This window comes from Peromyscus eremicus, unplaced genomic scaffold (assembly GCF_949786415.1).
Source record: "Peromyscus eremicus unplaced genomic scaffold, PerEre_H2_v1 PerEre#2#unplaced_46, whole genome shotgun sequence".
NCBI lineage: Eukaryota > Metazoa > Chordata > Mammalia > Rodentia > Cricetidae > Peromyscus > Peromyscus eremicus.
Window position 1 is genome coordinate 17,795 of NW_026734297.1, and position 144,179 is coordinate 161,973.

The window sequence follows — 144,179 nt, forward strand, 5'->3', positions numbered from 1 at the left end:
AGTGTATAAACTGCTCTCTCTTGCTGTCTTAAGGATTTTAAAGTGGCTTGTTTGCTCTTAAAGGTAGCCTTTTGCCATCCAACTACCGTAAAAACTTTGCACAGCTATTAGGGTAAATAAGGCATTTTACCAACCCCCAAACCACGAAGTGCCTAGTTCCATATCCTTTCAATATTTCATTGGAACTGACACTTAAAACTCTTAGATGATTTTCCTCCTTATTCTTTTAAAAGCTGAATTTTAAATTTACCATGAACATATTTTCGAGCTGACAAACGTGTTTCAGGGCAATGTCACCATCTTTAGCGGAAAAAACTACCTTTCCCAGAATGCATTTCCCTTATATCAGTCCATAATAATATCAGTCCCTTATATCAGTCCTTTATATCATTTGTCCATCAGTCATTTCCCATAGTTCTTTTCGGGTCTGAGAGTCAACTTCTAAGTTCTTTTTTACCAGACTTGCTTACAAATTCTTGCCTGGGAGGTTTGAACAAAGTTTTTTGCTTTTGCAACGGGAGATTTGAACAAGCATTTTACATTTTCAGTTATGGCACGTTGGGAGATTTCTATTCTCGCCTCAACTGGCTTTAACAGGTGTTTCTCCTTCATCCAACACTGGCCCCAAATCAGAACCACACCTGCCTCGTTAGCCGGCATTGAGGCTGGCATTTCTGATAGCAACTTTCCTAGGGGCTTGTGTTTTAGCCAGTCAGTGAAAAACAAGATCATGTACAACTGCTTTTCCATAGCTCTTTCAGAGAGATTTTCTCCCACTGATCTATCTCATTTTGCTTGTTCCTCCCTTCCCCAGATGCAGAGCTTCAGGTATCTGTCTGCGGCTCTGTTCCCCTCCTAGCTGCTTTTGGAGGTAGGGGCCTTTTTTCTCCCCCGGAATCTGCCTCAAATTCTAGCAGCTTTTCACAGGTCATGTATTTTCTGGGGAGGAATATGTCCCTTCTGTTTCTTCGGAGTCTTTTTCCCAGACAGTTCCCAGTTTGGTCTCAGTTTATCCCCTCTACCCCAGAAACAGTTTCCGACACTACAGTGGTGGCTTTCCCTGCTACTGAAGGTAGGGGTTTTTTGTCTGTTTTCAGGGTCTGTGTGGTTAGCGTACAGATTGAAAGTCTAACAAGGGAGGTTTTTGCCATCTCTAAACTCCCACTAGGACAGGTGTTTTACTTCATCAGGCCTTCACCTGACCCAGTCCCCCAGTGGGTTGCGTTTGCTTGTCTGGGTGCTCAAGGACAGAGCTTATGCCAGAGGCAATCACCCCTCAGGGCTACACTCCCTCATCTCAGGGGAGTCAGTTGAAACAAAGCTTTTCTCAAAGAGGTGCTTTCTCTGACAGAAAAGAAAGCTTTACTCCTGGATAGTGCTGTTCTGCCCTGGCTGGGCTCTTTCCCCAGACAGCGTTCTGACTCAGCAGCACAACTGCTTCAGACACAGTTCAGCTTTACTGTTTTCCCAGAAAGGTCCTTACTGATAGGAAAGCTTTTTTCTCAGATTTCTTTTTGCAGCTGTGGACCTACCAACTCGGGATTTGTAGGAGAGCAGGCAACTGTGCTGTTCCCACTGGCTTTAGTTTTGTTTGTTCATTAGCAATCTTCCCCTGGGTCCTGCACCTTCCTGCCTCAGCTCTATGCTCCAGGAAGTTTACAACTGCAGGAACCCTAGTATCCCCGAAATGCACCCCAACTCAGAGATGCTGGCCAGTCACCTCTGGGTTTTTGGTCAGAAGCGAGGATACAATGCTAACAGTTTGCATGCTTCAGGGGATCTTTGCATTAGGACGATTAGGAGCACCTTTTCATTCTGAAATGCTCACTCAGAAACAAAACCCTTGATGCCTCAGCTCCACTGTAACTGAAAAGCTTGGCTTTTTTGTTTTTCTCAGGTAAAGTTTCTGGCCCTTTCGGGCTCTCTGTAGCTCTTTACCCACACTCTCCCAAGCGTTTCCCTCAGGGTACTCTGACCCACTGTCTTTTACTAGCTTGAAGAGACACAGCTTACAAGAGGTTTTTAGGAACTTGTCCCTGCCTCCTGCATTGCAGGGACAATTTTTAAGGCTTGAAAAACAGAACTTAGAGGTTTTGCTGTCTTAAGAGGTTTGTTGTTTTTCCCTTAGAGCTAATCACAGGTGGTCCCCATACTAATATCTTCAGGTGATTCTAATTTTTGCCCTTGAGAGAAAGTTAAAGGCTTTAGTTTTTAAGTTTGAGAGCTTTTGAGAAAGATGAAGGCTTTTTAGAGTTTTTTCCCCCAAATTTTCCAAGAAAAGCTTTAAGAGAAAGGTTTTTTTTTCCCCCCAAGAGAAAGAGCAACTTTTCCCAAAACTTCCCAACTTTAAACTTTTTGGCTTTTTACATCCCCATTTTTGCCTCAGGGAGAAATCACTTTCTCCTGCCGCTTGGACTTAGCATTTCAGCTGCCCCAGGTCAAAAGCTTCCATAGGAAACTTATTCTTCCCCATAAGCTCGAAGAAGAGCTTTTTTACTACCCAAATAGCCCAAAGAAAGATTTTTCCCCCAGTTTGCATTCAGAGCCCCCAAGTTAGAAAATTGACGAGTTTTTCTGTCTAGTTGCCTTACTTATTTTTTCCTACACAATCTTACACTTCTAAGTTTTCCCTACACTATTTTACTACCCTATGCCTTATACTTATTTTTCACAGATAGAAATTGAGAAAGGGATAGAAGATAGAAAATTTTGACAGAAGAGAATTTCGCTGCAGCATCGGACATCCTTCCAGTCCGCTTTCCTTTTCTCTCGAGGATAAAACCCCTGCCTCTCAAAAATATATATATAAAAAATATATATTTTTCATAACACCGGCATGCCTCATCCACTGGCAGGGCTGAACTCAGCACTTTCGCCAAAAACTCTGTAATAAAACTATTATTTTCCTTTATCTTTAGTCCCTATTACTTTGTCTTTAGTCCCTGTTCATTTGTCTTTAGTCCCCCCTTCTTTTTTAGTCCCCCCTTTTTTCTTTAGTCCCTGTTCGGGCGCCATTCTGTGGGGCGTTTACCCAACCACCCCCACAGTTCCCCAGAGTTTTCTTGAGTGCGAGCAGCAGGAAATATTAGATAGAAGGATTTATTGCGGAGAATATCGCGGAGATAAACAGATAGAAAATAAAGGATAGCCTCGAGAGGGCCTGGAACCTATTCCAACGGGCCCCGACTGTCTCTGCCCCAGGGTTTTTATAGAGACACCAAGGGGTGGAGCAAAAGACCTCCTCCCAGCACAGCCAAGTGCAGACCATCTCAGACACCTGCACTTAGGCCCGTGGTCCTAATCATCCTCTATGCGGACCTGCTGGGTAAAGCCACAAGGAACCCGAGAATGGGCTCCCACAGTATGCACATCTGCCAAAGTGTAGACACTAATCTCTAAACGTGATGTTCCTGATGGAAAATAAAGTTGCAGGAGAAAACACTTTCCTTCATGATTAATGACCCTCTCTAGGTTTCTGGATGCCATGTGAACATTTGTGGGAAGATCTAATCTAAGAGATGGATTCAGAGGATACTAGAGGTCTCAGAAGGGAAGAAGGGGACACAATGCCCATAAGACCAAGGAGAAACCATATTGCTTCCTGGACATAAGTTCCTGTTGATTGAGCCAGTAACGACAAGGTGTTCTTTCCTTGGCTGTGGCTGGGAGCATTGCCAATCAAACAGAAACTCAAAGAGTACAGAGATCCAGGTACAGTGGACCCACTTGGATCTACCTGCTTCTGGAAGCCTGGGCTCCTACCTCATCTGGGACACAGTGAAGTGTTGCTGCAGTTTTACTGCCAAGTCCCTTTGCCAGGTGAGCAGCTCCCTCTGCTTCATCAGGGACTGAAGATTTTCCTCAAGTCTTTGATGTTCCTGCTCATTAGAAGATTGTGTTTTTAGGAGAGGATTTCCTGCACCCCTGTACATACACACACATGCACATACACAAACACACACCACACACACAATTGAACACACACATGTATGTGGATGCATACATATAGGCATACTACATTACATCTATGTTTAGTTTCCCAGATAACACTAAGGTAAGAAGACCACCTGGTACACTATGGAGAAGTTAACTTTCCTTAACCCACACTCCCCCTACCCACATTTCAGCCGAGAGTCAGGAAAACACAGGATGCTCTGAGCACAGGGATGTGGAGAAGATTATGTACTTTTACTCTGTTTTCATAATTTTTCATTTTATTTTTACTTTAAATGTGCAGGTGTTCTGCCTGCCTGTGTGTCTGTATAACACATGCATGCCTGGTGATCTGGAAGAAGAACTCAGTGTGCAGATCAGTCAATGTAGTGCTTGCCTTATAAACCTGTACACAGACAGGTGAACACCAGGGTTCCTTGACCAGTAATTCAAGCTCTCCTAGCAAGTTCCCTGTCTGTGCATTGAAGGCTTAGTTCCCCAGCACAGGACCACTGGATGGCAGTGGACCAGCCCCTTGCTCTCTCTCAGTGCTACCCAGTGCCTCCAAGGAGGGCAGCTTTCTCCTATGAAAGCTCTCTATACCACAGGTTACCTCAATTTAGGCCCAAAGTAACATGCTCAGAAAACTAGAAAACCTATAAAATCAGAAGTCTATGTTAACATTTCTTTCAAGTAAGATGGTTGTGTCAGGGATTTCTTTGAGTAACAGAAGGTTGACTAACACACATCCAAATGATTGCATGTATTATTCCATGCTTCACAATATTCCATGGACCACCTTGTATATTTTCCCTTATCAAAGATGGGCATCTGAATAGTTTCTAGCTGGAGGTGTTCTGATGAGTCCTGCTGTAGCCCTGTTGTCCCCTATTCTCTGAGGACACCTACTTTCCATTCTGAATCAATGGTCCACGCAGGGTCTGCAGTTCAACTTTCTGAATATTTGTGCATAGCTTCTCACACGGCTGCACCATCTTACACTTCTATCAATGTCTGAGAGTTTTCATTTCTTCTAACCCTCCATCAGGCTTTTTTTACTCAGTATGAAGAAGTTTGGAATAAAAGCAGGTTCTGAGTGCTGCAGACACAACATGGAGTGGGTGCTTTAGAGTATGATGAGTCTAAGGGGTGCACTGAGACAGCCTCTTCTCACACCTCAGCATAGCTGTGGGACTTCTGCTGGGCTGAGATGCAGCCACAAGCTCCTCTGAAGTTCAGAATTTCTCAGGGAATAAAGTCCATGCCAAGCTCCAAGGACAAGGTTAGCTGAACCAAGGTTAGGCAAAGGTGAAAGGAAAATGGCAGCAGGTGATGAGGAGAAGAAAAAAACAGGATGCAGGGAAGTCATCAGTGGTCAGTCACCATTCACCCAGAGCAGAGAAGGACACAAACCCTCAGGAAGCCTTTCATGCCTCTCAGTAACCTCTTTCTCACCTTCATGTACCCCATTACTTTGTTTTTCTCCAAAGGATATCTTTGCAGATAAATAATTCTGCCTCTACAAAGACCTGAAATTTTTTTCCCAATACTGTGAACAGTTAAGCACCAGGGTATGTGTGGGGGATGTCAGGGATCCTGTTTTCAGAGGTACATGGATGCATATTGCTTCCTGGACAGAAGTTCCTGTTGACTGAGCCAGTAACGGCAAGGTGTTCTTTCCCTGGCTGTGGCTGGGAGCATTGCCAATCAAACAGAAACTCAAAGAGGACAGAGATCCAGGTACAGTGGACCCACTTAGCAGCTGCCTCCTTGATCATTCCTAGTCCCCCTGCCAACTACCCATCAGAAATCCTCCACTTTGGATCTGCTCTTTAGGGACCAAGAGAAGCAACAGAGGCCCATTGCTTCAGATGATTACAGCTACTGAACCTCATTAAGATAAGGTCCAATTTTGGCATCATCTTCTCCTTAGAAAACCAGGGCTTCCTCTGCCAATCATTTGAGCTCAGTCTTGCCAACATGTCTTTTGGTGAACCCTGTAACCACTTAATGAATGAGTCAAGGGCAGTTGGCATTGCCACAACACTGGTGTTTTCACAGAAGATGCCAAGGGATCTCTGGGATACAATAGAATTTCCAGAGAAGGAACTGTTATGGTCACTGCCAATGGTTGTTACCTATCTGATAATAAATTCTTCCCAGTTCAACAAAAGCCAAGCCACCCTTTCCAGAAGCCTTCTCTGAGACACAGGGGAAAGCCTTCAGCACCCCCTCCTTCCAATCCAGAGATCTCTCTGATTCATTAGAATCTAGTTCATTCTAATTCAGTAGTTCATCATGTATGAAGGGCAAGACTCATTTTCCAAACTTTGCCCAGGAATGGCTCTTCTCATCCTGATGATCGCTAACTAATAAGATGAGAAATAAATGATGCTAAGGAATTAGTTCAGGATAATGGGGAAGGAAGATCAGTTCCATGAGGTGAATAAGCACATCAGAGAAGATCCACGGGGCAGTTACAATGTATGGGGATGGTGGAGGATTATTAGGGTCCTGTCAGAAAAATGATAATTCACACAGGTAATGATCAATCTTTTTCCAAACGCTTGAGCTGTAGCTAGAGTTTTCCTGCCTGGCCCATGGTCAGGGCAAATCTCTCTCACCCGCCAGTCCCATAGCCATTCAGACCCGATCAAGTAAACATAGAGACTTATATTAGTTACAAACTGTATGGCCGTGGCAGGCTTCTTGCTAACTGTTCTTATATCTTAAATTAATCCATTTCCATTAATCTATACCTTGCCACATGGCTCGTGGCTTACCGGGATCTTCCCATGCGGCTTGTCATGGTGGCGGCTGGCAGTGTCTCTCTCTCAGCTTTCCATTTTCCAGAATTCTTCTCTTTGTCCCGCCTATACTTCCTGCCTAGCCAATGGCCAATCAGTGATTTATTTATTAACCAATCAGTAACACACTTCACATACAGACCATCCCACAGCACTTCCCCTTTTCTTTTTTTAAAAAGGAAGGTTTTAACCTTTATATATCTCCAAAGTCAGCTTGGTATATTTGGGAATTTGGGCGTAGTTTTTCTTACTATTTCCTGCTGGAGGGGGGCGCTGTATCTTATGGGGACATAAAGAAAATTTTAGAATTATGAAATAGTCCATGAGGGTATGTCGTCTGAGCCAGTTGCTTTGAAATCATTTTGGATGTTGGATCATCAGGGCCATGGTGTCATCGGAGACCTTTCAGGAGGACTTGGCTGGTCAAATCTGATGTTTCTTAATCTTGAACAAATCCTTAGCCTCTGGCTTTCTGTGGAAACAAAATCAGAGCCTCCTTTCCAAAGCAACATATCCTTACATCCAAATTTTGAAGTCAAGGTACTTTTAAAATATATATTTTGGCATAATTTAACAGCTTTTGTAATCAAATGTTTTTCTTCAGTTACGAATATCAAAGAGAACATAATCCAGATTCTCTGTGTGGTAGCCATCTTTATGTGGCTTATTTTTTTATATTGGTTGAGCCTATTGCTTTAAACTGTAGCCTTCTAAGCCTGAAATGCGCTGGCGCTGTGGCTGTTGGTTCCGCCCATTTTAGCTTCCCAACATGGCGGTAGTATGTTTTCCGCCAGCTCTGGGAGCCATCAATTCTCAGAAATAGTGGGTCTATGTTTCTATCAAAGCAGCGTGTAGCCCAGAAATCTCTTTTTGTTTTGTTTTGTTTTGTTTTGTATTAGCAAAGGCTAAATCCATCATATAGCTTAATGTGCCATTTGCAGAGGCTTCATTCCCACCATACTGCAGGTCAGAATACATTCCAGCCTTCATGATGTTAGCAAAGTTGTTATTAACTATTGAAAGGTATGACTGAAAATACCTAAGGACTGGGCATCCACTGGTGAACCCTCTGACACCAAGAACAAAAACTTACAGGAAGAGTGATGTCTCAATCATGTATTCAAGGTAGAGGAAAGATGACTGGCTAGTGAGAGGGCAGGAACTCAGAAACCTTAGGGATCACTGACATGCAGCAATCCTTTGTGGCTCCTGCCCTGCTAGAGGTTGTTATTTAAAATGTGAGAACCTCTAGCACTAGCCAGGGGACTTTACTTTCCCTGTTATTAGTGACACAGGACAAAAGACATCCAGTGTGTGTGAGTTGCAGGGCTGCTACTGAAACCTCTTTAGTCCCTCTGTGCTTCCTTCCCACTCAGAGTGAAAGCAGAGGGCCCTCAACAGAACAGCTGCAGCCTTGACCATCCCTGGCTCTCTGCCAAACTATCCATGAAAATCCTCAATTCTAGGTCTGCTCTTGAAGAACTCAGAGGACCTGGATATGCCCATGGCTTCTCAGAAACTCTCACCCCCTTATCCCCACTCCTAGAAGGATCAGCTGAAGCTTTCCTCCTTCAGGAAGCTCCCCATCCCTTTCCCAGGACTCACTGTGCTTTCCCCAGAACCATTTATTTCTTGATGTGTGACATGGAGACTGAAGGGCATCTTCCTTCTGCCTCCCTTTGGCCTCCCTGTGCTCGCCATCCTGTCTCCCAAGAATCCTGTTCAGTCTAGTCAGCATGTCTGTAGGTGAAACACGAGACACTGCACAAATGCCCCAATGACAGTTGGCATTGCCACAACACTGGTGACATCACATTGAATGCCAGGGCTCTCCATGATACAGTAGAATGTCCATGTGCTGATGTCACATGGTATAGCTATTACATCCCTGTCTCATACCTCACCCAAAAGTGACTTCACACCAAGTTGACATTTTTATGAACCTCTGGGGTCACAGTGGAAGACTTTAGGTACAGCTGAAGTTTTCTTGGTTCTACCCAGTTCCCATGGTTCTGAGGTTCAACAGCTGATCAAACCCAGGTAAACACACAGAAGCTTATATTAATTAAAACTGCTTGGCCATTAGGTCAGGCTTATTACTGACTAGCTCTTACACTTAAATTAACCCATAATTCTTATTTGTCTTTAGCCACATGTCTTGGTACCTTTTCTGAGTTCTACCTCCATATCTTGCTTTTTCTGTGTGGCTGGTGACTCCTGACCTTTCCCAAAATTCCATTAGTCAGCTTGCCTCACCTATAATTCCTGCCTGACTACTGGCCAATCAGTGTTTTATTAAACCAGTGTACAAAAGCATTGTCCCACAGCTTTTCCCCTTTCTGTCTAATTAAAAAGAAAGTTTTTAACTTTAACATAGTAAAATTAGATATAATAGAACAATTATCAAGCAAGAATAATAGTTGTAATATCTCGTCTATATTTGTCAAATTAATAGATAATATTCTATTTATCCTATATTTGTGATTTTAAGGTTTCATATCTAATTTATCTTTTATTATAACCAAGAAAAATTATAACTATAACTATCTAGTCTTCAACTACATCAAAGACCTTAGAAGGATACAATATTATCTAAGTAAATAGGAAATGCATTGTAAGCAACTTCCAAAACCCTAGAATGACAGACACAGCTGGCTGCCTGGTAAGTCACCCAAAGTTCCTCGGTAAAATATCAAGAGTATGGATGTACGCCAGTTCAGTTTCCAGTGGTCTTTTTGTACATTCAGCTTCTTACTCTGAATTTTAGAAATTATGTAGAGAGAGGAAATTACCTTAAACATTTTCAAGTATACAAAGCAACAATCAAATTCATGATACAGTACTGCCTTGATTCATTTAATTGTAACTCATGTGTGAGTATAATAAGTCAAATTAATCTTAATTTTGTTATACTGTATATATATATATATATATATATATATTGCTATTCTTGTTTGAGGTATTATGTTTATGTAACTCATTTAGATTAGAATGGATAATTAAATAGATTAATAACTAGTCATCTATGATAATCATACTTATAGCCATGTTAGTTAAGTCTTCTAGGTATACATAAATATATTTCAGATAGACAAGTAATCTTCAAATACTTCAAAGACCTACAGAATATGGCATTTAAAATATTTTTAAAAATTTAGACTTCCTGGACAGTGAGTCATGTCTGCTCCTGACAGCACCGGATTTACTTCAGAGAGGAGGATGGGCATCGAAGACACTCCATATGGAGTTTATCTTCACCTTGGCAAAAATAGCCATTTGGGCAAGAAACTGTTCTTGCCTGGACTGCTTGATCGACTGGACTTACAGGACCCATAGAAAGATGACCACTGAACTTTGCTTGACAAAATGGTCCTTCAGGTTCCTGCTTCGCAGAGAAAACTGCCAGGCATTCTATAGGACACTGAAAAAAAAAATGGCCGAGAGACTCTAGCCCTGTGAGCTGAAGACAAATGCCCCAACTTTACAAAGGAACATGAGGTGACTGTCCAGGCTGTCACCTGTCTCTGTCTACCCTGCAAGACTTCCGAAAGTTGCTTGCATCCTTCTCCCATTTCTCAGGTAATATTATATCCTTCTGAGGTCTTTGATGTAGTTGAAGCTAGATAGTTACAAATTTCCTTATTTATGATAAAAGATAAGTTAGATATAAAACCTTAAACTCACAAATAAAAGATAGATAGGATATCTTCTTTAATATTGTAACTGTAATTCTTGCTCAATAATTGTTTTGTTATATGTAATTTTACTATGTTAAAGTTAAAACCTTCCTTTTTTAAAAAGAAGAAAAGGGGAAGTGCTGTGGATATCACTCTGTATAAATAAACACTGATTGGCCAGTAGCCAGATAGGAAGTATAGGCGGGACTAACAGAGGAGAATTGAGGGAACAGGAAGGCAGAGGGAGAGACCGCCTGGAGCCGCCACTAGGACAAGGAAGATGTAAGGTACCAGTAAGCCATGAGCCATGTGGCAAATTATAGATTAATGAAAATGGGCTAAATATAAGAGTAAGAGCTAGACAATGATAGGCCTGAGCTAATGGCCAAGCAGTTTAAATAATAAAAAAAAGTCAAAATAAGAACATTAACATTTTCTTCAGAATTCCTCTCAACACATAATCATATTTTTTGTCAAGTTTGATATCTCTGAAATTCTTGTAGCATATTACAATACTTGAAATAAAACAGGATCTTCTGGGCATGACAGGACTACTGCACTCATGAACTCCAAGGTCAAGCCGACAACATTCTAGTATGGAAGAGAAAGGGGCTCACTGGCCCAAACCCCTAACTGAGAAGCTGGTGGCAGTGGGTGCCTTTTGGAGGAGGAAGAGTCAGTTTACTTTAGGGTGCTGATGCCAGGTAGTTTGAGCAAACTCAGTGACGGCTCTAACACATGAGCATATGCCCTAGGTAGATGATTTAAAACAAAACAAAAGGCACGAATTTAGTAATGTTGGAATTAGCAGAGTGGATCAGGAACCATCTGGGAGAAATGAAGGGGAATATGATCAAAATACACTATTTATGTATAAAAATCTCAAAGAATTTTAAAACTATTATTTAAAAGTTTGCAGATCTATTGCATTAAAAATCTAATACAAATTTTTAGGTTTGGAAAGAATAGAGTAAGACAGTCACTCACTGCAATTTAGATTTATGCCCATTGGACTAGAAGATTTTGGCTCCAGATCCAAATGATGGGCCTTGTTCAGTTTATTCACTTATGCTTTTAACCATTTTTTATTCCTTAGGAAGAGTGACATAAAGCCTTGTGATTCTTATTGAGCATTTCCACAGGTGTTCACATCACGTTCAGGAAAAGGTAATCTTAAGTGGCATATCCTTTTCTTTCTTTTGGTGAATTAATATTTGGCTGTGAAGTACCCTGGAACCTGACTAAACATGAACATTTGGAAAGTCTTGTGACTCTGTTACTTAATATTAAGTTTCATTATTGTTTCTTTATTGCCTGTGAGCCTTACAGGACAGAGCATCAGACTTGAGCACTAATGCATGGGTGTTGATATTGTATTTGTTCAGTGAAACATCCTTTGCACTATGAGAGCAGAAAGGCACCTCTATGCTTTTCTAATAAGATGACTAGTATGTCCTTAGTGATCAGATTTGCAAAATTGCACAGAGTAGACACCTTTTCCAATTGATGAAAAAGATTGATACAAGGAAAATCATCTTACAAATTAATATTCATAGCAGTTTCATATACAAAGTAGAACCTATTTGTTGTTAATTTACATTTACCTTGTTTTTTGTATGAAATTCTACTGAATATCATTATAGTTTAACCCCTTATCTTCTCCAGTGCCCTCAGAGAGAAATACTCATCAGTATGACTTTTAGATAAATTTTCAGAAGACATTGGTTCTGAATGTGTTAATGTATTGCATTTGTTCTTTTTTTTAAATGAGGTGATATTTTATTTTATTTATACAACCCATAATTTACAATTTGGAATATAGATTTTTAAAAAACAGGCATCTCAGGGTGGGGATTTCATTAAAATTAATACAAATAAAACAAAATTAGATGGGAAACTTCTGTTTGTTTTTATTGCCTATTTTTATCTCTCTTCTATTTATTTTTAAATTGTACCATGTCACAATAGCTGACAAATATTTTATGTGTGGGAGCGAATGTGTATGATGTGAGTTTCTCCTCCAATTGTAGAGAACAATGTCTACCTACTCTTCTTAAGGTTCCCCAATCAAAGTGTGACTTTACCAAGTTCACACTGAGGAACCAATGAGTTTATTGGGATTAGTTACCTAGCCAGGTGAGCAGTTACTGTCAGGAGGGAGAATGTCCCCACAGCAGCTGTGTTGGAAGGTGTACAGCAGCATCAATGATGGCTTCTCCATGGCCACATAGATGGAGCCCCCTTCCCTGTTATCCATTGGTTCTTTATCCTTCCCTTCCATGTAGAATCTTAAATAGCCCTATCCCCAACATTGAGGTCATGTCTCACGGAATCCAAGCCTCATGTGTTAATATGCTTCGATCTTTATAGCTGATTCATTGTAGATGTTAGAAAAAGAGCCAGGCATGGTGGTCACTGAATAACATCATTTGTGAAACAGAGACAAGAGCACTGATGTGAGTTCAAGGTCGGTCAGCCTGACCTCAAACAAGTAAAATATTAGAAGTAGATAAAATAGTGATTTATCTGAAGAGTTTGAAACCTTAGACATAGAAAACCATGTGTTATGAAGTATTCTCTGATTTAGGCACTGCAGGTCCTAGTTTGCACGTACTGTGAAGTAAGACACACACTCTTTGATCTAGCCAGGGTGTTTGATTTCATTGTTTTTCCACAGTGATTTACATCTCAAAAAATTTATGCCTGACTAGTAGCAACGATTTTCTCCTTTCCAAAAAACAAAAAAATAGAAAGAGAACTGTAGCTGGAGAGTTTCTCTGCAGCTCCCGCTAAGCCCCGGCAGTCCTGTAGTCCATTTATAAAATAAACACATAGACTCTTATATTCTTTAAACTGTTTGGCCTAATGGCTCAGGCTTTTAGCTATCTTGTTTTTATATCTTAAATTAACACATTTTTATTAATCTATAATTTGTCACATAGCTTATGGCTTACCAATATCTTTTACATGTTGCTTGTCATGGCAGCATCTGGCAGCGTCTCTTTGATTCAGCCTTCCTACTTTTCAGAATTCTTCTGTCTCCTTGTCCCACCTATACTTCCTGTCTGGCTACTGGCCAATCAGTGTTTTATTTATTAACCAATCAGACCAACAATTTAACACACAGAACATCCCACAGCACTTTTCCTTTTTTTTTTTAAAGGAAAGTTTTAACTTTTACATAGTAAAATTATGGATAACAAAACAATTATCAAGCAAGAATTACAGTTACAATATCTTGTCTGTTTATAATAACTAGTCTGTTTGTATTTGGCAAAATTAAAGATATCCTACCTATCTTACATTTGTGAGTCTAAGGTTTTATATCTAACTTATCTTTTATTATCATTAAGGAAAATTATAACTATCTAGTCTTCAACTACATCAATGAACTCAGAAGGATATAAAATTACCTGAGAAATGGGAGAAGGATGCAAGCAACTTTTGGGAGTCTTGCGAGAGTAGACAGAGACAGCTGGCAGCATAGACAGTCATCTAATGTTTCTTTGTAAAGTTGGGGCATCTGTATTTAGCCCATAGGCCTAGAGTCTCTCAGTCACTTCTCTCTGTGTCCTGTAGAATGTCTGACAGTTTTTTCTGTGAAGCAGGAACCTGAAGGACTATTTTGCCAAGCAAAGTTCAGTGGTCATCTTTCTATGGGTCCTGTAAGTCCAGTCAATCAAGCAGTCCAGGCAAGAACAGTTTCTTGCCCAAATGGCTATTTTTGCCAAGGTGAAGATAAACTCCATATAGAGTGTCTTTGATGCCCATCCACTCTGAAGTAAATCAGTGCTGTCAGGATCAGACATGTCTCATTGTCCAGAAAGTCTAAATTTTTTAAAAATATTTTAAATGCCATATTTTGTAGGTCTTTGAAGTATTTGAAGACTACCTATCTGTCTAAAATATATCTATACATACCTAGAAAACTAAACTAACATGGCTACAACTATGATTATCATAGATGACTAATTATTAATCTATTTCTTAATTATCCACTACAATTTTAAATGAGCTGTACAAACATAATACCTTAAACAAGAGTAGAAATATACACACAGTATAACAAAATTAACTTTAAATTTGTATCAATGAACTAAAATCTATACCAATGTAAAACAATTCAAGGTCAGCCTAACCTCTGTAGCAAAACCTGGTCTTCAAAATCAAACAAGTAAAATATTAGAAGTAGATAAAATAGTGATTTATCTGAAGAGTTTGAAACCTTAGACATAGAAAACCATGTATTATGAAGTATCCTCTGACTTAGGCACTGCCTGTCCTAGTTTGCACATACTGTGAAATAAGACACACACTCTTTGATCTAGCCAGGGTGTTTCATTTCATTGTTTTTCTACAGTGATTAACATCTCAAAAAATGTATGCCTGTCTAGTAGCAACAATTTTCTACTTTCCAAAAAGAAAAAAATAGAAAAGAGAACTACTTTAATAAGTATGTGAATATAGCAGAAAAGAATCCTATGTGTATTTGCAAAATCAAACATAGTAGACACTTTTTCCAGTTGATGAAAAAGATGGATACAAGAAAAATATGAGGTGTAGGAAAATAGTGGCGGGTCATGTCTTAATTAACTTACCTTGGGTCATTTAATAGGAAATGTAAAATATACATGTAGAATTACTCTTGATTTTCTGTTGTCTAAACACTGGAAGACTCAGTTACCTGTATAATTCGGAATCAAATGACAGATCCAGCTTCTTCTGATCCAGTGACTATGGAGAATACTGGTATTTTTACCTTCTGAATGTGAGGGGCTTGGGAACTAGGGTAGGGTACTGTGAAGACTTGGGGAGAGCATAGTGGCCCTTATTTCATCTATATTGTAAAGGCTTATGTCGGCTGTCACTGTCATGACTAACATGTGACTACTGTGATTGTGAATCCTTGTGAGAACAGACATCTAGGATTGAAGGACTGTTAAAGTAAAATAGAAACACATGAAAGTTGTGTCATTGTATAAATATTATAATGCTTAGTATCAAACCCAGCCAAAGCCTCTATAAAAGGGCCACCAAATTTTAATGCTTACAGTATCTAAAACTAAAATAAAATTATACCTCTTTCCCACTCACTCTTACTATAATTCTCTGAGTCTCTGACAAATTTGTAGATCCTTCTCCTTTATTATAAAATACATAGCTATACATAAATATGTAACTGTGTTTGAATGTCATGTATGTTTCTTGTTTCTTGCATGTTTCAGGCTGTCTAGTAATTACTGATAACCAGTTACAGGGTCATCCTTGGGGAAACTAAGTCTCCCCCTTCCAGTACTGCCTAGAGTTGCCTGTAGCTCTTTTTCTATGAGAGAGTCACAGTGAGGTTTCTCCAGCCACACTAGCATGTCTAATGGTGTTTTCTTGTTGAAATCTTTTTGAGGGAACCATGTTTTTGTGGGTTCAGGGTGCAGCTTCCATGTCCTATCTAGGAGACACTCCTTTAGCAAAAGACTTCCAGACCCTCTGACTCTGAATATCTTTCTGGCCCCTTTTATTCCGTGATCGCAGGGTACAAGAGCTGAGGGTTTTGTTGTAGATGTATCAGTGGGCTTTGACTCCCCACATTCTCACATCTTCTGCATTAACCCAGCTGTAGCTTTCTGAAATGGGCTGCAGAATCTACAGCAAAACTATCTACATGGGTGAGTGTGAGAGCTAAGCTTAACTGTCAATACAAGGATTAATACAGGATTTCAGTTAGAAACTGTGAGAGTTTGGTAAGTGTCAGGAGGAGGTTCTGAAATAAGATCCATGACCTCAATAGCCATGCTGAGTTGCCTCGTAGTCCACTATCAGGCAAGATTTCTTCCCTGATAACCAAGCCTTAAGTCCTATTAGATAGACCAGTTACTACCCAATATGAGTGCCATTATTTCACCTTCAGTGATATACCACCCTGTTGGACATTTTGCAGTTAATAGGCATCACAATTAATTAGGTCCCTCCCTGGCAGCTTTTGTAGCACCTTCGAGTTTTATGAAACTATTCTTCATAGAGGGGTCTTTAATATCACATCTAGGCCAAATTCTGTGAATCTTATGTCCCAAGTGCTTGATGTTTCAGTCACTAGGGTGTGACCTTCAACTTCTGAGAAGTGACCACAGGCACTATTATTAGCTTAGATTGCTTAGGGAGTCTATTGGTGTCCCATGCCCTCAACACAAAAGAGGATTTCCTATGACAGAGTCCTTGTCTTTGTGAAATTGTCTAAAGGAACTTTGGTTTTAGATTACAACCCTACCATCATTAGAGAATTGGTTTATTCCAGTGCTCTTCAGGGACAGGGTTTGGAGGTTATCCTGGCCTACTATGGTTTCACATTTTGACTGGTGTACTTTCCTTTCATAATTTGTCCTGTGATTTTCTATTCAAGTCAGATTGAGGGCTAAGGTCAATAAGGAGAGGCTAGGGAACTTATGATGTCAGTACAAAGGACATATAACTCAGCTGATCCAAGTTTCCTTGATATGAAGGTACAGGGGAAGCACCTGTGGTCTCTTCATATAGGTCATGGTGATGTTTTGTCTCATTCTGATAGGTATCAGTATGAGTTCTTTGTCTTTTAGTCCCTTCTGTATAGCATACTCTAAAGTTTTTCATAAAGTCTGAGTTTAGGTCGAGGCTTAATGTGTTATGTAGTATAGTTATGGATCAACTAAGAAGTATGGGTACACAGACTCTTCTGTGGTCAGCAAGAGCCTCTGGCTCCTTTGAGGCCTTAGTTGGAGCAAGGAAATGAGTGTAAGGGGGATTGGACACAAAGGTTTTGAAGCCCAGAACCCAAAAAGTCTATGATGTGGTCCTGGCTCATGTCATAGGAGAATGTGAGCTCAGCCTACCTGATGATCAAGGAGCTGCCAGATTAGCATTGGAGTTCATGGCCAGTGATCTGATATGAGTCATCAGTGAAGAAATGATTATGGGTGAGTCCATGTTTCTTGGTGAACAGGTATGTCCTAGGTCACAGATGAGGTTTGGAGTGTCCAGAAATAATTTGAGAAGGCCTGGCATCAGAGGAGGCCACAGTCATGGGTATGTCTATTTCCTTTGGCCATTAAGCTGAGGTTTGTTCCCTTTAAATCCTGGCTCATTTGTGGTGGGATTGTTTCCTGGGTTGGATGGAAAGAGGGCACTAACCCCTCACCCTTGAAGACAATATGAGCCCTGGTTACCTGGAGGTCAAGGAACTGCCACGTTTACTGTGAGATCTGTTTTGTGCCTTGCACCTGTATTGATAATCAGGACACAAACCAACTATGCTTTTTGGAGGATAGAATGTGTCCAGATGTCAGTTAAATTGAACAAGGCTTATTTTGGCTTAGTCCAAGCTTCTTTGTAGGAAGAGTTACTCCTGTGTTACTTTTGAGACTTGTTTGTTCCTAAAAATATCAGTTGAAATTAAGATTTGGAGTTTTATCAGGCCACAACAGCATGTAGTATAACCCCTTTGTATTATGCTATGTCCATATTAATTAGTTACCCAGATGAGAGCTTGGATCATATGGTGAGTAGCACATCTTGGCTTGCACGTATTGAGGATGGGACATGTTGTAAATGAAATGTATGTGATCCACACAGTTGGTACTCAGGATGTCAACTTTTATCTGTACATGAAGTCTGTGAGTCTAAGATTTTCAACCAATATTTTTCTATGTGTATTTTTTGAGGCCTTAATTGACTGTAAAATATCAAGTGAAATCAAAATCTGGGATCAGAGTGCCTCAAGGTTCCCTCTAACTACCAAATATGTTAATGATGTCCATTTGCTTTCATCTGTAAGAGAGTCATTGGCTCCACTGAGAACATGGTGTTTCTGGCTCCCTTTTGGTTAGGGTGTTGGTTGAAGAAGAGAATATTCTGCCCTCACATCCTTAATGTTCAGGGCTTCTGAGTTTAATTCTTGCTCAATAGGCTGCAGGTCTCCACTGATAGCAGTTTATGGTCAGGCATGTTTCTCTTCTTAGATTGCCTGGACACGTTCACATAAGACTTGGTCCTTAGCTACTTGATATCAGTGTTTGACCTAGGAAGAGTTCTTCATTGTGGTTGGAGCAGGCTCCATTTAAATTGTCTCTTCAAACTGGACTTCCTAGGGTCAACATTAAGTGTGACCACATATCTCTATTGGGTTGGCAGGAGCTCCCTTGATTTTAGGGTTTGTTGTTTTTCTTCATCAAGGTCTGTGGTTGTCCTGTAACATTTCCACTTTTGATTTTGCCTGGTTTGTTCTATGAGCTTTGTATGAACTCTGAATTCTTCCAAGTCAATATTTGTCCCAGACCTGCTTCTGCATTTGGTCCTTGGTGTCCTCAGATTAAGGATTAGAGCTGGGCATGGCTGTTTTCTTGTTTTTTTCTGGGTGTTCTTTATTTAGGGGATGGCCCAGTCCCACTTCTCTTCTTGATTAGGGCCCAGGCATATTCATAGCTAGAATGGGACTCTGTCCCACTACTTTTCTTGGTTTTGGCCTGGTCTTTGTCAGCATTAAGGTTATGATGTGGCCCAAATCTCTTCTTCCTTAGGTCCATACTTGGTCAGGGTAAGGATTATAGGCAGACCAATTTTTTTGCCTTGTTCTTGGCCTCTTTCATTTAAGAGAATGACCCAGGTCTTCTTCTCTCCTTGTTTTTTCTCAGGCTTTTGTCAGGGTAAGTGTTAGGCCCCTGTGTTCTCCTTTTCCTGCTTTGCCCTGGACTCTTTCATTTGAGGGATTGGTCTGGGCCTGTGTCCTTTCTTCATTTGGCCCAGTCTTCAGGGTCAGAGTTATGCTGAGGCCAACTTCTCATCTTCATGAGAGTCCAGGTGAATGTTAGGCATGGATATTCTCCTTTTCTTTTTTCAGTCCAGGTATTTTTCGTCTAAGGGATAGAGTAGAACTCATTTCCCTCTTAGTTGGGGCCAACATTCTTCATGGCCAAGGTTAGGCATGAGTGTTCTTTTCTTTTTGTTTTATTTCATTTTGTTACTTTTACTTTTCTCCTTTGGCCTTGGCTCTTCCATTTAATGGACTGACCCAGGGATACCTCTGTTTTTCCTCTGGGTCAGAGCTTATTCAACTTCAGGTTTTGGTGCAGGCCTCTCTTAGGTCATGGTTTGGCACTTTTATTCTTATGGTTGGTCCCTGGCCTTTCTGGATGAGGGAAAGCCATTGCTAATTTAGGCTTTATTCCTGGGTCTTCATCAGGTTCATCCTCAGGCCTTGGAATACTTCTCTCTTGACATCATGGTTTAATGGTTAATCCTGATCTTCTTTCACTTTAGGTTCTTATCCTGGGCTTTTTCAGGGACCATGTTGGCCTGGGCTACTTCAGGGTATGGCTGTGTCCAGGCAGTTTTTGTGTTAGAGTTAAGGCTGGTTACATTGATAGGAGTGGCTGGTACTTGTTTCTTTTTAGGGTTGAAGCAGTGGATACTTTTGAGTCCAGGTTTGCCTGAAGCTGCTTTGTAATTTATAATTAGCCTTGGATTATGCTCAGCCATTCTGAAATAAAAATAACATGTGGATATTGATAGAGGACTGTATTTATTGCCCTTCCCTTTCTTCTCAAGTATATTATGAGAAACATTGTCTCTTTCCAAGGGAAATGGGTACAGACACCAATACACACAGCACAGAGTCCAGATGAAATAAACTACATATTACACAAATAGAAAGGTGAAGTAGGAACGAGACAGTGGTGCTTGGAAGAGTCCTTGCTGCTGCATTGGTGACTGTGGGCATGGTAAAGAGGAACCATGAGCTCATGTGGAAAATTGTTGCTTCTCAGTAAAGATAACAACCTAGAGTCCCAACAAGGCCCCTACTGCCTTTCCTTCCTTCTGTGGTCTGCTCCCATGAAGGCATCTCACAGGCAGTTAATACAACAACAGAGGCTGGCCCTCCATTGATCTAGAGGCTGCCTTGATAGGCACGCGAGGGTTATGAAGATCTTCATGGAGCCTTTTATGTAGTGTGGGCATGGTGTCCTTTCCTGTATGTCATTCATGGCATGCACTAATGAGGCTGTTCCCCTGGTCTTTGCTATGTAAAAACTTCTCAAAATGTCATTTGTCTTCTACCTTGAAAACCCCTGGAACAATGAACCATGCCTTTGTGATCCCTTGTAAGAAAGCTCCTTGTCGTGTCCATTCACTGACGTGCGATCAGGTCTTCCCACAAAGAATGTCTGCACTGACTTAACAGAAATTGTTTCCTGCTCACATTATTATTGTTATGGATCACAGGCCACTTTAATAGAGTGAGCTGCCAACCTGTCAAAGGCACAAATATAATTATGACAGTGATTCCTTAAAGAGTGTTACAGAGGTCAGGCCTCACTCTGCTCAGGGAAGCACAAAGGTGGTCAAGCTATGCAGATGTTTTTGGACTGGTAATTAGGGAAGGTGCCTGAAGGCTACAGTTATCATCATTGCTTGGGGACAACTTCCCATTCAGTCATCCTCTCCTACCACAGAAGTTCACTACAGAGTGGAAGAAGGTCATTGGGGATGGGGCAGTCTCAGGCCATATGTACACAGTTCAAATACTCGTCTATCATTTCTGGGACTCAGTTTGTCTTCAAGATTCTCTTGTCATGAGGCTTGTATTGTGCCATCTGCGGTACCTGGGGCTTGGGGAACAGAGCTGTTTGAAATTTGCCCTCCAGCCTGTCCCTTCACCATCATTAAACACAACTTGAAGTGGGATTGACCAGAAAGCATAGAGCCATGAGGCTGTCCCTACCTCCTCTCATTATGGTAGTTGATGACTTCTGAGGCTGTCACTCACTGGATAGCAGTGTAACAGCAGTTCATCCTGTCCCATTTTGGAAAGTGGAGTCCTGGGACAGGTGCTGACTCTGCCTCAGCTGTTGTCATTTTTTCTAACAAATGCTAGTGGAGATTAGTAGTAGAAAATAATGGTCATATCCCACTTTGAGAAAACCCCTTCCCAATCTCCCATTGTCCTTTGCCTTCATGACTCTCTCCTTCCTTGAAAGTTTATCTCTCAAGGCTGGTCTCAGATTTCCAGCGATTCTTCTAACTCACTCTCCTTTTTGTTGGGTTTCCTATTTATTTATTTATTTATTTATTTATTTATTTATTTATTTATTTATTTTTATCATAGATGCTTTTTTCTTGCCATAATATGACATTTAAGGATAGTGGGAAGGAGGCATCTTAGAGATCTGAGGAGTTAGTCAAGGTATCACAGTGTTCCATTCCTCTATCTTATGAGGATGGAATCCTACACTTAAGAATTGTGGCATGCAAAAAGAAAGAAAACCAAACTGAATTAACATGTTTTTCTACTGGTCCTCAACCAATAAAATCTCAGTTATAAAAGAGAAACTCTTGGGAATGTCTTCCTGTTATTTCTAGATGCAGTGTAAGCATTATGCTATTCTCAAAGCCAAACAGGATTTTGGGAGGGTGGACTCAATAAAACCAGCTATCTAATCACAGAGCTTGAAATACTTTTCCTGTCTGCAGCAGCTGAATCCAGAAGAAGAGAACTTACACAGTTGGCCAGCAGGGATGTCTCTTTGCTGTCTCAGCTTGGATGCCTGTTATAACAGTTGCAGCAGTAACGCCCCTCCTGCAAGTCTTCCAGTGGACATCATTGTATCCTGGGAACCCACAATTTCCTGGTCTTCACCAAGTTCTAGATAGCCAGTAAGTGTTTTTACTTTTACTTGATGGTGATGATTTACTGTAATCTGAAAGTGCAGTAGAAGAGGAAGGAGAAACTGAAAACTTACATATGCTTGGTGTCAAATGTTATCTGAAGGGCTTAACATGTGACATAGATTGTAGATATCCATCTAAGAAAGAACCTGAAACATCTACACATTGTTAGCAACATCTTAGACAACATCAGTATTCTAGATGCGTGGAAATTCCATGCACAGAATGCAGCATGTTCAAGCATGCCCCACCCAAAAGTAATAGTGCCACTAGCCCATCATAAAGGATGAGGGCACCATCATTGTTGTGCCACAATACACACATGCTTTTTTACACACTATACTCACATATATGAGCCCACTTTCATACATTTAGAAACATTTTTTTTGTCTACACCTTCGCATGCACACACACCCACACACCCACATGCAGACACATAGAAATATACATTAAATTAATTAGATGTACAATAATTTGGCATAACAAAATTAAAAAGAAACAAACAATCTTTGTGGTATTGGTATGTGCTATGGGATGTTCTGTATGTCAAATGTGTTGCTAATTAGTCAATAAATAAAACACTGATTGGCCATTGGCTAGGCAGGAAGTGTAGGCAGGACAAGGAGGAGAATAAAGCTGGGAAGTGGAAGGCTGAGTCAGAGAGACACTGCCAGCTGCCAGGATGACAAACAGCATGTGAAGATGCCGGTAAGCCATGAGCCATGTGGCAAGGTATAGATTAATGGAAATGGATTAATTTAAGCTGTAAGAACAGTTAGCAAGAAGCCTGCCACGGCCATACAGTTTGTAACCAATATAAGTTTCTGTGTTTACTTGGTCGGGTTTGAGTGGCTGTGGGACTGGCAGATGAGAGAGATTTGTCCTGACTGTGGGCCAGGCAGGAAAACTCAAGCTACAGGTAAGCATGTGTATGGTATGCATGTTGTACGCAGAGCTATGGGTATAGTTATGTGCATGTTTTTATAAGTACCTATATGGTATACATAATATGTACAACCATATCTAACAGCATATACATGTGTATATAAATATAAAGATAAACTGAAATCCCAACTCCCAGACACCCGCCAAGGAGGCAACAGAACTTTCCGAGTGGCCACCTTGCTGTGTTAGCTCTTTTCTACCTTCAACTCTGAGTACCTGTTATGTTTGTTTGAAAGGCATAACTTTTTAATTCACAACAGAGACACTTTTTTGCCTTATTAGAAAATATATAAAATGTAACTTTCAAAAAATAGAAACATGATAAATAATCTTTGCTTTCAGTATCTAGAAATGAATATCAAAACTTCCTTCAACACTTTTTTCTGTAACCTTATATCATTTCAATACTTTAATATTAATCTTATTTTTTTTAAATTTTTTCTCACCTGAATAATGCAGTCTTCAATATATATAAGTCATGAGGTATCATTCTTCGTGATGGTAGTGGCCACTACTCTCTCTATCTAAAACATCTTCTAGTTGCCTAGAAGTCGAGTTGTTAATTCCTTCATGGACTTGTTTATGTTTCTGTGTAGACTTAGGAAACATTTATTACACTAGGCTTTTTAGACACAGAGGTAACTAGGGTGAGTAGCATGGGAAGGAGATGGCTTGGGTGGGCTGTCTGCATGTGTTGGGAAAGTTCTAGTTAAATGGGTGAAAGGTCATGTCTAAAGTAATAGGAGGCAAAAAGGCAGAACACAAGAGAAAGGTATTTCTGACTCTGGATGCTGCTACTCAGCGTAGAACAACAGATCAGCTCTTACCCACTGCATGACACATGGCTGTCCCAGATTTCTACTTAGCATGGTGAAATAATTGTCCTTGGCTTGCTCTACAGTGGTGTCTATAAAGATGATACAGGTCTAAAAGCATTTGTAACAAATACACCTAAATGTACAACCCCTTACAAGGTATTCTGCATCAGAGCTGGTTTATACCAAAGTCCATGCTCAAAGGGTTGTCCAGAAGTAGAATTCTTTCTTGAGTCCATTGTCCTCTGTGATTATGTTGGATACCTACTGTCTTAGTTAGGGTTTCATTGCTGTGAAGGGACACAATGACCACAGCAACAATTTTAAAAGAAAACATTTAATCAGGTGGCTTACAGTTTGAGAGGTTTACTTCATTATGATCATGGCAGGACATGGAGGCATGCAGGCAGACATGGTGCTGGAGAAGGAGAAAAATGTGGAGATGAAGCTACATCTTGATCCACCGGGAGCAAAAAATTGTTCTGAGACACTAGGGATGGCATGAGCATAAGACATCTCAGCCCTCCCCACTGTAACATAATCCTCCAACAGGGCCACACTCTCTCCAACAAAGCCACACTCCCTAATAGTGCCAATCCCTATGAGATTATGGGGGCTTATTGCATTCAAATTAACAAACTTCCAAGATATCCTTAAAAGGCATAATAAAACAGATTATGGTGGGCTAATAGAAGATGTTTTTGAGAGGAGAGTACTTTTTTTAAAAAGAGGAGAGTCTTATCATTTATTTCTACCCATCTTAGGTTTCTTTTTAAAGACTCCACAACAAAACAGAGATTACCAAAAGAAAAGCATATTCACTTACCTAGTGCAAACTTTCACAGCACAAGTCTTCCTAAGGTAGAAAAAAAAACCCAAAATTGCTTAGACATGAGATAATTTTTTCAAGATTGTTTTCATCCAGAATTAATTGTCATTACATAGAATATCTTGTGCTTAAGAAGTAATCCTTAAGTGTGCATATTTTCACATAATATTAAGTAAATATTCTAATTTACAATTGAAAGAGTCAGGTACTTTAAATGTACATTAGTAGCAACATTTTGACTTCACTTAATCAGTATCAAATTACTTAATCATAAAAGCATATAGTATTGATACCCAGCCACTTAGTGAGCAAGGGAGTTGGGAGAAGGTGAACATAGCATCATCAGCTGCCATCCATCCCCACCTCACTGTCATTTGCCCTGGGGAGCCTCTAACCCTAAATCCCAGACCCCCGTGCACCCAGCCAGGCACCATACTCATTTGGAGAGTTCCCTCTTAGACCCAACTTAATGAGCTTCCAGCTATCAGGTAAAAGATGGAAAGAGATATCTCTCACTAAAACTGTTTGATACCTATGAAAGTATAAGAGCAACTGCTACCAATGTACATGCCTGCGCTGTCTTTGAACAGGTCTCATTCCCTGGTCTATGCCACCCCTAGTCAGGCTACCAAGCATGAAAGACAAGAACAAAGCCTTTGACACTTGTGCCTAAAGTTTCAACAGGAAGAGCAAGCAAACAGAATTAATCCATCCCCAGAAGTCTACATGCCTCTTCCAAATGGCAGCCACCAGAAGCTTCACAGACTCCTGCCAAAAACTGTCCCAACAGCTGCAGAACACTCCTTAGTTTAGAAGTGGGGTAACATCCCAGGTGCAGGTCGAGTGACCCATGGAGCACATGGAGATGGTGAAAGGGCATCAATCCTGCTGTGGAGATCATCTCAAGAGGAATTACTGACCCTGCAGGCTGCTAGAAACCAGGACAAGGCTACCAATGAAAGGGAGTCTTCCAAACACTCATCTGGTCTCATATCAGGCTTCTGTCTCCAAATTCTACAATGTGTAGGCACAGAGGTGCACATGGCCCCAAAATTATGGGCCCTTACTCTAGATTTCATTATGGTCCTGATCCTTGGAGTGGGCTAAAGCCTTCATGTTCACCAGAGTTCCTTCCTACCACAAAATGATGCCTTTATGTATCTCCCATGTTTCCCAGTATCCCTACCCTTCTTAGCTTTTCTGATACTCAACTCCTGGTAGGTCCAGTCATTTTACCCATGCAGCATGGTATTGAGCTGTGAACATGCACCATGGCTCAGGGCCAGCACTGCGCCTCTGAGAGTATGTAGTAGACCTGAGGTTTTATTCTAGAGTTGATGGAAAGTGGAATGTGAAAGTGGAAGTTGATGGAAATATGAAATGTGTGTCAAAATGAAAGCAATAGGAGACAAGCAGATGAATGGCAAATAGTGAGGGCTTTTGGATCATGTCCTCTCTGTGTGCCTTCATCAGTCTTCAGATATGAGGCTGCATGTTTCCTCCATGGAGGGACATGTGGTGCTTCTGACCTGCTTCAGGAAATTGTCAGGAAGTCCTTTCTAGGTTTTATGAGCAGTTTCAGGGGAAGATCTGAGTCCTTCCTCACATTCATTTATCCACTCAAATAACTTCCTATGTCAATCCCCATGTTTTGATATAGCATATTCTGAATGCCAACAAGTATGCAATAAAGCAAAAGTCTGGGTATAATTAATGACTCTGCTCATATTTGATCCTGAAGTGTAACTTTTATATAAATTTAAAGATGCATCTCAGTATATCATGTTCTGTGCATGTCATTTTGCATCAACTTTTCATTGATTCTTCTTTTAAAAGTATCTAGAGATTGAAATGTACAAGGTACTTCATCTAAGTGGAATGTTTTTCTCTGAGTCTTCGAGACATTAGTATGCTAAAACATGCAGTAACAACAAAGGCTATCTAAGTTCAGAAGTACCTTGGAAATTTTGATCCTTGTAAGAATGTTATATTGGGAAAAGTATGTGATGATTGCTGTAAGTGGTTAAATGCTGAAACCTGAAGTATCCACAGTGGTCTCAGATCACTAATGACTAATAACCTTAGACCTGACAAGTGCATGGGGCACATAGGACAGACTCTCAAAGGCACAATGCCAAGAAGGAACATGGCATCTCAATGACTCACCCTGGAACCTTCCTTGGTGCTTTTTCACTGGTTATTTTCAGTGAACTCACTTACCTGTATGCCAGAGTAACTTCACTTTTGCTTTTTCCCATGAATTACTCTGGACAAGCAGTTTCTTCAAGCTAGACACACAGCAACCCTCATCCCATCAAGAATTCTTACCCCTAGGGTGAATTTTTATTAAGAGTATCAATCATTTGAAACAAAATTCTGCACAAATTTTCCAATGCACTTTAATATTAAAATATTCTCTAAGTTTCAGAACCACAAGAAAATCCTCTAAGACAGAAAGCCACGAGTTGATCATGAAAAGTACCAGGGAAGGGCCAATGAGATGCCTAGTTGGGTGGGAGGAAAGAGCTTACTCCTACAAATTTGTTCATTGACCTCCATATAAACAGAATGTCAAAATGGCATGGTGTGCATTGTATGTTCATTCTCTCTCTATCATATGTATGTATGTATATATGTATGTATGTATATATTTCCCCCTCTCAAAATAAGTAAACGGATATATGTTATTATTTTAAATTCCAATCAGTAGATTTCCATACCCTATTCATATGAAATAATTAATTTTTAAAATAATGAAAGAAATCGATGCAGCTCACAACTGTTTGTAACTTCTTTTCCAGAGGATTTGACACCCTCACACAGGCATACATGACGGCAAAACACCAATGCATTTAAATTAGTGAATAAAAAATTAAATTTTTGTAGGTGATAGTGGGGTCAGAAGCCCCACAAGCATGCCACAGAACTAAATAACCTAGGCTCATAGTGACTCAGAGCCTGAACCACCAACCAGGGAACATGCATGGGACTGACCTAGGCCCTCTGCATATATTTTCAGTTGTATAACTTGGTCTTCTTTTGAGACTCCTAACAGTGGGAGCAGGGCTTGTCTCTAATTCCTGCTTTTGGGACCCATTCCTCCTACTGAATTGCTATATCCAGCCTTAATAGGAGAAGTCATGCCTAGTCCCACCACAACTTGATATGACATGGCAGGCAGATATCTGTAGGAGGCCTGCACATTTCTGAAGAGAAGAAAGAGAAAGAGGAATGGATGTGGATCAGGAAGAGTGGAGGTGGGCAGAGGGTTGAGAGGAGAGGATGGAGGTGAAATTTTGGTTAAGATGTAAAAACAAAAGTAAACAAATAAATAAAAACATTCATTCTAAAAGAAGGGAGAATATTGATGTTTATCATATTTAAATATGAGATACTAAAAAATGTCCCTCAAGGGACATTGCCACTTATTCTAACTTTTTATTGTGTTTATAGTTGTACAGGGATAGTTAAATCATGCTAGGCATATTTTTGAGCTGGTCTAATACATAATGTGTTTGCTTTGTACTTGGAATAATTATATCATGTTTAGGCATTATTATGACCTGGTTATTGTTTTACATTTAGAAATTAATCATGATATAAAAAGATATAATTGTGTGTCAAGTTGACATGGGGTGAAGTTGTGATAGATATTTTTAGTTATCAATTTTATTACATCTGGAATTAACTAAGACCCAAAAATGGAGGGGCACACCTGTGAGGTATTTTTGCTTAATTTGAAGAGAGAAGATCCACATAGAATCCAGCTCTTTGTAGTTGGAAGACATTATCTGGATGTTAATGAGGAAAGAAACACCTTTAACTCAGACGTTTTGAGCCCCAAAACCTCACCTGTAATCTGAGCCAGGCCTTGTGCTGGAAGCCCATATACAGAAATGGAAGAAGGGAGCTTTTGCTCTTTAACTGCTTGCTCTCACCTTGCTAGCAAGTCCATTCCTTCACTGGCATTGGAGCCATCTTTTTGAGATTCCAGACTATACTACTGATGGGCTGAGACATGAAGCATTGTGGACTGAGCAACTACTGGATTCTTGGACTTTGCCATTATAGCCAGCCAATGTTCAATTACCTGGACCACAGCCTCTAAGTCATTCTAAAAAGTGGGCTTTTGTATGTATAGAAATGCATTCTAGAAGTTGTTACCCCATAGAACCCTGACCAATACACCAGACAGGGATAGAACTTTTAGAGTAGTTTGGTCCTCACAAGAACATTATCTCAGTTATGAATTGCACAGAATCACTGGGCAAGAAAATAAAATAACACAGGTCTGAAATTTCTCAAATAGAACACACAGTAATCAAATTAAATGAGTAATTTTATGAGATGGAAAGAATCTAGCTTAAGTGAGGAATGAAAAACCAGATGTCTTAGCTATTGTGGGACAAGAACTGACAACACACACACACACACACACACACACACACACACACACACACGTGCACACTAAGATCAGAAGACAGTAGGTACCTTTTGCTCTTGATAGTGATAGTTCTAGCCTGGAGGCACACGGAATTACTTCCTTTACACATTAAATCTCTGCCTCACTCTCAGTCTCAGAACTCAGATCTATCCCAGAGGAGCTTCACCAGAGTAAATCAGTCATCTTGAAGAACTTTCTCGATATAATCGAGATCTGCTGTGGTAGCAGAGCACCTTCAACCACTTCTCTCCTTTTATAGTTTTGCCCAGAATCACTCTACACCAGAGACATTGTGGCTCTGATGCAGGCTCCATCCACTCCCTCTAGTCATGAGGTTCCTCCCAACATTGCTTATCTGGACCATCAAGAGGGATTCCTCATCCTACCTCCACCCCCAGCAGGGTCTTCTCAATTCTGCATTTCATCAGACAGGCTGAATAGGTGTTGTCAACCTAGAAGAGATCTAACAAATCTGTTCCATTCTGACAGTCAGTGAGACTGGGGCAGGATCCTGAACCTATGAGAGCCCTGAATGGATGTGTAGCAGCCTAAGACAATTAGCATGCCTCTCCCTACAGTTTTCAATAAACTTCAGTCTTTGTTTGGGAGTGATTCAATCCACCTAATACAGCACACGTGGCTGGGAGGATAAAGGTCAATTGCAGGGACTGGGGAGATGTCTCATCCATTAAGAGCATTTATTGCTGTCTCAGAGAACCCACAGGACAGCTAACAAACCTCTTTAACTTAAATTCCAGGTGGACTCTGCCCTCACCTGGCCTCTGTAGGAATTGCATGTATGTGGTGGTAAAACACCCCTAAGTATAAAGAAAACACCACAAAATATCCCAGCATGTCTTACAAGAAATTATCTCTACTGATCTGTTATCACTCATGATATATTTCAAGAAAACTAGAGGCATATTGCTTTTCATTTCCTGATTTCTTTTATACAATTTTAATGAACATTCTTATTTCCTGAGAGGCCTGGAGCAATATATTTTTGTTTCCCTTAATTTGGTCTACATGATGATTTTGTTAACATGTGTATACAGTGTACCACATTTAACTGGTAGCTAAATATATGACCTCAAAGATACAATATGTCTAGTTTTTCTCTTATGTAGTTGTTATCCATGGAGTAGGCTATGCCATCCACATCCAAGGTGCCATCCCCCTGTGTAGTCCTGAGACTCATAACTGGGAAATCCTTGTGCAGCCCGAGCTTCCTAGAACTTACTGAGATACATCCAAGCCTGTGAGTTCTGGGTTTACAGGAGTGTGAAACCTCACCTGACTAAAGAAGAGGGAAAAGTGTCAGAGAGCTACTGGGCAGGATTTTTTCTCAACTTTTAAAAACTGATAGAAGTTGATCTGGAAAATACACACTGTGCTGGATTAGAAAAAACAGCATGTTTCTCAGAGTGAAAAGTTTGAAATTGTATTTTATTCATAAAATACATTCATTTTACTCAATGGGGCCTTTAAAACAGCATCATTATATACAGTGTATAGCCTTAGCAAACTATTAAAACAATGACAAGAATAAAAGTAATAATAAAAGTTAACAAAACCTTAAATGAAAATGAAGAAAACCAAAAACCAAAGCATAAATATCCCAAGATATAAAACAAAATATTAAAGAAATTACACTATAGGGACCCAAGAGCATTGCCCTTCATTCTCATTGCACCAGGGAGAGAGAAAGAGACAAAGAGACAGAGAGAGACAGAGGGGTGGAGATTTTGAAAATGAATCAAGTAGAAATCCCGGAAATAAAGATTTCAACAAATCAAACTAAAACAAAAACTGTTTGGCGATTGGCTTCAGCCTTTTTTTAAATAAAAAAAGAAAAGAAAGAAAGAAAAAGAAAAGAGAAAAGAAGTATTATAAAAAAAGAAAACTGACCTTCAAGATAATGTGGGGAGGGGGGCTGGAAAGATGGCTCAGGGGTTAAGAGCACTGGCTGCTCTTCCAAAGATGCTGAGATTGATTCCCAGAACCCACATGGTGACTCCCAACCATCTATAAAGAGATCAGGTGCCCTCTTCTGGCCTGCAGACATACATGCAGACAGAACACTGTATAAATAATAAATAAATATATTTTTAAAAAGAGAGAGAGAGAGAGAGAGAGAGAGAGAGAGAGAAAGAGAGCATCTAAGGGCTTAAGAATACAGTCAACAACAATCATACAAAGTCATGGAATGCCCAAAGGAGAAGGGGCAAATGTTGGAAGGAAAGGCCAGGTAATCTGTTGGATGTCATAATAGCAAGGTTTCTTCTAAGCCAGGAAAAGATGTTGCAGTCAAACCATGAATATGCAAAAAAGAATGAATCTTCAGAGCTTTGTGAATTACTAAGCTCCATTAAAACAAAACCAAATGGAACTTCTCAAGAGAAACAAGAACAGAAGGAAATATAGGCCACCAAACAAGCTTGAAAATTAACACTTGTGGGAGTCTGTGTCCAGAAGTGAGAAACAGGGAACCAGTGTCATGAAAGCATGGATTCTACGATGAAGGCAGCTACACAGAGAAGACACTGTGAAAATTAAGATAGTAGAGTGTTGAGGCTTGAATGAGAATGGACCCCGTAGACTCGTAGATTTGAATGCTTAGCCATCAGAGAGGAAATTTGTTTGGGAAGGATAAAGAGGTGTGGCTTTATTGGAGGAACTATGTCACTAGAGGTGGGCTTTGAGGTTTCAAAAACCCATACTAGGTCCAATGTCTCTGTCTCTTATCTCTCCCTGTCTCTCTCTGCCTCTCTTTATCTCTCTCTGCCTCTGCCCATCCTCTGCCTGCTGCCTGTGGATCAGGATGGTAAAGCTCTCAGCTACTGATTTAGCACCATGCCTGTCTACTTCCTGCCATGATGATAATGGACTAACCCTCTAAAACTGTAAGAAAGCCCCCACTTAATTACTTTCTTTTATAAGAGTTGCCTTGGTAGTGGTGTCTTTTCACATCAATACAACAGTAACTAAACATACAGTAAGCCATTAAATGTAAAGGAATACAAAAGATGGCAAAGGCCAATGTAGCTTTATTTATTAGCCAGTGGGAGCAACACATATTCACAGTACACAGAAAGACATCCCACAGTGCTCCACCTTTTCTGTCTAATCAAAAAGGAAGGTTTTCATTTTAATACAGTAAACTAATATGTAACAAAATAGTTATCAAGCAAGAATTACAGTTACAATATCTAGTCTATTTGTATTTGGCAAAATTAAAGAAAATATTTTATCATCTATTCTGTATTTGTGAGTCTGAAATTTCATAGCTAATTTACCTCTTATCATAACCAAGAAAAAGTATAATTATAACTATCTAGGCTTCAGCTCCATCCGAGACCCCAGAAGGATATAATATTACCTGAATAAACAGGAAGTACATTATAAGCAACTTCCAAAATTCTGGAAATAACAAGAGATGTCTGGTTGCCTGGACAGTCACCCAAAGTTTCTCTGCAACGTTGGGGCATACATTTTCAGCCTATAGGCCTAGAGTCTCTCCCACAGCAATAAATGGAATAAATTCTCAAATTAAACAATACAGATTATGTTGATGAGTTACTAAGCATGGCCTACCTCACCAATAAAAATGCACACAGGCTGGAAATAAAGAGTGGATATCAGGTTCTGATTGACAGGAACCCCAAGGTAACCAGGAACTGCTATGGTCACAAGGACAAATGGAAGACAAAAACTGCAAGAAAAAGAGAGCTTTCCTCTAGAGGCCAAGGCATTAGTTAACCATGAAGATATGAATGAGAGTATCTGTGTCTCACATTGCTATAGGAGTTTTACAGGACCAACACCATTAGGCTAAAGGGAGGAGTGGACTCGGACATCATCATGATGTGCTGTTCATTACCCATTTTTACCAATAGACAGGTCATCCAAGTGAAGAGTAATAAGGAAATATCAACCTCAAACTACCACAGGCTCGTCAGACGTCTACAGGACAATCTGTGTACCAGCTGAGAGACATCTCTAGAGAGAGTCATATGTTAGCCCACAAATCTTAATAAACTTTGAAACTTGAAATCACGTCCTGTATCTTTTCTGACCGTAATAAAATAGAATGAGAAGTCAACAACGAAAGGTATTTTATGAATCACATGATGTCGGGACCGAGACTACACACTGTGAAGTCAGAGGAGATTTCAATGTTCTCAGAACACCAAGAGGAAAAGGGAAGCAAAGCATACCGGAGCTGTGGGTGCAGAAGCAGCAATGCCCTGTGAGGGACCAGTGCCTGTGTCTACAGTGAAGAAGTAGAAATGGACCCGGTGAGCGGCTTGCTGACGCATTTCAAGGAATTAGAAAAAGCAAGAACCGAATCCAAAATCAGCAGGCGGGAAGAGGTAGGACAGATCAAACAGGGGACAGAGTGAGAAGAGCCTTCGCTGTGTGTGAAAAGAACAAGGAAATAAAGTCAGCTTTTCAAAAAGATAAAGAAAAGAGACACACTTTTAGTAGACCAATAAAGACTGAAAGGAAAAATGCAAACCAATAAAACTAAAGACGGGAATGGAGACCCTGTCACAGAACCACAAATGCTATGGTTGTCGTTACAGCATTTATATGATAACAAATGAGGAGAACCGGCTTAGGAAGATGGATCCATGTGTGAAGTACTTGCCGCATTGATCTGAGTTCAGTCCTTAGACAAGTCATAGTGGTGTTCATTCACAATCCAGCTGTGGGGATGTGGAATCAAACAGATTCCTGGGGCTCACTGACCGTACAGCCCAGCCCCTTGGTGAGGCCCAGGCCAGTGAACACTGTGTTCAAAACTAATTATTTCAAAGGTGGATATTACCTAAGGAATGACACCCAGCTTGGTCTCTGACTTCCTATGCACATACACAGCACAAGTGAACACCGCAAATGTTCATCCACACATATCTGCATATGTGCACACACACACAAATTAGAAAGTCAGAAAAAAGAAAGAACTTTAGAATGTGTATGGCCTACCAAAATTGAATCATCAGGACATAAATAGATCAGTAATGGATAAACAGATTGAACAAATAGTGGAAAGTCTCCCTAGAAAAGCTGCGGTCCAGACGACTTCACAGGTGATTGATATCAAACTCTTAAAGAGCTAATGACATTTAAGGCTTTAAGGCTGCACCACAGAGCTAAGAGTAAAGAAAATTTATCAAAAACGTTCTGTGATGCCCATATTACCCTGGCCAAGTCCAGACAAGGACACAAAGTCTGAAAACTACAGGACCATGTCCCTGATGGACTCAGATGCAAATGTTCTCAGTGAAAGAGCAGCAAACAGCAAGCCTGGTGGCTACACCTTTAACCCCAGCACTCAGGAGGCAGAGACAGGCAGAGCTCTCGGAATTCAAAGCCAGCCTGGTGTACAAGGAGAGTTCCAGGCCAGCCAGGGCTACCTAGCGAAAGCCTGTCTACAAAACAAAACAACAACAAAGAAAGAAAAACCAAAACCAAGAGGGTTGGAGACATGGCTCCATGGTTAAGAGCACCTGTTGCTCTTTCAGGGGACCAGGCTTCAGTTCCCAGTAGCCACATGGAGACTTATAACCTTCTCTAACTCTAGTTCCATGAGAATCAATGCCCACTCCTGGCTTCTTTGGGCACTGGGCATGCACATGGTGCACATACAGACATGCAGGCAAACGCACAAACACATACAAGAAAAATGAACCTTTAACACATCAAGAAAAGAGACCAAACAATAACAATGGTAACAAAGTTTGACAAACAAAACCCGCTGTGCTTTTGTGCTGTTGTCCGGTGTAGGGCCCTGGTCTCCTCCCATATTGAGTAAAGCCGTTGCCTGCTTGCCGACCTTGACCAGATGTCCTCCCTATTCTAATTCCCTGCCGGTATCCACCCTCCTGAATGCTTTAGGGAAGTTCCTTGTTTGTGTATCCTGCATATTGGGCGTTAACAGCTTAGATGCAAGAATGTAGAACATTCAGTAGCAAACTTCTGCCCTCCGGGGATCCGCCATTGTGCTGTAAGCCTGTATTTAAGGTTTCCTCCCTCTTTCAATAAACGGCATTCGGCTGGCACCCGGCTTACAGCCGTGGCGAATGACTCGCTGTTTCTTGTCTCTATTTTTTATCCGCAGCCCCTCGCTCGGACATGGTGAACGGGTGACAGTAACGCGGGCGTTACCGTTACAAATGGAGGTCTCACCGAGACTCTACCAAGACGTTACTGAGATCTGAGAAAGAAGGGACGAGCTGACGGACACCCCACAAGGCTGGCCAGCATTTTAAAGAAAAAAGGTACGGGTGAATTGTATTGAAATGGGTGCAGCTAGCTCACAGTCACTCCTCGAGGAACAAATAATTGGACTGTTGAGGCGGCAAGGCACTATCATTAAGAGCAAGACGGCTAAAGATTTTATTCAAATCCTCCGGAATGTTAGTCCTTGGTTTCTGGTCTCCGGAGGATTTAATATACCAGATTGGGAACAGGTCAAGGTTGACTTACAAAAATATTTGCATAAAGAAGGGCCTGATTCCGTATCCTTAGCTACTTTTTCTTTGTGGCGCTTGGTTAAAGATGCATTGCTTAGTGATGATATTGAAGTCCAAGAACATTTAACTGAAGCTAAAGCTGTGTTGGAGGAGTCTCAGATAGAGGAGGCTCTCAGATCCCTTGAAACTTCTGATGTTCCTGATTCGTCAGAGTCGTCTTCTGATTCTGCAGAGTCATCTTCAGAGGGTAATGATGTAGAAGTCAGATCAGAAAAGGATGCTAGATGCCTAAGAGGGAAATCACAGAAGATTTCTCGCAAGGATAGACCTCCAACCCATAACCTTGACTTTTGCAACACGGAGGTCCTTCCTTCCTCACCCATAGAGGGGTTAACGGGGGGAGTTGCTTACCCGGTTATAGAGACTCAAAATGCTCAAGGACAGAGGCAAAGGGAACACAATCCTTTAGATTTTAAAAGCATTAAACAGCTTAAGGAAGCGGTAATGTCATATGGGCCTCATGCTCCTTTTACCACCGCTATACTTGAATCTTTTTCTGCCTTAAATTGTACCCCTAGTGACTGGATGCAGTTGTGTCGCGCTGCTCTCTCTGGGGGGGATTATTTAATTTGGAGGAGTGAGTTCCAAGAGCATTGTCAAACTACAGCTAATAGAAATGCTGCTGCAGGTTTCCCGGCTCGAAATCTTGAGATGCTCACGGGTACAGGGCAGTATGCCACTTTACAAGCACAGATTTTGTATGATCCCGCAGTTTATGCACAGATTAGTGTAGCCGCTACCAGAGCATGGAAAGGGCTGCCTAATAAAGCTGCTGGTGAACAACTATCTAAAGTCATTCAAGGGCCATCAGAACCATTTGCAGAATTTGTAGATCGCCTGCTTCAATTAGCAGGGAGAGTATTTGGGGATGTTGATCAAGCCATGCCCATAGTAAAGCAACTGGCCTTTGAAAATGCCAATAAGTATTGCAAGGAGGCCATTAGATCTCATAAAAATAAGAGCTTAAATGATTATCTTAAACTATGTAGAGATATAGATGGCCATCACATCATGGGACAGGTAATGGCTTCAGCCATAAGGGGGAATAATTCTGGAGGAACCCGCCCAAAAATCTGTTTTGGATGCGGCCAGCAAGGTCATGTTAAGAATAATTGTCCTGGAGCACAAGCTATGGCAAAAACGCCGGGACTTTGCCCGCGATGTAAAAAGGGCCATCACTGGAGTAATGGGTGCCGATCTAAGGTTGATGCTCAGGGAAAAATGTTACTGCCGTCGGGAAACGGGCAGCGGGGTCCGCTCCGGACCCCCCGAAGCCAGGTGTACGGAGCCCTGGATACACCTGTCCCAACCCCAGTTTCCCACCATCCCATCCAGTTCGTTCCTCGAAGGAATCCCTTTCTGTCCAAGACCTTATCAGAGGCACCCCCGGGAGTGCAGGATTGGACCTCTGCTCCTCCACCAGAGCAGTATTAACGCCTCAGATGGGCCCCCAGGTTCTCGGTACTGGAGTTATGGGCCCACTACCTGCAGGGTCCTTAGGCCTGATTTTGGGCAGGAGCAGTGCTCTTATGCAAGGTATTAGAGTAATTCCAGGAGTGATAGATGAAGACTCTGAAGGAGAAATTAGAATCATGGTTGAGGCTGGTAAAGGGGTGACAATTATTCCCCAGGGTGCTCGCATAGCACAACTGCTTTTGATGCCTCGCTTTCATACTAATAATCCTTTTCTTAAACCACATAGAGGTGAGGGTGGATTCGGCTCTACAGGCCCTCTAGCATGCTGGGTTTCCACCTTAGAACAAAGACCCATGCTAAATTTAAAAGTTAATAATCACAATTTTCAGGGTCTTTTAGATACTGGTGCTGACACTTCAGTTATTTCTTTAAAACTTTGGCCCGAAGCTTGGCCCCTTAAAAATTCTACCTCTAACCTACAAGGTATCGGCACAGCTCAGACACCATTACAGAGCAGGCTACTTTTAGATTGGAAGGATGAGGAAGGTCATGCAGGAACTTTTCAACCCTTTGTGCTACCTGACATTCCAGTGAACTTGTGGGGACGGGATGTGTTAGATGGTATGGGAGCTGTGCTTACTACACAGCCTGTACAACAGATGCTGAAAAGTCAAGGCTACTGCCCAGGCAGAGGCTTAGGGAAAATGTTGCAAGGAGACCCGCTCCCTGTAGCAGACAAAAACTGTGTCACTAGAGGTCCTGGGGATACTAGAGGATTAGGGTCTTTTCCATAGGGGTCACTGCGCAGCAGCCTTCGATTATACAACCAATAAAAATCACTTGGAAGAGTGATGACCCTGTATGGGTGGAGCAGTGGCCCCTTACTAAAGAAAAACTGGAGGCTGCAAACACATTAGTTAAGGAACAGTTAGATGCTGGGCATATCATTCCTTCCACTTCACCTTGGAACTCACCTATATTTGTTATTAAGAAGAAGTCAGGAAAATGGCGGCTATTACAGGATCTTAGAGCTGTAAATAAAACCATGCTTCTCATGGGAGCAACACAACCTGGCTTGCCTGCCCCTGTGGCAATTCCTAAACATTGGAATTTAATTGTGGTTGACTTGAGGGATTGTTTCTTTACCATTCCTTTGCATTCCGAGGACAGTCCTCGCTTTGCTTTTAGTGTTCCTTCAGAAAATCTTAGAGAACCTTATCAGAGATATCAGTGGGTGGTATTGCCTCAAGGAATGGCCAATAGCCCTACTATATGTCAAATTTATGTGTCTTTGGCCCTAGCTCCAGTTCGTAAAGCTTTTCCAGATGTTTATATAATTCACTACATGGATGATATATTAATGGCTGCTAGAGATAAAAAACTTGTTTTTGATGCCTTTTTTAATTTACAAGAGGTTCTTAGCCTGGCTAATTTACAGATTGCCCCAGAAAAGGTACAGGTATCTTATCCCTATCATTATTTAGGTCATGAATTGCTACGCACGGGCATACGTCCACAAAAGATTACTCTGCGTATGGATCAGCTACGCACGCTTAATGATTTCCAAACCTTTCTGGGAGATATTCAATGGCTTCGGTCCACTTTAAAAATTCCAACAGGTCAGCTTCGCCCTTTGTATGACATCTTAAAGGGCGACCCTGACCCTTTATCTCCCCGTAAACTAACAGCTGAAGGACGTGTAGCCCTACAACGAGTGCAAGAGGCCCTGGAACAGGCTCACGTGCAGTATATAGATCTTTCTTCTCCCTTATTGTATTTGGTATTTTGTTTTACTCATTCACCTACTGGAGTGTTTTGGCAAACAGGTCCTATTCTATGGGTACATTCCCCAGCTTCTCCAGCAAAAACCATTACTCCTTATCCACAGGCTGTTGCTCAGATTATATTTAAGGGAATCAAGATCAGTGTTCAAACTTTCGGTAAGGAGCCAGATATTGTGGTGACCCCATACACCCAGTCTCAAATAGCATGGTTGCAAGCTAATGATAATGATTGGACCATATTGACATGCTCCATGCAGGGTCGGTTTGATACTCACTACCCCTCCAATGATGTGTGTCATTTTTTTAAATTGCATCCTGTTATATTTCCCAAGATAGTACAGATGACTCCTATTCCTCAGGCCCGTGTAGTATTTACTGATGGCACTTCACGTGGTTTTGCTGTGGTGGTTTCTGGTAACATAGTAAAGAGAATAAAAGTCCAGGGCACTTCTGCCCAAATGGCAGAGGTACAGGCGCTGTTGCTTGCTTTACAGATGTTTTCTGATGAGAGTGTAAATATTTATACTGATAGTCAATATGTGGCACATGCCATTATGCCTTTGGAGACAACAGCCTACATACCATCCATTTCTCCCATTCATGAATATTTATTGCAAGTGCAAGGACTTATATGGTCCCGCTCACATAACCTTTATGTGGGCCATATTAGAGCTCACACTCAATTGCCTGGACCTCTAAGTGAAGGTAATCAGAGGGCTGACGCCATTACTCGTATGGCTGTCACATTAATTTGCTCCACCTTTGATAAGGCTACTCAGTTGCATCAACGTTATCATCTTAATGCTGGATCTCTTCGTCATCATACAGGCATAACCCGGGAACAAGCCATCCAGATAGTTAAATCATGTCCTATTTGTGTTGAATTTTTACCTGTTCCTCATTTGGGAGTTAATCCCCGAGGACTTTTACCTAACCATGTGTGGCAGATGGACGTCACACACGTACCTTCCTTTGGAAAATTACAATATGTCCATATATCTATTGATACATATTCTTCTCTAATTTTTGCTTCTGCCCATTCAGGGGAAACAGTTAGGGATGTAAAGAATCATTGCCTTCATGCTTTTGCTTACATGGGCGTGCCAAAATGCATAAAAACTGATAATGGTCCCGCCTACAGCAGTACGGGATTTTCAAAATTCTGCCAAGACTTTTCTATCATTAATAAGACTGGTATGGTATTCCTTATAATCCTCAAGGACAGGCTATAGTAGAATACTGCCATCTTACCTTAAAAACATATATTTCTAAAGTAAAAAGGGGGGAGCTAGGGGCTCATCTCTCCTCTCCACATTCTACTCTTTCCCTTGTTTTATGTATTTAAATTTTTTATTGGTGGATTCTGCTGGAGTATCCACTGCAGATAAGCACTGGAGGGCTCCTGTTGCAAATCATCCTCTGGTGCGATGGAAGGATCTTTCTACTGGCACTTGGAGGGGACCCTATCCGGTGTTGGTGTGGGCCCGGGGATCTGTTTGTGTCTTTCCACAGGACAATGAAGTTCCTCTTTGGGTTCCTGAGCACTGTGTGCGCCCTGTGGCTGCTGCTAAATCCCGACATGGCAGAGACCTATTGGGCCTTCGTAAAAAACTCTCCCCTTCTGATGCCAATGGGGATTGAGAGCCCAATACGGCCAGTCTTGGCAAACATTATTGTAAGCCCAGGAAGTGTAGCCATGTGGTTGGATTCTTCAGAAGGTAATGTATGGTAACCTTTTTTCAAAAATGTTGGGAATGTGTCACACCTTGGAGATTAAGGATAACTCTGAAGGTCAATGACCTTCATTTGTTAACAGTAGCATGCCAGCTAAGCCTTTTCACATTTGCAACCCTCTTCAAGCTGGTGTAGTACCTACTTTTCAGGAATGGCTCTGTGCAACATTTATTGGCCTCCTGAAATTCATCTAGCCTCTTTTGTAGACACCTTAAAATTTGTGAGCCTGAATGTAGCCATTTATGAGACCATTAGTTCTGCTCCTTGTTTGCTGTTTTTGTTTTTGTTTTCTTTATGGTTCTTAGTTCTTTTGCAGACCTGCCAGCCTAAGTAGTGCTGGGATCAAGAAAAATGGGCCTTGGTGGTTCGTGTTCCTGGAGCTGCGTCCATGCCAGTGGACCATGGCAGTTAGACACAGATGATGCTAACACGCTCCAGAAGAGACTGACATCACTGTTGCCGTTGTTGCTGTTATAGCGGTGGTGGCCACTGCTGCTACTATTTCTGGGATGGCTATTTCATAATTGGGTTCTACAGCTAGCACAATGGAGACCCTGGCAGCAAAAGTAGCTACCACAGTTAGTTAATCTTTTATTTTATTGGGCATGATAAATTTAATTCTACATTTATACATTTAAATTGGCTTTGAAAGTTGTAAAAATTATTTAAACTCAAGTTCCATTTGTTTATGGGATACCACTTTACAAGGACTCCTATTTGCAGTAAGGCTCGTTTAAGAAGGGAATGGCTCAATCGCCTTTAGCCTCCTGGCTATGGGTGGGTTAGGACTACTGTTGGTCTTTTCTGGGTCGCACAGATTGCAAGCCCAGCGCCACTTTGAGATCTTTGGCAACAGTTTACTCTACAGCTCACGTGGTTGAGCCTGTATGATAATGAGTATTCAGAGACGGGTAATGCTTGGGGGGCGCTCACCAACCTAAGACAGAGCACTTGCGGGGCCTGGGCAGGTGTCTCCATGACGGGTAAGGTGACCTGCTGACGTCCCACGCAACCTAAGTCAGAAGCTCATTTTTTAGTAAAAAGGGGGGACCTGTAGGGCCCTGGTCTCCTCCCATATTGAGTAAAGCCGTTGCCTGCTTGCCGACCTTGACCAGATGTCCTCCCTATTCTAATTCCCTGCCGGTATCCACCCTCCTGAATGCTTTAGGGAAGTTCCTTGTTTGTGTATCCTGCATATTGGGCGTTAACAGCTTAGATGCAAGAATGTAGAACATTCAGTAGCAAACTTCTGCCCTCCGGGGATCCGCCATTGTGCTGTAAGCCTGTATTTAAGGTTTCCTCCCTCTTTCAATAAACGGCATTCGGCTGGCACCCGGCTTACAGCCGTGGCGAATGACTCGCTGTTTCTTGTCTCTATTTTTTATCCGCAGCCCCTCGCTCGGACATGGTGAACGGGTGACAGTAACGCGGGCGTTACCGTTACAGTCCGGCTGTCCCCATTTGCTGTTCCTAATTAATCTTAAATCTTCTGTGTCTCTTAGCATTTCAACTGAGCACGTACGTGCTTCCATTTTCTCTCCTTGCATGTGTTCCATGTTTTACTCTAGAGTTTACAGTTTTCACTATAGATAATACAAATCCACTTTCAAATAGCACCAGGATATTTTCTTGAGAGCATAATTTTTTCACATAAAAATCTTCCTAGTCCTTTTGTTTTGTGATGCAGCCATTTCCTTTTTCAATTTTAAGTACAGACCTAAGCATATGTGCATGCATACTTACATTCCTTTTATTATTGTGCATAAACATGTATCATAGCTAAGAATAAAAACAAGTACTTATTTTACCTTCATGCACTCTACATTTCTGTCCTGTGTAGGTTCACATGTGTACAGCGTTGAGGAGGCCAGAAGAGAACATCAGATCCACTGGAGCTGGGGTCACAGTGGTTGTGAGCCACCATGTGGGTGTTTGGATTTAAACTCTAGTCCTCACCAAGGACAGCTGGTGCCCCTAACCATGAAGCCATCTTTGCAGCATGACAATCTGCATTTCTGACCTACATCCTTTTTGTTTTTTCCTAACAAATTTTTAAATAAAGTTTTCAATTTATTCTTGGAACACTTCATACACATACATAATATATCTTAATGTTACTCCCTTCATTTCTTCCCTTCAATTCCTGCCCTCTCTTGGACCCACCAACCTGTCTCCTTCTAAACTGCCTGTCTACTTTTTATGTTTAATATAGTAATAGCCTCTGTGGTGGCTTGCATAAAATGACCCGCATAGGTCCATAGTGAGTAGCACTATTAGGAGGTATGATCTTGTTAGAGTAGATGTGGCCTTGTTGGAGGAAGTGTGTCACTGGGGATGGGCTTTGAGGTTTCAGAAGCTCAAGCCAGGTCTAGTGGCTCACTCTCTCTTCCTGCTGCCTGCCAATCCAGATATAGAGCTGGATTGGCTCCTTCTCCAAACTCTTGGCTCCTTCTCCAGCACCATGTCTGCCTGCACACCACCATGCTTCCAGCCATGATGGCAATGGACTGAACCTCTGAACTGTAAGCCAGCCTCAATTAAAGAGTTGCCTTCTGTGGTCACGGTGTCTCTCCATGGCAACAGAAACCCTAACTAAGACAGCCTGCCAGGACCACTCAGTGCTGACATATGGGCATGGTCGTCGGGCTGTCCACTGGGCAGGAGAACTAGTGAAGAAATGACCCTCCCTCCCTGGGCAGCCATCACCTGCTGAGAACTCCACAACTAAGGATGGCTCTCTAAACAATTCAATGGACACTTCTTACATGGCAGGCTACTGGGAACAAACTTTCAGGGTTTGTTTTTGTTGTTGTTGTTGTTTTCATTTGCTTGTTTGGGGTCTGAGAAAGCCCTACTTTTTTCATTAGGAGGGACAGTCTGGCTGGCGAATTCACTCACGTTGTGTATCCTCCTTCCTGTCTTTCTCCTGTGTTTGTAAGGAGATCTTGGAGAAAATTCTTTTCCTTGTTCTTTCATATGTGAGGCATTCTTGTTTCCTCGGGGTTATTGCTGGATGTTTCCTCTTTTATATTTTAATTTCTAGAATATGATTTTTTTTTCTTACTATATAGCCAGGATTTCCTTTTAAGTCTCCAATCATCACCCACACTCCCAACTTCCGGGATCCGTGGTTCAGTGTCTGAAGCAAACCAGCTCTAAATACTTCCTTTCTTTTGGGTTCTTTTTTGTCTTCTGATATTCTGATTACATAAAAACTGCACACTGTTCAGTTGCCCACAGTTCTTGAATATTCTGTTCCCTTTCCTGATAATCACATCTGGTTCTATTGTGGTTTAGATTTATTTATTTTCTCAGGCTCTCTTCACCATGTTATGTCTACCAAGGAGCATGTCAGATGCCTTCCCAGTTGGTAGAGCATTTTATTCCACAGAGGACAAAGTGTTTATTTCATCTTATGTAGTGTAGTCCATTTTCTTGGAAATCAGGGCATGAACTCAGAGCAGAAACTAATGACTAAAGATTTTGCTGGATATAGTAATCTGGGCTGGCATCTGTGGTCTCTTATACTCTGTAGCACCTGTGCTCAGGTTCTTCTGACTTAAGAGTTTTCATTAAGAAGCCAGGTTTATATTCTAATGGGTCTTCCTTAATCTGATACTTGTTTTTTCCCTTGCAGCTTTTAATATTTTTTCATTACACTATATTTTTAGTGTTTTTATTAAATTTGATTTAATTATTCTTACATATATACAGAAAATATGTAGATGCAACTTGCTGTGTCCATTATGCATTGCTTATATGTATATGTTTTAGGTCTAAATACATGGTATTGGATAAACTATCAGGGTGCACATCTCTGGAAAAACTAATTTTTTCTCATTAGTCATGAAACATTTCTTAAACAACATGTAGCGATGATTCTGCATGAGATTTTCCTCATCCAAAATAGCACATCAATGATATTTTCATTGCTCAGGTCTTGTTTAAGAAGCCATAGTGCTGAGACTTCATGGACATAGCTTCCCTGTCATAGCTGGAAGACATAATCCTTTAGCAGATTTCTGGATACTCCAACCCTTATCTTTCCACCTCTTTTCTAGCTATGTTCACTGAAATGCAGGTGTAGGAGTTGTGTTGTAGATGTTTCAAGTGGGGTTATGTAAACATGTAAATGAGGCTGCAATTTATGAATACTCCATCTCCTTATACATCAGTGTGTACCGACCTATAAAGAGCTATTTATTACACATTAAATACACCTTTCTTTCTCTAGGTGAAAATTCATCATAAAGTTTCTCCCACAAAATAGAAAGTTTTCTAATTTGTTTCATCTCTGTTATTGCACTTGAGAAATATATTCTCCTTTCCACCAAATCAAGTCATCACAAGTAGATATAGAGAATGTATACACATAAGGGGGATCTGTTTCTCCTAGGTTAGTAATGCATAATACAAATTGTTGTCTAATGGAAAGGGGCTGGGAATCAAGGTGGGCATATTATTATATTAAGGCATTAATAAATGCACATTCTTACCCACCTGTATAATAACTGCATTTTATAAATTCTAAACTAAAGTATTTTTAATAAAATACACATAGAACTATAATGAGCAATAGAAATAACTACCTGTAAAATGGAATACTGCTGAATTATTCATTATAGACTTTCTCTCATGTATTTAAAGAATGCCAAATCCTTACAACTTCTGTTAAGGAATCAACTCTAAGTCTTCTTGCAGAAAGGAATTTGGTTGATAATCATGTATGGGTAGTATGTGCTTGGAAAAAGATCTCTTTGTTCTGGATAAGCAATATTCAAATATAATTTTCTCAAATTGAATGTACAGTTCTTCCTTACTTTCTTCTGTATAAAAAACAGAAGAGAACCTAAGATCTTGTCCATAACACTTACATACCTATACTGAGTCAGAGGCCATATGAACTTGTAAAATAGAATTTGCTTGTTGTAGAAGAAATGTTGATGATATAAACTTTCATTGTGGATTGGAGGAATTAGCCACTTTTTCACCCAGCTACATAATTTAAATGCTCTGATATGCATTTTACATAACTTTACCAGCATGTCAAAATTGTACAGTAGTGACGATGTGCTTACAGAACACAACGATAACATAAACAGCTGAATATATAAGAAAAAGAACACAGATTGTGCATGTGAAACTCAGGCAAAAGAATTTGAAAACGACTTCACTCTCTGCATGGACATCTCTATGCAATAAGTATAGAAACTTTAAAATGCATCAGCAATAGAGAGAATCAAGCAGAAGAACATCAGGGCTGGGAATAAAGGTGGGCATATTATTATATTAAGGCATTAATAAATTAAATGTAATTGACACATTATTCAAGATCTCTGGGATGCTGCTATTCAGATATTGTACTCGTTAATTTTCTGTTTCTGTGATAAAACACCATGACCAGAAGCATCTTACAGAATGAAGAGTGTATTTGGGCTTCCAGATCCAAAGGCATAGGAGTCTATCATGGTGGGGAGACTTAGCACAAATGGCTCACATGGGGGCAGGAAAAGGAAGCTTAGGGGTTCCATCTCAACCACACTCAGGAAGCAGAGAGCAAACACAAGGGCAGAGACTATGACCATTCAAGGCCTGTCTCCAGGGATAGATGTCATCTATTAAGGCTCCATCTCCCAGATGTTCCACATCCCCCAATTAGTACCACCATCTGGGACCAAGTGTTCAATTATCTAAACCTGTGGGGGACATTCTTGTTCAAAAACACCTCAGAGACTAAATATAAATATCTGGTATTGCAGATAGAGTGGAGATAATCAGAGCATAAAAATCAAGTTCTGTGAAACAATAGCAGAAATTTCCTCATATCTAAGGAAATTTATGAACCAGCTCTACAGAAGACATTTAGAACCACAACAGCCATGGCTGGATAATAACTTCTCCACATTGTATTGTAAAGACATTAAGCAGGGAAGAGGAGCTTGGACCTGCCTCATCTGAACATACCAGGTTCTACTGACTCCCCAGGGGAGACTTTGCTTTGGAGGAGGTGGGAATGGGAGAGGGGGTTGTGAGGGAAGGCTCGGGGAGTGGGAGGAGGGAGGACAGGGGAATCCCTGGTGGATATGGATATGTAAAATGAATAGAAAAATCTCTTAATGAAAGAAAGAAAGAAAGAAAGAAAGAAAGAAAGAAAGAAAGAAAGAAAGAAAGAAAGAAAGAAAGAAAGAATTTGCCATTTTTGAGGAGGTTCTCACTATGCAGCTCTGGCTCACTTGTCCAGGCTGACCTCAAACTCACAGAAATCCATTTGTCTCTGTCTCCTGCCAAGGACTAGGATTAAAGGTGTGTACCATCACTCCCAAGCACACTAAAATCGTTATTTTACAGCTTTTCACCTCACTGAAAATTGCAAAAACACAGAACCAAAAACACCAGAGAGAAGTTTCAAGAAATTCCATGTCCTTACGAAAGCAATCCATCCATGACTTCTTAGTAAAAATGTAAATAAAAACAAGCCACAAACCCAAGAAGAAATTTTATAATGAATAATTGCAGTCCCAAAAGAAAAGAAGCACCAAGCAAGATTACAGTGGGGAGGAAAGGATCCACCAAACCTGAGGAAGAGATTGAGGATATGTGCATACGAGTGCAGAAGACCGCCACATTTACATTACACATGCGCAGTGAGCACCATTTGCTCCATAAACTGTCAGTTATGCCTGAGGAAGAACGAGCATGCTTTTGTTTACCAGTGTTGCTTAGCAACGACTGTTCTATAACTGCATGCTTCGGTTTGACTGGTCAAACCGTAGCCTCGCACTTGTGAGAGTCGCAGGGTTAGGCTCTCTGGTTGTTAGACGGTCAGTGGTTAAAAGTTCATCATTTCATAAAATTACTTAGTGTTGAGTTGATAGAAAGGTGGTCACAGCTATGCTGTCCACCCTGAGGAAGCTCTTCTGCTTTAAGAAGGAGCCGAAAACCCCCTTGGGGTTTTGTGATGGCCCAAGCAGGGCAAAGGGATACTTGTCCTGCTTTCACTGTGGAACTAAAGACAGGTACCGCCAGCCTTATGACCCTGAAAACCAATTTCATGAGGCAGTATGCATGGGAAAGCTCAAAGTGGTGGTGCGACTCCTCAGGAAGAACCAATTTCATGTGAATGATGAGGATGAAGGGAAACGGTAAGAACACTTGGAAGATAAGGATGAGGGGCCTTGAGGAAATCGGGTGATGGGAGAAGCCTACCTTTCCTAGCTCTATTGAGGGCAATAGGGGTGAGGAGAGACCAGCTGTGCTTTCTGGACTACAGTCTCCTTGGTACCCGTGATCACACAGGTCCAGTGTCCAGATCTTCTTCTGGAGAAGGAGAACCATAAGACTAAAGCTCCAGCAGGTTTACTGTCACCCCGTAATTCCCCTATGGAGCATTTTCTTATGGAGCATCGAATACACAATAGAATAATCTAACAAGCTATAAAGAAATGGGAATTAATTTCAATGTACCTAATAAACACAATGCTGTGTAAACTGTAGAAACTACAGAGATCAAGTAGTGTTCCTCATAATGTCTTCCTCCCACCTAAAATCACCCAAAAACACTCAATATGGATCTTTTATCTGTGTGTACTAACATTTATATTCCTCACTGAAAATAACAGAAATAATCTAAACTTGACAGATGGGTGTGTGCTCCTCTTCCTGCTGCTCCTTCATTTTCTTGTTGTTTCTCACTAGTTTCCTGGGGATATCACCCTCCCATCTCCGTAAATTTCTCTTAAGTTCCTTCACTCATTACTTCATATGTTTCTGAAAGTTTATTCAGTGCGGCCTTGATCAACCACCATTTTAATAACACAATGTGCTGACAAGCTCCAAGTTCCCTGAAAGTTACTTCTGACATCTTTACCTACTTCTGATAGAGTTGAATGGAACTTGCAGTGAATTTCATGATTTACAAATCAACAAACTATCTTGCTTTCCCAATTTTGGGTTTACTCGAGGTGGCCCACAGTGTCCTAAATCTCCCTCGTGAAATTGATATTAGATACTGACGTTAGACATAGCATACATCTAATTTCTCTGTATGCTATGAATTTAACTATTATCAAAAATGGGCATTCTTATGTATTTGACTTGAAGTTCCATACTTACTTCCTTTGAATTAAAGTTCCTTAAAAATCAAAGCCAAGTTTGCTGTGCATTTAGATTTTGCTGTTGATAATTTTCAGTTTTTATCAATAGTACATTTCATAGCTTTCTTTAAAAAATCCAGTAAAAGTCTAGAAATGTTTTATATTTATGGATATGTATATATGTATGTATATGTATATCACATTATATATCACATTTCACTTAGTAGAGACACCATGCATGGCACAATGACATGCTATCTTATGTATTAAGAATTGTCTTTAAGTTTTGGCAGTCACTGTTGTACATTATGAATTGTAAATGACATTTCAATTTTAGCTGAGTTAAAATACGTGAAAAACCAAATCTCAAGCTCAGTGGTGTGTCATATCTACAATCCAAGCTCTTTGCAGGCTGAGGCAGCAGAAGCATAAGTTTATTGCAGAACTTGTCTCAAGTTTTGAAGAGATATCCTTAGACTCTAAAATTTATACTCCTTAATATATTTACAAAATAGAGATAATGGAACTAACATTGACTTGAAATATGTTTATTATAGTGTTAACATTCATAACTTAAATACCGAAAAGATTGTTAAGTTGTTGTTGAAGAATATTTTCTGAATAGTTGCAAAGAATCTAATTGAGTCATCCAAATTTGATAGAAGTATTCCTTTTAACACCCATTTTCTGGACAAGAATTCACAACACAGGAAGGCTGAGAAGTAGTTGGTTGATGGTAGTGTCTAGAGTAGGATTCAAACTGAAAATGAGTTCACCCAATAGTCATGTTCTTTTTGCTCAAATAGGCTGCTCTTTACTACGTAGTTCACTAATAGAGCACTTATCTAGGCTGCAACAGCTGTGTGTATTATTCACACTGCGATAAATGGTAGTTGCAATAAATTTTTAAATACAGTAAATTATAAGAGCAAATAAAAATAAATTTTGAATGAAGTTAAATATTTTTATGGGTCTATGGACTTAAATACTATATAATATTTATAAATGCCAGAGTGATTGTGTATGTTGATAATAGTGCCTTACAGTTTTCCTTCAAAATGTCTCTCATTCCCACAGAACTGCGCTCCACTTTGCATGCTTCTATGGCCATATCAATCTGGTTTGTTTACTGTTATTTAAGGACTGTGAGATTAAGGCCCTTGACAATCAAATGTCCACACCACTAATGAAGGTATTTCAAAGACTTCAATTTCAGTAATTAAGTTGATCTAAGTGTTTAGAATGAAAGTAAAATTAAAATCACTTAAATATAAATCATGGTGAAAGCTGGGGGAAGTTTCTTGTGTGTTCTTTAAATTGACAGTGTTTTCCTGGTAACGATATCCACAGGCTGTACAAAGCTGGGAGACAGAGATCGTGTCTGTCCTACTTGATCATGGAGCAGATCCCAATATTAAAGATTGCAATGGAGAAGCAGCAATCCACCATGCAGTGTATGTAGACAGGCCAGATATTGCCAGCAGTCTTCTTGAATTTGGGGGAAACATTGAAGATACTACAAAGGTAAAAATTTTCTAAATTGAATCCCCAAGTATTTGAAAACTATATGCTTTAACAGTTGTCATATCTTGGTCCAATTTTTTCACGTTTAGAAGTTGAAGTATTACTTGACTGGCACTTTGAAATAACTTGATCGGTATCCATCTAAGTATTGATATGTTGTTATAGTTTGTTTTTTACCCCATTGAGTCCAATTTGTGCTGCCCACATACTCTTGGGTATGTGACCATCCACTGGAGCATGCTCAGTCCACCCAGGCCACACCTTTAAATGAAAATGACTATCCAGTCCTAGCAGCTATAACTGTCAAGAAGTTCTCAGCTCAGAGCAGAACTTCATGCTAAATTCCTGCTTGCATAATGACATTTTGTGTCACTTGAGCTTCCAACCATCATCTTCTGAATGTTTTCACGGTGACTGTGATGTCATATGAACATCTACGCTGGTGTGCCCATGAGACACTCTTTGCTTTTGGTCATCCAGTGGACCTGGCTCTTACAAGCTTTAACCTGATCTTCTACAGTGACCCCAGAGACTTGAGAGGAGGTTTATATCAATAAGGTTAGAAAGATGGGTGGGTACAGAAGAGGGGTGCATTTGGAAAGTAGTGAAAGGGAAGGGGTGAATATGATTAAATTGCACTGAATATAGCTCTCAAAATTATTTCCAAAGGGGGAGAAGTAAATGTTAATTTATTGAAATCAACATTAGAGAATTTAGCTTACTTTTATGGAGCCATGGAAAATATTTATAAAAATAGATAATGCACTAAAAGGATTATTTGACTTACATTTCCAAGTTACTGTGTATTACTGGGCAAAGCACAGAATCAGGATCTTGAGAAAGCTGTTGACATATCATCTATCCTCAAGAGAGGGAGAAATGAATGAGTCCAGGATGCCTGTTTGCTTACTCTGCAGCTATCTCTGTAAAGTCTTACACAGCCATGTTCTGAAACAAGGCTGTGGTGCCACCCACCAGGGGCTGGGTTCTCTTCATTGGTTAGCCATCAAGATAACTTCCTATAGGCAGCTGGATATAGCTTTGTCTGTGGTATAAGGAACTTGTAATCCTTCCTTCCTCCTCATATCTCCACAGAAACAGAATCAGTGGCCTCTTGAAAAACTCAGAATAGTACGTGTACCCCAAAACTGCCTACATACCAATATCACACCCATCAAATATCCAATTCCAAAAGCTTCAACACCTACCCAAAATATTGACAAGCTGTGCTGGGATATAAATCACTTCAGGCTGTGGGTGATACTTCACCTTCAAAATGCTATCACAGACTGAATATTTGCAACTGAAGCATGGTACATTGCACTACAAGCACTTGATTTCCACACATCCATTAGTATGCATGCAGCAGAGGTTAAAATTTTAGTAAACAAACCCAAGGGCTATGGAACAGCGCAGTCCATTCATAACCTCCATTTTCTCCAGGAATGCAGTGCATGCTCAATCTCTAAGAGAATTTTAAAAACTATGCTTCGTCCTGACTATAACAAATCAAATCATTTTGCTTTTGAGCCCCTATGATGGAATGGTTCCCTGCAGGTACTTCCACAATCCAACCTCCAAGTGTGTTCTATTTGCTAACAAATCCCATTTCACCTGCTTTGCCGATACAGGTGTTTCAGTCTACTAGCCTTATTTCTTAGTGTTTGATATAAATTTAGGATGTCTGAAGATTCCTTTTCTCCGTTGGCAGTTTGCAGAGCACCACAGGAAGCTAGTACTTGGATAGGAATCACTGGGTTAGTTCCAGCTTTATTCCTGCTAGTCTTTTCTCCAAAGGATTTGGTGTCTTTTGTAGCAAGATCTTACACTTAAGTGACTGGAGGCATCCAAGAGCACTGGCAGTAGCTCATACTGTTTGGGAAATCTCTAGAACTCCCAAAAAGTCTAGGGAATTTTTACCTGCCTGGCACTGTGTATTTTGTTAGCTGTGGAGTTGGGCAAGGCTTTTCCACCCCTTGTTGCATAACTTCATGTAAATTACAATACATCGTCTTAATCTCACTGATATTGATAATCCTAAAATCATCATAGACTTCCAATATTAATTTTTTAGATAGGGTTTCACTATGTAGCCCAGACTCTCCTAGAAATCACGATCCTCCTGCAATAATACCCTGCACTCTATTAATGGGATTACAGTTGTGCCTTCATTTCTGAATTCTAATGTTTAAAATACTTTTAAATTATTGCTCTATTTTGATTCCTGCTTAGGTTGTTTTCTAAGCAAAATATAAACCAGAAAGAAAGCAATGCCTTGCCCATCTCTAAAACTTTCATTACACAGATCTGTATGCACTAGCTATAGTACAGTACAGTCACTCAGTAAATTGGAGTTAGATGCAATGATGATTAAAATGCAGCAAATACAGAGTATAACAGAGATCCACAACTAGTGAAAATGCAAAGACCAAAGGACCATGGGTGCCTACCACAATCCTATATCTACAATACAATGCCCACACTTAAGTTTCAGGTGACACTGAGAAAGAAAGTTCTAAACAAACAGACAAACAAACAAACAAAAAACTCTGAGTTCCAGTGACCAGGATGACTGTTGCAGAAAAGTTTCTTCTAGATACAAAAGGGATAATTCATCTATGAAATCTTAATAATATGGTTGCCTAAATAAGACATGCACAAGGAAAACACCAGTTGACATGCAAACACTTGATAGGGGAAACTTCAAAACTACACTCGTAAATAAAGAGTTGCCAATTATCCATAACTGCTGAGAGTAGAATTCAATTTTCTCCAGGGATACACTCTAAACTCCTCAATAGTTTATCTAACCACAGTGGCCATGCTTAAACACACACACTTACACACATGCACATGCACACACATGGACACACAGACACACACAGACACACACACAAACCAACACACATACAGGAAGAGAGAGAGACAGAGGGGGAGGGAAAGAGAAAAGGAGAGGCAGAGACATAAAAAAGAGGCACACAGAGAGTCTGCTCACATTACATGGAACCAGTAGGTTGTACATAATACACATGTGTGTGTGACAGTAATAAAAAACAGGTCCTGAATTTCAGAGGGAGTTAGGGGGAGTTGGAGGAGTGAGGGTGTAGAAACTATGTAAATACAGATCTCATGTAGGAAATTGTCTAAAAATAATATAAATAAAAACATTTAAAAAATGTACTGGATTTTCTAAACACTAAGACAGTTTTCAACTTGTAACAGGACAGAATACATTTCAATGTAAGCAATCAAAGATTCTTTGAGTTGGGCGGTGGTGGCACACGCCTTTAATTCCAGCACTCGGGAGGCAGAGACAGGCGGATCTTTGTGAGTTCAAAAAAAAAAAAGATTCTTTGATTTCTTACTCATTTTGAGGTCATTTCTTTGGTGACCTGTTCAGAGCAAGAGGCAGACATTGTTACCCTTGGCCCTTCCTGAATGGAGAATCACGAAGAGCTTCCTCTGTGTCCTCAGCAAATACCACATCATTACAATACTCTGAGAATTGTGCCTGTGAAACAACTTCTGCTGTTGCTGATATTTGCCCCACAGAAGATTTGCCAAACAGTACTTCAGAAATCAGGTTTTAAATACTGGACAATTCCATAGTTTTGTCATCGTCCTTAATTGAATTTTTCTGTTGGGAAATGCTACATCTGCCACATAACTGTCTTTAGAAATACAGGAGAATTTCTGACATAGAAAAGACAATTTTGCTCATCCATGCAACTTAGGATCTAACGCCTTTGCCACTGTGTGTCGGTGTGTGTCTCTTCAGATAAACTCTGAGGGGAGAGTGCCATGGCTTCAAAGTACCATGACAACTTCTGTGACAGGGACCACAGGTCCATGGGTGTCACATGAGTTCTGTAATGGACTAGAGGACTTTGTGAAAACTGCAGCCATGGTTAGAATATTGCAATCTTGAGGATAGTTAGAAGGTGCATTAGGCTAATAAGGAAAAGTCTACTGCGGTCAAGTCTATGGTAAACATTACAATCACAGGGCTACATATATGATTTTCAGTTTAGTTGTGAAATATGCGGTATTGTGAATGATTAATTGATATCATTACAGGATGGGTTGACCCCTCTGCTGCTAGCACTCCGAGAAAGGAAACACCGCATGGCAGCATACCTAATCACACACGGTGCGAATCTTCACGTATGTGATAAATATCAAAGGTACTACACTTTGCATTTTTAAAACACTACTTGTGTTGAAAATAGTCTAGAATAGTAAAAATCATTCATTTCAAATGTGTTATGGGAATAGATTAGAAAAAGTCAATAAAACATCAGTTACATATCTAAAAAATATCTATTACATGAAATGGTTATGCCAAAGAATGATAGTCAGGTTCATATTCCCTTTCATAATGAGAGGATTTTATTTTGATTTTTATTTTGACTGCCATATGATCTTATATGAGTTGATAGCATTTATCTTAGGTTTTACATTTACAGTGTCAGTTCCAAAGTTTTCAAGTTTGCAATCACACAACCTTGTGAACACCCTTTAATCTTCAAATACTTTTGGTGGTGTGCAGAGAAGGATGATACATGAATGGTAGTTGTAAACTTACATATATGGCATGATATTAGTATCAGGAATTGAAAACATTCATTTTTAACATTAAAATTATTTGATAACATTATTACTATCATTTTACACAAATTGCAATTCCATATTTAACAGTGAATTATATTATAATAGAATAGGAAGGAAATGGTGTTCTTTTTCATATAAAGCTTTCTGTACTTCTGGTCAATTTTCTCTAAACAGTTATTCACCATAAACAATTTAAAATACAAATTCTACTCTATAAAGTATCATAGTGGGCTAAGAAGTTTTCTGCTTGTTTTCTAGTTTTAGCCTTGGACATATTTTAGGAATCTGAACTGTGCTTTCAGGATGCTTAAGGCTACTTAGTTAATGGGCAATTCTACACACAAAGGCCTTATACTTATATGGTAAAATGTATACAGTTCACCATTTAAGTAATTGAATTGCCTCTGTCATTCTAGAACAACACTCATGTATGCAGTTAGATGGGATTGTGAAAATATTGTTGAAATTTTACTGAAGAAAGGTGTTGATCACCAGTTAAAGGACACATTTGGATGGAGTGCTCTTTATTATGCCATTGTGGGGAAACGCAAAACGTAAGTACAGAAGTTAAAATGCTAATTGAAACTAAATTTAGACATGAAATATTTACCAATGTAGTATTTTAACCAAGTGTGACTTCATTATTTAAATGCTTTTGGAATGGAAGCATTTTAGTCAACTCTACTTGCCATGAGACAAGCAAAGGGATAGATTTGTCAGAATAGCAACGGGTGTGCAAGAGTCTTAATCTCAAGACTGATCTATGATGATGCTGAGAATCACACTCAGGAACTTGAATGTATGAGGCGTTTATTTTACCACTCAACTTCATGGCTAAAGTCTCTTTGGGAAGCCTTAATATCTTTGTCTTTCAAGATCCCAGCATGCTCTGGTCGTTCCAAAAATAAAGCAATGCATGGCACAGAATTTTAGTTTTTGAGTTACTTCTTTGAATCTAAACATGTGTAGTTTGACAGAAAATCTTGACACTTCTCTTCCAAATATTTCATCCAACTTATTACCTGAATGCTCAACAGTCTAACATGCTCCCTCAGTCCAAGAAAGTAAAAACTCCTACATATATCAGATAGATATGGCATACATGAGGAAAACTTAGGAAGCATTTATTCATGGGGATTTAATGTGATTACACCTGTCTTTTAGTCCAGTGTTAAATAAACTTGATTATCAGGTTGTACCTACTGATCTGTATCTTTATCATAATAGTTATGGAGCCATGAGAAAAGGGTAGTTGAAAATTCAACTATGTGCTTGAAAATTCAAATTTTCTCCTAATATAACAGTGTTCTCTGGCAGCTAAAACTCTTAAGATTTCTCCAAAGCTGTTGCTAGGCATCTGAACCTTATCACTTATTCAAAGCATTCCAGTATCCTAGAAGACAATCATGGCAAGATACCTTGGAGGAGTCTCTCTTTTCAGCCATCAAATGGGTTTGCAGATATACTAAATTATCACATGAATCCAAGCACTTGCAGAAAGAGGCCAGAGCTTTCTTTCTTTCATAGTAATCTGTAGGCAAGGGTTCCTTTGTATCATCCTCTGTAGCACAATCTGTGTTTGTGACAGATCTCTAGCACCTTTCCCAGGGAAGATGACAGAAAGTGATTGGCCTACTAAGTGCTTTTTCTGTGTAAAGGAACATTTTTCAAGATACTTGAATCTTTACCTCAAGATTTCAGGATATTTCACAACTCTGCCTCAGAAGGAAGACACTGAATACAATTCTGTGAATCTAAATTATATTAACTGTATTCAGTATTTAAGCCCCATCACAGCCCATGAGTATACTTATAACATGTATAAAAAATGATTTTTGTCTTCCATGTAGGTAGATGGTAAGCACGCGATTCAGGATCATTATGACAAAACTCAGATCATTGTTTCCTTCTTGGCTAAAGGAAGACCAGAAATAGAGCAACCTATGTCTTGGAATTCATTAGTGTTCTCACCATAGGCTTACTCTTTATTTCAGTAATATCAAATTCTGAATTCTGTAGCATTTGATAATAGGTCCATTCATGAATTACAGAGTGCTTTCATTTAGGATTCTAATCAGATCAAGACTGAGAAGCAAGTTAGATACTGCTTTACTATTTCTGTGCCTGTTTTTAGGTGGTGAAATTTTCATAGCAAACTGTTAAACTAAAGTAGGGAAATCCTGAGTTTTGGAAACTTAAGTTGGAGCCTAAGGAAACACTTTCCCAGAGCAAGAATACTTAGGACTCCTTCCTATATTAGGGCACTTTCTATCCTGTCAAGATAATCTGGATGATTTGAACCATAGTAAATCTACACCATTTCACTCTGTTCTTTCTTTCTAAAATGAGACACTTTGTAAAATCTTTTAGAACTAATAAATTTGAAGGGTATGCCCAGATGACTTGATGGAATCTTATATTGTCTTTGAAATATCTTAAATATTTAATATATTGATAAATGGTTTTCCATCCATACTAAAATAATAACGTTGTTTACCACCATTTCCATACTTGGCAGAAAAATGGTGATTATTCAGCACGACTTACTCCTCTCGAGACAAGAAAATACCTTCACACATAAGTCTTTTGAAGTTTCCTTCTCTGTAGCCCTTCTTTAGATTAAAAATGTTGCATTTAGAATTTTTCAATTCTCTGTAATTAGATATTATTTGGGTATATACCCAAGAATGGTGTAGCTGGATCTTGAGGTAGATCCATAACCAGCTTCTTAAATAATGGCCAAACAGATTTCCATAGTAGTTATATGTTTGTACTGCCCTTACCTTTGGGCGAGTGGATGAGTGTTCCCCTTCCCCTTCCCCCGCAAAGAGCAGTTTTTATTTTTAAAATGCATTTAAATTATGATAGAATTAATATCCTTTCCCCCTTTACATTCCTCTCTCCAGCTCCTCCTAAGCAGTTTTAAAAACCAAGTGTCTATTGACGGCTGAATTGTTTAAGAAATTAGTTGTATGAAACTGCTTTGTTAAAAAGTTTCTCAGTTTTGCACCGGAATTACACACTTGCATGTAAAAATATTTTTTAAATTACCATACTGTGGTGAGATGCCAGCCTCTCCCCAGCCCACAGCACATTTTAGTTTACTTCATACATTTCTTTTTCTAAAAATGTTGACATAGTGCCTATTTTATTAATAGTTCCACTACACTGTATTGTAATTCATTTTATTTGTTTATTTTATTTCATGTGTGAGTGTTTGCCTGCATGTACACCAGGCATGTGCACCATGTTCATGTCTGGTGCTTGTGGGAGAGAGAAGATGGTGTTGTATTCTTTGGAACTGGAGTGACAGGTGATTGTAAAATACCACATAGGTTCTGAGAACAGAACACAGGTCCTCTTGAAGAGCAAAGCATGCTGTTAACTTCTAAGTTGTCTTCTTAGCTACCCACACACATTATTAAAAAAAAAACACATTATTTTCTCACAGTAAAAATGAATGCATTGCAGTAAGTGAACATAATTACTTTGTTATACATATCATAGAAAACATGATTTGTATGGCTAAACAAGACACAATATTCAATCCTTTTGTGATTTCCTTTCCTCTGTTTGTTATTAAAAGAATGTTTTCTTTTCTATAGATTTTAACTAAAGTACAATTAGATCACTTTCCCACTTCCCTTTCTTCCCTCCAGCACTCTCCCCATGCTCCCGCTTCTTCCATGTCCCCGCAGGTCTCAAATTGATAGTCTCTTCTTCCCTTATAATTACTCTTCAACGCACACATTCACACACAGAGACACAAATGTGTAACTACAACCTACTGAGTTCAGTTTTCTTGTTTGTAGTTACATGGTTTCAGTGCTGACTACAATTTCATCAGTCAAGCAATTAGGGGTTCCTGTCTGAGAGAGACTCACTATCCCTATCTCAGCAGTCATTAGTTTCCTGCAGTTCCTTGTCCAGGAGCATGGCCCTCGGAGATTCCTCCCTACTTCTTCCTTAGCATGTCTATTGATATTGTCTCTGTTCAGATCTTGTTAATGTAGCCATTTCCATGAGAGACTGTTTCACAGCAGACTTCCTGATGTTTGCAGTCTTTCCATCTGCCTGTTCTGTGATGTTCCCTGTGCTATAGATGCTGGAGTTGAAATGTTGATTTATCAACTGAGACTGGGATCCCTAGACTCTGCTGATCTCTGCTTCATGTCTACATTCTGGTGTGAGACTCAAGAGAATCTTGATGAAGGAGTCATCTTTATCTTCTCAGAAAAATAGCTATTAGATTCATTAGTTCTTTGTACAGTTTTCTTTTTTCTATTTAATTCATTTACTTTTTATTATTTCTTACTATCTACTGTTTGGGGGTTTGGTTTGTTCTTGTTTTTTTTTTCTTCAAATTCTTGACTTGGATCATTATCATTTATTTGTTTATATGCATACTGGAGTTTATTTTGCTGCCAATTTTAACTTTTATGACTCAGTGGTTGCATACTGTACATGGCATTATTTCAATTTTCTGTATTTCTTAAAGTTTCCTTTGTCTCTAGGCATATGCTCTATTTAAGAGGAGCCTCTTTGTGCTGCTGAGTGGAATATATATTCTTTGGTGTTGAGGTGGAATATTTAATTATTGGTTAGGTCAATTGAATGAAGATGTCATTTAATTCTGAGATTGTATGTACTTGGGCTGGATGACCAATCAATTGGAAAAATCAGTGTTTGCAATCACATAATGTTATTGGGTCTGTGTTGATCTGTGCCTTTTGTTCCATTAGGTTTCTTGTGAAGTTGGGTGCACCTGCTTGTGTGTGTGTGTGTGTGTGTGTGTGTGTGTGTGTGTGTGTGTGTGTGTGTACGTATTCTATTTTGTATTTGTTGATACTTTAATTAGTATGAAGTGCACATCTTTGTCTCTTCTGCTTCATTTTAGTTTGAAAATGATTTTTCAGGTACTAGGATGCCAATACCTGCTTGCTTCCTGACAGTGTTTGCTTAGAATACATTTTGAGAATACATTTTGCATCCATTCATTGTAAGAGGGTGCTTGACTTTTAAACTAAGATGGGATTTTTCATAGACAATAGATAGTTGGATTTTGTTTCTTAATTTGTTTAGGTAGCCTTTGTCTTTTGACTGGAGTGTTGAGGCCATTGATATCTGGATTCATTATTGAAAGTTGTACCTAGATTGCAGTGTTTTATTTTCCTGTTGTTTTGTGTTGTTAGATGCCCTTTGTATTTCCTTAAATTATAGATTTGCTTGTTTTCTTTCTAAAAGTCTCCTCTCACACTTACTCCTCTCTTCAGTTAGAAGTATTACATTTAGTAGTCTGTTTAGAATTTATTATTTGCTATGACTGTTTCAGGCTGCTTGTATCATGGAAGTGTTTCCTCTTCAGCTATGGCAGACAGATTCACTGGGCACACGAGTCCTGGTTGACATGCATGGACTTGTAGTATTTGAAGTTCATTGCTTCAGGCTCTTCTGCTTTTCAGAGTTTTATTTGATAATTCAGCTGTTGCCCTGGGTATGTTCATTTCCAAATGACTTGTATACTTTCTTTTCTTAAGCTTTCAATATTTTTCCTAGTCCTGTACATTTGGTGGTGTTACTATTATATGCTTTGGAGTTTTCTTTTTCTAATCTTGTCTGGTTGGGATTTTGTTTGATTCTTGTATCAGTGTGTGTATATATTTCCTTACTTGGATGAAGAATTCCTCTGTGATCTTTTTATTAATCTTGTCTATGCTATTGATTGAGAATACTGTTTCCTCATGTATGCCAATAGAATTCAAAGATTTGAGCCTTTGATAGTATCTCAAATTTCTTTCCTGGTCTTCTAGCATGGTTTTTTTTTTCTTTTTTTATATTATTTGCTAATTAATTATAGATTTTTCTACTTTTTCTTTACATTCTCATATTCTATCTTTTGTTTGATTTGTTATATTGGTAAGGTTTTTCTCTGAACTTTCTAATTGGCATGCTGAAATTTTCAGTATTATATCTATTGCAGCCATTGATCTGGACCTAGTCTTCTGTGTATGGTGACAGCCACAAACAAAAAATGTGGGGGCAGAACAGGGAAGAAGTGACTTACCCAGAAAAGGTTGTGATATATTGTGTACTCTAATAAAATTTGCTTGAAGGTAAGAGGACAGAACAAGCCACTAGATTAAATATAGAGGCCAGGCAGTGGTGCCACACATCTTTAATCCTAGCACTCGGGAGGCAGAGATCCATCTGGATCTCTGTGAGTTATATCCACCTTGGACTACATGAGATTTAATCAGTCTAGGAGAGAAACAGAGGCAAGCAGTGGTGGCACCAACCCTTAATCCCATTACTGGGATGTCACATGCCTTTAATCCCAACACTAGGAAGGAAGTGATGGCTGGGTGGAGAAAGGTATATAAGGCATGAGGAGACAGGAACTAAAGGCTTTTTGGCTGGAACCCCTTTTGTCTAGAGACTTTTCAGCTGGAGCGCTTTCAGCTGAGGACTCAGAGGCATTCAGTCAGAGGATTCCTGGAGTTGGCGAGGTTAGACTTGGCTATGACTTGTTTCTTTGTCTCTCTGATCTTTCAGCATTTTCCCCAATATCTGGCTCCATTTTTTAATTAAAATAACATTTAGGATTCCTGCAACAGAGGGCTCACAGCTTTGGGTCTGGAATAGGATTGTTGGCTTCCAGAGAAAATGAAGTAGCCACCTAGTAGCTAGGAAACATGGAGGCCATGCCTGCTGCATTTCTTAAGCAAGGCATGTGGGTTTGGAGATAGTAGTAGGGGATAATAGGATGGGAAATGGAAAAAGAGAATTGCCCAACAATGGTGGCTCACAAACAAAGAGGGTTGTCAGCTTGGACCTGGAGCAGGTGTGAGTTTACTGATGGCAGTTTTTGGGGGGTGACAGACAAAAAGAGACTTATTCAGTAAAGGTGGCACAAAACCTAAAATAATGGTAATTTTGTATTCAAATTCTTCCATTTAAACAAATACATCATATAGTGTTACTGAAATGTTTATATACACGGTGATTACTTCTGGCTCTAATGTATGGCAATGGTCTGGTTCCTAAATGTATAATTAGAAATTAATATTCTTATCTGTGAGGTGTTGAACTCAAGGTTTCATACTTTAAGAAGGAGGTGCTCTATGTGTTTGCTACTCCAATGACCCTATTTTTATTTTTATTTTTGTTTATTTTTGTCTTCCTGCTTTGTGTTGCCAAACTGACTCTTGACTGCCAAAAGGCAATCTCCAGAGGTCATACTTTTCCAAACTGTAGTCAAGTCTTTCACATGGCTTTTTCCCATATGCAGTAACCTTTAGAATGTGAATACTGTAGATGAAGCAAATAATGAACCTCTTCTTTGGGGAAAAAAAGAAGAAACTAGTCTACTAATTCCAGATTTAAATTCTGTTTTTATTGTGAGTCATTAATATCTATAGTGCTTATCAGTAAATATGAAGCCACTCATACACCAGAGAATACTTGACTATCCATCCACAATCCCATTTTATCTTTTACCCTATTTTCGCAAGACAGGTGCTCTGCCACTTGGGCACATTTCTAGTATTCATTTTCCATGGGAAGATACTTTCTCAAGGGTAATGTCAATAGGATCTCACCATGTGTTGTCTTTCTTATTTTATATAAAAGGAGAACTGTAGACAAAATTCTAAATGGTCTTAGTAAATAAGAAACACAGAGCCAACTACAGAGTTAAAAGTCCAAGAGATCAGAGCACTAGTGAAGAGCCCAGACAGCCTTATCTTAATACCTGGCTGCTGTCTCTTCTCTAGAGAGAGAGACCTTCTTCCTGTGTGACTTGTCTTTTTATTGCCTTTCTGTTCTGCCTTCTCATTGTCTCTAAACCCAACCACATGACTTCTCTGTCACTGCCTGTCTATACAGACCTCCAGGTCTCTATGGTTGGTACTGGGATTAAAGGTTCAGGTCACCACTCCTTGGCTGTGTCCTTGATCACACAGAGACTCTACCTGCCATGGGATTGGATTAAGGGTATGTGCCACCACCACCTGACTTCTGCTTAGTGGCTCGGTTTTACTTCTGATCTACAGGCATCTTTATTAACATACAAATAAAATCACATTTCAGCACAAATAAAATACCACCATAGGGAACTATGTTTCTATCCCAGTAGAAAGATCTTAAGTGAGTTATTAAGTGATATATATGTAGATACCTACATATGGATTTATAGTTTTATAATAAACAAACCTCCAAAGCAGCTTTCTCTGACCTAGCCTTCCTAGTACATACTTTTAATCTTCTGTATTTTAGCCATGTGCAGAATAGATATATTCTTTAGGAGGGGATCTTACCAGTAGTTATGTCCAAAGGTGACAATAGCAATTGAGGTTCTACCTTATTGCATCATAGGTAAGAATGAAAACTATAGCCAGATCTAAAAGAGCTCATTAGAACCTAACCACAGAGGAGATTGGGAGGGTGGGCAGCATTGATTTCACCTTACCTCTCTTTTCTGATACCTTGCAAGTCTTTATGAGAAACCTTGTCCAGATAGGTTTCCATAATTTTAGAGGAGATTGATAAGTACAGTGATCGTTGCCTCAGGTTCTCTCTGATAGGTTGTTTCATCCCTACCTAAAGGATTGCAGCCGTGTATCTGGGGAATATTTGTTGTGTTATAACAAAATATTTATGCTGTCTTCAAATTGATCCTGGTACCATTCTTCCAGAAAACTACTCTCTTTGCTATTTATTGATGATAGGCACTGATTCTGGCAACGGCACTATTTGCCATTAGTTGGACTTGTTGTCAGTATACATGGTCACCTACTTTGAGGTATCAAGTGCTGATAATTTCTTTCATTCTTTTATTCAATAAATCCAAAGGAGGTGAAGATTTCCTGATGCATTTGTTATATTCCAGTACCATAGTTATTATTTACCCTAGAAGATTTTTTACTCTAGAAGATTTACCCTATGGTATTTTATAGACTAATATAATCGACTGAAATATGTCTACTTTTCATTCAATTATAGGAAATCAGCCTGAAGATGTCTTTTTATCGGGGTAAGATTTTAAGGTCTTTGAATATGAATGTTAACTTATAATTAGAACCAGGGAAAAGAACTAATGTTTATTGAATATTGTGTTCTTCACTGATTCCATCTGATTTATTTAGTGTCCATGATGCATTAATATAATCATATGTTTTAAAGCTTTCATATCCTTGTGACTGTCTTACTACTTTAGCAAAGGTCATCCAGAGAGTTTGATTAAATCTATGATTCCCATAGGTAACAAGTTGCCAGCTCTTGACTGAACTGTCAGCCGGTGCACTCTCTTGTTCCTGTGACTACATTGAGATGATCTCATGTAGAAAGCCAGTTTTCCTTATGTGTCAACTCTGGATTAGAGTTTTCCTGAGAAACCTATCTATAACTCCATAGTTTTTCTTTTGAAAGTTGTTCTTAGACACTACATTGCTATCAAGATTGGAGGGGGAAACCTCTCTTTATTGTGTCTGTAGTGCCATAGGTTTGAAATGAGCAAGATGACAGAAGGCTTGGAATTACATTATTGGAATGGTAGTCCATGTGCACATATACCATGTTATGTTGATACAACTAAGCATCTATTTAAGAGACGTTATGACCTTATACTCAGTTTTGTTTTCTCTTCAAACTACTGGACTGCCTGGGTACAGGAGAGTTTTTTTCTCATTTCATCAAGTCTTTGTTTCCCCATGACACTAAGCATTTTGAAATTTTTTATTGTACATTGATTTTTCCTCATGTTTCTTGACCTATAGTTTAGAATTTTTGACTGCCAGGTACTGCTTCTTGTTTTATTAGAAAATCTCAGATCTGAAAAATTTGTAGTTTTTAAGGAATTTTGAAAACTAATAAAAATATCCTGAGCACAGAAAACTAGATCCAACGTTATACATAAACAGTTGCTCTGAGGGAGAAGCCAAAACTAAAACACAGTATTCTATGGATGTGGAAATACAAATGGCCCAATTTAGATTCCCATGCATTCCTTCACTAAAAGACCAGTCCTTACTGACCAGTATTTGATTGAGAATTTCTGTAGGAAAATATGGGAATGAGTCAAGTGTTCCAAGAATGGTATTAAAAGTAGCCTAATGGTGGATGATTTGAATGACTTTAACAGGGGAAGGGCAATTTCGAAAGGAAAATCATGGAGGCCAATAGGACTAAGAGTTTGGCCTCGTGATTAGTTTTTTAAAGACAATAAAGTTATTTACATAGACACAGGATGGTGAAAATCATCTGAGAATGGATAGGGTTGAACGTAATTTGGAAACTATATTACCTTTTGTGCTTAATTGATAGAAATGACAAATAGATTCTTCTGTTGAAACTTACTTGAGCAACCTGAAGTCTTTATAGAAAACAGGAATGTGGTATCACAGAGGGTGGGCTAGAGAATGTTCAGAACCAAGGGCTGAAATGAAAAATATCTGTGATCCACTGCCACTGCTTCTTTTCCTGTTACCTTTGCCAAATTCCTGTCCTTTTCAGATTGGAATTGCAGAAAATAGTCATAGAATTTTGTAACATATCTAGGCTTGGGATGTGTGTTGCTGACCCTCCATTTAGCTTATTTGCCTGAACCAGGGAACTAGCTGTCTTTCAGGTTCTTTGAGCCTGTACTTTCAGGCATCTGCACCTTCCTGGGATGAATATTGAAAGGCCAGAGAGCATCACTGAAGACTGCAAAAGAGGGAACGAGGAGTGGTATCCTATATAAGGAAGACATCTAGAGAACCTAGAGGGAAACAGAGGCAAAAGTCCCAGGGATCTGCTTTTCCAGAAGTCTCTGCCATCAACCGAGCACATATGAAGGTTTTTAAGTGCTTGGTAGTTTTTGAATCAGCCTCTATCAATGTAATAACTGAATTATTACATTTTAATGTTTGAACACCCATGATAAGAGGATTTCAAACCTCAGTGTGCACATTTGTTTGTTCACTTATAACTTTAATGTTCAAGGATTTCACATCTTTTTCATGACTTTATTAGTTGTTTTACAATGAATGGATGTGATGGTTTCCTTTCAATGGGTATTTTCCATGCTCAAGAATGAAGGTTGCCATTTAGTAGTTATATAGTTTTGTGCTTTATTAATAGAGTAGAATGAGGACACTATTGTTTTGCTTTATTTGGGGCTATTACCTTTATTTAAATTAATGATTAAAGAGTATGTGAGCAATTCATTGTAATTTGCATGCAATCATCAGGACAGTTTTCAAAACAAATGATTTTCAGGTTCCACAAATATATTGACTGACACTATTTGATGTGGAACTATGTGTAACTCTTTCTTGACAAATGCAGAGATTAGGAGAAGTGGAGACAGAAATTAACAGCTGAACAAATTTTATAAAACAGATGTCTAATAACAACAGAAACACCATCTGCTATTCAAATAACTAAACATTCAGGACAAATGCTTTTGTCCACTACTCACTTATTTGTTGTTGTGTGTTTTGCTTCAAAGACATCACTTTGAATCTGAATCACTGATTTCCGTGTGTGCAACAATGGAGGACACAGCTAATTTGAAAACTCAGGTAATCAATGCCTTCTTGAGGTAAATTGTTGTGCTGAATTTCTTCTTTGTGGAGTTTGAAATGGTATAATATAGCAGTTGTCAAAATGTCATCACTTTAGATGAAAAATTGGCTAGAATTTTTTTATAAAATTATGACAATATTACTATATTGATGTTGAAAAGTACCAAAACATAATAATTACTTTAAGGTTCTAAAAGCCAAAAATGAGATAAGAAATAAGTAATCACAGAAAAATTAGTTTGTATAGTTTTACCACAGTGGAGGGAATTTGAAATTTGGGAATATTTGGACAAATAAACATTAGTAGTTTTATTTTTATTTCTTATAGCATGACTTACATAATTTTCAGGCTTCTCTAAATATGTAGACTAACCTATTCATTATGTTACTTAAGGTAGCTTACATATCCAACCCATGTATTGAAGGGCACAGAAATTAGCATTAGTTTTTAAAGTACCTTTTAAAAAATCTTTTACTCATGATACTAACTTTTAAAAACTGTTAACTGGATGTCAACTACATGTTAACTGGATGTCAACATGCAGAAGACTGCGTATAGATCCCTATCTGTCGCCATGCACTGAACTCAAGTCCAAGTGGATCCAAGACCTCAACATAAATCCAGTTACACTGAACTTGAGAAGAGAAAGTAGGAAGTAGCCTAGAATGCATTGGCACAGGAGACCACTTCCTAAATATAACACAGACACTGAGAGAAACAATTAATAAATGGGACTTCCTGAAACTGAGAAGCTTTTGTAGGGCAAAGGACACAGTCAATAAAACAAAACGACAGCCTACAGAATGGGAAAAGATCTTTACCAACCCCACCTGACATCTGACAGAGGGCTGATCTCCAAAGTATATAAAAGAATTCAATAAACTAGACATCAAAATTCCAAACAATCCAAATAAATGGGCTACAGGCCTAAACAGAGAATTCTCAACAGAAGAATCTCAAATGGCCAAAGGACTTTTAAGAAATTGCTCAACATCCTTAGCCATCAGGGAAATACAAATCAACATAACTCTGAGATACCATCTTACACCTGTCAGAATGGCTATGATAAAAAACACTGAAGACAGCTTATGTTGGAGAGGATGTGGAGGAAGGGGAACACTCCTCCACTGTTGGTGGTAGTGCAAACTGATACAGCCACTTTGGAAATCAGTATGGTGGTTTCTTAGAAAATTTGGAGTCAGTCTTCTTCAATACCCAGCTATACCACTCTTGGGCATATACCCAAGGAATGCTCAATCATACCACAAGGACACAAGCTCAACTATGTTCATAGCATCATTATTCATAATAGCCAGAAACTGGAAACAATCTAAATGCCCCTCAGGTGAAGAATGGATAAAGAAAATGTGGTACATACCACAATGGAGTACTAGTCAGCAGTAAAAACAATGATATTATTAAATTTGCAGGCAAATGGATGAAAACCCAGACTCAAGAGGAAAAATATGGTATGTACTCACTCGTAAATGGATATTAAATGTAAAGCAAAGAATAACCAGACTACAACCCACAACTCCAAAGAAGCTGGCTAACAAGGAAGACCCTATAGATCAAACAGTGAAGGCGAAATAGATGAGATCAACATGAGCAAACTGAGGGTGAGGGGGAGTAATGGAGGGCAAGGAATGGGGGATGAGAACATAAGGCAATAGGAGGTTTGAGCTGGAACAGGGACAGAATGGGATAGCAAGGAAAGAGATACCATGATAAATGAAGACATCATGGGAACAGGGAGAAACAGAGTGCTAGGGAAGTTCCCAGGAATCCACAAGGATGACCCCACCTTAGACTACTAGCAATAGTTGAGAGTGTGCCTGATCTGGCCTACTCTGATAATCAGATTAGTGAATACCGTAACTGTCATCATAGAGCCTTCATCCAGTAACTGATGGAAGCAGATGCAGAGATCCATGGCCAAGCACCAGACCAAGCTCCAGTAGTTCAATTGATAAGAGAGAGAAGGAATTCTATGAGCAAGGGACATTGAGATCACAATGGGAAAATGTACAGAGAGAGCCAGTCAAACTATTGGAAATTCATGAAGTGTGCACCAATAGTTGTCGAGGCCCATGGGACTGGACTAGGCCCTCTGGATAGGTGAGACAGTTGTTTGCCTTGAACTGGTTAGCAGACCCCCAGGCAGTGGAATTGGGATCTGTCGCTGGTGTGTGAGTGTGTTTTTTGGAGCCCAGTGCCTGTGGTGGGACACCCTGAGCAGCCTTGGTGCATGAAAGAGGGGCTTAGGCCTGCCTCAACCAAATGTACTAGGCTCTGCTGAGTCCCCATGGGAGACCTTGCCTTGGAGGAGATGGGAATGGGGGGTGGGTTGGGGAGGAAGGCTGGGGGTGCAAGGAGGGAGGACAGGGGAATCTGTGGTTATTATGTAACCTGAATAGAAAATTTCTTAATAATAAAAATACCCAAAAAACCCTCTTACTCATGACACTAACTTTTAAAAACAATTTTTCAAGTCTGGTGTAGATGGAAGTTTTCCTGTGTCCTGCAGCCACTTGGTCCCAAATAAAAACACAGAGGTTTATATTAATTATAAACTGTTTGATATATGGCTCAGGCTTATTGCTATCATATCTTAAATTAACCCATTTCTATTAGTCTACGTGCCTCGTGGCTTTGCCTGTATTTTATTACATCTTGCTCCCCCGACAGCTTGCAGCATCTTCCTTGACTCCACCCTTCTTCTTCCTCTATCTCTCTTGGTTTTCCTGCCTGGCTCCATCCTGCCCTGCCATAGCCCAATGCAGCATTATTTATTAACCCATGGGAGCAACATATATTCACAGCATACAGAAAGACCATCCCACAGCATTTTGGTAATTTATCTAGAAAAAAGTATTATTTAAAGTGATTAAAATGTAGAAATACAAAATCTTTCTCTCAAAGTAAGTATAATTGTAGCTTTGCATTATTCAGTCTCATAAAATATTGGATCCAGTCATCATGGCACAGTCTTTATCCTAAAATTCAGATGACAGAGGCAGGTTGAACTTTCCAAGAGTTCAAGGATGTTCCTAATGAGTTCTGTCTCAGGCTGCCAATGGGTATATAATGAGGTACAAAAAGAATGTTTGAAGGCTCTTCACATCCTAGTATAAGTTTGCACTTCCTTCAGGAAGGAACAAGTGTTTCCCTTTCCTTGCATACTCCCCAGCTGAGCTGTCATTTGTTTTATTGATCTTGACCATTTTGACTTAGGTAAAATGAAATCTCAGAGGGGCATTGATTTACATTTCCGTTGATGACTAAGGATGTTGAACATTTACTGAAGTGTTTCTCAGGCATTTGTGTATCTCTGCTTTGTTCTGTACCCCATTTTTTAGAACATGTTATTTGTTTTCTTGATATTCAGTTTATTAGTTCTTTGTGGTTTAGATGCTAATCCCCTATCAGATGTATAATTAGCAATGGTTTATTCATTTTCCATGCCATAAATTTTTCCATGATGCTGTTCTATTCTAAGGAGAAGCTTTTCATCTTCATGAAGTTACACTTGCTAGTTTTGGTTCTAATGCCTGTGTTATTGGTATCTGGTTCAGAAAGTCAGTCATTGACTGTAACAATGAATTCAAGCCTTTTCCAGACATTTTCTTCTATCTTAATCAGAGTTTATGGTCTTATGTTGAAGTCTTTGATCCATTCGTAGTTGAGATGTATGCAGGGTGATAGATATGGATCTACTTAGTTCTTCTGCATGTGGCCATCCAGTTTGACCTGAACCATTTGTTGATGATTCTACAGGCACATAGAATTATCCAAACATAACAGGCTATGGTGAAGGCCTTTGGTCTCACTCCACAACCAAATAGAAAGACCCTATTGGTGAAAAAAACACATATTAAATAACCAAACATAAAGTAGATGGATTTGTGCCCAAATAGAATCATTACACCTTCTAACTAATGTTCGTGGTGCTAGAAGATATACCTCCTGCTCACAGAGGAGAAAGGTAATCATCGATATCACCAACTACAACCCTGTGACCTACAACAGTGACCTGTCTGAAGCATATGCTGGTCCCATAGTAGCATAAATGTTATGGGAATAACAAATAACTTTTTCATTGGACTTAAAGACTGCATAAGGTGGAATACAAACCTAACACTGCCAAAGGGGCCAATAACGTGATAATGTAGGGTATGGGCCTATGGATAAACCCAATGCTACTCTTCTTCTGAATGAATACAGCAAGAAAATGAGTCCTAGAGACATGTCACTATACCTTTCCCAATCCTCCTTATAGAAGTTTTCTCTTGCAGTACATGGGAATCAACACAGAGATCAACAACTGGTCAAAATGCAGAGTGAGAGACTTTGGACCACCTAGTCATAAATTGGATGTCTTCATCAAACCTCCTCCATCAAGGCTCAGTTTTTATGTAGAAAAGGAAGCAGAATGATTATAAGAGCCAGTGCTTATGGATAAGGTCAAGGAAACTTTGGCTTCCAGACACAACAGGACCAAGACCAATGCACATATGAACTCAGAGACTACGCCCATACACAGATGATTTGCCCAGGTTCCAACAAGACAGGGTGCCAGCACTAAGAGGCAGAAGAAGACACAGGCTGCCATCCATAACCAGGACACAGTTTGTAATTGATAGCTGTTGGCAAAAGGAAAAATCAGTGTTCTACTTGAAGCATCACTGGGTATATCAAAGGCACTCCAGAGAAGACACTATGACCAGGGGAAGTTGATCAACACAAAGGAAGCAGTGTTCAATTTTGTGTTTGTGGTATTGTTGGGGGCTGATTGTTCTCTTGTGGCATGTTTGTCTTATTGGTTGTAAGATTGTATTTTCAATTTGGGGGTAGATTTAAGAGAGAAAGATTATAAACTTGGGGGGTAGGTAGATGGGGAATAATCTGGGAGTATTTTGGTTGGGAAAATATGTTCAAAATATATTGTACATGCAAATTTTTAAATCAAAAACAGAAGAAAAAACTCTTCATATAATTGAGGTATACATGTTTCCCCCTAATTGTAGCAAGTTCTAGAATAAGGTCTTTGATAACCAATGCTAAAGGCAAAATTTCAATTTCATCTTATTTTTGCACTCAAAATCTTTAAAAGTAACCTGAGATTCTTTGCATCATATGTAACACTTCAAATTTTAAAGGATATCTACACAGTGGTTACATTGCTCATTTAAATCTCCAAAATCACTCTGAGGTTAGGCTTCCTGTTTCTGGGTGTCCTAGATCACTTGTGATTAGAGTTTTGTAGTTTTCTTTTTTGTTTTTTCATTTATTACATCAACTATGAAATTAGTGAATGCAAGGCAAATTCTTTACCACTCAACCACACACCCAGTCCTTCGAGTCTTATTGTGATAAGCTATACATAAATTCTTCAAATGTGGATTTCAGCATATAGTCAATAGGGCTTTTTATTCCTTTCTTCATGTGTTTTATGAATGTTGGGACCAGACTGACATATATTTCAACAGTATTTGAAGACTTACACATCCTCAACTGACATAATGACATTGATGTTTCATCACAGAATCTTTCTGAATTAAAACTACCAGTTCATATGACTTAAATATGAAGTGATAACCATTAGTGTTATGCCATTTAGAGAATAGTGAATCTATGTGAACTTTAAATTTTCTTACCTATCTCACAAGTAAATGACTAAAAATGCTGAGTGTGTAATTGCATAAGGACCTCTCTACTATTTCAAGTATAAAAAAGCACCAGGAACATTCCAGACATAGAATGAATGTTCTGATGCTTCCCTTCATGTTAATGCTTGTTATGCTCTAATGATACCCATTTTTTACTGTGAAAGAGTTTAAGATTTCATCGAAAGATTACATGCATTATATAAACAAAGAAGAATCACTAATTGCTTTTTAATTTTATGAAACTATTTTCTCTCTAAGATTTTAACAAAACTATTTTTTGTACATCCTTCTTTTCATAAACAAAACTAATTCTAAAATATTTCAATTCTTTTCCACCTGGCGTAGTTTGTATTTTCATACTAACCAAAGGGCCTTATTATAATATTAAAATGATTTTCTCAAGGAATTGATTTTTAAATCAAATACTTTGATATGGCAAGCACATTAACAGTTATTACTTAAATGTATCCTTTAACTGTTTAATTTTTGGTGAGGAATGTAAGTTTCATATTATGAGTTTAGTTCTTTATTGAATTCTGCAGATGATCTTTTTCTATTTCTGCTACAAGGCTTGATTTTAGAATATGTGACTGTATGGGGTAAAAAGACAGGTTGATTTCAACAGCATGCAAAAGGTTATCTACAAAAATATTCTATCCTATTTTTAAGTTTAGTTGAATTCAAAATAGGAAATTCAACTATATTCTCATTATTATTTTCATTATTTTAGCAAGATATTCCTGAGAATAGTCTGAAAAGTGGTGTGGATGACTTACCAATAGCTTCCAAACAATATGAAAATGTAGAAGAACAAGAAGGTAATGCACATGCTTAACTTGTAAGATCACTTGGCAGAGAGGTTTGCTTAAAACATGGCAACAAATACCTTAGCCAAATAAAATAACCCACGTAATACATATTAAATCAAACAAAAGTAAAAATGTAATGGTAGACAAGAAAAACTTTCATCCAAAGTTTGAAATAAGAATGTCAGTAAAAGAGTTGCCTTTTATTTTATTTAGCTTTTGATAATTTCATGCTTGTGTACTATATTTACATCATTTTCAGGTGTCTGGCTATTCCTACAACCTTTCCTGTGCTCAAGTCGTTAGTAACTATGTGTGTGACTTCTATACTATTAGTAAAGACACACTATTTTTTTTTTGTGTGTGTGTGTGTGCGCGTACGTGCGTGAATATGTGTGTGCATGCGTGTTTGTGTCTCTGTGCGTGTGTGAGTGTGTGTAAGTGCATGCATGCTTGTGTGTATTTGTTTAGTGTGTTGCTTGTATGTACATGTGTTTAGGACTGATCACTGGAATTGCACAACCTATTATCCTACTAGGATGAGCTCATCTCTGGAAAATCACCTGATTTGTCTTTGTTTATCAGTCACTGATTGCCTACAGATCTTCATCTAGGGGTTGTGCATTGTGAGATTCACTTCACCCACAGTAGCATTTCATCAAGTGTTGTCCTTATACAGGTGTCTTTTCAGATATCATACTTTTGAAATTTCATGGTAGCAATATCTAAGTCATGCATAGAAGATGCTGTGTAGCTTCAAGAGTGCTGGTACTTTGATTTTACAATCTATCTACCCAATTCTTGCTATTTTTCCTGATCCTTAGATTTAGGACTTTATAAGTGGAGTTGCGGCATATTATGGTCACTCCTTGGAGTCTGATTAATTGTATATACTGTAATACTTTTATGTACTGTGTAAAGTAAATTCTTTGAGGAGAAATTACAGCTACATTCTTCTGTGGTATAACCGTGACTATAAAAACCATATTTAGAACACAGTAAGTATACTGTTATAAGAAAACGGGAGTAATTGATGACTCCTTGTGTTTATGATTTCTCCATCCATGGATAGTTGATTAGTTTCCCAGTACCAGGAATAAATTTCTCATTGAGTGAGTCTCTGGACCGATAGGACAGCTGTTGGTTACCCCAAAAATAAAAGTGTCGCTATCCTACCATGAGCGTTATCTTGCCAGGCCTTTCAACATCTTGGTGGTGGGATTACTGATTGCTTATCTCCCTTGGCACTTTGCATAGCATGTTCTCATAGTAGGAGAGCAGGTTTCTATGTCAGGTCCAGCTAAATTACTCCAAATTCTGTGTCTAAAGTGTGGAGTCTTGAGCAATAGGGCCTTATAACTAAAACTATTTTGCCAGTTTCAATAAAAAAATTATTTCATAATCCTTCTCCAATTTCTTTAATTTGAACAATTTTGAATGTGCTTGTGGGTATGAGCACATGATAAATGTTCTGAAAAATCGAAGACGTCTGAAAATGTAGATTTTAGAGAGCTTGGTCATTTATGAGAGGTGTGTTACTACTAGATGAATTAGTCAAGTATTTGGATGTCTTGAAGCTGGCAACATGCAGTTTCTGTACAAGTGATATACAGGTATTTCTACAACTTGGGCATTTATCTAAGCATGTAAATATTCATGTATAAAGTACATTTAATTGAAATATTTGATAAGAGTACATTTTTTTCTAAATTCTAATTATGAATGTATTTCAGTCTATTGTCATAGAAAATTGTGTATCTAATTGTTATATTTATTTTTTAAATAAAATATGTGGATATGTCAGAAGAACTAGAATTAGAAACAATACCGGATTTAAAACTGGAAAACGAAAATGCTTATAATAAGAATGAAGACTATCAAAAGTTGGTATGTAACTATTTAAATTTAAATTTCTCACTTACTACTGTTTGGTTTGATGATCTTACCATAGACCAAAAGAAACTACACTTCAGGCTACTATATTCAGTCCATCAATGATGATTTAACATTGAAGTGAAAGTCTTTTACCTATTATAAAACACAGGGTATTCTTAGAATCCAGTCACACAGCTAATCATTGTCTTTTATAAGTAATTTAGTAAATAATTATGTGATTATTACTTGTGCTTTATGTTAAGCTCTTTACGTAGCTGGAGAGTCTTATGGCTCTCTATTTAAAATAGTGGATGATATAAAATTGTGACTTCAGAGTTGGATTTATTTCATAAAGTTGATTCTTCCTGCAGAAACTAAATTTGTTATGTGATGATTATACTCAGTTATGTCAAGGAGAAATTTTTTCCTTATGGTCATTGGGTTATTTCAAGGTCCTCATTTGAGAAGATAATATGGACATATAATCAACTAATCTGCCAACAGAAAGAACTTTTGATTCCATAAAAGAGGCTTCATTGTGAAGGAAAAACTCAATTATTTTGCTCAATTCAATGAAGAAAATTAATTATTTCCACATTATTGTCCAATATGCTTAATTAATATATATATTGGGAGTTGAGTTAATATAGAGAATTCAAATAGATTCAAGACACTATAGTTTCCCTTTTACACAATGTTAGGTACTTACTGAAGTATGAGTATGTTCTGAAGACATTTTTAATATTTTAAACCTACATAAATCTGTATAGTCAATATCTACTCTATGTTGAGAAATCAAGAACTGAGAATTTCAGAGGAAAGCCTAATATGCTATAGTAATAGAACAGAAAACAAGTAAAAAGCAACTGTTTTAGTTCAGATAGGTGCATTTTGTCATAAAGAAAACATATGGTACAGAGAGACATTTAGGTAAGATTGTCGTTAATACAGGGTAGGAGTGAGAATGGTATTTTGTCATCAGAGATCAAAGTATGAAGCCTAACATGTTTTAGAAGATGAGGGAGTGTCCACTCAGTAACTGTCAAATAGGATGGCATTACTGTACATATAGAATAGTGGACAACATATTCTCATAACTTTTAAAATTCTTGAATGACGAGAAAGCAAGATTTGTTTACTCTATTAAACATGCAAAAAATGTGAAATGGTGTTTGGGGAAGATTTCTGTTCATTGAGAAACATTTGCAAAATATTAAAACTGCATAATGGTCTAATGTTATTGTCTAAAGGTAACATAGGAAATAACTTGTCTGCTTATCATTTTAATCCAGATTTACCATCTATAAGAAATTAATGAAATATGTCAGTTTTGTTTGTTCACTTTTACCAAAATTAAGCACATTCTGCCTTCTTCACTACACAATCAGCATGATATAACATGAATGCTTTTAACATAATACATATCTCCTATCAAGCCTAACCACACAAATAATGTCATTGTATAACACCTCATGATTAATATTAATCGTGTCCTAGAGGAATGGCCTTACTAAAGATGTGAACATTTGTGTCATTAACATTCTCCAACTTTACTAAGAAGAACAAATTAGTTTTATGCATTGTAAAATAAAATAATTACTTCTATTGATACATACACATCAGGCATTACTCTGTCTATGGATGTTTTTCCTCTATTCTATATTTCTTGTATGTAATTGGGAAATGAAAGACTTAAACTTGACTGTGTATGTAAGATTCTCCATTCAAATACCATGGTTTTTGATATATACTGCATATATTCTCATGAACAATTTTCTTAAAGTCCAATATCATGATATGTTCAGAAATAGAAAATGAGACCTTTTGAAATTACACTACTAATATCACGTGACGGAGTGTCTTTTACCCTAATCCACTGCAGAAAGCTGCCCAGTCATCCAACATAGGAAATGGTCTAGAAGAAAATGAAATAATTCAAGGTAAGAGTCATCATGAAGAGACTTTATGTAAGACAAATGCTGGTATGTTGTGCTACCAGAAGAAATCACTGAATAAATTTACACTTAAATAAAAGACAACAAAAGTGGTAATAAGCCCCATATGTTAATATGCATGAGCGATGTGTAAAATTGAGATACTCCCAGAAGGATCTCTGAGTTCTCTTCTACCTGAGATACCTAAGGTGCCCCTTTGTCCATTGACTCAACTAGGTATAACTGAAGGTTTCATGTTTAGCAAAAGATGTCTAATTGGGGCTTTATCTCCTCTTTTATTTGGAGACTCCATTTGGATTTATTTTATATGCATATGTATTTAGAAATATTCTACAGCAGTATGTTTCCATATGGTTTTTCACGTGGACTTTAGTAAATTGTCCATCCCCATATTCCTACCCTAACCTCTCACTTGCATCGCCCTTCCCCCCACTGTCTCTTTACAATTATATATTCTATTTCCCTTTACTTGAATGATCCTCGCAAGCAGTCCCTTACTTGATGCAGAGTCTATGGATTTTAGCATACATGTTGAAGACTTAAATGCTAACACTCACATATAAGGGAAATTATACAGTATTTGATTTTTGGATCTGGGTCTCCTCATTGGTGAGGATTTTTTTCTAGCTTCCTACACTTATATGTAAATTTCCTTTTTTTGATAGAAGCAAAACACCCCATCGTGTAAGTTCACCATATTTTCATTATATATTTGCCAGTTAAAGGACATCTAAACTGTTCCCTAAATCTGGCTATTTTAAATACTCAATAATGAGCATGTATGAGCAGGTATTTATTGTAGTAGGATATAGAGTCCTTTGGGTATATGCCAGATAGATGTATAGGTGGCTTTAGAGAAGGATTAGTAGCCAGCTTCCTGAGAAAATGCCAGAGTCATTTCCTTAATGGCTGTAAAAGTTTACATTCTCATCAGTAATGAGCAAGTGTTCCATTTTCGTCATATCCTCACAAGCATGAGTTGTCATTTGCTTAATTGAACTTTGCCCTTTGGACAGGAGAAAAATGAAATCTCAAAGTACTTTTGGTTTGCATTCTCCTGATAAAGAAAGATGATGAGCATTTCTTTAAAAGTTTGTCAGCAGTTTGTGTTTTATCTTTTAAAAATTGTCTTTGTATTCCCGAACACCATTATCATTGGGTTAGTTGTTTCCTGGGAGTCCAATTTTTCTTCTTTATGTATTTTAGATACTAACTGTACATTAGAGGTTTGAATGATTAAGTTCTTTTCCTATTATGTAGCCTGATGATGGTGTCCTTTGCCATAAAGAAGCTTTCGGTTTCATGTGGTCCCATTTACTAAATTTGGGTCTTAGTGCTGTATTGCAGGTGTTCTGTTCAGAAGTCTTTCCTGTACCAGTGAGTTCAAGCCTGTTAAAAACTTTTTCTTCTGTCATATTCAGGGTATCTAGTCTTATTTTGAGATTCATGATCCATTTGGAGTTGAGTTTTGTTCAGGGTAATAAATACTCCTATGTGTATTCTCCTTCATGTATCCATGAAGTTTGGTAATCTCCATGTATGGAGGATATTTTTTTTTATCCAGTGTGTATTTCTAGTTTCTTTATGAAAAATCATGTATTCATAGGTGTTTTGACATTAATTTGATTTCATTGATCAACATGTCTATTTTGATGATAGAATCATGATGTTTTTATTACTCTAGTTCTGTAACAAAACATGCAATCTGGGATAGTGATTTCTCCAGCGTATTTTAGTATTGAGAATCTTCTTAAAACTATCCAAGATTTTTTTTGTATTTCCATATGAACCTGAAAGGCTTTTTGATGCTGTTGTGGTTGTTTTTTAAATTTTTCTGAATTTTGATGGGAATTAAATTGAATCCATAGATTTCTTTTGATATATTTCAGTATATTTCTTGTCAGCTGCTTTCCTAACCAATACAATAATAGATGGTTATTTTGAAAGAAGGGACTAGAACTCATTGCCCTCTGAAGCCTTCATAAAGGTAGGTTTGGAATTCTTATTGTGCATAAGATTGACTATACTTTCTTTTTCTTTCAGTTTGGGCTGAAAAATGTCCACATCCAGAGGTAAATGCCTTTTAATATTTATATTGAATAATTATATATTGTTGAAATCCAAAATATTGATTAAATGTCTCTTTTCAAAATAGCTGAGGGATGACTGTCATCTAGTCTCCAGATCCAAGCCTGAAACACAGCAGTCTCAAACAGGTAAATTTTGTAAGTCACTTTCTCCTGATCAATTTATTCTAATACATTTCAAATACACACAGTCTTCCTGATGCCAATTATATCTTGACTATAATGTTGGAAGGTTTTGTCATAAGCAATGCCAACTCACTAGTGGCATACATGCTTCAAAATTATTACATTGACAACATAAAACATTTAGAAATGTCAGCTCAGCTTCAATGTTTAATACTCATGTTGGACTGCCTTATCATTTCCAGTGTGCAATCTCTGTTTATTAGTGACTTGTAGAAGTCAATCATGAGACTAATGAGACTGCCCCAGTGTGTGACCATAATTTCTTGATGGATCTCAGAATGCACACCTACACACATAGCTATCTGTAAGGACAAGGCAGAAACTTATTTGAGCTCAGAGATTCTGATCTGGACTGGACAAACAGCAATGTACAATATCTTCAGGAAAGAAAATCAATTTTTGTGTTGCTCTAGAACTCATAGTACACTGCTTCACTTCACTCATAGTGCATTGTAATTTAATTACAAGGAATAGGAAATGCATTTAGAATTCTTATCTACAATCTATTTCAATAACACAGCATACACTATCATATAGTGGAGCAGTCATTGACAATCCCAAAGCTTACATTGATATCTTGCCATAGGAAACTTTCAGCTTCATGTGGTCCCATTTATTAAGTGTGGGTCTTAGTGCCTGTGCTACAGGTGTCCTATTCAAAAAGTCTTTTCCTGTACCAATGAGTTCAAGCCTATTACACACTTTCTCTTCTGTTATATTCAGTGTCTCTGGTCTTATTTAGAGATCCTTGATTCATTTGGAATTAAGTTTTTATTTAGGGTAGTAAATACAGATCTCTGTGCAGTTTTCTCCATGCAGCAATCAAGATTAGTTCATTACCATGTGTGGAAGATGTTTTTTACCCAGTGTGTATTTCCGGTTTCTATATGAAAAATCATGTGTCCATTGGTGTGTGGACCTCCATTTGGTGTTTAGTTTGATTTCATTGATCAACATGTCTATTGTGATGCTAGAACCATGCTGTTTTTATTAGTCTACCTCTGTAACAAAACATGAACTCTAAGATAGTGGTTTCTCCATCCTCTTTTCATATTAAGTATCCTTTTATCTCTATTCAGTGTTGTCTTTCATTATTTTGTTCTTTTTTTATTTAAAATTTTATTTTACATACCAACCACAGATCCCCCTCTCATCCCTCTACCGACTCCCCTCCAGTATACCCCCAGCCCCTCCTCCAAAAAAGTGTTAGGTCTCCCATGGGGAGTCAGCAAATCCTGGTACATTCAGTTGAGGCAGGATCAAGCACCTCCACACTGCAGCAAGGCTGAGCAAGGCATCCCACTATAGGTAATGGGCTCCAGATTGCCAGCACATGCACCAGGTATAGATCCTGATCCCATTACCAGGGGGCCTTCAAACAGACCAAGCTACACAACTGTCTCCCATATGCAGAGGGCCTAGTCCAGTCCCATGCTGGTTCCACAGCTGTTGGTCTAAAGTTCCTGAGTTCCTACAAACATGGTTTAGTTGTCTCTGTAGATTTCCCTACAAATCTTGACCCCGCCCCCCTTGCTCATAGAATCCTCTTCCCTCTTCTCTACTGGACTCCCAGAGTTCAGCCTGGTGCTTGGTTGTGGATCTCTGCATCTGCTTCCATCAATTACTGGATGAAGGCTCTATGATGACAGTTAGGGAATTCACCAATCTGAATGCCAGGGTAGGCCAGTTCAGGCACCCTATCCACTATTGCCAGTCTTCTAATCTGGGGTCATCCTTGTGGATTCCTAGAAATTTCCCTAGCACCAGGTTTCTCCCTTACCCCATAATGTCTCCCTCTATCAAGATATCTCTTTCATTGCTCTCCCACTCTGTCCCTCTCCCAGCTCAGCCATCCCATCATCCCCTCATGTTCTCTTCCTCTATCCCATCCCCTTTATTGCCCCCCATCCCCACTTTACTCATGGAGATCTCCTCTGTTTCTCCTTCCCATGGCAATCCATGTGTCCCTCTTAGGCTCCTCATTTCCTAGCTTCTTTGGAGCTGTGGGTTGTAGTCTGATTATTTTTTTTCTTTACATCTGGTATCCACTGATGAGTGATTACATATCATGTTTGTCTTTCTGAGCCTGGGATACCTCACCACAGGAGTCTTGCCTGCTGGCCTACAACTGGGGCTGCAATGGGTGGGGGTAAGGGGGTTTGGGTTGTGCCTCTGAAGCAGGGTGACCGGCTGGGAGTACAGTAAGTCACCTCTTGGTCCAATGGGAGCCAGCCAAGTCTGTGTCTCAGGGAACAGCTATGGTCTTGGGGGATGGGTGGATTTGGGAGAGCAAGTGGGACTTGTAGATAACAGAGTCTTATGTGGAGTGGAGGTAGTTAGTTCTGCCTGCAGGAGACTTTCCAACTGGCCTGAAATTGGGGCTGCAATGGGTGGGGGAATGGGGGCATGGGTTGTGCCCCTGGGCCTAAGGCCTAGAGGCTGGGTGACTGGCTAGAAGAGCAGTGATTCACCTCTTGGTTCAATTGGAGCTAGCAGAGTGTGTGTCTCAGGGAGCAGCTGCAGTCTTGGTGCAGTGGGTAGACTTAGAGGGACAGAGTAAGACTTGTGATTAAAGGATCTGATGGGGTGGTGGGAATCAGACCTGCCTGCAGGAGTGTTGCCTGCTGGCCTGTAACTGCACCTAGGAGAACGGGGACAATCTGAGCTGGTGGAGTCTCTCCATTCTTTTGTTTGGTTTGTTATTTTTTTATTTTTATTTTTTGGATTTCCATATGAACCTGAAGGGTGTTTAGACGCTGTTGTGGTTGGTTTTTCTTTTTTTCAATTTTTCTGACAAATTATATTAGAATTTTGATGACTCTTGCACTGAATCTTTAAGTTGCTTTGCTAAGTTTCGGTATATTTATGTCAGTTTTTGTCCTAAGCAGTAAAATAATAGGAGTTTATTATGAAAGAAGGGAATGAAATCTCACTGCCATCCGAAGCCTACATAAAGGTAGTTTTGGTGATCTCATTGTGCGTGAGACTGACTCTACATTTTTCTCTTTCAGTTTGGGCTGAAAAATGTTCACACCCAGAGGTAAATGCTTTTTAATAGTAATATTGAATAATTACATCTTGATTGAAGTCCAAAATATTGATTAAATATCTCATTTCAAAATCCATTCAGCAGAAGGATTATTCTCATCGAATTTCCAAACCCAAGTCTGAAACACAGAAATCTCAAGCAGGTAAATTTTGTAAGTCACATTTTCCTGATCAAGGTATTTTAATAAATTTCAAAAGCACACAGTCTTCCTGATGCCAATTATTTCTTGATGATGGTGATGGTAGACTTTGACATACGCAATGCCATCTGATAGTGGCATACATGCTGGAAAATATATTACATTGGAAATATAAAAAATTTGCAAAGTAAGCTCAGCTTTAATATTTAATACTCATGATCTAAGGCCTCATCCTTTCCAGTGTGCAAGCTCTCTGTTTATTAGTTACTTATAGAAGTCAATCGTGAGACTAATGAGATTTCTCCAATGTCTATGATTTCTTGATACCTGGGTCTCAGAATGAACACCTGTCATACCCAAAGTTACCAGAAAGGGCAAAGCAAAAACGTATGTGAACTCAGAGATTCTGTTCTGCACTGGACAGCCAGCAGTATACCACATCTTCAGGAAAGAAAATCAAGTTTTGTTTTGTTCTAGAATTTATAATGTATATCTTACCTTCATCTGTACTGCACTGTAATTTAGTAACAAGAAATAGGAAATGTATTTAGAATTCATATCTATAATTTATTTCAATAACACTATCATATGGCGGAGTGATTATTTAAAATCCCATAACTGGTATACATATCTTGCCATAAAGAAGCTTTTAGCTTCATGTGGTCCCATTTATTAAATGTAGGTCTTAGTGCCTGTGCCACAGGTGTCCTATTCAGAAAGTGTTTTTCCTGTACCAGTCAGTTCAAGCCTATTACACACTTTGTCTTCTGTCTTACTCAGGGTCTCTGGTCTCATTTTGAGATCCTTGATCCACTTGGAGTTGAGTTTTATTCAGGGTTAGAAATACAGTTCTCTGTGCATTCTTCTTGAAGCCATAAAGTTTGGTGAGCACCATGTATTGAAGCTGTTTTTTTCCAGTGTGTCTTTCTAGTTTCTTTATCAAAAATAGTGTCCATAGGTGTGTGGACCTCACCACAGGAGTCTTGCCTGCTGGCCTACAACTGGGGCTGCAATGGGTGGGGGTAAGGGGGTTTGGGTTGTGCCTCTGAAGCAGGGTGACCGGCTGGGAGTACAGTAAGTCACCTCTTGGTCCAGTGGGAGCCAGCCAAGTCTGTGTCTCAGGGAACAGCTATGGTCTTGGGGGATGAGTGGATTTGGGAGAGCAAGAGGGACTTGTAGATAACAGAGTCTTATGTGGAGTGGAGGTAGTTAGTTCTGCCTGCAGGAGACTTTCCAACTGGCCTGAAATTGGGGCTGCAATGGGTGGGGGAATGGAGGCATGGGTTGTGCCCCTGGGCCTAAGGCCTAGAGGCTGGGTGACCGGCTGGAAGAGCAGTGACTCACCTCTTGGTTCAATTGGAGCTAGCAGAGTCTGTGTCTCAGGGAGCAGCTGCAGTCTTGGTGCGGTGGGTAGGCTTAGAGGGACAGAGTAGGACTTGTAATTAAAGTATCTGATGGGGTGGTGGGAATCAGACCTGCCTGCAGGAGTGTTGCCTGCTGGCCTGTAACTGCACCTAGGAGAACAGGGACTCACCTCTTGGTCCAATCTGAGCTGGTGGAGTCTCTCCATTCTTTTGTTTGGTTTGTTATTTTTTTATTTTTATTTTTTGGATTTCCATATGAACCTGAAAGGTGATTAGATGCTGTTGTGGTTGGTTTTTCTTTTTTTCAATTTTTCTGACAAATTATATTAGAATTTTGATGGCTCTTGCACTGAATCTTTTAGTTGCTTTGCTAAGTTTCTGTATATTTGTGTCAGTTTTTGTCCTAAGCAGTAAAATAATAGGAGTTTATTATGAAAGAAGGGAATGAAATCTCACTACCATCTGAAGCCTACATAAAGGTAGTTTTGGTGATCTCACTGTGCATGAGACTGACTCTACATTTTTCTCTTTCAGTTTGGGCTGAAAAATGTCCACACCCAGAGGTAAATGCTATTTAATATTAATATTGAATAATTACATCTTGATTGAAGTTCAAAATATTGATTAAATATCTCATTTCAAAATCCATTCAGCAGAGGGATTATTCTCATCAAATTTCCAAACCCAAGTCTGAAACACAGCGATCTCAAGCAGGTAAATTTTGTAAGTCACATTCTCCTGAGCAAGGTTTTTTTTTTTTTTTTTTTGGTTTTTCTGAGACAAGGTTTCTCTGTGTAGCTTTGCGCCTTTCCTGGGACTCACTTGGTAGCTCAGGCTGGCTTCGAACTCACAGAGATCCGCCTGGCTCTGCCTCCCGAGTGCTGGGATTAAAGGCATGCACCACCACCGCCCGGCTGATCAAGGTATTTTAATAAATTTCAAAAGCACACAGTCTTCCCGATGCCAATTATATCTTGATGATGGTGACGATAGAATTTGACATACGCAATGCCATCTGATAGTGGCATACATGCTGGAAAATATATTATATTGGAAATATAAAATATTTGCAAAATAAGCTCAGCTTTAATGTTTAATACTCATGATCTAAGGCTTTATCCTTTCCAGTGTGCAAACTCTCTGTTTATTAGTTACTTATAGAAGTCAATCTTGAGACTAATGAGATTTCTCCAGTGTCTGACTATGATTTCTTGATACCTGGGTCTCAGAATGAACACCCGTCGTACTCAAAGTTACCAGAAAGGGCAAAGCAAAGACATGTGTGAACTCAGAGATTCTGCTCTGCACTGGACAGCCAGCAGTATACCACATCTTCAGGAAAGAAAATCAAGTTTTGTTTTGTTCTAGAACTTATAATGTATATCTTACCTTCATCTGTACTGCACTGTAGTTCAGTAACAAGAAATAGGAAATGGACTTAGAATTCATATCTATAATTTATTTCAATAACACTATCATATGGTGGAGTGATTATTTAAAATCCCATAACTGGTATACATATCTTGCCATAAAGAAGCTTTTAGCTTCATGTGGTCCCATTTATTAAATGTAGGTCTTAGTGCCTGTGCCACAGCTGTCCTATTCAGAAAGTTTTTTTTCCTGTACCAGTCAGTTCAAGCCTATTACACACTTTGTCTTCTGTCTTATTCAGGGTCTCTGGTCTCATTTTGAGATCCTTGATCCACTTGGAGTTGAGTTTTATTCAGGGTTAGAAATATAGTTCTCTGTGAATTCTTCTTGAAGCCATAAAGTTTGGTGAGCACCATGTATTGAAGCTGTTTTTTTCCAGCGTGTCTTTCTAGTTTCTTTATCAAAAATAGTGTCCATAGGTGTGTGGACTTATGTTTGGTGTTCAGTTTGATTTCATTGATCAACACGTATACTGTGATGCTAAAACCATGATGTTTTTATTACTCTAGACCTGTAAAAATCATGAAATCTGGGGTGGTGGTTTCTCCAACTCTTTTTGTATTGGGGTTTGTTTTACCTCTCTCCGGGGTTTTTTCTTTGTTCATTTATTTTTATCTCTATGTGGAGCTGAAAGGCTTTTTCATGCTGGTGTGGTTATTTTTTTTCAATTTCTCTGACTAATTATGTTGTAGTTTTGATGAGGATTACATTGAATCTATAGATTGCTTTTAGAATGTCTCAGTCATTTCTGTCAGCTGTTGTCCTAACCAGTAAACTAATAGGTGTTTATTTAGGAAGAAGGGAATAAGAACTCACTGCCATCCAAAGCCTATATAAAGTTACTTTTGTAGTTCCCATTGTGTAGGAGATTAATAAATTTATCCTTTTTCTTTTAGTGTGGGCTGAAAAATGTCCTCACCCAGAGGTAAATGACTTTTAATATTTATATTAAATGATTAATATTTATTGAATTCCAAAATATTAATTAACTATCTCATTTGAAAATCCATTCAGCTGAGGGATTATTCACGTCTAATCTCCAAACCTGAGTCTCTACCACACCAATCTCAACCAGGTAAATTTCGTATGTCACATTCTTCTGATCAGTTTATTTTATTACTTTTCAAATGCACACAGACTTCCTGATGCCCATTATATCTTGATGATGGTGATGATAGTGTTTGACATAAGCAATGCCATCTCACTGGTGGCAGACATGCTTCAAAAACATTCACATGGACAATATGAATTATTAGTAAATGTAAGCACAGCTTCAATGTTTAATACTCAGGTTCACTCATCTTAACCTTTCCAGTGTGCAAATTCCCTGTTTATTAGTGACTTCTATAAGTCAATCATGAGACATATATGACTTCCTCAAAGATTGAACATCATTTCTGGACACCTAGGTCTCAAAACGCACACCTGTAGTAAAGCTCCCTGAAAGGTCAGGGCAGAGACATGTTGAGCTCAGAGATTCTGTTCTGGGCTGGACAAACAGCAATATACCACATCTTCAGAAAAGAAAATCAATTTTTGTGTTGTTTATAACTCATAGTGCACTGCCTTCCTCCATCTGCAGAGCATTGTAATTGATTTACAAGGAAGAGGAATGGCATTTTAAAACCATATCTATAATCTATTTCAATAAATTAGGGTACACTGGCATACGGCAGTTCAGTCATTGAAAATCTCATTACTTATATGCACGTCTTGTTTGCTTTTACACCTTTTCATTTCTCTGTACTCTATTGTCTGAAACTCATCTCTCTGTGTTTATATCAGTAAAGAAACCATGTCTGCAATGGCTTATTTACTTTCAAAACTTAAAAGTCAAAACCTATCAGAATCACACAAAGTAATTAAAAGAAAACAGGAAACAAAAGCAAATGAGATCTTCGGATCTTAGTACAACCTTTAATATAGTTCCTACATGTCAAGGAGAAAAACGGATACAACTGTAACAAAGTAGGTTCAAGTTGAAGTCCAAAAGAAGAGTTTAAGCATTATCTTAAGCTAGGGTAGCTACAGCAATACCCATTTTTCTTGGGAAAAAAAAGGGTGTACAGTACAGAATGACTCCATGTGATAAAGTGAGTCATAAAAGAGCAATTCGTCGGGCGGTGGTGCCTTTAATCCCAGCACTTGGGAGGCAGAGGCAGGCAGATCTCTGTGAGTTCAACACCAGCCTGGTCTACAGAGCGAGTTCCAGGAAAGGCTCCAAAGCTACACAGAGAAACCCTGTCTCGAAAAACCAAAAAAAAAAAAAAAAGGAGCAGTTTCAGTGCAGAGCAAAAGCATGTTATCCTGTTGACAGAAAAATGTGTAGTAAACCAAGTACCATTTGGGGGAAGTGAACAGTGAGTTACTTAAGTTACTCTTGCAAGGCAAGGATAGTTTACAGGATGAAAGTGTTATTTTCCACAGTTCCTTCATATGTGGATGTAAGCATATAGGTCATTTATAACTTTCCTGACAAATCCTATGAAGCATGTATGACTCAAACCTGGCCAATATGTAGTACCTGTCCAAGTGTTGATTTGTCTACAATTACAAGTTTTCTTGAGGATGTAAATATACACCTATAGCATGTGGTTAATTGAAATAACATATAAAAAATAAAACCCTAACTTTACATTACTTCTATTTTTATAGAGTATTATTTTGCCTAATTGTTGTTCATATTTTTTTTGTAAAAGATATAATATTTTCAGAAGAACTAGAAGAAGAAATAACAGAATTTAAAGTGGAAAATGAGAGAAGTTTTGATAAGCATGCAGAAAATCAAGAATTTGTACGTAAAATTTAAATTTAAATTTCTCATTTTCAATTGTTTGCTTCAATGACTTTGCCATAGACCCACATGCTACATTTTAAACCACGTTATTCAGTCAGAAATTAATAATTGAGTAATAAAATGAAAGCATTTAATCTATTCTTAATTACAAAGTATTCTTAGAATCCCTTGACGTTGCTAAATATTTCCTTTGATGTATAATAAGTAAATTTCTGATCATTGTAATTGCTCTATTTTTAATGTATTTACACACCTGGGTAAAGACAAGACTCAATGTGAATATCATGGATCAGTTTTTGAAGTAACAATGCATTCTTTATATTCTACATACCCTCTCTCATGTGTACAATGTGTAAAGATTTTTAACCATTCTTCCATGCTGCCTTGTCAATCACTTTGTGGTATCCTTTGCTGCACAGAAGATTTTTAGTTTCATGGGGTCTCATTTATTACTTTGGTAATTACTTGTTTATAGTGTCTGTACCAGTGACCTGCTCAGAAAGTATTTAGCTGTACCAAAGAATTAATCATTAATCTGTAACATTTGGGCCTTGTGTTGAGATACCTGGATCATGGGAAGCTGAGTTTTATGCAGGGTGAGAGATAAGGCTCTAACTTCATTCATCCACCTATAGTCCAATCTGTCCAATGTGACTGGCACCATTTGTTTTCTACAATGTGAATCTTTGGCCTCTTTTACAAAAATTAAGAGACTGCAGGACTGTGGGCTTATATGTGGGTCATTAGTTTTCTACCACCAGTCAATGTTTGTTTGGGGGCCACTGCCATACTCTATTTATTATTTCAATTGGTTATAGTAACTTGAAATCTGGAATGGTGATGCTTCCATAAGTTTTTGTTTTTGTTCTTTTTAGTTTGCTTTGTTTTTGTTTCATGGTTCAAAATTGTTTCAGCTATTCTTGCTCTTTTGTGTTTCCGTTTGGGATTTAAAATGTCTTTTTCATTTTCTATGAACATTGAACTGGAAATTTTATGTGGATCATGTGGTGTCCACAGATCGCTTTTATTAGGATGACCAGTTTCACAATATTAACCCTACAATAATGATCACAGAAGGTCTTTGCAAGTTATCATAACATCTTCAATTTCTTATTTTCACTTTCTTACTGCTTTCATTGTAAAAGTTTCACTTTTTGGTGACATTTATCCTAATTCATTACACTTTGAGGTTATTTGGAATAGCATGGTTTTCTTGATTTTACTCTCAGTACGTGCAGTATTTTTAGGTAGGCTACTGATTTGGAGGCTCAGATTAAAACCTGTTACTTTGCTAAATGTATTTATCAGCCATTGGAGTTTTCTGGGCAAAATATATTTTTTTATAGAATCATATTATTACAAATGAAAATATTTCACCTCTTGGTTCCTTTCTTGTATCTTCTCTTGTCTTACTCTTCTAGTTAAGACTTCTAGTACTATATTGAACAGAAGGAGGAAGCGTGGTCATCCTTGTCAGGTTCCTGATTTTAGAAGGAAGGATTTGAGTGTTAACAATATGTTAGTTGTGTGTTTGCTTTTTATTGGCTTTATTATGCAGAAATATGTCCCTTTCATTCTTAGACTCTCTGAGATTTTTATCATAAAGTGACGAATAATATTGTCAAAGACCCTTTCTGTATCTAATGACATAATCATGTGCTATTTGTCCTTGAGTCTGTTTCTGTAAAGGGTGGTGTGAAAGTGCTATCCTCTCAATTGAATTCATTAGATAAGTTCTTCCTATTTTATGGGTTTGTACCCTCAGTTCAGTTATTTCCTGCAGTCTACTCCTCTTGGTGTGCTTGTTGCAGAGCTTTCAGGTGTTCTCTTAAGTCTCTAAAATGAGATCTCTCAAAATTCATTATGAAGGCAGTTGGTGCTATGAACTTTCCTTTTAACAACACTTGCAATGTGTTCCATACATGTGAATATGTTGTGCATTCACTTTTATTGAATTTGAGGAAGTCTTTAATTTCTTTCTTATCACTGCCTTGACCCAGTGGTAATTCACTAGAGAGTTGTTCTGTTTCCATGAATTTTTAGACTTTCTGTTGTTTCTGTTGTTGTTGAAATTCAACTTTAATCCATGCAGTTTGATAGGATGCAGGGAGTGTGTTTCAATTTATTTGTATCTGACAAAACTTGCTTTGTGACTGAATATGTTGTCAATTTGGAGAGTGTTCCATGAGGTGCTGAGAAATGTCTTCATTTATGTTTGGATGAAATGGTCTCAGGAGCTCTGTTGGGTCCATGTGAGTCATAATGTCTATTAGCTCAATAATGTCTCAAAATTGAGAATCCATCTACCTCTAGACACAGCTGTAACAATCTTGGGTATATACCAAGGTACGCTTAATCGTACCACAAGGACTCTTACACATCTGTGATCAGAGTTACTTTTTTCATAACAGACCAGACCTCAATACAAGCTAGATGTCCAACAACACAAGAAAGGATATAGAAAATGTGGTACACTTACATAATGGAGTATTACTCATCTGTTAAAAAAATGACATCATTAAACTGACATGCCATGTTGATATGCAATGCTTTGTTGATACTCATGGAAAATTTGCCCTTTCTTAAACAAAAGGGAGGAGGAGTTGATGGGGGGTGGGAACAGAAAGTGAATGGAGGTGAGGGACTGAAAGGCAGGTGAAGAGAGGGCAGAAATTGTGGTTAGGATGTAAAACAAACAAACAAACAAATAAATAAATAAAAGAATCGAAAACAAACAAAAACCAAAATCAAACCAAAAAAAGAAAAAGGAAAGAAATTTTCAGGCAAATGTGTGGAACTGGAAAAAAACATCCTGAGTGAGGTACCCAGAACCAGAATACAAACTTGATTGTGCCCTAGCTCAATTGTCATCAGACAGGCTTCACCCAACACCTGAAGGAAACAGATACAGAGACCTGCAGCCAAAATTTAGGCCTAGCCTGGGGGAATCCTGCTGAAGAATGGGATTAAGGATTAGAGGAGTCAGAGGGGTAAAGGACATCACATGAAAACCCGCAGATTCAACTAACCTGGGCTCATAGGAGCTCATTGAGATTGAAATGACATCCAGAGTGCCTTCACGGACTGACCTAGGCCCTCTGCATATATGTGGCAGTTGGGTAGATCTTCCTTCTTGTAGTACTCTTAAAAGTGAAAGCAGAAGTTTTCTCTAATTGTTTTGCTGGCTTTAGGGATCTATTCTTCATACTTGGGTCCCTTGCCCAGCCTTAAAGCAAGCATTTGTGTTTAGTCTTACTGGAACTTGTGATGCCATGTTTTGTTGAAATTCATGGGAAGCCTGCCTTTTTATGAATAGAAACTGAGTAGTGCATGGGGGACAGTGTAGGGAGAGACACAGGAAGTAGAGGTGGGGTGGAAAGCTGTGGTTGGGATGTGAAATAAATAAATAAATTTAAAATAAAACCAAAAAGTTGTAATTCACATGTAGTGAATATTTACTATATGCTGTGATATTAAGCCCTGGATATTACAGATCAGGAGAGCAACCAACAGAATTTACAAGAGCCTTTGAACAGAGATTCAAAAATACTCAATAAAATAACTTTCAAAGCTAAACTAGACACACCCCAAAAAGATGGTCTGCTGTGGGATGTTCTGTATGGCAAATGTGTTGCTCTGATTGGTTGGTAAATAAAACACTGATTGGCCAGTAGTCAGGCAGGAGGAAGTACAGGCGAGACAAGGAGGAGAATAAAGCTGGGAAGTGGAAGGCTGAGTCAGAGACACTGCCAGCTGCCACAATGACAAACAGCATGTGAAGATGCCAGTAAGCCACGAGCCACGTAGCAAGGTATAGATTTATAGAAATGGATTAATTTAAGCTGGAAGAACAGTTAGCAAGAAGCCTGGTAAAGCCATACAGTTTGTAAGCAACATAAGTCTCTGTGTTTACTTGGTTGGGTCTTAGCATCTGTAGGACTGGCAGGTGAGAGAGATTTGTCCTGACTGTGGGCCAGGCAGGAAAACTCTAGGTACAATGATCCACCATGAACAACTTGTTTTTTATCTCAGAGATGCAGAGATGGTTTGAAATACACAAGTCAACAGATTTAACAAAGCACAGAAACAGACTTAGACAAAAAGTCACCTAAACTTCTCAATACATGTAGATAAGGCCCTTGCCAAAATCCAATATACCATCGTGATAACAGTCCAGAGAGTGTAAGACAAGGAGGACAATACCTCAACACCATAACAATTATATAAGGAGAAACTCAGAGCCAACATCATCCTCAATGGAAGAAAACATGAGTGCATTGAGGTGATAAGAGACAGGTTAGTCTATCATCTTGAATCCTTTTCTATGCTGTGCTCAATCTATTAGCTGGAGCAATAAATCAGGAGAACAAAATTAAAGGGAGACAAATAGGAGAATAGAAATCAATACTGTTTGTATTAGATATGGTTTCTATTGCTGGGAAGAGATATCATGACCATGGCTACTCCTATTAGGGAACCATTTCATTGGGATGGATTCCTGTTTCACAGGTTTTGTCCACCATCATCATGGTGGGACATAGCAGCATGCAGGCAGACATGGTCCTGGATAAGGAGCTGAGAGTTCTCATCCTGATCAGCAAGCAGTAAAAGAGCCTGTGTCTACTCTGGGTGTAACTTGAGCACAGGAGACCTCAAATGGCCCCCACAGAGACAAACTTCCCCCAACAAGGTCACACCACCGCCAATAGTGACACTTCCTATAAGCTTATGGGGCCCATTTGCATTCAAAGTACCACACTGTCCAAAGAAATTTTCCTGATAATAGGGTAGGCAATTCTTTATTTTATAAATGTCCTCCAAATTCATTTGGGAATATAAATAGCGTTAACAGTTCTTACATAAAAGTAGTTGCTTTTATTTTGATAATATTGTACATCAGGTCAAATCCTCTGAATGTGTTTCCTTTTTTCTTTGTACTTCTTACATAGTGAAGTGCCATGAAAAATGAAGGATAGATTTAAACTTTACTGTGCACAATAGATTTGCTATTAAAATGTCTTTGTCTTCAATATATACTACATAGAATTTCAATAAAATTAAGAATTCAAGTATGTTCTTAGAAATCAAATAAGAACTTTCTAACATATGTTACCAATACTGCTGTTGATAGAGTGTGTGTGACCCTAACGTACCCCAGGAATCGTCTACAAAAGCTCCTGACTCATCCAATATGGACAACGGTGCAGAAAAACATGTAATAATGCATCAGGAGAGAAGTAAGTACTACATTTTGAAATATACTTATTCTATAGAATGATTGTGTATAGAACAGAACACTATCTGTAATAGACAGACAACTACACATATAGGAAACAAAAGGATTAGTAGAATGGTAGTAACACACACATTATCAAATCTGAGCAACAGATAAGATTTTGTTTGTCAAATACGGAGTCCTTGCTCCCACCTCTCAGGTGTCCATATTTCATTTGCTTTATCTTCAGAAATATATGAGATCAATCTGAATATATAAGTGAAGGGAACTCTCATAGAGTGGGGGCTGCTTCCTAAACCTCTGCTCAGAGAAAAACCACACCCAGACACATGTTTTGGAGAGAGATCCTTTATTAAGCAGAAAAGAGAAGTTAAATGTTTCCACTGCAGTTTATACTTAATTCAAACTTTTGCTTGGGAAAATGAAAATAAATATTTTCTCATCCCTAATGTAATTCATTATAGCAATGGACAGCTTTTCCCCTAAATGTTCATTGTACTTTGCTTAGTGAAATATGTGCACTTCTTAACAGCATCTGTCATGGAAGACCAAGAGCATGCCTCAGAAGAGCAGAGGCAGCACAGTGCTAGAAAAAATAAGCGGCCATTTGTAAGTATATACTTCAGTTTACATTGCACATTTATGCTGTTTCCACAGTAATGTTCCATAGGCCAAATAAGGTTAAATTTAGTATGTCTTCTAGAATTAATACATAGAATGTAAACGTTTGTTTTTTTAAGTATTCTTATTATTTATTCTTTGAAACTACATTCACCACTGATTCCTTCCATCTTGTGCTGATGGAACTCATCATTCTTCTTCTTCTTCTTCTTCTTCTTCTTCTTCTTCTTCTTCTTCTTCTTCTTCTTCTTCTTCTTCTTCTTTCTCTTCCTCTTCCTCTTCTTCTTCTTCTTCCTCTTCTTCTTCTTTGCTTAATGTCTCTTAAAATTTACTTTTGTTTTTGTTTTTGTTTTTGTTTTCTGAGATAGTGTTTTTCTGTGTATCTTTGCACCTTTCCTGGAACTCACTTCTTCCTCTTCTTCCTCTTCTTTGCTTAATGTCTCCTAAAATTAACTTTTGTTTTTGTTTTCTGAGACAGTGTTTCTCTGTGTAGCTTTGCACCTATCCTGGAACTTGCTCTGTAAACCAGGCTGGCCTTGAACTCACAGAGATCCGCCTGTCTCTGCCTCCTGAGTGCTGGGATTAAAGGTGTGTGCCACCACTGCCTGGCTCTTAAAATTACTATTAATAGCCCACTGAGTCCAAGTAGGGCTGACCATCTGTGAATGTGTGTGAAGACACTTTCTGGGACATGAGCAATCTGTCCTAAGCCACAGCCCACAGATAAATTAATCTCCTCCTTTCACAACCAGCCATGGCCAATTGCTCCTCATCTAGTGCTGGGGCCTTGAGAGATGTTTCCTCACTCATGCTGGCATCTTGACTGGCTTGAGCTTGTGAAAGTCTAGTGTAAGACACAACTGTTCTGAGTTGATCTGTGCATCTGTTATGCCATGTCCCCAAAAGAACATTTCAGTGTACTTCAAACTCTTACATTGTTTTCAGACCGTTCTTCCTCATTGTTTCTTGAGCTTTCAGTAGTGGAAGGTCAATGCAAATGACCCATCTGCAGATGAACCTTCACACTGGCTTATCCTTATCATGTTAACTAGTTAATATTAACATTAACCATTACCCTCTGAAAAAAATATCATATGACCAACAATGAGAGCAGAACAAACCTATGAGTATAAATGTAAATAATAATAGCACTAGTTGATTCTCCTGAACTACCTTATGACTATTCCAGACATAAGCTTTTGACAAGGTTTACAGCATCAGACATTTAATCCATTGCTTGGTGCAGGTCTCCCATCCATTCCTAACAAGGTTGGTTATTTACATAACTACCACACAACCATTGTGGACAGCTTGCCTGGCTGGTCACTGTTGTCATAGGAAAGGTCCAAGACTGGATAGACTCTTGATGTATTTCATGACCAGTGGCTGGAATTACAACTTTTATTATGATGAAAGGCAGAAATTCCTTGTCTGCTAAGGATTGAATTCTAAATGCCCTGCAACCAGACTGTGTGGTATCTTCAACAAAGAGTCTTACCATTTAGTTATGACAAACAACCAGAATGTGTAGAAATAGATTGTTATTTGGGATGACATGGAGGCCTACTTGACAGACAACTCAAAGGGAGGTATGCTGTCCCTTGTTTTGGAGTTTCAATGTAAATCTCATGTCTTATGAGATAAGTCAACACATTCCAGGTACCTCTGAACTAACTCTTTTTAGTATGTCTTTTAAACTATTTGACCAACTAGTCGCTTCCACAAGCCTTCATACAGCCTTAGTTTATGTTCAGTTACACCTTAGTCCCTGCTCTGACTTACTCTTCTACCTTCATTGCCATTTAAACCTTAGCCCAGAGTACTTATTGCTCCAGTGTTATTTCTTGTCACCTGTGTTCTACCTCCCCTTAAATTATATTTTACTTAATTTGCAAGATCTTGGTTCCTATAAGGCTTTATTCATAGACCTTCATTTTTATTTGGCACTCATCATTCTGTCCTTTATCCTCCAATCCTTCCATGATTGAAACTGTCAACATCCAGTATTCTCCTTCTCTGACTTAATTTTACATATATTTTACTATCTCCCTTTCAATGGGTCCATCTACAATAGACCACGTCTAATTTCTAGGTTTCCTCGTGTAATCCTATTTGAACATACAAAAGTCTAATATCTACACATGAGGGCAGCATATCACATTTGCTTTTTTAATTCTAGCTGTCCTCATTGAGTAAAACTTCTTCTAGTTCTATTAATTTACTTGCAATTTTTACTATTTTATTTTTCTTTATTGAGTAATATTCCATTGTGTGTATATACCACATTTTCCTTATCCATTCATCTGCTGATGGCTATCAAGGTTGATTCTATATCCTAGGGCAGGTGAGTGGGATTCTTTCATTGATTTTTTTATTCAGTTTGTTATCACTGATTTTGGTGTTAAATTTGTGAAATGCTAATTTGTTGTAGTGTTTATCAGCTGTAAGACTTTTTGTGGAGCCTCAACCCTTTTACAGCTGATAAAATCCTACCATCCTTAAGTAGGGGCATTCTGAGTTCTCTCACACTTTGTATGCTTTAATATCCTTCTTACCTTATTGGGTCTGTCTAGAACTTCAGCTCTTTATTAAAAAGAATAGAGACAGTGAACAATGATTGCCTTTTTTTCTCATCATTATGGTTAGATTAATATTTTTTCTCCATTTTAGAATATGTAGATGGTAGGCTTGTTGTTTATTGCTTGTATAATTGTGACATATTCTCTACCCATACCTAGCCTCTCCTGACTTTTATCATTAAGGTCCAAATGTTCAATTGTGTTAGTGGTCGTTCATGCATATATTGGGATGATCATGTGAATTTCTTTATTCCATTTATTTGATTTGTTGTATTGATTGATTTACATACATTTTTCTTACCCTGCATTCTTGGATGAAACCAAAAGGGCCATCATGGATAATCTTTTTGTTATGGTCTTAAATTCTCTTTGCCAATATCATTTTTAATTTTATATATATGGTTATTTGCCTACATGTATTCTTGTGCATGATATGTGTGCTTGGTATACTCAGAGGCCAGAAAAGAGCATCCAATTCCCTGGAACTGGTGTTACAGATAGCTGTGAGATATGGTGTGGATGCTGGGCATTGAAAGTGGGTCCTCTGGAAGAATAGGCATTGCTTGTCAATGCTGGGGCACTTCTCAAACCCCAGCTTGTCAATCTCACATTTAGAAGTTTTGTATCTGTTCTCATCATGAAAATCAGTCTGTGGTTTTAATTCTTTTCATATGAATCTTTCTCTTGTTTGGGTATCAAGGTATTACTGGCATCATAAAAATTTTGGAGAAATCCTTTGTTTTACTATTTCATGAAATGATCTGAGTAGCAATGATATTCATTTTTCTTTGGTATTCAGTAAAATTCTTCAAATACTCCATCTGGTCCTGGTCAGTTTTTAGTTGAAAAGTATTTTGTTCCTTCTTCAATCTCAATAGTGCATATATATATCTCATTCCTCCTGACTTAATTTCATTACATACAATGAATCTAGAAATACATCCATTTCTTTTAGATTTTAGAATTACATTCAAAGGAGATTTTTAAATATGTTTGTGATTTGAAGGATATCCTTCTTCTGGGAGTCAGCCTCTGTTTAAGCCTAGAGCAGGGTTCATGTGTCAATACAGGTGGTGCCTGGCAGGTGAAACCTAGCCACGTGTGGGAATGGTCCCGAGCAGAATACATAGGTTGAATCAAAGCAGTGAGAGCCTCTCAACTGGTCATGGAGTTTGCCTAGTTCATCAGTGGGCCTAACATCTAGAAGGCAGGGTCCCTCACTTGGTGTAGGAAGTCATACTGCCTGGGATTCTAGAGGAAAATCCCTGGGCCTTATGTTGTTGTAGGAGATCATGCAAGTCAGGCCCCAGGACAAAGTTCATGGGTATCTTATGTGGCCCTAAAGGGAAGTCAGAATCTTTCATCTGGTTCTGGAGTTTCTGGAACATCAGAGGTAGCCTAAGCCTAGAACTCAGAGTCCCTCCCTTTCTGAAGGAGTCCTAGTACTTAATTCTCATACTATTGTAACTTATTCTAAAATTGTGAATGTATGTAAAATATGCAATCAGCCATAGTTGCCCTTTTTAGTTGAATGGATGGTTCAAATCTTGGGTGACATTGTTTTAATTTTCAGTTTAAAAACTCCTTAATTTACATAATCTCTTACAGATTGATGCTATAAGAGCATGCTTTTGTGCATGTTTCACCAAAAAATGGAGCTCTTCTTCCCACTACAAGAAATAGAAGAGAAAACATAAAAAAGTGATGGTAAGAGTTATATTTTTTTAAATGTATTAGAAAGAATGTTTATCTAAAATATATACTCAGTTTTCCAGCTCAGGAGTATAAGTATTTCAGTGCAGCATGGGGGATAAAAAGAGTTAACTGTCAATGGAATGATTATCTCATGAGTCAACAACTGGCTAAATCAAGATTGTCATCAATCGCATATATATATATATATATATATATATATATATACATATATAGTTATTTAGATAGATTATATAGATATAGATAGTAAGATAGATAGATAGATAGATAGATAGATAGACAGATAGATAGATAGATAGATAGATAGATAGATAGATAGACAGATATCTAGAATGTGTGTGTGTATGTTTTGGTCACATTTTAAAAGTTCAGGAATATTAGGAAATAAAGCTGAAGAGAGAAAGCTGGGAGCTAAAGAATATGAAGAGTTTCAAATACTGGACATAAAGGAGGAAAATAGGGCAGTGTGTCTGGTGGTCAGGGAGAGAATAAATTCTTTAGAAAAGGAATAGTATGGTGTTGAAAATGTAAAAAGAACATAAATCGATTTCTAACACAAAGGTTTCATTCATAAGAAGAAAGGTATTCCTAACCATTTTCCATGTTTTCCTCACTGTTGTTACATACTAGAGTTAGTTTCCAATTTAGACTTTAAGGCTCGGTTGAGTTTTATGATTAGGCTTCCTGTTATATAGTTAGAGTAGAATTAAGGTTAGAGTTAGGTGTTCGCATTAAGGTTCACAAATGTCATGGAGCATATAGATCTGTTACGAAAGTGAAGTATTCAATGGAATGTTCACGATGGATGAAAGGTGAACTTTACAAAAACGTCTCTGTTGGCACACATGTTCTAGAAATGCATTTTATGAATGCTCTAACTAGCTCTTTTCACCATATAGTTTATAAAGCAGAAGAGAACACTGTGCATTTAAAATGAATTATTCTCATCCTAGAACTTGGACAAGCCTACGACAATTGCCTGACAACTTCTCCGACCATCCACAATAAGACAACTCAGGAGAAAATCTGTCTCTTCTCCAATAATTGCTTCAAAAAAAGCACATTTTTATTTTATGTTTTAGAATAATATAGTATTATATTACATAATCTTCAGTGTTATTTTCACCTATTTATTTTGTTTTATTATGTTATACTATATTACACTATTATATTATCTTGTTTTTATTTCCATATGTTTATCTTGTTTTATTAGATTATGTTATATTATGTTAATATGTTATACTATCTTCAGTGTTTATTTTATATTTACCTTCCTTCCCTTGATGTAAATAGTTCATGTATATGTGTATATATGTATATATGTATATATGTTTATATGTATATATGTTTATATGTATATATGTTTATGTGCTTTGCAATATATTTTTAGAAGATATCATTTTTGAATGTACAAAGTTATTGAATAATTAATAATTAATAATAATTAAATAATAATTTAATTACCCATTCAAAGTTGTTTGAGTCCATTTGATTGCTATATTTCCCTTTAGCTCTTATACTTACTCATGCAGCTATACAGTATTTGATGATGGTCATTGACGGTTCATCCATACCTTCTTTATGTAAATGAGCACTGTTTTAGTTTTTTTAGTTTATCCATTGTTTATTCTTTTACCCTGAATGGATTTCTTCTTGGTATCTTTCAATTATAATGAGCAATGCAGAGGTGTGTTTTCTCAGAAGTACATGAGTATCTGAGGCCTGACATGAAATTCTTTGGGGAATAAATATAGATGTGAAGTAAATATAAATATGTATAAAAAAATCATATGGTAATTCGCCATTTAGGTTTGTGAGGAGGCGCCATACTGTATCCCCCAGCTCCTACATCACTCTCCATACCTATCAGCAATGCACAAAGGTTACAATTTCTCACACCCTTTCTGATACTTCTTCCTTTTATGTATAGTAGCTATCCCAATTGCTTTTGCAATGTCTTTTTTACTGCCATTCCAGTGATTCTGGGTAAAATAAAACCTACTGAAGCCTTTTCTGTTGACTGTTGAGTGTCCCATGCAAGGCAATCAGCAAATATTGGTTCCTCTCTTGTTACTTTGTTTTTTGCTTTTTTTTTCATTAAATTTTTTGTTTATTTTACATACCAACCACAGTTCCCACACACACCCCTTCCTCTCTCATCCTATTCCCTCCCCAACCTCATTTCTATTCCCCAACCCACTCCTCAGAAAGGATGAAGCTTCCCATGGGAGTCAACAAAGCATGATATGCCAAGTTGAGACAGGGCCAAGCTCCTTCCCTGTCCATCAAGACTGAAGCACTGCTTTAGTTAAACTGCTGCATTGGAACACTTTTCTCTGTCATTATTTATAGTTTGAGATAAATATAAATGCAGGAATTTTCTGTTTCAAAAACAATCTTATATGTGAAAAAATATATGTGATATGTCAATATTTGTTTTTAAGATACTTTAAGCCTCAGAACCAAGCCCTGATGGGAATTTATTTTGGACAATATTTGCTCAGTAGAATTCATTCTTTCATTGGTGAAAAGGACAGGAGGAGAAAGAAAATTTACTATGAAATGTTGTCTGTTCCATGATACTATATTACTTCTTTAAGTCATGAGACAAACACCATTTGAGAAACAAAGCATGGTTTTGGCACATCACTTTAGAGAGTTTAAGTCCATGTGAATGAAGAAGGCATGGTGTAGGAAATCAGTGGAAGGTGGCTGAACTGTGAGGCGGCAGATGTTCCGGTTATGTTTGACCTAGCTGAGTACTTCTGAAACTAAAGATTGAGGATAATCCCTCAAAGGGGTGGCTCTAGTGATCTACTGTACAGGGCATTCCTTAACTTTTAAAGATCCCACAACTTTTTAAAAAAAAATACACCTCTATTTTTGGGGAAGGAATTTATTGGATGGCTCTCTGGAAGACACTTCACAAATAAATAAGAATATTCCATACATAAGGCTCATGAATTTCTCATAATGTAAACTGCATTTAGTGCAACTTGGAATGTCCCCATATGATTCACAATTCAAACAATGTACAAAAGTCTGAAATCCAAAGGCTCTTCTGAGTCTCAAAGCTTTAATCCTTTGCAAAATCAGAATGAATATTGAGTCTTTAAACATACAAAGTCACAAATTAAAGACCAGCATTCTAAAAGGAAAGTGTAGGTAATGGTACACAAAAATCTTAAAAAGAGCGAGACCAAATACAAGTGAGAAAAATACCAAAGCTTGCAGCTCCAGCACAAGAAAGTGGGGAATATGATTACAAGAAATGAACTCCAAAGGACATAGAGAGGCCCTTTTCAGCCTTAACTCCTGCAGTACATCTGGCCTCTCTCAGGCTCATTCCACTTTTTTTTTTAATTTTTATTTTGCAATACAATTAAGTTCTACATACAGGCACAGATTCCCTTGTTCTCCCCCCTCCCGCCCTCCTCACTTTCCCCCCAGCCCACCCCCCATTCCAATCTCCTCCAGGGCAAAGCCTTCCCCACAGACTGAGATCAACCTGGTGGACTCAGTCCAGGTAGGTCCAGTCCCCTCCTCCCAGGCCGAGCCAAGCGACCCTGCATAGGCCCCAGGTTTCAAACAGCCGACTCATGCAATGAGCACAGGACCCAGTGCCACTGCCTGGATGCCTCCCAAACAGATCAGGCCAATCAACTGTCTCACCCACTCAGAGGGCCTGATCCAGTTGGTGACCCCTCAGCCATTGGTTCATATTTCATGTGTTTCCGTTTGTTTGGCTATTTGTCTCTGTGCTTTATCCGACCTTGGTCTCAACAATTCTCTCTCATATAAACCCTCCTCATTCTTGATAATTGGACTCCCAGAGATCCATCTGGGGCCTAGTCATGGATCTCTGCATCCAGATCCCTCAGTAGTTGGATGAGGTTTCTAGCACGACAATTAGGGTGTTTGGCCATCCCATCACCAGAGTAGGTCAATTCGGAGTGTCTCTCAACCATTGCCAGCAGTCTGTTGTGGGGGTATCTTTGTGGATTTCTGTGGGCCTCTCTAGCACTTTGTTTCTTCCTATTCTCATGTGGTCTTCATTTACCATGGTTATGCTGGAGAGGATGTGGAGCTAGGGGAACTCTCCTCCACTGCTGATGGGAATGCAAGCTTGTACAACCACTTTGGAAATCAATATGGTGCTTTCTTAGAAATTTGGGAATCCATCTCCCCCAAGATCCAGCTATACCACTCTTGGGCATATACCCAAGGAATGCTCAACCACACCACAAGAGCACTTGTTCAGCTATGTTCATATCAGCATTGTTTGTAATAGCCAGAACATGGAAACAACCTAGATGCCCTTCAACTGAAGAATGGATAAACAAAATGTGGTACATATACACAATGGAATACTACTCAGCAGAGAAAAACAATGACATCATGAGGTTTGCAGACAAATGGATGGATCTAGAAAAATCATCCTGAGTGAGGTATCCCAGACTCAGAAAGACAAACATGGTATGTACTCACTCATAACAGGATACTAGATGTGGAACAAGAATGACTGGACTGCTACTCACATCACCAGGCAGGCTACCTGGAAAACAGGACCCCAAGAAAGACACAGGGATCGCCCAATGACAGAGAAATGGAATGAGATCTACATGAACAGCCTGGACATGAGTGGGGGTAGTGAAGGGCGAGGGTCGAGGGAAAGAGAGCTTGGGTGAGTGGGAGATCCCAGCTGGATCATTCCACTTTTTAAATGTGAGCGTGCTTACATACATCTCACATTCCTTGCATCTCCAGCATCCTAGCATGTCCATGGCACTTTAGACCTCACCCTCATGCATATTTGCCTTAGTTAGGGTTTCCACTGCTGTAAAGTAAAGAGACACCATGACCACAGCAACTCTTAGAAGGACAACATTTAATTGATGGAGCTCACTTACACTTTCAGAAGTTCACTCCATTATCATCATGATGGGGAGCATGGCAGCATGCAGACAGACATGGTGCTGGAGCAGTAGCTGAGCCTCCTATATCTTGCAGGCAGTGGGAAGTCAACTAAGACACTCAGTGATGTCCTGAGCATGGGAAACCTCAAAGCCCACACTCACAGTGACACATTTGCTCAAAAAAGGTCATGTCCGCTCCAACTAAACCACACCTCCTAATAGTCACTCCCTATGAAACTATGGGGGTCAGTTACATTCAAACTACCACATTCCACTCCCCTGTACTCATAAACTTGTAAAAATATCATAATGCAAAATGAATACAGTCAACTTCAAAAGTCTCCATTGTCTATCACAATCTCAACAATGTTTTAAAGTCCAAAGTTCAAGGACTTTTCTGAAATTCATAAGTCTCTTAAATGTAATCCCCTATAAAATCAAAATAAAACAACCAGATCACATACTTCCAACATATAATAGCACAGGATGTACATTAACATTCCAAAATGTAGTGAAGGGAGCATAGTGAGGAAAACTGGATCAAAGCAAGACTGAAAATCAGCCAGACAAACTCCAAATGCTGCATTTCAATGTATGATGTTAGAAAGTTCTTCAGATGCCCAACTCTGTTCAACTTTGTTGAGTGCAACACATTTCTCTCTCTCCTGAGCTGGTTCCATTCTCCATCAGCAGCTCTCCTCTGCAGGTATCCCATGACACTGGCATCTCTAACATTGGGTTCTCCAAGGAAATCCAGGCTTCAACTTCCCAGCTTCACACAATGGCCTCTCTCCTAGGCCTCCATTCAGGGACATCCTGACACATGCCATTTCTTCTATCCTTAACTCTAAAGCCAGAACCACATGGCCAAATCTGCCAAGATCTGCTGCTTACTGGAGCTGGAACATGACCCACTTGTTCAATTGAAATCTTTCCTGGCTTTCTGTCCTTCACTGCCTAAGCTTGGCTCTTCTGAAACTGGGTCTCTAGACCAGACTGGCCTAAAACTCAGAGATCAGCCACTTGCAAAGATCAAGATCACTTATTCTGCATATCTAGTATGTTATTACTCCACTCTACAAAATTTAAAAATTATTTCCTAGTGTCTTTGGATATCCCGTACCCACTGGCCACCACTCTTTTCATAATTTGTGACAGTCATTAAGCTAAATCATCGTATTTAATCCTTTAAAATTTATGGAATCCAGATGTCCACCTCATTTTCTTGGCAAGGCTATTTCCACTCAGAAAGACACCCCAAGTCCTGTGCACTCCCCATACCTCCAGGCTCTGCCTGCCTCTGCAGTCGGTGCCCTTGGTGACTCTCCACTGTGCTCTGGTGACTTCTGTCCTGATGGTGAAGTCAAGGACCACCCTGTACACTGTTTATTGATAAGACAGTCAACACATGCCACTGTGGTGAGAATTCTCTGCGGGATGCAATTCTCTAGGTAGAAGGCTGCTTTCTGCGAAGATGGACAGCAAATATGAAAGAGAAGTGAGAGTATTTTCTTGGCTATCTGTGTAAACACCATGTTAACAACTGAGAAGGATATATTTTTCTCTGTTTTTTGAGTCTAAATTATCACACATTCTTGACATTCATAAACATATACATAAATATTCTTTAAGACAAAGACAAGCGTCTTTCCTTGAACCAGGCTGTTTGGTTCTCTCCTTCTAAGATGACTTAAGGTTTCCAAAATGAATCAACAGAAATACAAAGTAATATTTAGCATACATGGCATAATAACCCTGAAATCTCATGCTGTGGGTCTTCCACTAGGTTAGGCTGAAATGCCAAGCAGGGGGGTTTTTTAAGTGTATTTTTCTCCACTGCCACAGGGTGGCAGATTTGTCCTTAAAGACGGAGCTTCTTTACAACCATTCGCTAAATTTTTTTTTTCCTTTCCACGACTAATAGAAGCTAGAAGTCACTGGGAATGGTGTCTTCCTTTTCCTCTCTTTGGTTGGGTCCCCTAGTGACAATATTCTCTGGTTTCTTTCTGAGCAGCAGGCCTTCAGGTGAGGAAGTGATGGCTTCCTGTGTGCTGAATCTGGACCTCCAGGAGACAGGAGAAATCAGCCTTGCCTCCCTTTCCTGGTAGGACTGATCATCCTCGGGGCCAGCCGGGGCATGTGGCTCCTGCCCTGTGACCTTGTGAATGCATGGTCTCTTTTGAATGACATCTCTATGAATGCTCAAACCGCAGAGATCAATCTGACGTCTGTCTTCTCTCTTCATGTTCCCTATTTATACTAATAATCCTTAAATTCCCAGCCTTTTACTTCCCAGATAAGAGACCAACATTTATCTACACCCCTACCCCCAGGTCCACTTTTTCACAGGACAATAGAGAAAGGTCTCATTCCCAGGGCTCATAATCACTGCAGCCAAGTACCCATTTGCCACCTGGTGGTCGCTTTCTTCCCTTTGATACTATTCAGAGTCACCATGAAAACAAACCTCTGATCTGTCTGTGAGAAATGTTTTAAATTAGGTTAATTAAAGTGGAAAGACCCATCCTAAATGTAGGCAGCACCTACCCATGAGCTAGGGTCCCGGGGTGACCTAAAAGAGAAGCAACTGAATGCATGCATTCCTGTCTCTCTGCTTCCAGTCTGCAGGTGTCATGTGACCAGTTAGCTTCTCTGACTTCTCTGCCAGGACAGACCATACTGCTTGCAGTGTAAGCTGGAATTAATCTGCACCCCCTTAATTTGCACTTGTAATGTATTTATCACATCAACCAGAACTATTGTGACTGTACAAGAGCTAATGGTCTTAACATTTTAGACAAATTCCATGATGTCCCCCAAGTGTAGAATAATGTTGTAACAAAATTCTATCTAGAATTATATTTGCATATTAGAAAACATAAATCTAGGATCTGCTTGGCTGAATGTGTCTTGACTTACTTTCTCCTCTATTTGGTGAACACGTATAAAGTATTTTAGCACCAGCATGTACATATTTTCTTTAAAATTAATTTACTGTATTTGAGGTCATTGAGTTTCCTACAAAGAACGGTTTGTACTGACTCCTAGGTCCAGGCAGAGGTCAATGTAATTCTGTGGTCATGGGTCAGGCTAGGTGCTTAAAAACCAGTTGAGACAGTTGAGACAGTCTTTACATCATAGCCGGCAGGGACACACACACACACACACACACACACACACACACACACACACACGGCACATGGGACGGGCGGGGATGGGACACACACAGCCTGATACTGTTTGTTACGTCATTACTAACTCCCACTGAGGCAAGCTTCGTGGTGACGAAAGTTTATTACATTCAAAAAATGAGTCTCTGTTTAATGTAGCTTAAAAACCGTTCAGCAGTGTTATAAGAACGTTCAGTTCAGATGGAAATGCCTGTCATACTGAATCTTGTATAATTTAGATAATGTTATAAAATTCTGAGTAAAATATACATTAATTCAGTGAATTAATACTAGATATTAAATTAAAAATCTGATGTAAATTTATTCCATCTGTCTTCTGAGAAGTTCTTTATTAGATTTTCATAAAGATTAAAATTAATTAGGTTCATAATGAAAGGATATTATGTGCTTGTGCGCCCTTCCTCTCACTACAACTTTTCCAAAAACCTCTGTGCGCAGAGCTGAAGGTGCAGACTTATAAAAACCAAGATTAAAAAACAATGCAGTGACATCATATGTTTCCAGAGAGCTCTATCTTTGTGCCTATATTGAAGCACATGAACACATGTGTGTATGTATACATTTGTTTTTTCAAGGACTTGTATCCAATGCTCCTTTAAAAGTTTTTAAGTTTAAGATGTCATGGTCATTTTTCCAGATTAGCCTATGACCTAATTTGGTTTCCTGTTGCTGTGACGAAACACTGAGCAAACACAATTTTGGAAGAAAAGAGTTTATTTGGCTGCTTGCAGGTTACAGTGCGTCATCAAGGGAAGCCAGGACAGGAAATTGGAGGCAAAAACTGAAGCAGAAGCTGTGGAGGAATGCTGCTGACAGGCTTACCCTCAGGCTCTAGGTCAGCTGGCTTCTTTATATATCCCAGGACCCAAGGCCTAGGGGTGTGGTATAGCCCTGTCAGGTTGGGCTTTCTTACACCAATTAGCAATTAAGAAGTGCCCTATAGACATGGCCATAGGCTAATCTGGAGGTAATTCCTCCATTGTTATTTCCTCTTCCCAGGTGTGTCAAATTGACACCAAGATTAGCCATTGTATTATAGAACCCTACCTAAATCCACTTTCTTGCTAAAAGCCCTTGGGACTACATGTACTTTAAAAGTCAAGATTGGGGGTAGTGTGGCCCCCAAAGAGCTAAGGTGGATATTATTATAGCATTTCTGACTGAGTCTTGGGGAGCACATGCTAATCAAAACCTTTAACATTGGTCTATAGGGACCTGAAGAAAGACACACTAAACAGAAAAAAGAAGATTATGAGTGACCATGTCTGGGAAGCCGGCTTTATCTCCAGGCAAATCTGTGGCTAAGTCTCAGGTGGGGTGTGTATCATTGTAACTCTTTGCCTTCCTTTGGTGCAAAGCACTGGGCTGGATGAAGCCACTGGATGAAGAAAAGTCAGTAGAATCTGGCATCCTGATGGTGTCAGAAGCGGCACAGCTCTCAGGGCAGGCGAAGGTCTGTGGGATGGTGGTTTTCTGTATCCTCTAATGACTGAGATACAAACCAGGCCCAGAGCTGCATTCAGCTTTGTGATCAAACCCTGCCGTGGAGGCAGCACATCACATGCAGCCATCCTGTACTCCTGGGAGAACTTTCCTGAGATGCTAAAAGATTTACTGAGTCCGCTGAAGAAGGCCGGCATGGGAATTCTCTGCCAGGCCAGAGGAGAAGCAGAGGGAACATGAAGCAGGGTATGCTGTGGCGTCCCAGCCTGTAGAAACAAGCCCGGTGATGCAGCCTGCGCATGCGCCTTTCAGGGATCTGGTGGGACAAGAAAGTGCTGCCTCTGGATAGACTCCCATTCTCTGAAAGACTTTGAAAAACCTTTTGTGATTCATACATCGTGGTCATGAGAAGGTAGGGTTTCTTTGCAATCTCATGCTGAATGGAATGAAACACATTTTATTTTTTAAATATTATATATTAATTTATTTTCTATGTGTATGTGCATGTGTTGTTCATGCTTGTGGAGGCCAGAGGACAATTTGCGGGAGTCGGTTCTCTCCTTCCACCATCTGGGTCTCAAAGAATCAAACTCAGGGCATCAGGTTTGGTTGACAAGCCTCTTTGCTAAGCCATCTCAGTGGCTGAGACAAGACATTCTTTTAAAAGCAATTCCATCTCTTTACTCTCATTAAATATTAGGTGGGTAAAGAATACCAAAGGCTGCATGGACTGTGTCCCAGGACAGGGGCATGGCCTTTAATTCCCCATGTAGGTTGGGCAGTGGAGCCTCAAATGTCTCAGATGTGTATATATCTATGCACACAGTACATGAAGAGACTTCAAATGAACATTCTGGAGGTTTGGGGCACTCTTCACTCAGTGACTTTTGCTGTTCCTGTGATACAGTGTACCAATAGAAGAAGAAAGGGTTGTCTGCTCTCAAAGTTGGAGGGTGCAGTTTATCACAGTGGAGAAATCGGGAGGCCAGAGCTTGAAGCAGTTCATCATGATGCGGCCTCAGTCAGAGTCGAAGACAGATGAGTGTTCATGCTCAGAGAGCTTTCTTTCCACACAGTCCAGGAGCTTAGTCCAAGGAATAGTCCTCCACACCTAGGGTGAGTCTTCCCTCTCAATTAACATAACCTAGACAATCCCTTACAGGCCTGGCAGAGGCTTGCCTCACAGGTGAGTCTATATCCTGTCAAGTAGACAACCCCTATAAAACCACATCAATAGACTATTTTATTGCATTGGTATGCTCTTACATTTTTATAGTTTATTCAACAACAACAAAACCCAAGATACTTAATAAAAATGAGTAAACGACAGATTACTCTAAAATCCATATAAGATGAAATAGAGATACCCATTTGAAACCAGAAGCGGAAATTTACTCCAGGTTTTCCCACACCTGAATCTTACGCTCATCTTAAAATTGATCCATTTCTGGGACAGTCTCCTGCTTTTCTCAGGGTTGCTGTAACATTGTTTGGACGGTGGTTTCTAGACCATTAAGGCATTCCTCAAACGTGCGGAGGGACCAGGGACGCTGAAAGTGGACCGGGCACTGGCAGAACCCAGGACGCTCCGGGGGGACTGGGCCTGGCAGAGCCCAAGACGTTGCGGGGGGACCAGGGACTGGCAGAGCCCAGGACACTGCGGGGAGACCGGGGACTAGCAGAGCCCAGGACGCTGCGGGGGGACCAGGGACTAGCAGAGCCCAGGAAGCTGCAGGGGGACCGGCGACGCTGCAGGGGGACCGGGGACTAGCAGAGCCCAGGACACTGCGGGGGGACCGGGGACTGACATAGCCCAGGACGCTGCGGTGGGACTGGGGACTGGCAGAGCCCAGGACGCTGCGGGGGAGCCGGGGGCTAGCAGAGCCCGGGATGCTGAGCGGGGGACCGGGGACTAGCAGAGCCCAGGACATTGCGGGGAGACCGTGGACTTGCAGAGCCAAGGACGCTGGGGAGAGACCGGGGACTGGCAGAGCCCAGGACGCTGCAGGGGGACCAGGGACTAGCACAGCCCAGGAAGCTGCAGGGGGACCAGCGACGCTGCAGGGGGACAGGGGAATAGCAGAGCCCAGGACGCTGCGGGGGAGCCGGGGGCTAGCAGAGCCCGGATGCTTCCAGGGGACCTGGGACTAGCAGAGCACAGGACCCTGCGGGGGGGACCGTGGACTAGCAGAGCCCAGGACGCTGCGGGGAGACCGGGGACTAGCTGAGCCCAGGACGCTGCGGGGGGACCGGGGACTGGCAGAGCCCAGGAAGCTGCGGGGGGAACGGCGATGCTGCGGGGGGGATCGGGGACTAGCAGAGCCCAGGATGCTGTGGAGGACCAGAGACTAGCAGAGCCCAGGATGCTGCGGGGGGACCGGGGACTAGAGGGGCCCAGGACGCTGCGGGGAGACCGGGGACTAGCAGAGGCAAGGACGCTGCAGGGAGACCGGGGACTAGCAGAGCCCAGGACGCTAAGGGGGGGACCGGGGACGCTGCGGAGGGACTGGGGACTAGCAGAGCCCAGGACGCTGCCAGTGGACCATGGACTGGCAGAGGCCAGGACGCTGCAGGGGGAACAGGGACTGGCAGAGCCCAGGAAGCCTCAGGGAGACCAGGGACTATCAGAGCCCAGGAGAGAGTAGAGTAGAAGAGTGCTCTTTTCTCAAAAGCAGAGTGTGTTTCTTGTAAGGCGAGCTAGCGTTTGTTTCCCAGTCCTAAATGGAGTTGAATCACATGCAGTTTCTGTTCCTACGAGCAAGAGCTCTTTTCTGTTAAGAAGAGTCACTATTGCGTTCCCATTGCCATACACAGTGCAAGTAGCACTTGTGTCTGTTCCCAGCAAGTACAGTGTATTGGACTGAAGAGAAGCTCCTCTTCCTGTCAGTTTCCTAAAAAGTTGAAGTAGGGGGCTGGAGAGATGGCTCAGCGGTTAAGAGCACTGCCTGTTCTTCCAGAGGTCCTGAGTTCAATTCCCAGCAACCACATGGTGGCTCACTACCATCCATAATGAAATCTGGCGCCCTCTTCTGGCCTGCAGGTGTATATGCAGACAGAACACTGTATACATAATAAATAAAAATAAATCTTTAAAAAAAAAAAAGTTGAAGTAGATATGGCCCGTGTGTTTAGGAAGCACAGTTTATTTTTCTGAGCAAGCTCACTGTTCTGGCCCTAGAGGAAACACAGTAGAGTAGAAGAGTGCTCTTTTCTCAAAAGCAGAGTGTGTTTCTTGTGCGGCGAGCTAGTATTTGTTTCCCAGTAGAAATGGAGTTGAATCACATGCAGTTTCTGGTCCTACAAGCATGAGTTGTTTTCTGGTAAGAAGAGTCACTATTGCGCTCCATTTGCCATACACAGTGCAAATAGCACTCGTATCTGTTCCCAGCAAGTACAGTGTATTGGACTGAAGAGAAGCTCCTGTTTTTGTCAGTTTCCTAAGCAGAGTTGAACTAGATATGGCCCATGTGTCAGAAGCACAGTTCTTTTGTTCTGAGCAAGCTCACTCTTCTGGCCCTATAGGAAACACAGTAGAGTAGAAGAGTGCTCTTTTCTCAAAATCAGAGTGTGTTTCTTGAAAGGCGAGCTAGTGTTTGTTTCCCAGTAAGAAGAGGATTTCAATCACATGCAGTTTCTGGTCCTATGAACAAGAGTTGTTTTGTGGTAAAAAAAAAAAAAAAAGTCACTTTTGTGCTCCATTCGCCATACACAGTGCAAATAGCACTCGCATCTGTTCCCAGCCAGTACAGTGTATTGGACTGAAGAGAAGCTCCTGTTCTTGTCAGTTTCCTAAGCAGAGTTGAACTAGATATGGCCCGTGTGTCAGAAGCACAGTTCTTTTGTTCTGAGCAAGCTCACTCTTCTGGCCCTATAGGAAACACAGTAGAGTAGAACAGTGCTCTTTTCTCAAAAACAGAGTGTGTTTCTTGCAAGGCAAGCTAGTGTTTGTTTCCCAACCCTAAACGGAGTTGAATCACATGCAGTTTCTGGTCCTACGAGCAAGAGTTGTTTTCTGCTAAGAAGAGTCACTATTGCTCTCCCATTGCCATACACAGTTCAAATAGCACTCGCGTCTGTTCCCAGCAAGTACAGTGTATTAGACTGAAGAGAAGCTACTGTTCTTGACAGTTTCCTAAGCAGAGTTGAACTAGATAAGGCCCTTGTGTGTAGGAAGCACAGTTCTTTTGTTCTGAGCAAGCTCACTGTTCTCGCCCTATAGGAAACACAGTAGATTAGAAGAGTGCTCTTTTCTCAAAAGCCGAGTGTGTTTCTTGTAAGGCGAGTTAGTGTTTGTTTCCCAGTCAGAAGTGCAGTTGCATCACATGTAGTTTCTGGTCCTATGAGCAAGAGTTGTTTTGTGGTAAAAAGAGTCACTTTTGTGTGGTGGTACACGCCTTTAATCCTGTCATTCAAGAAACAGATGTAGGTGCACACCTTTAATCCCAGCACTAGGGAAGCAGAGGCAGCTGCGGGGCCCGCCGCCGCTGGGGAGACCCTGGGCTTGTGCAGGAGCAAGGAGAGAACGAAAAGCTCCGAGACAGCGCGGGGCCCGGGCAGGGCCGGCGGGGAGGCCGGGACAGGCGCCCGCTCTCGGCTTCGGGACGCCGTGGTCCGCCGCCGCCGCCGGGGAGACCCGGGGCTCGTGCAGAAAAAGGCCTGGGTGGACCCGACACCTATCCGTGATTCGCGAAGGACCTGAGCCTTCTGGTCGACCCGCTAAAGTTCTATTTGTTTCTGTCTACTAACCTCCCTTATTTTCCTAGAGGAAGAGGAGGAAAGAGAGGCATAACAAAGGCCATCTCCGTCCCTCCCTAGCTCTCTTGCTATCAGGACTGCAGCCAGCCGGCTGCTCTCAGGAGGGTGGGGTGCGTGCTCTCCGTACAGGCAGGCAAAGATGGGAGCTTTGGACAGGGCAATGGGGACTGCCTGCAATTGACAAAAACTGTGTGAACACTAAAGAGAGAATCTGACCCTCCCTTCCTTTACTGTGATAACTTCAAGGTCTCTTCTGCCGGCCAGCAGCTTCTCTTGTTAACCCTTCTCTGTCCTGATATTGCTTAAAAAGAAATGTTAAATTACCAGTTCAAGATACTGGGAAATTATGCTTTTGTTTCCACAGGAAAAATAAAAATTTACATGGGTTTTGGTCATTTGAGTTCAATGGGTTACAAATACTTGCCATCATTTAAGAGAATTGGTTTCAAATTATTGTTGGTTAAGATAAAATATAATGTTTTTATAAAAAATGGCTTGAGATATATATATATAAAAAAAAGAATGAAACATGTTTCAGATTTCTTTGTCTTGCTATTCTGCTGTTACATTGAGACTCCAAAGGGTCATAGTTGTAAAAATATCTGTCTACTCTACAGGTATGAATGAAAAATGTGGCCACATGTATGTTTGGTTTTGAATGTCTGAGTTTGCATGTCCTTTGTGTTAAGGAATACAAGTTAATACTAGTCATCTGGCTATTCAGATACTAGTTTAAAGCATAAACTGTTCTATTTAAAAAAAATAAAAAAAAACTAAGAGGTATATTTGACTAATACATCTATAGGAGAACAAATTGGCCTGGTTATTGTTACCAAACAGAGATATTTTCAAGATTAGGCCTAGATTTGTTTGGCTCAGATACATTTAATAGATAATGGTCCTCAAACCTGTGAAGGATCTGATAAATATGGCATTTACATTATTTGATAAAAAGCTTACTATAGCAAACAGAGACTCCGAGCTCCCCAGCTCCTAGCAATGACTCCCAAGGTCTCCAAAGAAGATATGAAACAATGACAAGAAGATGCCATCTGAATTGTGGACAATGCTGTCCTGACACCTGTCCTGCCAACACTATGAAGACTATAGGAGCCTGGGATGATGGCAGTCTGGGTAATGGATAATCTATGTTGTTTTTTTAAAAATAGACTTAAAAGTCTGGACTCAGGTAAAGTTTATCCTTCTCAGATCTTTGATGACATTTATGACTGGACTAGCTATAGCTTTCTCAGCTTAGTAATTGATTGATCAATGGATTAATTAATTAAAGTTAATAAGTCTCTTTAAAAAAGATAAACAGGTTCTAAATATAGACTTACAGATGCTTTTCATTGGGCCAAGGAAATTTCAGTCCAATCTATATTTGGTTCTCTAGACAAAAAAGACACTATGGATTTCAGGGCAAATTGATAATACTACAATTACTAAGACTATGGGTCTAAAAGTTCCTAATAAGTTCGTAAGTTTTAACTCCTGTTCCTAGTTTATATCTATCTCAACAGGTTTCCACTTGGCTGACAGATACATCCAAGCATCATTTGCTGGTGACAACCTACTGCAAATGACTATGAGCCCTGAACTTGCTGAAAGCTGATATGGACCAATTCAGCCGATATGTATACCATCTCTTCAGCTGGTCAATAGAACATTCCCTCTTGTCTTTGACTAACATTCTGGATTTCCAGGGCCTTGATAACAACGTCCCAATGTCAGCAGGAAGTAATTATAGAAGAGAGAAAACATCGACCCTGTTTCCCCCCCACCCTGGAATGTTAGCTCTAAAGGGAATTTCTTGTCATAGGGAACCTGAGATAAAGTTCCAAGTTCCTTGAGGATAAGGAACTCTGTCAGCCATCATAAGGCTTTTGGCCTTGTGCTTCTGCTAATTACTGTTGGCTCTTATATCACTGATGTCTTAACTAAATGATGATTCATGTCTGGGTACCACTAAACTGAAGATGCTAGAATTCCAATATCCACCTCTGAACCCATGACACACTTGCAGATGGCAAAAACTAAATAAGGGGAAGCTCACTTTGCCATTGATAATGGGAAAACTCCTATGTTCTGGTCCAATTAGTCTCCGATATGGAATTCTTTGAGCAGAGAGGCAGATACACTCGAGAACCTGTGTCTATGACTATTGCCCTCTTGTTAGGTATTGGGGCATCACTGCAGGAATTGGTACAGGAACTACTGCCCTCGTGCAGAGCAACCACCTTATGCAGTTACAAATGGCTATGACTACTGACCTAGAGGCCATAGAAAGATCCATTTCTGCTCTGGAGAAATCTTTAACCTTGCTCTCTGAGGTTGTGTTACAAAACATAAGAGGTCTGGATTTACTATTTTTAAAGGAGGGGGGATTAAGTGCAGCCTTGAAGGGATAATGCTGCTTTTATGCCGACCATACTGGTATTGTCAGGGAATCGATGGAAAAATTAAGGGAAAGGCTGGCTCAAAGAAAAAGGGAGTTTGAAAATCAGCACGGGTGGTTTGACTTTTGGTCCCTGGGCCTTTCAGTGGTTGACTCAGTTTATAAAAAATCAGATTGATTTGGCCTTACCACAACACGTCTCGATTCATTGTCACAGAGTAGATTCCGAGGAGGCCGGCCAGGAGCCCCATCAAGGACTCAGATTCAGTGTCCTAAGGCCCTAACGTCCCCACGGTCCTGCTAGAGGGTGCTCAATGACGGGAATAGTACAGGGCCCACGCCGGAGACAACAGCATACAGAGGTCGCCCGAGACCGGCTCAACACGGCATGCTGCCGAGCGTGGGAAGCCCACTGTGTAGCCTAAGACAGGGACTCTCTCGGACCACCCCGGTCACATGGATTTAGTCCATTTTTGAGAAAAGAGGGGGAACTGTTGGGGACCGATTCCGGACAGCAGTGTCCTTACTTTATCAAACCTTACAAAGGCAGGAAGTTCCTGGCCTAACTGCGGGCTGTACAACTTCCTGGAATACCTGCTAATCAACCAGCTGCAGGGGCCTGGGACCAAAGCGACCTCACCCTCCCTTAGGAATTTTCCATCCTTCTCTCCTGCTTCCCCTGTTCCCCCTCCCTGCCTGAAGCCCTGTTTATAAGCCTCAACACCCAGTCAATAAACGGAGACCTCGACGCAACTCAGAATGTCTCTCTCTTCCTTTACGCGCCTGGTCTCCTTTCTCTCTCGCCCCCATTGATCTTTCAGGAGGTGCCTCCTCGAGTCTCATCAAATAAACTGGCCCGCGGGACCGGGCAGGGTCCCGTCTACCAAAGAATAAATGGACAGAAACAGAAGCCCCAAATCTTAGCCACAGGGGATCACTCAGGCCTATGTTCTCAGTTATCTGGAGGCTAAGGCTGAGAGTTGGAGGCCCACCTGGGCTACAGAGTGAGTTCTAGGACAGACATGTCTATACCAAGAATCCCCGGGGGGAAAAAAATATTGAAGAAAGAGAGACAAACTTTCAGTCAGTACCTAGACTTCTCTTCTCATCCTACCCCCACCCTACAACAACCACCAGAAATGGCTTTGTTCTGTCTGTGTGTTGTGGCGACACCACAGTTTTTACACTGCTGAGGATAGAAGCCAGTGCTCGGGACACCCGAAACCAACTCTGTTCCTAACCCAACACCACTAGCTGGTGCATCACATCCCTAGCCCTGTTTTGTTTTCCGTTCCTTTTATTTCCTGTTTTTTTTTTTTTTAGGCCATGTTAAGTGTTCATTATAATTTTTATTATTTTCACTGGTGTATGAGTGTAGATTCACTCACATGAGTACAGATGCCTAGAGAGGCCAGAGGCATTGGAGTGGGCAGGCATAATCTAGAAAGAGAGAAAGAAAGAAAGAAAGAAAGAAAGAAAGAAAGAAAGAAAGAAAGAAAGGAGATTGAGAGAAAGGAAGGAAGGAGGGAAGGAGGGAGGGAGGGAGGGAGGGAGGGAGGCAAAAGGTAGAATTTTAAAAGATAGTTATAATTAACTTGGGATAAAACAAAAAGCAAGGGGACAGCAGTCATGGGGATCTGAATTATGAGTGGAAGGGGAAGCCCTGGGCTCCATCCTCTCAGCACTGTATGAACTGGGTGTGCTACCTACCCCCTTCCTGTAATCCCAGCACTCAGCAGCTAGCTGGAAAGAGGGCAATCAGGCCGCGATCCCACCACCCCTGGGGGTTGGAATTTTTCATGTTTTTTCCAGCAGCTTCGGGCTAATGAAGAGCTCCTGCAAACTGTGGTTAAATAAGAGTCTCTCTACTACTCATTAGATGTTCCCTCAGGGTCCTGTCTCTGTCTTTCATGATCACTGAACTCTCTTAGAACTGGAGGAGAAAACTTATCTTTAAGTGGAAATGGCAGGTCACTGCCCTCTGATTCCTTTGAGTCTTTTAAAAAAAAAGGATTGACGGCCTGGCGGTAGTGTTACACACCTTGAATCCGAGCACTTGGGAGGCAGAGGCAGGTGAATCTACAGAGTGAGTTGCAGGACAGCGAAGACTACACAGAGAAACAGTGTCTCAAAATAAATAAATAAATAAATAAATAAATAAATAAATAAATAAATAAATAAATAAATAAAAATAAATAAGGAAAACATGTATGTTATTTATTTTATGTCTATGAGCACTCTATCTGAATGTACAACCTGTCATCAGAAGAGGGCGCCAGATCCTAACATATGATTTCTGGAAATTCCAGAAATTCCATCTCTCCAGGCCTGAGTCGGTGGTGTCTTTTGTTTAAAAAGAAAAGGAGCCAGGTGGTGTTGGCACAGGCCATTAATCCCAGCACTCACTTGGTAGGCAGTGGCAGGCAGATCTGTACATATTAAAGAAAGAAAGAAAGAAAGAAAGAAAGAAAGAAAGAAAGAAAGAAAGAAAGAAAGAGAGAGAGAGAAAAAAAGACTGTCTTGAAAAACTAACCAACCAAACAAACAAAAAACTAACAAAAGCAAGCAAGCAAGCATCATTGCCATCAGCATCTGGGCTTCTTATACTACCCCAACTGCCAACACCACCAGAACTTGCTCTGTTCTGTACACTGTGATGAATCCCAGTGTACACACACACACTGCTGAGATCAGAACCCTAGACTAGCTCAGGTTCCCAAACCAACATCTGTAGCTTCATCTCATCCCCACCCAGGCCAGATTCCCTTTGCTTTTATTCATTTTTTCTCTTTATTAATGCCAGGTTAGTTAATTATTTTAATTTAAATTGTATAGGGAGGCCAGAGGCTTTGGATTCTATGGAGTGGAAAGGAAGGAAGGGAGGAAGGAAGGGAGGAAGGAAGGAAGGAAGGAAGGAAGGAAGGAAAGAAGGAAAGCAAAAATTAACTGGGCAGTGGTGCTCTTGGATTTTAATCCTAGCACTTGGGTGGCAGAGGCAGGCTGATCTCTGTTTTGGATGGAGGAAAGCCTGATCTCTGTGATTTGAAGGCCAGCCTGGTCTACAGAGCTAGCTCCAGGACAGCCAGGATGTCACAAACAGACCCTGTCTTGAAAAACTAACCAACCAAACAAACAAACAAAAAACTAACAAAAGCAAGCAAGCAAGCAAGCAAGCAGGGCTGGGGATGTTATGAGGCTTCCAGACTGGCTTCTATCCTCATGTCCAATGTGGGAGTCATTTTCAAACGCATAAGCACTGCCTTCCTTTGTGTGTTTGACTCCTCCAAGTTCTAAATATTTTCGATTCGTTTAATGACTGGGACAGAGGCCTCTCTACATAGCCTGGAAGTCACTACCTAGATGAGAGAGACCTGCCTCTGTCCCCTGAATGATGGGATTAAAAGACTTGCACCACCACACCAGCCTTCCTTTTATTTCTGGAACTCGGAGAACATTGTTTCCCTCTGGGTCTGTTTGTTTATTTATTTATTCTGTTACTTTATTGTATATTTAGTTTAACTTCAAATTTTATGTGTCTCTGGATGTGCCTGTGTGTCTGTGGGGGTGGGGGGTGGGGGGTGGGTGAGGTCCCAGTTCAAAACTTTTCACTAACAATTTGCATGTGGAATGTGCATTTGTAGGTGCAGAATTGTGAAGAGCCTCTCCTGATCCAGACAGTACTCTCTACATGAAAAGAAAAGTTTCACAAAGTTTTAGCTTCCTCTCTGGGGTGAGGGGGGAAAAAAAGAAAAGGAAAGGCAAGGAAACAAATGTGGAAGTATTTTGTTTGGTGTTTGGTTTTTGGGTTTGTTGTTTTGTTTTTCCCCGAAAAAGACATCGGTGTCCTGTCTCTGTCTTTCATGATCACTGAAATCAGCTTTGGAAATCGTAAACCTGTACACCCAGCCAGACACACACACACACACACACACACACACACACACACACACACACAAGGGAAGTAAAATTAACCAGACTGCTGTGGTGATGTTAATAGGCAGTCTGATCTGTGGATCAGTAGCTGTGGTTAGCCAACAGCATGGCTATTGACCTCACCAAAATGGAAGCAGTCATGAGGATGGAAGCCATCTTGGCCGGTGACCTCACCAAGATGGAACCCACCATGTGACATACTTTTCCAGGTCCATTTTGTTCTCTCTGCATTTCCTAGCCTCTGGAGGGCCAAAATTTAAAACCAATTTGCATGTGAAGGATAGTGAAGAGCTCTCCTGACAGAGAAAGTACATTCCATATGAAAAGAAAAGTACCATAAAAGCTTAGTTTTCTGTCGGGAGGGGGGGGGAGGGGGGGAAGGGGACACCAACGGGACACAGAAAAGAAATGTGGATTTACAGACACGGTTAAAAAAAAAAAAAAAAGAAAGAAAGAAAAAAGAAAAAAAGGTCACAGAGCACAGACACCATAAGGCAGAGCAACAACTGATTCCCACATTTGTTTCTGCTATTATTTGATCTGGGTCCCGTCTACCAAAGAATAAATGGACAGAAACAGAAGCCCCAAATCTTAGCCACAGGGGATCACTCAGGCCTATGTTCTCAGCTATCTGGAGGCTAAGGCTGAGAGTTGGAGGCCCACCTGGGCTACAGAGTGAGTTCTAGGACAGGCATGTCTATACCAAGAATCCCCGGGGGGGAAAAAATATTGAAGAAAGAGAGACAAACTTTCAGTCAGTACCTAGACTTCTCTTCTCATCCTACCCCCACCCTACAACAACCACCAGAAATGGCTTTGTTCTGTCTGTGTGTTGTGGCGACACCACAGTTTTTACACTGCTGAGGATAGAAGCCAGTGCTCGGGACACCCGAAACCAACTCTGTTCCTAACCCAACACCACTAGCTGGTGCATCACATCCCTAGCCCTGTTTTGTTTTCCATTCCTTTTATTTCCTGTTTTGTTTTTTTTTTTAGGCCATGTTAAGTGTTCATTATAATTTTTATTATTTTCACTGGTGTATGAGTGTAGATTCACTCACATGAGTACAGATGCCTAGAGAGGCCAGAGGCATTGGAGTGGGCAGGCATAATCTAGAGAGAGAGAAAGAAAGAAAGAAAGAAAGAAAGAAAGAAAGAAAGAAAGAAAGAAAGAGATTGAGAGAAAGGAAGGAAGGAGGGAAGGAGGGAGGGAGGGAGGGAGGCAAAAGGTAGAATTTTAAAAGATAGTTATAATTAACTTGGGATAAAACAACAAGCAAGGGGACAGCAGTCATGGGGATCTGAATTATGAGTGGAAGGGGAAGCCCTGGGCTCCATCCTCTCAGCACTGTATGAACTGGGTGTGCTACCTACCCCCTTCCTGTAATCCCAGCACTCAGCAGCTAGCTGGAAAGAGGGCAATCAGGCCGCGATCCCACCACCCCTGGGGGTTGGAATTTTTCATGTTTTTTCCAGCAGCTTCGGGCTAATGAAGAGCTCCTGCAAACTGTGGTTAAATAAGAGTCTCTCTACTACTCATTAGATGTTCCCTCAGGGTCCTGTCTCTGTCTTTCATGATCACTGAACTCTCTTAGAACTGGAGGAGAAAACTTATCTTTAAGTGGAAATGGCAGGTCACTGCCCTCTGATTCCTTTGAGTCTTTTTAAAAAAAAAAGGATTGACGGCCTGGCGGTAGTGTTACACACCTTGAATCCGAGCACTTGGGAGGCAGAGGCAGGTGAATCTACAGAGTGAGTTGCAGGACAGCGAAGACTACACAGAGAAACAGTGTTTCAAAATAAATAAATAAATAAATAAATAAATAAATAAATAAATAAATAAATAAATAAATAAAATAAATAAGGAAAACATGTATGTTATTTATTTTATGTCTATGAGCACTCTATCTGAATGTACAACCTGTCATCAGAAGAGGGCGCCAGATCCTAACATATGATTTCTGGAAATTCCAGAAATTCCATCTCTCCAGGCCTGAGTCGGTGGTGTCTTTTGTTTAAAAAGAAAAGGAGCCGGGCGGTGGTGTCGCACGCCTTTGGGAGGCAGAGCCAGGCGGATCTCTGTGAGTTCGAGGCCAGCCTGGGCTACCAAGTGAGTTCCAGGAAAGGCGCAAAGCTACACAGAGAAACCTTGTCTCGAAAAACCAAAAAAAAAAAAATAATAATAATAATAAATAAAAAAAATAAAAAGAAAAGGAGCCAGGTGGTGTTGGCACAGGCCATTAATCCCAGCGCTCACTTGGTAGGCAGTGGCAGGCAGATCTGTACATATTAAAGAAAGAAAGAAAGAAAGAAAGAAAGAAAGAAAGAAAGAAAGAAAGAAAGAGAGAGAGAAAAAGACTGTCTTGAAAAACTAACCAACCAAACAAACAAAAAACTAACAAAAGCAAGCAAGCAAGCATCATTGCCATCAGCATCTGGGCTTCTTATACTACCCCAACTGCCAACACCACCAGAACTTGCTCTGTTCTGTACACTGTGATGAATCCCAGTGTACACACACACACTGCTGAGATCAGAACCCTAGACTAGCTCAGGTTCCCAAACCAACATCTGTAGCTTCATCTCATCCCCACCCAGGCCAGATTCCCTTTGCTTTTATTCATTTTTTCTCTTTATTAATGCCAGGTTAGTTAATTATTTTAATTTAAATTGTATAGGGAGGCCAGAGGCTTTGGATTCTATGGAGTGGAAAGGAAGGAAGGGAGGAAGGAAGGGAGGAAGGAAGGAAGGAAGGAAGGAAAGAAGGAAAGCAAAAATTAACTGGGCAGTGGTGCTCTTGGATTTTAATCCTAGCACTTGGGTGGCAGAGGCAGGCTGATCTCTGTTTTGGATGGAGGAAAGCCTGATCTCTGTGATTTGAAGGCCAGCCTGGTCTACAGAGCTAGCTCCAGGACAGCCAGGATGTCACAAACAGACCCTGTCTTGAAAAACTAACCAAACAAACAAACAAACAAAAAACTAACAAAAGCAAGCAAGCAAGCAAGCAAGCAAGCAGGGCTGGGGATGTTATGAGGCTTCCAGACTGGCTTCTATCCTCATGTCCAATGTGGGAGTCATTTTCAAACGCATAAGCACTGCCTTCCTTTGTGTGTTTGACTCCTCCAAGTTTTCTATATTTTCTATTCAATGAATTAGTTGGGACAGGGGCCTTTCTACATACATAGCCTGGGAAATCAGAAACTGCCCTCAGCCTACAGCACGGTTGGTTGTTGACCTCACCAACATAGAGGCTTTCAGGAGAATGGCAGCCATCTTAGCCAGTGACCTCACCAAGATGGAAGCCACCATGTGACAAACTTTGCAAGGTCCTTTTTGTTCTCTGTGTTTTCCTGGCCTCTAGAGGGCTAGAACCTAAAAGAAAAAAAAAAAAGGTCACAAAGCCCCTCTGCCTCCTGACAGCTGGGATTAAGGGCATACACCTCCACCCCACCAGCAGGCTGTATGTTTGGTTTTCGAGGCAGGGTTTCTCTGTGTAGCCTTAGAACCTGTCCTGGAACTCACTCTGTAGATCGGGCTGGCCTGGAATGGACAGAGATTTACCTGCTTCTGTCTCCTCAAGCCGTGATTAAAGGCTGCACCACCACCACCCGGCCCCAGGGTCTTTTATATTTTACATTATTTTTTAATTTTAATTTTATTTCAGACTGTATTACTCAATATGTAGAACATACTGTCCCTGTGCCGCCGCCCCCCCCCCCCCCCCCCCCCGCCCGCCGGCTGAGGACCGAACCCAGGGCCACCCTGGGCTTGCTAGCCAAGCGCTCTACCACTGAGTTAAATCCCCAACAGCCAGGACTGTTATACAGAAAAACCCTGTCTCCAAAAATCAATCACGAAATCAAAAAATAAAATAAAATAAAACTCCAGGAACAACATTTTTCCTCTCTGTCTGTCTGTTTTTAATTTCTTCTCCTGTTAACTTTATTGTACATTTAGCCTAATTTCAAAATGTATTTATGCATCTACGGATATGCTCATGCATGTGCATGTGAGCCTGTGTGACTGCTGGGGGTGGGGGGTGGGGGAGGGATTGGTCACAGTTCTAAACTTTTCAGGAACTGCCCTTAGAATGGCATGTCGACCTCACCAACATGGAAGCATTCACGAGGATGGCAGCCATCTTAGCCGGTGACCTCACCACGATGGAAGCCACCATGTGACAAACCTTGCAAGGTCCTTTTTGTTCTCTGTGTTTTCGTGGCCTCTAGAGGGCCAGCCAGAACTTAAAAGGAGAAAAGGAAAGAAAGAAAGGGAAAACAGAAGGTCACTCACCACCACCTCACCAGCAGACAAGAAATGTGTATTTACAGACCGGGAAAAACAACAACAACAACAACAACAATACACACAAAACAAAGAAACAGAAGGTCCAGAGACCCTAAGGCGCTGAAAAGATGGAGATCAGCCTCACTCCCACCCACCCCTGAGGATTGGACTTTTTCTTGATTATTCCAGCAGTATTTGAGCTGCTGAAAGATTCTTGCAAACGGTGGCTAAATATGATTCTCTGCTCATTTCATGTGTCTCGTTAAATAAATAAAGTTAAGTAAATGGACATAAACACAAATATAATTCACTTGGGATCAAACAAACAACAGACAGTAGTGCTGGGCAATCTGATTTATGAGGGAAGGGGTAGGCCCTGGGCTCCAGGCAACTCTAAGGCATTCAGGCCTCTTTCTTTCTTCCTTTCTTTCTTTCTTTCTTTCTTTTGGTTTTTCAAGATGGGTTTTTGATTTGAGACAGAGTTCCTGGAACTCACTCTGTAGACCAGGCTGGCCTCAAACTCACCCAGATCTGCCTGCCTGTGCCTCCTGAGTGCTGGGATTAAAGGCTGCACTACTACCTCCTGGCAGGCAAAAAAAAAATGTGTATTTACAGACAGGGAAAAAGAACAACAACAACAACAATACACAAAAAACAAAAACAAAAAAAATGAAACAAAAAAATTATAATCCTGTATACACACACACACACACACACACACACACACACACACACACACACTAAAAGTAAAATAAAATTAGCCAGGCTGTGGTGATGTATGCTTTAATCCCAGCACTCGGGAGGCAGGGGCAATCTTATCTCTGTGAGCTGCAGGCCAGCCTGGTCTGCAGAACTAGTTCCAGGACAGACAGGATGACTCTGTAATACAACAAAAAATTGCAAAACAACAACAGAAGGTGAAATTGCCAGGTGTTATTGGCACAGGTCTTTAATCCCAGCACTAGGGAGGCAGAGGCACTCGGGTCTCAGTGAGTCCTAGGGTAGCCAGACCTGTTACACAGAGAAACCCTGTCAGCTAGGATGACACAGGTAGACTCTGTGTCTTCTATAATTCCAGGAGTGTTTACCAAAAAAAAAAAAAAATTAGTATATAGGCTTGGGCCATGGACACACACACCATGTAGGGTGGTGGGGGTGGTGGAGGACATGAAGAAGAAAAGGAAAATGTTATGTATGTGTTAACATTTTCTTTTTCTGAATTCCAAGGCTATGCCAAGAGATCCTGTCCCAAGTACATATAAAAAGATAGTAAATAAATAAATAAACAGACAGACAGACAGACAGACAGACAAACAAACAAATAACAAAATGAAAAAGAACTTTTTTGTTTGTTTGTTTTTGTTTTTCGAGACAGGGTTTCTCTGTGTAGCTTTGGAGCCTATCCTGGAATTCGCTTTAGACCAGACTGGCCTGGAAAGGACAGAGATCTGCCTGCCTCCCTCTGCCTCCTGGGTGCTGAGATAAAAGACTGCCCTACCACCACCACCACCACCTGGCTCAGGCCTCTTTTATGTCTCCCCCCCCCTTTTTTTTTTTTTTGACACACTGTACATTTTATTTTGCCAAACTCCACTTGTTTGCATTCTATACACCTTTCCTTCATCATTATTAACACAAGATGATTCCACTTATTTAAACGGTTAAGGATTTCTCCTCTTATTATACTTAAAAAAATAGTATTCGTGTAGAAACTCATCTGAAGCTGTTTTTCTCGTTCTTTTCTTTCTTTCTTTCTTTCTTTCTTTCTTTCTTTCTTTCTTTCTTTTTTTTTTTTTCTCTATTCTCATCTTCAACATTAAATTTTCTCTTGAAATTTACAGATTCAGGAGAATCCAAATGGGGGCCCGGAATAGCTATGATGTGGCCCAACACAAAATAGTAAACATACTTAAAACATTGTGTGATTGGGCTGGAGGGATGGCTCAGAGGTTAAGAGCACTGACTCCTCTTCCAGAGGTCCTGAGTTCAATTCCCAGCAACCACATGGTGGCTCACAACCACCTGTAATGAGATCTGGCGCCCTCTTCTGGCCTGCAGGCATACATGCTGTATACATAATAAATAAATAAAATCTTTAAAAAAAAAAAAAAAAACATTGTGTGATTAAGATTTTTTTCATTAAATAACTATATTTATGATATTCATTAGTCACATTAAATGTATTAAATGTATTGGGGTTTTTTGTATTTTTTGTTTGTTTTTTTTTTGTTTTTTTTTTTTGGTTTTTCGAGACACGGTTTCTCTGTGTAGCCTTAGAACCTATCCTGGAACTCACTCTGTAGATCGGGCTGGCCTGGAACGGACAGAGATTTACCTGCTTCTGTCTCCTCAAGCCGTGATTAAAGGCTGCACCACCACCACCCGGCCCCGGGGTCTTTTATATTTTACATTATTTTTTAATTTTAATTTTATATCAGACTGTATTACTCAATATGTAGAACATACTGTCCCTGTGCCGCCACACCCCCCGCCCGGCTGAGGACCGAACCCAGGGCCACCCTGGGCTTGCTAGCCAAGCGCTCTACCACTGAGTTAAATCCCCAACAGCCAGGACTGTTATACAGAAAAACCCTGTCTCCAAAAATCAATCACGAAATCAAAAAATAAAATAAAATAAAACTCCAGGAACAACATTTTTCCTCTCTGTCTGTCTGTTTTTAATTTCTTCTCCTGTTAACTTTATTGTACATTTAGCCTAATTTCAAAATGTATTTATGCATCTACGGATATGCTCATGCATGTGCATGTGAGCCTGTGTGACTGCTGGGGGTGGGGGGTGGGGGAGGGATTGGTCACAGTTCTAAACTTTTCAGGAACTGCCCTTAGAATGGCATGTCGACCTCACCAACATGGAAGCATTCACGAGGATGGCAGCCATCTTAGCCGGTGACCTCACCACGATGGAAGCCACCATGTGACAAACCTTGCAAGGTCCTTTTTGTTCTCTGTGTTTTCGTGGCCTCTAGAGGGCCAGCCAGAACTTAAAAGGAGAAAAGGAAAGAAAGAAAGGGAAAACAGAAGGTCACTCACCACCACCTCACCAGCAGACAAGAAATGTGTATTTACAGACCGGGAAAAACAACAACAACAACAACAACAATACACACAAAACAAAGAAACAGAAGGTCCAGAGACCCTAAGGCGCTGAAAAGATGGAGATCAGCCTCACTCCCACCCACCCCTGAGGATTGGACTTTTTCTTGATTATTCCAGCAGTATTTGAGCTGCTGAAAGATTCTTGCAAACGGTGGCTAAATATGATTCTCTGCTCATTTCATGTGTCTCGTTAAATAAATAAAGTTAAGTAAATGGACATAAACACAAATATAATTCACTTGGGATCAAACAAACAACAGACAGTAGTGCTGGGCAATCTGATTTATGAGGGAAGGGGTAGGCCCTGGGCTCCAGGCAACTCTAAGGCATTCAGGCCTCTTTCTTTCTTCCTTTCTTTCTTTCTTTCTTTCTTTTGGTTTTTCAAGATGGGTTTTTGATTTGAGACAGAGTTCCTGGAACTCACTCTGTAGACCAGGCTGGCCTCAAACTCACCCAGATCTGCCTGCCTGTGCCTCCTGAGTGCTGGGATTAAAGGCTGCACTACTACCTCCTGGCAGGCAAAAAAAAAAATGTGTATTTACAGACAGGGAAAAAGAACAACAACAACAACAATACACAAAAAACAAAAACAAAAAAAATGAAACAAAAAAATTATAATCCTGTATACACACACACACACACACACACACACACACACACACACACACTAAAAGTAAAATAAAATTAGCCAGGCTGTGGTGATGTATGCTTTAATCCCAGCACTCGGGAGGCAGGGGCAATCTTATCTCTGTGAGCTGCAGGCCAGCCTGGTCTGCAGAACTAGTTCCAGGACAGACAGGATGACTCTGTAATACAACAAAAAATTGCAAAACAACAACAGAAGGTGAAATTGCCAGGTGTTATTGGCACAGGTCTTTAATCCCAGCACTAGGGAGGCAGAGGCACTCGGGTCTCAGTGAGTCCTAGGGTAGCCAGACCTGTTACACAGAGAAACCCTGTCAGCTAGGATGACACAGGTAGATTCTGTGTCTTCTATAATTCCAGGAGTGTTTACCAAAAAAAAAAAAAAAAAATTAGTATATAGGCTTGGGCCATGGACACACACACCATGTAGGGTGGTGGGGGTGGTGGAGGACATGAAGAAGAAAAGGAAAATGTTATGTATGTGTTAACATTTTCTTTTTCTGAATTCCAAGGCTATGCCAAGAGATCCTGTCCCAAGTACATATAAAAAGATAGTAAATAAATAAATAAACAGACAGACAGACAGACAGACAGACAAACAAACAAATAACAAAATGAAAAAGAACTTTTTTGTTTGTTTGTTTTTGTTTTTCGAGACAGGGTTTCTCTGTGTAGCTTTGGAGCCTATCCTGGAATTCGCTTTAGACCAGACTGGCCTGGAAAGGACAGAGATCTGCCTGCCTCCCTCTGCCTCCTGGGTGCTGAGATAAAAGACTGCCCTACCACCACCACCACCACCTGGCTCAGGCCTCTTTTATGTCTCCCCCCCCCCTTTTTTTTTTTTGACACACTGTACATTTTATTTTGCCAAACTCCACTTGTTTGCATTCTATACACCTTTCCTTCATCATTATTAACACAAGATGATTCCACTTATTTAAACGGTTAAGGATTTCTCCTCTTATTATACTTAAAAAAATAGTATTCGTGTAGAAACTCATCTGAAGCTGTTTTTCTCGTTCTTTTCTTTCTTTCTTTCTTTCTTTCTTTCTTTCTTTCTTTCTTTTTTTTTTCTCTATTCTCATCTTCAACATTAAATTTTCTCTTGAAATTTACAGATTCAGGAGAATCCAAATGGGGGCCCGGAATAGCTATGATGTGGCCCAACACAAAATAGTAAACATACTTAAAACATTGTGTGATTGGGCTGGAGGGATGGCTCAGAGGTTAAGAGCACTGACTCCTCTTCCAGAGGTCCTGAGTTCAATTCCCAGCAACCACATGGTGGCTCACAACCACCTGTAATGAGATCTGGCGCCCTCTTCTGGCCTGCAGGCATACATGCTGTATACATAATAAATAAATAAAATCTTTAAAAAAAAAAAAAAAAACATTGTGTGATTAAGATTTTTTTCATTAAATAACTATATTTATGATATTCATTAGTCACATTAAATGTATTAAATGTATTGGGGTTTTTTGTATTTTTTGTTTGTTTTTTTTTTGTTTTTTTTTTTTGGTTTTTCGAGACACGGTTTCTCTGTGTAGCCTTAGAACCTATCCTGGAACTCACTCTGTAGATCGGGCTGGCCTGGAACGGACAGAGATTTACCTGCTTCTGTCTCCTCAAGCCGTGATTAAAGGCTGCACCACCACCACCCGGCCCCGGGGTCTTTTATATTTTACATTATTTTTTAATTTTAATTTTATATCAGACTGTATTACTCAATATGTAGAACATACTGTCCCTGTGCCGCCACACCCCCCGCCCGGCTGAGGACCGAACCCAGGGCCACCCTGGGCTTGCTAGCCAAGCGCTCTACCACTGAGTTAAATCCCCAACAGCCAGGACTGTTATACAGAAAAACCCTGTCTCCAAAAATCAATCACGAAATCAAAAAATAAAATAAAATAAAACTCCAGGAACAACATTTTTCCTCTCTGTCTGTCTGTTTTTAATTTCTTCTCCTGTTAACTTTATTGTACATTTAGCCTAATTTCAAAATGTATTTATGCATCTACGGATATGCTCATGCATGTGCATGTGAGCCTGTGTGACTGCTGGGGGTGGGGGGTGGGGGAGGGATTGGTCACAGTTCTAAACTTTTCAGGAACTGCCCTTAGAATGGCATGTCGACCTCACCAACATGGAAGCATTCACGAGGATGGCAGCCATCTTAGCCGGTGACCTCACCACGATGGAAGCCACCATGTGACAAACCTTGCAAGGTCCTTTTTGTTCTCTGTGTTTTCGTGGCCTCTAGAGGGCCAGCCAGAACTTAAAAGGAGAAAAGGAAAGAAAGAAAGGGAAAACAGAAGGTCACTCACCACCACCTCACCAGCAGACAAGAAATGTGTATTTACAGACCGGGAAAAACAACAACAACAACAACAACAATACACACAAAACAAAGAAACAGAAGGTCCAGAGACCCTAAGGCGCTGAAAAGATGGAGATCAGCCTCACTCCCACCCACCCCTGAGGATTGGACTTTTTCTTGATTATTCCAGCAGTATTTGAGCTGCTGAAAGATTCTTGCAAACGGTGGCTAAATATGATTCTCTGCTCATTTCATGTGTCTCGTTAAATAAATAAAGTTAAGTAAATGGACATAAACACAAATATAATTCACTTGGGATCAAACAAACAACAGACAGTAGTGCTGGGCAATCTGATTTATGAGGGAAGGGGTAGGCCCTGGGCTCCAGGCAACTCTAAGGCATTCAGGCCTCTTTCTTTCTTCCTTTCTTTCTTTCTTTCTTTCTTTTGGTTTTTCAAGATGGGTTTTTGATTTGAGACAGAGTTCCTGGAACTCACTCTGTAGACCAGGCTGGCCTCAAACTCACCCAGATCTGCCTGCCTGTGCCTCCTGAGTGCTGGGATTAAAGGCTGCACTACTACCTCCTGGCAGGCAAAAAAAAAAATGTGTATTTACAGACAGGGAAAAAGAACAACAACAACAACAATACACAAAAAACAAAAACAAAAAAAATGAAACAAAAAAATTATAATCCTGTATACACACACACACACACACACACACACACACACACACACACACACTAAAAGTAAAATAAAATTAGCCAGGCTGTGGTGATGTATGCTTTAATCCCAGCACTCGGGAGGCAGGGGCAATCTTATCTCTGTGAGCTGCAGGCCAGCCTGGTCTGCAGAACTAGTTCCAGGACAGACAGGATGACTCTGTAATACAACAAAAAATTGCAAAACAACAACAGAAGGTGAAATTGCCAGGTGTTATTGGCACAGGTCTTTAATCCCAGCACTAGGGAGGCAGAGGCACTCGGGTCTCAGTGAGTCCTAGGGTAGCCAGACCTGTTACACAGAGAAACCCTGTCAGCTAGGATGACACAGGTAGATTCTGTGTCTTCTATAATTCCAGGAGTGTTTACCAAAAAAAAAAAAAAAAAATTAGTATATAGGCTTGGGCCATGGACACACACACCATGTAGGGTGGTGGGGGTGGTGGAGGACATGAAGAAGAAAAGGAAAATGTTATGTATGTGTTAACATTTTCTTTTTCTGAATTCCAAGGCTATGCCAAGAGATCCTGTCCCAAGTACATATAAAAAGATAGTAAATAAATAAATAAACAGACAGACAGACAGACAGACAGACAAACAAACAAATAACAAAATGAAAAAGAACTTTTTTGTTTGTTTGTTTTTGTTTTTCGAGACAGGGTTTCTCTGTGTAGCTTTGGAGCCTATCCTGGAATTCGCTTTAGACCAGACTGGCCTGGAAAGGACAGAGATCTGCCTGCCTCCCTCTGCCTCCTGGGTGCTGAGATAAAAGACTGCCCTACCACCACCACCACCACCTGGCTCAGGCCTCTTTTATGTCTCCCCCCCCCCTTTTTTTTTTTTGACACACTGTACATTTTATTTTGCCAAACTCCACTTGTTTGCATTCTATACACCTTTCCTTCATCATTATTAACACAAGATGATTCCACTTATTTAAACGGTTAAGGATTTCTCCTCTTATTATACTTAAAAAAATAGTATTCGTGTAGAAACTCATCTGAAGCTGTTTTTCTCGTTCTTTTCTTTCTTTCTTTCTTTCTTTCTTTCTTTCTTTCTTTCTTTCTTTCTTTTTTTTTCTCTATTCTCATCTTCAACATTAAATTTTCTCTTGAAATTTACAGATTCAGGAGAATCCAAATGGGGGCCCGGAATAGCTATGATGTGGCCCAACACAAAATAGTAAACATACTTAAAACATTGTGTGATTAAGATTTTTTTCATTAAATAACTATATTTATGATATTCATTAGTCACATTAAATGTATTAAATGTATTGGGGTTTTTTGTATTTTTTGTTTGTTTTTTTTTTGTTTTTTTTTTTTGGTTTTTCGAGACACGGTTTCTCTGTGTAGCCTTAGAACGTATCCTGGAACTCACTCTGTAGATCGGGCTGGCCTGGAATGGACAGAGATTTACCTGCTTCTGTCTCCTCAAGCCGTGATTAAAGGCTGCACCACCACCACCCGGCCCCGGGGTCTTTTATATTTTACATTATTTTTTAATTTTAATTTTATTTCAGACTGTATTACTCAATATGTAGAACATACTGTCCCTGTGCCGCCGCCCCCCCCCCCCCCCCCCCCCCCGCCCGCCGGCTGAGGACCGAACCCAGGGCCACCCTGGGCTTGCTAGCCAAGCGCTCTACCACTGAGTTAAATCCCCAACAGCCAGGACTGTTATACAGAAAAACCCTGTCTCCAAAAATCAATCACGAAATCAAAAAATAAAATAAAATAAAACTCCAGGAACAACATTTTTCCTCTCTGTCTGTCTGTTTTTAATTTCTTCTCCTGTTAACTTTATTGTACATTTAGTCTAATTTCAAAATGTATTTATGCATCTACGGATATGCTCATGCATGTGCATGTGAGCCTGTGTGACTGCTGGGGGTGGGGGGTGGGGGAGGGATTGGTCACAGTTCTAAACTTTTCAGGAACTGCCCTTAGAATGGCATGTCGACCTCACCAACATGGAAGCATTCACGAGGATGGCAGCCATCTTAGCCGGTGACCTCACCACGATGGAAGCCACCATGTGACAAACCTTGCAAGGTCCTTTTTGTTCTCTGTGTTTTCGTGGCCTCTAGAGGGCCAGCCAGAACTTAAAAGGAGAAAAGGAAAGAAAGAAAGGGAAAACAGAAGGTCACTCACCACCACCTCACCAGCAGACAAGAAATGTGTATTTACAGACCGGGAAAAACAACAACAACAACAACAACAACAATACACACAAAACAAAGAAACAGAAGGTCCAGAGACCCTAAGGCGCTGAAAAGATGGAGATCAGCCTCACTCCCACCCACCCCTGAGGATTGGACTTTTTCTTGATTATTCCAGCAGTATTTGAGCTGCTGAAAGATTCTTGCAAACGGTGGCTAAATATGACTCTCTGCTCATTTCATGTGTCTCGTTAAATAAATAAAGTTAAGTAAATGGACATAAACACAAATATAATTCACTTGGGATCAAACAGACAACAGACAGTAGTGCTGGGCAATCTGATTTATGAGGGAAGGGGTAGGCCCTGGGCTCCAGGCAACTCTAAGGCATTCAGGCCTCTTTCTTTTTTCTTTCTTTCTTTCTTCCTTTCTTTCTTTCTTTCTTTCTTTCTTCCTTCCTTTCTTTCTTTCTTTCTTTCTTTCTTTTTGGTTTTTTAAGATGGGTTTTTGATTTGAGACAGAGTTCCTGGAACTCACTCTGTAGACCAGGCTGGCCTCAAACTCACCCAGATCTGCCTGCCTGTGCCTCCTGAGCGCTGGGATTAAAGGCTGCACTACTACCTCCTGGCAGGCAAAAAAAAAAAAAAAATGTGTATTTACAGACAGGGAAAAAGAACAACAACAACAACAATACACAAAAAACAAAAACAAAAGAAATGAAACAAAAAAATTATAATCCTGTATACACACACACACACACACACACACACACACACACACACACACTAAAAGTAAAATTAGCCAGGCTGTGGTGATGTATGCTTTAATCCCAGCACTCGGGAGGCAGGGGCAATCTTATCTCTGTGAGCTGCAGGCCAGCCTGGTCTGCAGAACTAGTTCCAGGACAGACAGGATGACTCTGTAATACAACAAAAAATTGCAAAACAACAACAGAAGGTGAAATTGCCAGGTGTTATTGGCACAGGTCTTTAATCCCAGCACTAGGGAGGCAGAGGCACTCGGGTCTCAGTGAGTCCTAGGGTAGCCAGACCTGTTACACAGAGAAACCCTGTCAGCTAGGATGACACAGGTAGACTCTGTGTCTTCTATAATTCCAGGAGTGTTTACCAAAAAAAAAAAAAAAAAATTAGTATATAGGCTTGGGCCATGGACACACACACCATGTAGGGTGGTGGGGGTGGTGGAGGACATGAAGAAGAAAAGGAAAAAGTTATGTATGTGTTAACATTTTCTTTTTCTGAATTCCAAGGCTATGCCAAGAGATCCTGTCCCAAGTACATATAAAAAGATAGTAAATAAATAAATAAACAGACAGACAGACAGACAGACAGACAAACAAACAAATAACAAAATGAAAAAGAACTTTTTTGTTTGTTTGTTTTTGTTTTTCGAGACAGGGTTTCTCTGTGTAGCTTTGGAGCCTATCCTGGAATTCGCTTTAGACCAGACTGGCCTGGAAAGGACAGAGATCTGCCTGCCTCCCTCCGTCTCCTGGGTGCTGAGATAAAAGACTGCCCTACCACCACCACCACCTGGCTCAGGCCTCTTTTATGTCCCCCCCCCTTTTTTTTAAGATTTATTTATTTATTATGTACACAGTGTTCTGCCTGCATGTGTACCTTCACACCAGATTTCATTACAGATGGTTGTGAGCCACCATGTGGTTGCTGGGAATTGAACTCAGGACCTCTGGAAGAGCAGCCACTGCTCCTAACCTCTGAGCCATCTCTCCAGCCCTTTTTTTTTTTTGACACACTCTACATTTTATTTTGCCAAACTCCACTTGTTTGCATTCTATACACCTTTCCTTCATCATTATTAACACAAGATGATTCCACTTATTTAAACGGTTAAGGATTTCTCCTCTTATTATACTTAAAAAAATAGTATTCGTGTAGAAACTCATCTGAAGCTGTTTTTCTCGTTCTTTTCTTTCTTTCTTTCTTTCTTTCTTTCTTTCTTTCTTTCTTTCTTTTTTTTCTCTATTCTCATCTTCAACATTAAATTTTCTCTTGAAATTTACAGATTCAGGAGAATCCAAACGGGGGCCCGGAATAGCTATGATGTGGCCCAACACAAAATAGTAAACATACTTAAAACATTGTGTGATTAAGATTTTTTTCATTAAATAACTATATTTATGATATTCATTAGTCACATTAAATGTATTAAATGTATTGGGTTTTTTTGTTTGTTTGTTTTTGTTTTTGTTTTTTTTTTGGTTTTTCGAGACACGGTTTCTCTGTGTAGCTTTTGAGCCTATCTTGGAACTCGCTTTGTAGACCAGGCTGGTCTAAAACTCACAGGGATTCGCCGGGCTCTGCCTCCCGAGTGCTGGGATAAAACTTCATTTTAAATCTCGGTTAACTCAGTAATGTTTTAATACGATATCTTCTTTGTTTGAGACAAGGTAGTTGCAGCAGCAGTTTTTCTGATTCCTCTAGTTCTTTTTCATTTTGAATTTCTTTGTTTATTTATCTGTTATTTGTTTAGGGATTTAAAAACAAACAAACAAACAAAACAAACAAACCCTGCAACTATTTGATATAAAAGACAGCCTACAGCACTAGATAGAGAAACCTTATCTCAACCTAACAGGAAATCACATTAGAGATTTAAAAATACAGTGTGGCTGGTTGATGGTGGCACAGGCCTTTAATCCCAGCACTCTGGAAGCAAGAGGATCTCTTGAGTTGGTGGCCAGCTTGGTCTACAGATTGAGTGCCAGGACAGCCAGGACCACACAGAGAAAACCTGTCTTGAAAAATCTTGAAAACTGAAAAGGAGGAGAAGGAGGAGGAGGAGGAGGAGGAGGAGGAGGAGATCCTTGAACAAAAGGGCCAGAGCAGTGAAAGTACAGGGACCCAGTCATTACACCAGTGACCTCAGAGGTCACTGAAAAGGCACCTACATGCACACACACACACACACACACACACACACACACACACACAAAAAAAAAAAAAAAAAAAAAAACCAAAACAAAGAAACAGAAGGTCCAGAGACCCTAAGGAGCTGAAAAGATGGAGATCAGCCTCACTCCCACCCACCCCTGAGGATTGGACTTTTTCTTAATTATTCCAGCAGTTTTCCAGCTACTAAGAGACTCTTGCAAACGGTGGCTAAATATGATTCTCTGCTCATTTCGTGTGCTCTCGGTGTCCTGTCTTTTTCTTTCATGATGACAGAACTCAACTTAGGAACTTATACTCCTTTATCCAGACAGACAGACAGACAGACAGACACACACACACACACACACACACACACACACACAGAGAGACAGAGACTTCCAGGAGAATAAAGATGACACAGATAGACCCTGTCTCTCAAAAAACAACAACCAAAAAGTTAAAATTAAAAAATAAATACAAACATAAATACAAATATAATATATAAGTTGATCACTTGGGATCAAACAAACAACAGCCAGCAGTGCTGGGGAAACTGATTTATGAGGGGAAGGGGAAGCCCTGGGCTCCAGGCAACTCCATGTCATTCAGGCCTCTTCCTTTTTTATCTCCCACCCTCCCCCACCCCCACACACCACCCTTTGGTTTTTCAACACAGGGTTTCTCTGTGTAGCTTTGGAGCCTATCCTGGAACTCACTCTGTAGAGCAGGCTGACCTGGAAAGAATAGAGATCGGCCTGCCTCTGCCATCTGAGTGCCAAGATTAAGGAAGGGCTGCACCACAACCACCACCACCATCACCACCACCACCACCACCACCACCACCAGACTCAGGCCTCTTTTATATTTTAAATTTTTTTTTTTTAACTCAGAGATCCAAGTGCTGGGACAAAAGGCATGCCTCACCATACCAGGCTTCCTTTTATTTCTGTAACTCCGGGAATGTTTTTCTCTGTGCCTGTTTTTAATTTCTTATTTATTCCATTATTTTATTGTACATTTACTTTAATCTCAAAAATGTATTCATTTGTCTCTGGGTATGCCTACATGTGCATACAAAGTGTGTGTGTGTGTGTGTGTGTGTGTGTGTGTGTGTGTGTGTATGCATGCCTGGTGGGTGGGGGAAGGATCACAGTTCTAAACTTTTCGGTAAATGCTCTTACCTTGCAAGCATGGCCATGGCCAATTACCTAATGAAAAGCTCCTGCAGACTATGGTAAACTATGATTCTCTGTTCATTGGATGTACCTGCCCTCAGGGTCCTGTCTCTGTCTTTCATGATCACTGAATTCTCTTTGAACTGTGACAAAATGCACATCTTTACATGGAAACGACAGGTCACCGCCCTCTGATTTGTTTGATTCTTTTATTTAAAAAAATAAAGATTTCATAATGTAAAAGATTACAAATAGATCCACATCTGTCACCAGGCACAAAACTCAAGTCCAAGTGGCTCAAAGACCTCAACATAAATCCAGTGACACTAAACTTAATAGAAGAGAAAATAGGAAGTACTCTTGAACGCATCGGCACAGGAGATCACCTCCTAAATATAACACCAGCAGCACAGACACACCGAGCAAAACAATTAATACATGGGACCTCTTGAAACCGAGAAGCTTTTGCAGGGCAAAAGACACAGTCAGTAAGACCAAAAGACAGACTACAGAATGGGGAAAGGCCTTCCTTCACCAACCCCCACATCTGACAGAGGACTGATCTCCAAAGTATAATAAAGAACTCAAGAAACTAGACATATAAAAATGCTGAACAATTAATCCAATTTAAAAAAAAAAAATGGGCTGAAGAGCTAAACAGAGAATTCTCCAAAGAAGAAAAGAATCACAAATGACTGAAAGACATTTAAAGACATGCTCAACATCCGTCATCATCAGAGAAATGCCAATCAAGACGACTCTGAGATACCACCTTACACCAATGTCAATGTTGGAGAGGATGCGGAGCAAAGGGAACACTCCTCCTCCACCGCCGCCGGTGGGGGTGCAAACTTGTACAATCGCCGTGGAAATCAGTATGGCGGTATCTCAGAAAACTGGGAATAGATCGACCTCAAATACCCAAGGAACGCTTAAAGATACACAGGCTGTCTTTTGGTCTCACTGACCTTGTCTTTTGCCCTGCAGCACTATCTGCCATAGCCAGAACCTGGAAACAACCTAGATGCCCATCAACCGAAGATCGGATTATGAAAAGGTGGTACATAGACACAATGGAGTAGTACTGCTCCGCAGAGAAAAACAATGACAGCATGAAATTTGCAGGCAAATGAATGGATGGAACTAGAAAATATCATCCCGAGTGAGGTAACCCAAACCCAGAAGGACAAACATGGTGTGTACTCACTCACTCACTCACTCACTCATAAGTGGATTCTAGGTATAAAGCAAAGAAAAATCAGACTGCAACCCACAGAACCAGGGAGGCTATATGGGGGGGGGGGGGAGGGGGGGAACCCTAGAATGACTGTGGCTTATACTAAGTTTTGGTTTGACTCAATGACCGGGCAAGCCTCCATGAAACATTTCACAATTAGCATAGGATAAGAATTTATACTGTATCAAGCTGATACTAGAAAAATAAAAACCTTTAATCCCAGGCAGATGCAGGTGAATCTCTGTGAGTTTGAGACTAGCCTGGTCTACAAAGCAAGCTCCAGGAGAGCCAGAAATGTTACACAGAGAAACCCTGTCTCAAAAATATCAATCAAAGCCGGGCGGTGGCGGCGCACGCCAGTAATCCCAGCACTCGGGAGGCAGAGGCAGGTGGATCTCTGTGAGTTCGAGGCCAGCCTGGTCTACTACAGAGCTAGTCCAGGACAGGCTCCAAAGCTACAGAGAAACCCTGTCTCGAAAAACCCAAAAAATCAATCAAGAAATCAAAAAATAAAATAAAATAAAACTTCCAGGAGCAACAGTTTTCTCTCTGTCAGTCAACATATATGCATATCTAAGGAGACAAGTGAAGCTGTGGCCTCTCCCTTGAGTCTTCTCTAAAGTTTCGGGCACAAGGTCAAGAGGTTAGATGGTGACCTTGAACTTTTCACTTGCTGCTTTCCCAGAGGTCTGTCTTGAGTTCAATTTGCAGCAACCACAGTGCCTCACATCCAATTATAGTTTTTTAAAAAAGGAGAAGGGGATAATGGTGGGATAGGGAGTATCGCTGTACATAGCCCTTGAATCATGACCTACACCAGACCTGCCTCCGGTGTATTGGCATTAAAGGTGCTCATCTCCATGCCTTGCATCCTTTTATGGTACAAATCAGTAGCCCTCATATATACAAATATAAATGGACTAAGGAAGAAATCAGAGAAATAACACCCTTTGCAATAGCCACAAATACTATAAAATATCTTGAAGTGACTCTAACCAAACAAGGGAAAGACCTGTATGACAAGAATTTTAAGTCTTCAAAGAAAGAAGTTAAAAAAAATATGAGAAAATGGAAAGATCTGCCATGTTCATGGACAGGTAGGTTTAACATACTAAAGTAGCAATCGTACCAAAAGCAATGTATACATTCAATACAATCACCATCGAAACCACAACACCATTCTTCATAGATCTCAAAGGAACAGTACTAACTTAATATGGAAAAACAAGAAACCCAGGATAGCTAAAACAATCCTGTACAATAAAGGAACTTCTAGAGGCATCACCATCCCTGACTTCAAGGTCTACTATAGTAATAAAAGCCGCTTAGTATTAGCATAAAAACAGACACATGGATCAATGGAATCAAATCAAACACCCTGACATAAATCCACACATCTATGAACACCTGATTTTTGAGAAAGCCAAAATTATACAATGGATAAAGGAAAGCATTTTCAAAAAATGGCACTGGCATAACTCTATGTCAACATGTAGAACACTGCAAATAGATCCATATATGCACAAAACTCAAGTCAAGTGGATCAAAGACCTCAACATAAAAAACAAAAAAAAGAATTACACTGAACCTGATAGTAGAGAAAGGGGGAAGGAGCCTTGAACGCACTGGCACAGAAGACCAGTTTCTGAATATAACATCAACAGCACAGACACTGAGATAGCTAATAGCCATCCATGACTAATTTCAGCAGATTCTTCCCCTTCTTCTGGCTGCCAGAGGAACCAAGAACTAGGCATTACAAGTGTTTGCAGACAGGCAGGCAGGCAAAATACCCCCCCACACACACAAATGATAAAATTATGCCATCAGGTAGGTTGGGCAGCTGCTTTGCCATCTGAGCCACCTCACCTGCTTCTGAAAATTTGAGTTGTAACAGCAGCATATCCATGTATCTTACCTTCTATATTGTCCTGGAAGATACCTTCGGTGAGGGTATTGCATGACTGCAGAATGGTCCCCAACAGACCTGCACACTCCTTCTGTGAGCCTTCGGTTGATCATGAAGCTCTATGTAGAACCAACCAGATGCTGCTGAGCACGTCTGCCAAATGTTACTGACTGGTGACATACTTTGATGACATCTCTTGATAACAGTGACCTGTAAAGGCAAAGCAGGTCTCCCTGTGATTGCTTAGTCCCATCCCATCAATAGAGGTGGGAGGGGTTTTCCTGAGTTTACTGATAGTCCTTTAAAAATATCTCCTGGCCTGGGTGTGGTGTCTATGCCTAATCCAAGCACTGAGGAGGCTAAGGCAGGCAGAACTTGGATTTGTAGGCCAGCCTGGTGTACTTAGTGAATTCCAGGAATGCTGGTGCTACATAGAAAGGTCCTGTGTCAAAGAGGAGGAGGAGGAGGAGGAGGAGAAGAAGAAGAAAAAGGCTTCTGGGCTTCGCATGGTGATGCCGGCTTTTTTTTTTTTTTTTTTTAAAGAATTATTATGTTTACAAGTGTTCTTTCTACCTGCATGTGTGCAGGCAGGCCAGAAGAGGGCAGCAGATCTAACTACAGATGGTTGTGAGCCACCATGTGGTATTAAACAGGCAGCTACGTTATGAGTTCAACACACAGTAAGTTCTAGGACAGACATGAACACACACCTAAACAGTGGGGTTTTTTTTATTGTTTTTTTTTTTTTTGAGAGTTTCTCTGTGTAAGCTGTCCTGCAACTCACTCTGTAGATAAGGCTGGCCTCGAACTCAGAGATTTGCCTTGCCTGTGCCTTCTGAGCTCTAAGATTAAAAGCATGGGGTAACACCGCCTGGGCATAATCAGTGCATTAAACAAACAAGCAAACAAATTTAAAAAATCACACAGGGAGCACAGATGGTTCTTGGGATAAAAGTGCTTGCTACTGAGCCTAGAAACTTATTTGTGTCCCTACACCCCATATATTAGAAGAAAAAAGACACCTGCATTGGTCCTCTGACCTTCACATACAGGCCTATGAGGACCCCTCCTCCCACACCCGCACTCATATAGCTAATTAAATGATCAAGGAGTCCCAGAATACAAATGCATTCCCAACAGCCCTAATTCATATGTAAAGACAGTCCCAATTCAGGGTTAGGCGTGGTGGTACATGACTTTGATCTCTGCAATCAGGGAGGGGTAGGCAGGAATTCTGAGTTCAAGGTCAGCCTTATCTACAGAGTACAAGTTCAGGGACAACTAAAGCTATACAAAAAAACTGAATCTCAACAAACTAAAATAGACAAAAGAAAGGTCATAAGTCAGAGTGGAATTTAAAGACAGTGTTTTGGCGCCCTCTTGTGGCAAATCAGTCTTCATGCATTTTTCATAGTGAAACAGTGGTTCACAGAGGGCGGGGCATACTAGCTACCTTCTGTCCTTTTGGTCAAATGTCATTGGTGAATTGGAAAAAAAAAAACACCTGAGGATGGTTCCTAGGTGTATACTAAAAAGCGACAAAGCAACACTATTTCCACTTGCATCCCTTCTGTCAACTGAAGTAAGTAGACCACAACAAAAACAAAACAAAACAAAACAAAACAAAACAAAACAAAACAAAAGGGTATACGTGGAGCCCAGTGTTACAGGTGGAGCCCAGGGTTACAGGACTGTTCCTTTGTTTGCTTGCTTGTTTTTATTTATTTATTTATCTATTTATCTACCTATCTATTTAAACAGATGGTGTAACTTTGGAAGTGATTTTGTTAGGGTACATGAAGTCAAAGAGGTTATGGAAAGAAGGGTGTTAGAGAGCAGCATGGGGTGGAGGCTGGAAAGATATCTCAGCAGTTGAAGGCACTGGATAATCTTCCAGAGGATCTGGGCTTGGTTCCCTGTTAGGCCCTGGCCTCCTCCAATGTTGAGTAAAGCCGTTGCCTGCTTGCCGACCTTGACCAGATGTCCTCCCTATGCTAATTCCCTGCCGCTATCCACCCTCCTGAATGCTTAAGGGAAGTTCCTTGTTTGTGTAGCCTGCATATTGGGCGTTCGTTAACAGCTTAGATGCAAGAATGTAGAACGTTCTGTAGCAAACTTCTGCCCTCTGGGGTTCTCCCATTATGCTGTAAGCCTGTATTTAAGGTTTCCTCCCTCTTTCAATAAACGGCATTCGGAATTCTGCTGTGGCAAATGACTCGCTGTCTCTTGTATCTTATTTTTTAATCCACAGCCCCTCGCTCGGACATGGTGAATGGGTAGTGTGGGCATTACCGCAACAGTTCCCAAGACCCACACAAATGCTAACAGCCACCTGTACTCCACTTCCAGGATAGGCAACGCTGTCTTCTGGACACCACCCACACCTGGCAAGCCCTTGGGCCACCTACCGATACAAGAAGGAATAACATTCATAAACATAAAATAATAAAGTGAGAGGGAGGGGGTGGAAGGAGGGAGAGAAAGCACAGATGGGGTGTATATCCAAGTCTACCAAGTTACAAAAAGCATTCCTCATACTGAAAGCTCCAGATGCATCTTTACTCAACTAGAGCCACAAAAGATCAGAATCAGGCAGCCAATCAGAATTATCTACAACAAAATACCACAGAAGTGGCTTCATTTGCATGAAAAGAATTGATTGATGGGAAATAGTAGGCAAAGTTGCTCACCGTAACCAAAAAGAGAACTTTTTCTGCGTAGATACTCAGAGAACAGGAAGTCTTTGATAAATACTTTTTTCTCTGGATGTCTTTTCTTTAAAAATAGAACTGATAGCACGTTACAAACAGGAAGATGTTGTAAAACACTGATAGTTGTATATTAGCAAAGTATGTGTAGGCTTTTTAACAAATGTTTTTTGTAACCTTTAGAAATAGCACACCTCCCAGCACGTGGCTACATCTTTACATTCACGTTTTAATCATTTCTGCTCTTATCTGCCTGGTTGCTCGGGTTTCTGAGTTTGTCATGAATGTTCTCTTGGCATGATAAAATTTGATCTTACACTCGGCGCGCAGAAGGGACACACAATATATCTGCAATGACAAGTTCATCTTGGTTTCCAATTACTGGAAAATCGTTTGTTTTCTTTTTGGTTTTTTGTTTGTTTGTTTGTTTGTTTTTTTGCTTTTGGTTTTACGAGACAGGGTTTCTCTGTGTAGCTTTTTTGCGCCTTTCCTGGATCTCGCTCTGTAGCCCAGGCTGACCTTGAACTCACAGAGATCCGCCTGCCTCTGCCTCCCAAGTGCTGGGATTAAAGGCGTGCGCCACCACCGCCCGGCTGGAAAATCGGATTTTGGAACAGGTTTTCTTTCGCGTGTATTTAGCATAGAGCTATTTATGTGGACCAAGATATTCTACTCCTTAATATCTGCCTACCTCTGCCATCCTCCTGGAGCTCGCCGCCGGCTGATAGTGGGAACCACCACGGCAGGCAGTTTCTTCTTGGTGTCCTACAACCACAAACAATTGAGTTCCTATTAGCGCATTATAATATATACCATTTGTTTGTGGGGTTCAGGATAATGACTAGATTTCTACCACACCTGACACGGCTTCTAGAGTATGAACTTTTAGCTGGGTATTTGGAGAAGAGTGTCCCATTGGACTAGAGAGAAAACACTGGCCTAAATTATCCAATGACATTCAGTAACCTGGGTTCCCTAGCATTTTCATTGGTCTAAAAGACCTTTGGACTTTTGCCAGGTAGAGGGGTGATCATGAATCTCTCCAAAGAACAAGTGTACCTTTCCGTTATGACTAAGGTTGGGTTTCTTTTTGAGAGAGGAAACGTGCTTGCGGACCAAGAACTATGAGAGAAGACACTACTCAGGTGCACTAGATTCTCCCTTCCACAAGGTGGCACTCCAACACCTGGTATTCACATCTTCATTTATTAAGGACAAGCACATGACTATCTTTGGCCACAAGAGGGCGCAACAGCACCACCTTTCTGTTTTCTTATCTCTATTTTTGATCATATACTTCCCCTCTATCAACCAATAGCCTAGGAACCTATTGGAAAACAAGTAATACTGGTCTAAAAGATAAATAAGAAACATATTGAAAAAATGACTCCTCATGAAATTTAGATTTAATCATAAATCAATTCCTTGGACAATCATGATCAGAGAAGCTTTCTCCTGCAGCAGATAGAAACAAATACAAAGACCAAAAGACAGACATTGCACAGAGTGAGAGCCCTTGGAACTCTTAGCCCTAAAAATGAGATGTCTCCATGAAATCCTTGACCTCAGACCTCAGGGAATACCATGGAAGAGGAGTTGGAAAATAGTTTATGAGCCTGAGGGAATGGTGGACAATAAAAAAACAAGGCCCTCTAAATAAACACGAGTAAAGCTTTTATGGACTCATAGAGACCGAAGCAGCACAGACAGGGCCTGCGCGAGTCTGCACTAGGTCCTCCAAGTACATATTTTGGGTTCCAGATTAGTGTTTCTATGTGTAAATAAAATAGAGTTTAGGGATGATGATACTTCCTTTCCAGAGATAAAATTAATTAATCACCCAGATTTAATGAATAAATTGAGACATAAAATATTTAATAGCTTAATTTCTCTACCAGCCCCTTGAACATCTGACCATGGGAAGCAGGATAATCAGTGGGATGACTGTCTTCTGAGACTTCCACTCACATGTTCCATGAGAAGTCTCATTCTCTGGACTATGGGGGCAATGAAGGCAGCGTTCAGCCTTTCCCTCCCTCCTGAGGAGATTTCCTGAAACCAGGAATGCATGACACACTGAACACAGTTCAGAATCTGAAGAGAATAACATATGTATTTGCAAGAAGATTGTTAAACACTGTTTTCAGTAATATTCTATTTAGCATGTTAACCATAAATATTTCTAAAAGTAATGATAACACTTTGCTTGCTAAATAGAAAAATATTAGGAACACTTGGATATATTTAAAAAGTTTAAAAGCAACATATTTCACTTTACAAGGCCCAAAGAGAAACACACGGCACCACAAGATTTTGATTGTATATGTCTATGTAAATCATTCTTCTTGGGTACACCTGCCCTGGATGTTCCCTATGGGTCTCTCCAGCATGTCTTAAGATAAATGCAGCTGTGCAAAATGCTGAAAATATGGAGAA

General features: G+C 40.0%; 1 protein-coding gene and 1 long non-coding RNA gene across 2 annotated transcripts; both read left to right on the forward strand.

The window, feature by feature from the left end:
• Window positions 1–47,468: 47,468 nt before the first annotated feature.
• LOC131901175 (POTE ankyrin domain family member B-like) lies at window positions 47,469–87,774 on the forward strand. The gene is made up of 17 exons (XM_059252414.1): window positions 47,469–47,753; window positions 49,782–49,896; window positions 50,055–50,228; window positions 54,306–54,412; window positions 55,341–55,393; window positions 63,840–63,870; window positions 66,328–66,400; window positions 72,804–72,891; window positions 74,684–74,766; window positions 76,637–76,694; window positions 78,753–78,781; window positions 78,865–78,925; window positions 84,069–84,097; window positions 84,188–84,248; window positions 85,862–85,890; window positions 85,980–86,040; window positions 87,665–87,774. The coding sequence occupies exons 1-17, from the start codon at window positions 47,503–47,505 to the stop codon at window positions 87,772–87,774; spliced, it is 1,413 nt and encodes a 470-aa protein (XP_059108397.1). The 5' UTR covers window positions 47,469–47,502.
• A 5,189-nt stretch (window positions 87,775–92,963) lies between these two features.
• LOC131901193 (uncharacterized) lies at window positions 92,964–99,104 on the forward strand. The gene is made up of 4 exons (XR_009376431.1): window positions 92,964–92,999; window positions 93,531–93,607; window positions 97,807–97,905; window positions 98,865–99,104. It is a non-coding gene; the product is annotated as an uncharacterized LOC131901193 (long non-coding RNA).
• The last annotated feature ends 45,075 nt before the right edge of the window (window positions 99,105–144,179 follow it).

What these genes read in the sequence shown, in the direction of transcription:
- LOC131901175 (XM_059252414.1), top strand. Translation starts at nt 47,503, where the DNA reads ATGCTGTCCACCCTGAGGAAGCTCTTCTGCTTTAAGAAGGAGCCGAAA. An exon ending in ATGAAGACTATCAAAAGTTG is followed by an intron (nt 74,767 to 76,636) that starts GTATGTAACTAT and finishes AATCCACTGCAG; the next exon opens with AAAGCTGCCCAGTCATCCAA. An exon ending in AACACAGCAGTCTCAAACAG is followed by an intron (nt 78,926 to 84,068) that starts GTAAATTTTGTA and finishes TTTCTCTTTCAG; the next exon opens with TTTGGGCTGAAAAATGTCCA.